The sequence below is a fragment of the Esox lucius genome, chromosome 12 (assembly GCF_011004845.1).
Source record: "Esox lucius isolate fEsoLuc1 chromosome 12, fEsoLuc1.pri, whole genome shotgun sequence".
NCBI classification, from domain to species: domain Eukaryota; kingdom Metazoa; phylum Chordata; class Actinopteri; order Esociformes; family Esocidae; genus Esox; species Esox lucius.
The window spans coordinates 11,648,494-11,792,672 of NC_047580.1; the positions used below are offsets into that span (position 1 = coordinate 11,648,494).

Here is a 144,179-nt window from a genome sequence, read left to right on the forward strand (position 1 = left end):
CATCAGCGTTAGATAACATTGTTGTCTAATGATGAATTATGTGTAAATACCGACTAATGCATTTCACAACCCGAGAGAAGTAATAATAAATTACTCCCCCCTCTAAACTTTACGGGTACCTGCTGTCACATTTGCAGCAGGTGCTAGCGAAGGCACACCGTTTCACCATTAATGAGCCTTAAGCTTTACGTACCTTCTTCAAGTAGTGACCGGTTGATTTTGCAGGATTGAACGGATGTTGCTAATTCCCCGGGCAAATGTAGTTTATATATATGGGTGTGGTTTATAAACCATATTGGTAATTTAGGTACTGCTTAAAATTGTGACTAGAGTCAAATACTTTTCGTGGGATACTCAGGTGGTCAACATGAGCTACCAAAATGACTATGAAGTGTGCCAGACTTTGCAGTGCCAAGATTGAGGGGGGAGGGGGGTCATTTCAGCAGGGAGGAAAATGGCCTTGCAGAAATTACCTCCCCAAAACTTGCTTCAAACTGTGACTACAGTCAAATATTTTTTCGGCAGGGGTGTTGATTTTGGCACAACCGGGTTTGTGGTCCATTGCGCAGAATGGCATTGCTGGACCGTAGACCGTGGTTCACAGGGGAGAGCATGTCTATTATTGCTAACTAATTATGGAGCTATTTTGTGATTTCAACAGGTTAAATTTTTACTATACTATACTGTTGATAATATGGTTAAAAGGTAAAAGAAAAATAATCGACCGTCATGGATGGTGTGCTTTTCCTGAGTACCAGTGCAAAAGATGCCGGCCTACTTGACATGGAATTGTATGGTAATAATATATTTGCTCCTATTCGCAATTTCAAAAGCTTATGACAAATAATACATTCTGATTCGTACATACTTAGTAGGCCTAATGGACGAATATAACCAGTGAAAATATGAAAATATTTTTTTAAGGTTACTTTGAGCTATTTTAGCTAATTATTGTCAATGTGCACAGCCATGTTTTTTTTCAAGCAAATATAATGACCATACTGCCTCTCAGTGTACCTTCTCATCACCTTCATCTTTGGTTGATTCTGAATAACATGCATGGCAATGCCCAAACACTTTACCTTTGGGTTACGTGTAACTTAAAGGAGGCTTTTATACAATGATATTGTCTGAGTTATCTGTGATATGGTAAATTGTGTGCAAGTTGCTAATGTCATACATGTTTGTATAAGCCGTGTTATGTTTATTTTCTAATCATTCATCTGTGATGGTACGATGCAGGAACCACTCATGGTTGATCAGAAATGTATGGTGGTACAAATCAATGCCCAGACAGTTGACAGATAAGAGCTCAACTTCTGCAGGACAATCCTTTTTTGGTTCTTTCTTCCAGGTTCTTGTATACTCCTGGCAGAAAAACAGAAACTGTGAGAGGTTAACCCATTTATGATGAATGCATTGCTTACATCCAGAGGTAATTTGCGGACAAACGCCTCAACAAACATTTACTAGCATTTGTCGTAGACTACTTGGATTTGATTTTAGCTTCAAGCTGTCAATCACTGGCTTTGTGAGTTGCAGAATGCCCTGTATTGAATTGAGAGCATGTCTGTCATCGGCTCTAATACCATTCACACCCTTTAATCTCATGCATAACGTTTGACCATGTGTGATGCAAAATGTTGAGAAGTACTTCAAAACATGCGAGTGTGGCAGAGAATAGTAACAAACACCTCATCCCATTACCTGTTATAGAGACACACCATTTGAGAGTGGCTATAGACTCGGTTGGGCCTCTACACAAATCAGTGGAAGGTCATGAATATATTCTTGTCTTGATTGACTATTTCATTCACAGGTGGGGCTTCCTGGAACTTTTATGTCGAGGGATCTATGACAACATTTCTAATTAAGCTAATATTTAGTAGATAGGAAGGTTGTCATCATATCGTCATGTAATCAAATTTTACTGACAGATGTTATTAGCTAGCAAAGTCAGTCAAGTATAGTTGGCGATGCTAACATTAGTGACCTGAAATTCAATGGACCTCCATATTAACTTGCTAGTTAATGCTATAATGCCTGAAAAATAATATGACAGGTTTCTGTATGTAGATGTTGGATACAATGGATGGGTTTTGGACAGCAGGGTGTTTGATGAATGTTCTTTATATTCATGACTAACAGATTAAAGCAGTAGCCTACAGAGGCAGCCTGCAGTTACTTAATGTCAGGCTGGTGCAGTGGGACATTATCAGTGGGACATTATAGATACAAATAACATTTAGCCTAGCAGTCTCCACCATTTGTGTGTGTCTGTGTGTAGGTCTGGAAAGTAATGAATAAGTCATTTAAATTTTAATCTCTTGCTGTACTCTACTTCAAAATTGTCAGTGTTCAACAAGGTAATTCTCTCACCATTGAATTCTCCTCCTTTCCTGATCGCACATGCAATGGAATTGCCACACCAGAGAGTTTTCTTATATAACAAAAACAATTCAGTAACTGATAGATTCCTAGTTATACAGTACTGTGACACAACCCATCCTCTATGTCTGTGTCACCCCTCTGAGTTACAAAATATTGAGTCTTGCCTATAACATTTTTAAACAGAAAGTTTTGTTTAGAAAAATACAGAACATTTCCTGTACAAACACATTTTCTACAGTTTAGTTAAGTGTAAAGAATAAGGCATTTATCATTAGCACAATGACCCATTTTGTTGTATCTGAGCAGAAAATTTGTTTCTGCCATTGTCACGTCATCAAGGGAGACAATTAAGCTTTTTTCACCTTAAGCTATAATTGTCCAAAACATTAGCTCACTCTTCAACATATTTTACAGGCGAGATGCAAAATTTTTTCCTCACTTTCTTCCTGCAATCCCTCTGGTCCGTCTCATCTGTCCACAATACCTTTTTTCCAGAGCCCTGCAGGCCCTGAGGTCATTTTCAGGCCATACCTGTTATGAGACTAAATAGTGTTTTTGCTCCGTTTATTCCAGCCTCCATAGTTTGGTTGGTAAAGAAAATAAACCACTGTACCTTGGTGTTGCTATGTCTCAGCTATTGTAGGCAGGCTGGACGTTTTTTCTTTTTCTTTTGTTGATGTAGAAAAAATGTGTTATAGATTTAAATACTCAAATATCTGTATGCGTGAGTCCATCCAGTTTCTTCCCCAGTCAGTTCTATTATCATTAAAGAAGATAGTCTAAAGAGTCTAAAACAGTGTGTTTTAAATGTTATACTTCTTTCCATTTTCTGATGTGATTCTCAATATTTTGGGGTTGAACTCAGACCTCCAATCCAGACTGTACTTTCAGTACCAGTCCAGGGCACAGTACCAACCAACTGCACCAGCCTAGGGCACAGTGCTACCCAGCAGTACCAGCCTAGGGCACAGTGCTACCCAGCAGTACCAGCCTAGGGCACAGTGCTACCCAGCAGTACCAGCCCAGGGCACAGTGCTACCCAGCAGTACCAGCCCAGGGCACAGTGCTACCCAGCAGTACCAGCCCAGGGCACAGTGCTACCCAGCAGTACCAGCCCAGGGCACAGTGCTACCCAGCAGTACCAGCCCAGTGCACAGTGCTAGGCAACAATACCCCCCCCCCCCCCCCCAGGGCACGGCACTACCCAACAGTACCTCCCCAGGGCACAGCACTACCCTACAGTACCTCCCCAGGGCACAGCACTACCCTACAGTACCCCGCCGCCTTCATCTATGCTGACTCGGGCCTTGTGTCCTAGTACCACTACAAATATGTCATTGAGGTTGACAAAATCAAAAAAGAAAAGAAAAAGAAAACCCCTGATCCGCCCTCTAAAACACGCTGATGCTGTTTTAAACTCTCAAGTTGGTAATAAAAAAATTATGTAGTTTTTTATCTATTTGTTAGCGGGGGATTCCTTTTTGTAGTGCAAATCAAGTCATTGTACATGTAATTGTTCTTGACAGAATCTTAAAGCTCCAATGCTGTCTTTGTAGTTGTATTTACTGGGTGTACTTGTTTTAATGTTTTTCAAGGGGCACAGTGTAGATTCCTGCATCCAAACAATAACACGACTTGTCTCCTCCTCCATTTCCTTACGGAACGAGACTGGAATGGTGTGAGGTAGTTTAGTGTGGGAAGGTTAGTACTGAAATGTGTTCAGATCTGTTTTGTAGTAAAGGTTTATATCTTGTGTGGTAAGTGTCACTGTTAGTGTCACTGTTTGCAATTGTAATATTTAAATTACAATTGCCTTTCTACACACAGATCTTCAGCATGCATTCCACTTGTAACGTATACTATAGTAAATACTTGTTAATATCCTGCCCTCTTCTTTTTACACTTCTGGTTAGATGCTATTAGTATTTTGTTGTACTGTACTCGTACTGTTCAAAGATAATACAGTTGAATATTATAAATGAAAATGAATAGAGTTAATTCACATTGCTTTGATATGTTCTCTAAACAAACATAATGCAACATTTTAGATTAAAAAAAAACTCAGGGTAAGGTCAAACTGACCCTTTAAGACCAAAGTCTGGTCATTGCTGTGGTTATAGAGAGAGAAGCTTCTCTATTGCTTACAGAACAAAAATAAAATTCTCATGATCCCTCTCACTCTGCTCCTGATTAAATTAAGTACTTTTTCTGAATGTATAAATGTAGGGCTACTTCCATCAGAATGAAAGCAATAACTGGTGAAACACTGGTTGGAATGCAAATGATTCCTACTAAATACAAGACACTTGTCTCTCTTTCTGTCAGTCAGTCAACCAAAATATTGAGCAAAAAAGAAAGTAAACCCCCGAAAAACGACTACACATTGGTTGAGTTAGTGAAACTGGAAAGCCTTTTACGGACTGTATTTTACTACTCAGCAATAATTGGGGCCCACACACCTACAATAGGCCGGGGCTATTGATAACCATTATTCTCAGTTTGTTAGTGTTAAAGTAGCTAGTCATTTTCATATTGTTATATTATTTCAGTATCTCCAGTCATGTAAAATGACATTCATTCAGTTAAACCATTTATAAATGAAAACATTTTCTTGGACGCTACAAGCAGCATGTGTTGCTCATATATGCTCAATGCCATTACATTTTACTTGGGAGTGTAAAATGCCTACATACATGCATCTTAACATTGATACAACATTACAAAGTCACACACTTCATTCCGCTCAACCTTGGCTAATCTGAATGATATACCACACCCCTCTCAGTACTGTGTCCACTTCCTTGGATCAGATTCCCCTTCGCAGCAGGAATGCTGCTTTTTCCAAGCTGAGCTCATTGCCTAACATAATACAGTAAGAATTCAAATACCATAGGGCTTTTGGATTGAGTTGACCAATAATATACTACTCTGGTTTATGAAATAATTAAAATCCCATATTTCCACTGTATCGCGAGTACAAGCAGCTAAAATGGGTTTTCTCAGAAGGGTGGCTGGCTTCTCCCTTAGGGATAGGGTGAGAAGCTCAGCCATCCGTGAGGAACTTGGAGTAGAGCCGCTGCTCCTTTGCATCGAAAGGAGCCTGTTGAGGTGTTTCGGGCATCTGGTAAGGATGCCCCCAGGACATCTCCCTAGGGAGGTGTTCCAGGCACGTCCAGCTGGGAGGAGACCTCGGGGTAGGCCCAGGACTAGGTGGAGAGATTATAATTCGACACTGGCCTGGGAACGCCTCGGGATCCCCCAGTCAGAGCTGGCAAATGTGGCTCGGGAAAGGGAAGTTTGGAGTCCCCTGCTGGAGCGGCTGTCCCCGCGACCCGATACCGGATAAGCGGATGAAGATGAAATGATTTCCACTGTAATATTGTACCATTACAGTATGTGGGCCTCTTATCAGTGTGGTGTACTGGGGGAATCTCTAGACTATTTGGTAACAATCAAGACATTTATGTCTTCATACCCTTTTCAACTATTCATACCCTTTCCTATGACACACCTGAATGGGCTGTGGTGCAACCACTCGTTTTTAGAAGTTATGTAAAAAAATAATTTTGAGAATATGGCATAACTAGGAATCCAGCGAGCTAGTCAGAGTGGCCAGCAAGAGGCCTATGGCAACCCTAAAGCAGTTATGGTCTTCCACAGTTAGAGTTTGGTTGGTTAGAGTTTGTCAGAAGGCATGGTGAAGACTCAAACCTCAAGTGGAAGAAGATTCTAAGGTCTGATGACATAAAAATGTAGCTTTTTGACCTCAACGCTAAGCACTATGTTTGGCGTGAGCCTGACACCTGCACGTCATAACACCTACACAATCCCTACCATTAAGCATGCTTGTGGTAGTGTCATGCTGTGGGGATGCTTCTCTGCATCAGGGCCTGGAAAGCTTGTGAATATAGAGGGCAAAAAAGATGCAGAGAAGTACTGAAAAATCCTGGAAGAAAGCCTGCTCTAGTCAACAGACCTGGGACTAGGGAAAATAGATACAGTATCTTACTGAAGTGAGTACAGCCCTCACATTTTTGCAAATATTTGATTATATCTTATCAGGTGACAACACTGAAGAAATGACACTTTGCTACAATGTAAAGTAGTGAATGTACAGCTTGTATAACAGTGTACATTTGTTGTCCCCTCAATATAACTCAACACACAGCCATTAATGTCTAAACCGCTGGCAACAAAAGTGAGTACACCCTTAAGTGAAAATGTCCAGATTGGGCCCAGTTAGCCATTTTCCCTCCCTGGTGTCATGGGACTCGTTAGTGTTGCAAGGTCTCAGGTGTGAATGGGGAGAAGGTGTGTTAAATTTGGTGTTATCGCTCTCACACTCCCTCATACTGGTCACTGGAGGTTCAACATGGCACCTCATGGCAAAGAACTCTCTGAGGAACTGGAATAAAGAATTGTTGCTCTACATAAAGATGGCCTAGGCTATAAGAAGATTGCCAAGACCCTGAAACTGAGCTGCAGCATGGTGGCCAAGAGATGTGTATAACAGCCCTAGGAAAAAGGTTACAAGTTTTAATATTTAACTTTGAGATCAGAATACGCATACACACATTCAATACTGTTAATCAATTTTTTTATCAGTCGACTCACCTGTCCGAAAGTGGAAGGGATTATTGTATTTGCATAGTTTGACTTAAAATTATAATTGTTACATTTTGTGTCTAGAGGTGCTGGTCATATAATTAGAATATAATCAACAAGTTGATTTATTTCCGTAATTCCATTCACAAAGTGAAACTATAATGTATACATTCATTCCACACAGACTGATATATTTCAAGTGTTTATTTCTTTAAATTTTTATGATTATAACTGACAACTAATGAAAATCCCAAATTCAGTATCTCAGTAAATTAGAATATTGTGAAAAGGTTCAATATTGAAGACACCTGGTGCCACACTCTGATCAGCTAATTAACTCAAAACACCTGCAAAGGCCTTTAAATTGTCTCTCAGTCTAGTTCTGTAGGCAACACAATCATGGGGAAGACAGCTGACTGGACAGCTGTCCAAAAGACGACCATTGACACCTTGCACAAGGAGGGCAAGACACAAAAGGTCATAGCTAAAGAGGCTGGCTGTTCACAGAGCTCTGTGTCCAAGCACATTAATAGAGAGGCAAAGGGAAGGAAAAGATGTGGTAGAAAAAAGTATACAAGCAATAGGGTTAACCGCAACCTGGAGAGGATTGGGAAACAAAACCCATTCAAAAATGTGGGGGAGATTCACAAAGAGTGGACTGCAGCTGGAGTCGGTGCTTCAAGAACCACCACGCACAGACATATGCAAGACATGGGTTTCAGCTGTCGCATTCCTTGTGTCAAGCCACTCTTGAACGAGGCACAGCGTCAGAAGCGTCTCACCTGGGCTAAAGACAAAAAGGACTGGACTGCTGCTGAGTGGTCCAAAGTTATGTTCTCTGATTAAAGTCAATATAGCATTTCCTTTCGAAATCAAGGTCCCAGAGTCTGGGGGAAGAGAGGAGAGGCACATAATCCACGTTGCTTGAAGTCCAGTGTAAAGTTTCCACAGTCAGTGATGGTTTGGGTTGCCATGTCATCTGCTGGTGTTGCTCCACTGTGTTTTCTGAGGTCCAAGGTCAACGCAGCCGTCGACCAGGAAGTTTTAGAGCACTTCATGCTTCCTGCAGCTGACCAACTTTATGGAGATGCAGATTTCATTTTCCAACAGGACTTGGCACCTGCACACAGTGCCAAAGCTACCAGTACTTGGTTTAAGGACCATGGTATCCCTGTTCTTAATTGGCCAGCAAACTCGCCTGACCTTAACCCTATAGAAAATCTATGGGGTATTGTGAAGAAGAAGATGCGATACGCCAGACCCAACAATACAGAGCTGAAGGCCACTATCAGAGCAACCTGGGCTCTCATAACACCTGAGCAGTGCCACAGACTGATCGACTCCATGCCACGCCGCATTGCTGCAGTAATTCAGGCAAAAGGAGCCCCAATTAAATATTGAGTTCTGTACATGCTCATACTTTCCATGTTCATAATTTTCAGTTGGCCAACATTTCTAAAAATATTTTTTTTGTATTGGTCTTAAGTAATATTCAAATTTTTGGAGATACAGAATTTGGGATTTTCATTAGTTGGCAGTTATAATCATCACAATTAAAATAAATAAACATTTTAAATATATCAGTCTGTGTAATGAATGAATATAATAAGTTTCACTTTTTGAATGGAATTACTGACATATATCAACTTTTTGATGATATTCTAATTATATGACCAGCACCTGTATGTGTGGGATTTGCATGTGTGTGAGTCAATCATCACAACATTCCTACATGCAAACGCACTTGATTTTTACAAGTGACTACACAGGTGACAAACATGTTAATGTTATAACAAAGAACTGCATGCTGATTGCTGGGGACACAGCCTCTTGGTTGTTATCGCCCCTGCTATGCCATCAGGAAGAAAAAACAAATTGGAGTATGCTTCTGTATTCAGAATTGAATGTAAAATATTGAAATATTGATCACTGTGATCACACATTCAGAACTGGTATCATTAGTAAGTAGAAATGTTCTGCTATATATCCTGCATCATCACCACCAATGCAAAATCAATGTCAAATTAGCGGCAGTCAAGGACAATTGATAAAGAGTGTATCTGAATGCTTTGAATGTCCTTGGTTGAGTACATTAACTTTTCTTCAGTGCCACGGGGTTCATACATTGCCTATTGCCAGAAACATCCATCCAATAAGCCACCCTGGGAAGTATAAGTCAGTCAATTATTTTGATACTCCTGTTAATGTGCACCCAGATTATGTTTCCAATAAATTACATGAAACTTGCTGCTGTTTGCTAAGGCTTTACCTTTACTAAGTTATTCTGTTGACATAATATTAATGAATTGGAAGCATCTTGTAGCACCAACTGATCAGTATACCATATGGGTGGCTTATTAGATTTATTTTTTGTATCCCATAACAGGAAATATCCTCCCAGTTAATGTCTTCTTTTGTATTCAATTCAGAAATACTCTTGCTAAACGCTGACTTAAATTGCATGAATAAATGTAACTCTTTAATCACTGTGATAAATGTGATTTGTGTTGAGTTAATACTGTTTAAGTCAGTTGTAGATACAAATGTGTCAGTCTAGCTGAATGATAATACTGACAACCAAGAGGTTCTGAGTTCAAATTACAGTAACACTCATGTCATTTAAGTTACAAACAGTGCATGAGATACATACATGTGTATGTCATAACAACTATATTGCATTGTTACAAAACCATGTTTGATTGCATTAAACGTCACAAGTGAAACGTTCCAAAACCCAAACGTCACATGGGACTTTAATTCTCTCTTAAAACCGATTTATCATTAGTGTGTTTGAGAGAGGGAGAAGTGTGTGTGTGTGTGTATGTGTAAGTGTGTGGTGAGCACGAGCAAAACAGTGAACAGATGAACCAGTGTATGCATGCGTTTGTCATAAGGTCTTAGTGCACGGTAGAATAATAGAACGACGAACAGAAGGTTTTGTTGTGCCAGAGAGAGAGAATGTATGCTTATGTTCTGTATATCAGGAAGAGGGCACATCAAATAATGGGGGGGGGGGTGAGGCAACAGAGACTGTCTGAGTGAAAAACAGTTTTTTTGACCCCCCAGGATTAGAATGACAAGCATACTGAATGAATAGACGAAGAAGGAGAGCGAAGATGGAGACAGAGGAGGGTGAGGATAAGCTTGTGATGAGAGCACGAGAGAGGAAGCCAGCTCAGTAGCACCTCTGTATCTATCCTTGCTCACGTCTCCCCAGCTGTGAGCTGCACCTCTGTATCTATCCCTGCTCACGTCTCCCCAGCTCTGAGCTGCACCTCTGTTGCCCTTCTCCACACGGATCTACGGTCTTCAGCATGCATGTTATTTTTCTCTGGTTCTCCAGTCATGGGTAAAGACTTGCCAAGCTGTGCTACGGACCTTATGCAAAATACACGAGCTCTGGCATAGCCAGCCCTGCCGTAGCATCCCAGTAAGGTAGGCATTTTTCAGGACTTTCAACTGTTACTCTCACTTTTCTTCTGGCATTTTACAAGGGTTAGAGGTGTTTGCATTTTGCATATTATGTTTCAGCTGTTTGGGTAATATTAACTGACTGTTTATGTTAGGATTTGGCGTTCTGAGTCGACGGGTACTATTTTGGTTATTTTAACCTTTCTAGCCTAGACAACATCCCTGTGGGTACTTCGCCAGAGGGCAGGTTAACTATTCTGGGGTGGGTCTGTGTGGTGGAGGATTTATACAGCGCTCACGAGCCCGGCTGACTGAGCCAAGTTTCCCGGTCGTAAGTTTCAGACAGGGCACTGGATGAAGCAAAGCGAGCTATTGACTGAAAGTATGCCCTGTCTTCACTTGCTGTCTGATTGATACACGACAACACTCCGGATGTATGGACTATAATGGGATACATTTTCTGTGGAGCCTTTGAGACCCTCGAAGCGGCGCGTTCGTTTCTCTCCTTGATAAACAGACCCTGGACATCAAAGCATTCCCCCCTCGGACTCATCCAGTTGTTCCGTATTAGCAGTAGACCATAATGACTTGCGTTACAAATAATTGATAGTGCTGTGTACCGTGTCTCATTGACTTGTGTTGCATTACATTCATTTGAATCCTAGCTACCAATTGTTTCATGTTAGCCCAGTTAACTGAAGTTCAGGCTTGATGCGATTCATTAACAGCCCAACACATGCAGTGGAGGGATCAGTCATTAGATTAAATGGAGTGCCACCACTAGAGTACAGTACAGTACAGAGTCAGCAAGTGCAGGTTACAATTCGACCTAGTTCACTGCTTGTGTACAATCGTTTGAAAAGCAACAGTCATTGTTTTTGAGTGTTATTGTGTTCCCTCAATTCTCTATAGATACACTTGCGTCAGACCATCTCGCAATGCATTACCAGCCTCACTATACAAGTTTTGCTTTGGCATTATTTTGCTTGCATTACATTTTTCGTGTGTGTAAATAATGTTGTCCGTGAATGATAGCATTTTAGGGATTCTTTTCATGTCAAATGAAACTCATTGAAGATAATTGAAAATGACTATGGATGTGTTCTGTAGATTTTACAACAGCTTTTTGTTAGTTTCTATTCTATATCTTGAAGTACCATTGTAATATACTATATGAAATAATACTTTTGGAGTTAGAATGTGGTTTTTCTTTTGGTTACAGATTGCTTTGCAAGTTTTTGGATAATTTATCATTCATTATCTATAACACATGCACTGTTTTCAAAAATGAATAACAATATATGCTAAACTATATCTAATGAAGTTGAACTGACCAAATTATTCCTAGATTTAATTTGCCTTGATGTGTCATCATTACACTACTGTCATTGTCTTTAGCAAACAGTTTTTTCAACATTTGTTTGTAGTCTGATTGGATCATTGACAAAATGTTATTAAGAATGATGGAAATTCTGATTGAAATATTTGGTCAGCTCATCAAAGCCTAAAGCGGTGAGGCCATAGGGATTAGTTTGGGTCAGAGGGCCTTGGTAAGTCAAATCAATTATGCGTGCCTTTCCGTTGGGAAAGGGGTGGTGTATTGATCCTCGGTCTATGAGCCAATTACATTTCCCACCAACTCTGTCGGTGCGGTGCATAAGGTGATTGGCTGTCCTGCTTGCTAGCTACCCGGTTAGCTTCTCTGCCCTGCCCCTGCTACAATACATTATACCATGTAGAAATCACTTAGTTGTGGAGGACATGGATGTTTAAGATGTGCCTTAAGCCTTCCGCAGGCCAGAGAAATGTTGCCTCTGCTTCAGTGAGAGGAGCCGCTACAAGCCAGCTCCGCTCAGCTCTGCTGCCGTTACACGAGCTCGCAGCTGGTCATTGATCCTGGTTTAAGTGAGAGTGAGAACTTGGGATGATTGAGCCCTCTCATACTGTCCGTGGAGCCCGGTAATCACCACAACTTTATTTAATTGGGCCCCAAAGGCACACACGTCCCTCCATCTATCCCATCATCCAGTGTGCGACTATTGTTCCTGCGTACGTTTAGTATCTACAGTACTGGTCCTGCCTGTGTTTAGTCCCATGTTTCTCTTCTGGCTGTATTGAGCTGTAGCTGACCCATAGATAGACGTGTTTGTATGTGTATTTTTATGGAGGGGGTAACTTAAGCTATATGGCATCCAAAAAAGGGGTGACGACTTTACTACCTGTATTGTGTTGGCCAGTTAACTCTGAATATTGCCCATTTCAGTTTTTCACTCTGAATATCTCCCATTTCAATTTTTCACTCTGAATGTCTCCCATTTCAGTTTATCACTCTGAATGTCTCCCATTTCAGTTTTTCACACTTATCCAGGGAGGTGAATTGAAGTAAAGATTGACATGGGATCAGGACGCCTGCAGTACTGCCAGGTTCTGTGGCAGTTAGTCGATGGGCAAGGATTTAGAGACTGGAGATGAGTAGTCCACAGAATGGGGCATTGCAGCAATAATTAAATATATACAAAATATATTTTATTTGCATGCTAAATATGTTATACTGGATAACAGTTTGTTGGATAGTGACCTTTCCCTCGAGCTGGCACTAACTTCCCATTGAATGCAAAATTTGATTGACAGACACAAATTGCAGAATGGGTGCTAATTAGTCAATTAAATTGATGCCATGTACTAGAAGTAACAGAAAGGTAACCGACCAACTAGCATATATAGATGCTTTACTGACTGTCAACATACTACCAATACTATTTTAGTTAACCACCTACTAACCCTGAGCCAGACCATAAACCTCATCCTATACCTAACCTTGACCCATTCCCTAATGCTTATTGTGAACCTATCCTTAACATTAGCATCTACTAACACTAAAATCTCAACTTTAACCTCATCTCATCCCTTACCTTAACCCAGTTTTTGCTCATTTAAACATGGACATGAGATTAACTTTCATCAGGGCAAGACAGGAATGTCTTTTGCAATATCAGGACAAAATTGCAAATATTATTACAGGACAAGACGGAAAGGCCTGAAAATCCCTCCTTCATTGTAAAACATTCATGTATGAAGTGATAATAAAGGTTGACATTAGGCTCTATCGTCCAGTTTAACGGGTAAACGTTTGGAAATGAGTTAAAACAGAAAAACAAAATATGTGCTTTAAGGTGTTAATATGACGTTCGTTAGGAAAGGCTTAAAATAGTGACAGTCATTGGGATTGACCATTTGACCCTTGGAGTGGGAGTCCCTGTTTTACGCCAATCCCCAATGTCCAACCAAGCTGCCAGCCTGCTCTCTGTATAAAAGCCAGTTGGCCACCTGTCAAGGCCTGTGTTCACATCCTGGGGAACTGGATTATGTTGACAGAGTTTCAAAATGTATGGTTCATTTGAAGATGTGGTTGCGTGTTTATATAATGCAATGTAGGACTAAATTTAGTCCATTTTGCCAAATTAAAAAATCCTATTCTGTTGTTCCCCTGCTCTCTTTAAGCAAATGTCCCTCACTCTGCCCAAGGCTGTTCAGTATTTCTCACTCTTTCAACCGTGTCCATCAATGCTCTGGTCCAGTCTGGTTTCACTGAGGTTTGACCAATCTGATATCCTGCAGCCTAGGAAGATCTCAGCATCAGTATCCAGTGGAAACCTTCTCCTCCTTGAGGCCAGGAGGGAGGCTCTGGCAAACTTCGTAACTTTTGTTTAGCATGTTGAGTTAATCTGATAGCAGTGTAAAACCATTTAATATTATGGACACTCAGACCGCAGACTTTGTGCCTTAAGATGTCACGTGAAGTGTGTGTGTGTGTGTGTGTGTGTGTTTAAGCTCCGCCACTTTCTCACCACTTAAACAGTTTTGTTGTTAATTACACTCAGAACATTTTGTGTGAATTGCACATTGGCAACAAATCTTCATGACTACTGGCCCAGGGAAAATCATATCAAGCCTGGTTGAATAAATTTGCTAAGCTCCTCAAAAAACATTGTCCCCACTCCCCAAGAACATGAAACTTATGTTCAGTAGCTGTTTGATTTAATGAGAGGAGTACACTTGATTTATTTCTGAGAATGTTAGTTATCAGTTTCAGACTTCATAGCAGGGACTTCTTTATGTTTCAGTATTCTTAGGCCTAGAGGTAATTGTTATTAACAATAAAAATGGAAAGGCAAAAGGTAATGGCTAGAGAACGTCTTCTGAGCTGCTTTGTTTTGGCAGTTCTTCAGTGTCATCATCTTTTCCTCTGCTGCTCAGAGCTGCTTTCCTGGGACCCCTTTATTCTCTCCCTTATGAAGCCTGATTCACGGTAGGGGTGCCTTGTCAAGAGTTGGTAGCCGATTGCTGCATTCAAAGGCATCAGATGGTTCGTGTTCAAAACCCCATTAGTAGCCCTGGACCAGAGGATTCTCCCACGGGCGTTGACCCTGGTACAGGAGAGGGCACTTCTTTTAGAGCATCATATAATTTGCGTCTTTCACGCTCAGCCTAGACAATTAAAAAAGAGAGCATATCCTTGACAACAAGCTCTTCTCTGGAGGAGACATCTGAATGTCATCAACATACCCCTGTACTTGGCCTGGTGACCAGACGTGGGAACATTGGCAAAGCAATTTCAGTCACTGGTCATTAGCCATGATGACGGTAACGACACTCCATGGGCAGCCTGTTTTCATGCCAACGCTGAGTGGGATTGGTTGAGTCAGCTAATTCCCACAAATAACTTAGAGAAAGGAGCCCTTGTGCACATTGGATATACAAGGGCACCCAGATAAAGCTGGGGTTGCTGTATTTGGTTTTGATTTGTGTTATTGGTTTTATTTCTGTCTTTAGAAAAAATGAAATAATGACAAATAATTATTTTATTTGAACAAGAAACACTTTCTGTTTCTTCTAGATTCAATTAACCAATCAATGTACTGTACAGGCAAAATATAGAGAGACACAGGCAGACAGGGTTATTGGAAGGGCCCTTGGGGGGCCTTTGGTAGAGGGTCGGGGACAAACGTTCATGTCCCACCATACATCTGAGTAGTTCTTATTTGCACTGCCTCCTATCCACAATATGCTTCTAAAACATGGAGACCTAGGCATAGGAGATATTGGTATTGACATTATGTATTTTTCATCCATATTGTCTGATATTGCATTAATATGATTATAGGTAATAACGTGTTCTTTTGAGATCGCTGATTGAAGAGGTCTCAACCAGCTGTTTCGGTTGGGGGTGTTGGTGCAATGCTGATTAATCAGGTTCGCGCCACAATACTTTATAAATCATATCCTTACTTGTCAGTTGCTTTACCTTGATGTTCACACACACACAAGTACATAACATCTCTACTCCAGCATCTTGGGTTAGAACAAAAAGCCCTGATTGGGAATTTAGGTTTTAGCAAATTGTGAATGTGTGTGGAGTGGGCATTTTTTTGTCAGATGCAGGCAGTGGTCAGGCATGAGTTTATAAGGGAAGTGAAGAATGGGAGAAGATTTTCAGAGATGTGCTGGAAAAGCAATGGGATGTGGTTGATGTGCAACAGGACTTAACTAGTGTCAAGATTTTATCTGGAGACAGCGGGGGGAGAGAGTTGATGTGTGAGGGATAAGTGAAATAAACGAGGTGTATTATGTTGCCAACATTTTCAAAAGTGGTTGAAAAAATCATCCATAGTGAGTGAGGATTGAGGTGGTGGTTTAAGGAGAGAGAACATAAGGTTAGAGGAAGAAGCTTGACATTTGGATTGATAGAAGATAGCTCCAGCAGTGGACAGAGATAAGGTAAGCAAGGAGGGAATGAAAGGTCTGATGGGTTGACTGAACGTTTGTTTTCTACCGATGCTGCATGGTTGCCCAAAGCCCTGTTTTGTGAGCTTGCACTGAGTCACTGGGGCATTGATGATGATATAGTAGATGGGGAGATAGTAGAGGGGTAGTAGAAGTAGAGGAAATATTGTGAATCTTCAACAAGGATTGTGAATGAGCATCTGGGTAGAGGCTGAGAGTGTAGAGTTGGTGACAGAGAGAATAGGAAAAGAGACCTAGAGGAGGGTTGCAGGATATTAGTTGACTAACAACGTCTAGCACAGTTAATTGGAAGTGGGTGGAGGGAGCGGGGGGATGCTGGGAAATGGTTAGGTCAAAAGAGGGGAAGATGCTGATGATGCTGGCAGATGCTATGGTGTTTAAGGTGCCTGGTAATAAGTGGTGGCCCTTGTCAGGAAATGAGACTATGAAGGTGTCAAGCTCATTTAAGCTCATGTTTCAAACTTAAGGGCATCTGGCAGACATCTGAGTGTATACTGACATCCCTAACTCAAGCAAATATTTTATCTATCAGGGCAAATGACATAATGTTGAATTCATAAAAACTTAAACATTAATTGCTATTTTCATATTTTAATCAAAGAGCAAGCTAAACTTTTGTGAACACAACATTAAATGTGCTTCATCTGATACAAAATTCTAAACACACGGGAAACTAGCAGAAATAGTTGCACACATTTTAGAGATGACATGTTTTCCCTATGTAACGTTTTGCATCAATATCATTTCAGTTATTCTTATAGCGAAATAGAGGTCTTGTATTATTTTTCAACATCCAATTGATTGATAATTCTACTGTCAATACCACAGAAAGGATTAAGGCTCAATACAATGTCAGTTTAGTTTTGAGTTGTGGAATTGCTTGGTTGGTTTTTTCATGCTTCTTTTTGAGCTAACAACATAATGGAAATGATAATACTAATAAATATAAGTATCATTTATTTGGCTTCAATATCTCCCTTTCTCTCTTTAAAAACTTTGAGAGAGTTAATTCACAAGGTAAACCAAAGGAGCTACATAAATGTAAGCTGATTGTTGGAATATAGCAGAGAAATCTTTTTTGTTCGTGAAGGCTTACCAGGGATATTTGGAAGGACAACTCTAGCCTGGGACAAGACAGCAAACATCTAGTATTGTTGCCTTAGAACTGTCTGTCTGGATAAGACAGGTCAAAGAAAAAGATTACAGGTAAACACTAGTCAAGGGTAGGATGAAGATATGCTTATTGCCAGAACCATGAAAGGATTGGACTGAGTGGTAGTGGCATTTGGGCCTTCTAGTTTTACTGGGATCTTGATGAATGTCTCAGCACGTAAAATATTCAGAATCAAACTATTGAATTTCCAATGTAAAGCCCTTATGTGAACTCATGAAATGCATGTTTAAAAATGCAATCTTAGCATTTTTGATGGGGAATTTATGTCACTAAACCTAAAGTCAAAGTTGAGTCTCTTGTCACCAATGGTTGAGTCAAGTGTCGAGTCATGTGTGCTCAAGTCCTGGTCCACATTAAATATGAGTTGTAGGTCAAAATGAAGTCAGAATTTTATTTACCCAGCAATATAGGGACGATTCCACTGACATGGATTTAAGCCTAGTCTTGGACAAAAAAGTCTAGTTCAATAGAAAATTCCATTGAGCTTGTTGTTGTAGTCCTAGTTTAGGCTTAATCAGTTTCTGTGAAACCGGCCCATGGTGTCATAATCACTTCCTCCATCTTGGTACTCTGCTGCCTTTTTCACAATTTCTTTGTTCCCTCAATCTCTAGGTTTTCCTTACCTCTCTTTGGAGTGTAATAATAGTTAATATATATGCGCATTATGCATATAATACATATGTAAATATGTGACCTGTATGATACTATGCCAATGATGAACAAAGCCTATTATTATGATAAGTCTAATATGATGACACCAAGATAAAAACATTACACTTTTTTTGGGTATGAAGGACTGGCCTGAGAAGGAAATATCAAGGAGACTTAATAACTTTGAAATGATTAATTACTATAATTTAGGTATTTGGCTTCAATTACAATAATATGACAACTTTAGCCATTGATTAATGTCACAACTTTAAATTGTGTGTTAAGCAATCAAATAATAAAGCCTAGTAATAAAGATTTTCCCATTTATTGTTTCGGTAACTGACAGTACATGATAAGAACAAGCATAAAGTGGGTGAAATACTTAATTGGCACATCCAAAACCACAGCAGCTTCTATGAGTCCTTGGCAACTTCAGTCCCCTTTGGTGCTATCATAGACACAATCAGTGTCCACACAAGCAAGCTCAAGGTCACTGTCCAAAGAGAAATTAACATCATATGACTACTAATGTTGATTGCACTGATGTCAAAAATATACAAAGTGGTTTCTTACGTCTTCAAATTAGCTAGCTAGTTGCGTTAGCAATGACTAGCGTATTTCCTAGCAAATTCATGAACAAGCTAGAAAGTAAGAAACATCCGTCTTGCTTCCATACTGTAATCACAAGTTTGGTAGGATCTGTCAGGTCCTGGCTTGGGGCCTCTAGGCATCCCTATGTGCCTGGGGGCCACAGTCAGGGCCTGCCCGCAAGAGGTGCCTCTAGGCATCTCTGCACTGCTGTTTTTTGTTCTCTCTAATTAGAGACAGCTGCTCTAATTAGAGACCCTATTTAAGTTGCCCTTTTTGTTGTTTTCATTGAGGTACATTTTTTGTTGCTTGCTTCAGTTTGCTATGTGCCTCGCCTTCTGTTGTTTTTGTCTGTATGAATAAAAGGAATTATTGCCTTTCACTGCCCTGTGCCTTGTCCTGCCTTCCCTTCACCGTGACAGTACCATTTTCTAGTATTTTCTAATAGATGACTAGATTTGATTTAATGATTGAACACCCCATTTGACGACAATAACCAAGTCAAAACTGTCATGTGCTTGAAATGAAAGAGTAAAGATATGTAAAACATTGTTTCTCAATGGAATAACACAGTGAAACACATTAACAGAACAGAAATACTTAAAAAATGTAAAATATATTTTTTTAACATTGTATTCTCTCTACTTTACTTAGTTTAATTGAGTTTACCCATCTGCATAAAGTGAACATTGTGCTGCCTGCAACATCATCCAGCCTGACCGGTTTGGCGGTGTGTCATTGATGGTCTGGGGAGGCATATCTTTGGAGGGTCACACAGACCTCCATGTGCTGGCCAATGGTACCCTGACTGCTGTTAGTTAGCAGGATGAAATCCTCAGACCCATCGTCAGAACTTACGCTGGTGCAGTGGGCCCTGGGTTCCTCCTGGCACAGAAAAATTCCCAGCCTCATGTGGCCAGAGTGTGTAGGCAGTTCCTGGATGAGGAAGGCATTGATGCCATAGACTTGGCCTCACATTCCCCCGACCTGAATCCAATTAAGAACCTCTGGGACATGATATATCGGTGCATCTGACACTGCCAAGTAGCGCCACAGACTGTCCAGGAGCTCAAGATTTTGATCTTTAATATATTTCATTCATTAAGACCCAATGTGTGTTTTAAGTGTTCCCTTAATTTTTTGAGTAGTGTATAATACATTTGAAATAAATTAGGGTTGTAGTAAAATGCTATTTCCAATAATGTTCTAACTGGGTTTATTGTAACACACTGAAGCATAAATATTATTATTTAAATAGGACGTACGTACTGCTGGGCCTGTGCCTGGGAACGCCAAGATTTTCCCAGCTGGCGTCAACGCCGCCATGGATCCCTGGCTTGGTCCAGGACTAGACCATGGAGGTACTCCTGATCAGTTACCAGCTCTTTGTCTCCGAGGTGTTCCCCCACGGTCCAGCTCTGCTTGGTCCCTGTGGGGTGGATCATTCTGTCACATTTGAGATGCATGACACAAGGCTAGGAGCTGGAATACATCCTTTCAATTTCCTTATTTCCACAAACTGAAGAGCAGCAAACACAATGCTAACTCCAAACAATGATCCACGAAACAAAAGGGAAACTTAAATACGGTCCCCAATTAGAGGAAACAAGACGCAGCTTCCTGTAATTGGAGACAACCAAAACTGCAACAGAGAGATGCCTAGAGGCCCCCAGCCAGGACCTGACAGTACACCCCCCAAGGTGTGGGCTCGCGCTCAGAACGACACTACTGAATGTTATTTTGTGCATTTAACAATAAAAAAAACATTTAAACTTTGAGAACACTTAAACAATTCTTCAACAGGTGCCAAATTCAACTATTATTTTTGTACAGGTTTTCAATAGTTTTTCTTCAACTGTTAAATCCTTACTTAGTTGAAAACATCACTCAAAGTGCATCTCCCTTTCTAAAACGTATGATTCTGACATGCATTTCTCGCTTGTGTATTGTGTGTGGTGTGTTTGTGTCAGTGAGAGTACTGGTTTGTGTAATCACTTTTCAGGCCTTGCTGCGGGTGGCTTGGAAAGGAGTGTGAAGAGCAGGTGGCCTCTGTGTTCGATTTAGTAAAGATGTGTTAACAAGTTAAATGATCACCGGCCTCCAGTGTCCCTCATCACGTTACTCATCCGCAAAGCATAAGTGAACAAGACTCTCCCTTAACTGTGCATATGTATTTCCCATCTCTTATTCATTTGTATTCCTTGCTCTCTACACTGAACTGTAAGTTCAGATTTAGGTCAAACTGGACGCATCAGTCAATACCTTTCAGCCTTCCTTTTGCATCTCTATGTAAGAGTTAGATTATCTGAATGCTTTGTCTCCTTTCAGATTTTATTAGGTCCTATCAACATTTCCAATGCATACCGATAATGCATTCCTATTACAAAATGCTGCCTCCACAACACTTCTAAATGCAAAGGGTTTCACACTTTTTGAGTGTGAATTGTAATGGTTTAGAAAGTATGTGCCTTGTTGTCTTGTTGTATTGATGTACAGCGTTTTGCAGAATGGATGATCGTACAAAACTTTTTCGATTTGACATACATGCCAGTAACATGTGGGGGAAGCAATGCGGTTGATCTTTTTGTTTTTCATCTACTATGATGGCAGTGTCATTTTATTGGTATGCTCGTCACAAGTGCAGAGTTTGTTAGGAACAAAATAAATATGAATGGTGCAGAGCACATGTATAAAGAAAGAAAGCAAAAATGTTTTACACATTATTGGTTCAGGGTGTTCGAGTGGTTTAAGCAACTGCCTCTGGTGTACATTGGTTTGAAACCTACCCACTTGCGCTTAACATTGGCCAATACTGTAAATAACAACAGCAGAATGGTTTCCAAGACATAATCTATTTTTCATAAATATCCACTGTCTGTCCTCACTTAAATTTGCCCTACAGAAAAACAATAATTAGCTCTAGGACCAGGTTGAAATATTGCTATCAAGTGTCAGGCCATGGAGTGTGTCTTTGCCATGTTGTCATAATAATTAACAGCCTTGGTGCTAACAGAATGGATCATTTTACCCAGGCTTAAAATGTTGATTAGAGACACCTTATGAATAGTGCATTTGCACAAAGGCCCATATGCGCACACAAACAAACCTGTTGAACCTCACTGAGATTATTAAACAGACATCATGAATTTACAACAAAGTCTCACAAATGCATTTGCTTGAATGGTTTTAAAATCAGGTGCAGGGAAATTTACATTATCCTCAGCTTAATTAATATTCACTGTTTTACCAGTATCATTTTCAGTGCAAATCCACACTTAGCTGAGTACAGAAATTAATTCTTCATTTTTACTTAAATAAATAACTTGACCTCATTTCCCATTCCTTTCCCATCATATCAGTATGTCTGACAATCCAGTGACTGCATATGTATTTTACAATAACCAGGGACTCACTGCTCTACATTTCTAATGCATCTCTAATTTACATACAATGTTGATAAAGTGACACAATTCCTCTCACTAAGTTATGTTTGAGTCACATCCATGGAAACAGAACATTGCCATGCCTACTCGTTGGAACCACAAAGTTTGACTTTCTTCCAAGTCCCTAGTACTTTAATGCCAGTAGTTTGTGTGTTGTGTGTGGGCTTTTATGAATTATAAAGGAGAGGTTCTGGTAGCTACAGCAGCCACAGCAAGTAAATGATCCCAAACATACAAGTAAATCTACATGGCAAAATGGCTAGAAAGCAACACATAACATTTTTAGAATGTCCTCGCCAAAGTGCAGACCGTAACCGGATTGAGATGTTACGGATGAGATGTGGTAAACAAAAAGTAAAACAAAAAGTAAAAGCAGTTCTGTATGAAAGATAACTAGTAAACGTGTTTGGTTATCAATTCATTGGAGCTAAACCAGTTATTAGTGTAGCAATCTTGGTATTGCCACTACTCACCCCTCTGAATGTGATATCCCTGTTTGGAGCAGTGGGTAGTGTACCCACCAGGGCAGCAGAAGGTTGTGGGTTCAGGACACTGTCTGCCTGATGCTACATTACATATAAGAGGGTAACACATTTTTCACACTGGGGCTTAATAAATCCTTTTTTATTTAACAAATGAAATATCTATCAACAATTTATGTCATTTGTTTGCTGATGTTCCCTTATCTATTATTAGGTTTTGGTTAAAGGTCTGATAACAATTAGTGTAAACAATATGAAACATTTGAAAAACCAAAACGAAGCAAATACTTTTTCACTGCACTTTATGCACATGTGCATGTTACCAAACATAATAAACATACAATACATCGATTACCTTTCCTTCCAACTGCCAGTACACCACTCCACCAGTGTGCAAATTAATTAACGAGGGAACGAGACATTAAACCACCTACAGGTGGCAACGAAGACAGATGAGAGGAATGACAGTGGAGGAAAGGACATAAGAAATGGAGAGGCCGGCGATTGGGTTGGTATTTTTGGTGTGGACGGGTGCAGAGCCGGTATGGGGAAAGGGGTGTTGTAGAGAATACATGATGGAGAACATAGGAGATGAAGGAGGAGAATTGTGGGGCGGGTAGAATGTATGTGGTCTTTGGAGTGATGAGGATTGTGGGTTGGGTGGGGTAAAGGTCAATGAGGTGGAGAGTTGGCATACAATATGACGGAGTGACACTAGTCACTGCGTGGATTGAAGTGTGAGGGAGGTCGAAGAAACTGCTAGGGACATCGCTAAAATATATCTAATTGCTCTGTCAGCAGATGTATTGATAAATGTACAAGGAGTCAACATTTTCCATCTTTCATAAAGACTAGAACTCTAAGGTGCCGTACATCCTGCCCTGCCGTAGTCCCTAGCCCTCCACTCAGTGAGTTATTTTACACTGGATACTGATAGCTAGATTCTGTTTGAGGAGATCTTGTGTTTTTATGACACAACTGTATCCCTGCTAAAATGTGTATGTTAAGTCGTTTTGCTATGGTGAAATGCCCCTTTAAACTGTTTTAGGACTAATATATATATCTACATACCTAAAGTAAACAGGCAAATGTCCCTTTATCAAGCTGTCGGATTGTACACCTCTAGTGTTTTAGTGAACTTGATGTAAATGTCAGCAGTAATATCTAGCCCATATCTAAAAAAACACTGGATGTTTTATAATAAAGACTGCCGGCCACGGATCTCCACAATTAGCTTTTAAACCTGTCTAAAATAACAGTAGCTTAGTTAATTCACGCAGGCCCTTTTTGTTTAGTAATTAGCAAGGCACAAATCCATGAACTACATACATACAGACTAGGGGTGGAGCCGAAGGCACAAATAACGTGGTTTTTACAAATTAAAAAGTATTTGTATTCGGGAACAAGAAAACCATTATATCAAAAAGCTGCGTTTTCTCATGAGACTGCAGTACATGCCTGGATGAGTGAGTGAGTTACGTTCAGTCGGGGGAGGGGAAAATAATAAAAGCGGTAACTGACACAGGCTGCTCCATACATCTCCATTCTCCACACAGCAACAGAGAGCGCACGGCTGAGCGAAAAAACGTAACTGCGTCACAATTTTGTTTAATAGATGTTTGTACCTTAACTGGGTTCCAAAGGCAATTTATAACTTTCAGGAAGCGGAGTTTGATCGGGATATTATTTCATTACGCTACAATCGGGTGAACCAGCCCTAACACCAAAAAAACCCCTGAATTTTTTCGCCTATTTTGAATTTTACTCGAATACAAATACAAATACCTTTCCCCCTTAACAAATACAAATACAGATACAAATACTGGCTGCTTTGCACACCCCTAATACATACATACATCTTCTTCCGCTTCATCCGGGGCCGGGTTGCGGGGGCAGCAGTCTAAGCAGAGATGCCCAGACTTCCCTCTCCCCAGACACTTCCTCCAGCTCTTCCGGGGGGACACAGAGGCGTTCCCAGGCCAGCCGGGAGACATAGTCCCTACAGCGTGTCCTAGGTCTTCCCCGGGGTCTCCTCCCGGTGGGACGGGACCGGAACACCTTCCCAGGAAGGCGTTCCGGAGGCATCCGAAACAGATGCCCAAGCCACCTCAGCTGACCCCTCTTGATGTGGAGGAGCAGCGGCTCTACTCTGAGCTCCTCCCGGGTGACCGAGTTTCTCACCCTATCTCTAAGGGATCGCCCAGCCACCCAGCAGAGAAAGCTAATTTCGGCCGCCTGTATCTGGGATCTTGTCCTTTCGGTCATGACCCAAAGCTCATGACCATAGGTGAGAGTAGGAACGTAGATTGACCGGTAAATCGAGAGCTTCGCCTTGCGGCTCAGCTCTTTCTTCACCACAACAGACCGATACATCGACCGCATTACTGCTGAAGCTGCACCGATCCGTCTGTCAATCTACCGTTCCATCCTTCCCTCACTCGTGAACAAGACCCCTAGATACTTAAACTCCTCCACTTGAGGCAGGCACTCTCCACCAACCTGAAGTGGGTAAGCCACCCTTTTCCGACTGAGGACCATGGCCTCGGATTTGGAGGTGCTGATTCTCATCCCCACCGCTTCACACTCGGCTGCAAACCGTCCCAGTGCATGCTGAAGGTCCTGGTTTGAAGGGCCCAACACGACAACATCATCCGCAAAATTGTGTCGTCCCCAAACCTGACATCCTCCGGCCCCTGGCTGCGCCTAGAAATTCTGTCCATAAAAATTCTGTCCATAAAAATTACGAACAGAACCGGCGACAAAGGGCAGCCCTGCCGGAGTCCAACATGCACTGGGAACAAGTCTGACTTACTGCCGGCAATGCGGACCAAGCTTCGCTCGTACAGGGACCTGACAGCCCTTAGCAAAGGACCCAGGACCCCATATTCCTGAAGCACCCCCTCCACAGGATGCCGCGAGGGACACAGTCGAATGCCTTCTCCAAATCCACAAAACACATGTGGATTGGTTGGTCAAACTCCCATGAACCCTCCAGCACTCCATGAACTAACCTTAATTAATTGCTGTCTTGTTTGTTCTAAAACTGTTGTTTTTGTTCTAAAACTGTCATGACATAAATATAATCATCTGGGGTCATGCTGCATTAACCCTTTCAAGTCTAGACCATTTTGACATTTATTACAGCACATACATTCTTAAATAGGTATTTTAATGCAACATTGACAGTTTCAAATATTCCTTGCTATACTCCAGTTCAAACGTATTGTGTATTATCACCATATCATTTAACATACAAAAATATTTAATCCTCAAAGTCATTATAAGAACCATTGTGTTGCATTATATAAAGTTAGTTAGCTAGCTAGCAGTACCCAAACTACCTGGATTATGTTTGGCTTTGCGAAATGCAAAGAAACATTGTAGCATTCAGATCACATTTCTTCCACGCTCCTTTTTTGTTTGAAACAAATCTCACAAACCTAGAAATGTATTTGACATGATAAAAGCCAAGTGTCTTGAGTCTCTTTAGCCATAAATTATCATCAGGGTATAGGTGCTACATTTACAATCAAGGCCAGCAAATAATCTCCTGGTTCCGATTGGGTCATTCACAAAACCACTCACCCACTCCCAACTCAAAATGTGCAATCACATAAACCATATTGATGTCAAGGTTGATGAGACAATGCTGGTGAATACAAATTTGGATGTGTTTTTTTTGCTTCATGGCACTGGGTAATTACATGTCAGCCATTCACGCGCCCAACACTGAGAACTGATTTAATTTTGTGGAAGAGAGAGTGGGAAATATTGAAGCAGGGCAATATGCACCCCCTCACAGGACGAGAGAGAGAGACATCTTCAGGCAATTAAACCACAAGAACAGTAACTTCATCAAGACTCATGCCAATAGTAATAATAGAGATTCATGTTTTTTCTTACATTTACCATTTTATTAATTTAGCACACCTACCTGGAGAAACTTACAATGTGTGCATTCATCTTGGGCTGGACATACAGTCCCCTCCAAAAGTATTGGAATGGTAAGGCAAATTCCTTTGTATTTGTTGTCCATTGAAGACATTTGGGTTCAAGATCAAAAGATGAGTATGAGACAAGACATAATTTCAGCTTTTAATTCCTGGTATTCACATCTACAGTGGGGAGAACAAGTATTTGATACACTGCCAATTTTTCAGGTTTTCCTACTTACAAAGCATGTAGAGGTCTGTAATTTTTATCATAGGTGCACTTCAACTGTGAGAGACGGAATCTAAAACAAAAATTCAGAAAATCACATTGTATGATATTTAAATAATTTGTTTGCATTTTATTGCATGACATAAGTATTTGATCCCCTACCAACCAGTAAGAATTCCGGCTCTCACAGACCTGTTAGTTTTCTTTAAGAAACCCTCCTGTTCTCCACTCATTACCTGTATTAACTGCACCTGTTTGAACTCGTTACCTGTATAAAAGACACCTGTCCACACACTCAATCAAACAGACTCCAACCTCTCCACAATGGCCAAGACCACAGAGCTGTGTAAGGACATCAGGGATAAAATTGTAGACCTGCACAAGGCTGGGATGGTCTACAGGACAATAGGCAAGCAGCTTGGTGAGAAGGCAACAACTGTTGCCGCAATTATTAGAAAATGGAAGAAGTTCAAGATGACGGTCAATCTCCCTCGGTCTGGGGCTCCATGCAAGATCTCACCTCATGGGGCATCAATGATCATGAGGAAGGTGAGGGATCAGTCCAGAACTACATGGCAGGACCTGGTCAATGACCTGTTGAGAGCTGGGACCACAGTCTCAAAGAAAACCATTAGTAACACACTACGCCGTCATGGATTCAAATCCTGCAGCGCACACAAGGTCCCCCTGCTCAAGCCGGTGCATGTCCAGGCCCGTCTGAAGTTTGCCAATGACCATCTGGATGATCCAGAGGAGGAATGGGAGAAGGTGTTCAGATGAGACAAAAATAGAGCTCTTTGGTCTAAACTCCACTCGCTGTGTTTGGAGGATGAAGAAGGATGAGTCCAACCCCAAGAACACCATCCCAACCGTCAAGCATGGAGGTGGAAACATCATTCTTTGGGGATGCTTTTCTGCAAAGGGGACAGGACGACTGCACCGTATTGAGGGGAGGATGGATGGGGCCATGTATTTACGAGATCTTTGCCAACAACCTCCTTCCCACAGTAAGAGCATTGAAGATGGGTCGTGGCTGGGTCTTCCAGCATGACAATGACCTGAAACACACAGCCAGGGCAACTAAGGAGTGTCTCTGTAAGAAGCATCTCAAGGTCCTGGAGTGGCCTAGCCAGTCTCCAGACCTGAACCCAATAGAAAATCTTTGGAGGGAGCTGAAAGTCCGTATTGCCCAGCGACAGCCCCGAATCCTGAAGGATCTGGAGAAGGTGTGTATGGAGCAGTGGTCCAAAATCCCTGCTTCAGTGTGTGCAAACCTGGTCAAGAACTACAGGAAACGTATAATCTCTGTAATTGCAAACAAAGGTTTCTGTACCAAATAATAAGTTCTGCTTTTCTGATGTATCAAATACTTATGTCATGCAATATAATGCTAATGAATTACTTAAAAATCTTTCTGGATTTTGGTTTTAGATTCCATCACTCACAGTTGAAGAGTACCTATGTTAAAATCATAGCACAGACTTCTACATGCTTTGTAAATGGGAAAACCTGCAAAATCGGCAGTGTATCAAATTCTTGTTCTCCCCACTGTAGGTGTGTTAAACAACCGGAAGGGAGCAAAGCTGGCTGGTAGGAAAGGGGACAGTGAGAGTGGTACGATGTGGAGAGGGAGGAAAGTATGGTTGAAGAGGCAGAATCAGGAGATCTAGGATTTAGCTGAAGATGGATGAGAGGGCGAAGGGGAGAGTAGTGTGTCAGAGAGAGAGACTGCGTCATGACCATCTGAGTAGGGGCTGAGTGGGTAGGTGGAGGAGAGAGAATGCCAGGTGGAGACAAGGTAGCGATCAGAGACCTGGAGGTTTGTAGTGAGATTTGTAGAATTAAGAAAGTGCTTGTCAAACCTAGCCTAGTTAATGGAGAATGTTTACAATGTGTGACTCAAACAGGGAGAATGATCATGAAAGGTTTTTATTTCTGATTCCATTGTGACATATAATAATCCATATATATGTATTGCAGCAAGAATAAGCATTATTTTATTATTATAACAAACAGAGATCATTGGAAATTGAATGGGAGATGGTTGATCTTGCTCTCTTGTAAGATTTGGGAAACGTCACTTTACACCGATCAGCCATAACACTATGACCACCTGCCTAATATTGTAGGTTTAGGTCCACCTTTGGTCACCAAAACAGCCCTGATGATCCGACGAGGCATGGACTCCACTAGACCTCTGAAGGTGTGCTGTGGTATCTGGCACCAAGACGTTAGCAGCAGATCCTTTAAGTCCTGTAAGTTGCGAGGTGGGGCCTTCAAATAGCTGTTTGCCTAGCAGATGTGATGATCACAGTCCATCACATATACAGTAGGTGCAAAACAACATTTTTGGGGGCCAGTTTTGGCTGAAGAGTGCCTTTTACGGTGGTCCAGCAGTCTGAGATGCTGCCTTTGGTACCCATGTACAACTGCAATATGGATTTGAATCTGGCCCACTGCTAGTATTAGGCAAGTTCCCTTTCCTACTATAATTAGGTTTCATATTGTACGTTAATTGTCTACTCAGTGTTTCTCAAGTTTTTTAGTTTTAGTTTGGTTATCAGTTGATACATTCCTTTAGTACATTCATGGAATTTTATTTAGTTTAGAGATAAACTTTCGTTTCAGCCAGGCAACAGTCTTCAAATGTCGATCCAACCAAAACAAGTTGGAAACAAATTTTACACCAAATGCCTTCCAGAAATAAACACATTTCAGTGGCAGAGTAAATACATTGTGTAGGCAATGTATGGTTTGTTTCTATTTCACTTAAGCCCATTTTATGTATTTGTTTACTTTCATCTCTCTTTTTATAAATTATATTTCCAAATCTGTTAATTCATACTGACACACAGACAGCATGGCTTGTGAACTACAATAACAGTCGACTGTTTGACTCTCATTTCACAACTTATTCACTGACTGTTAATTACTCTAGTGCCAGTCAATAATTATATCCAACATTTTCTAATCTACAAGCGATATACTTCAACAAATACATCAAACCAAATGTTTTGGCTTGGAGTGAAACACGGAAATCCAGCAGAATAAAAGGCATGTATAGAAAGACCAACAAGACTGCTTTCACCACGATATAGCAGAGATAACTCCTTGGTTTGTTTTACAAAATTGGTTGTGATTTGTCCCTGTTTGCATTTCTGGAATTTTTTTTATTTCTATATATTTGAATGTAAGGGAATTGCTGGTATTTAACCAGCCATTATTTCATGCTTTGTGTGTGATTGGTGCGGGTATGAGGTTACTATTTCTATGAACACAGGTAAAGGGTTTGAAGCTGTGATTTACTATAACAGAAAATCGGTAGCGTGTTGAAATGAAGGAGCGGGAGGCTTTAGCGTTGACTCTAGTGTTAATTAAAAGATTGTCTTGTAGCAGAGGAGCGGAAGCAAAATTAAATGAAGGATTTGACTCCTGCTTTTGGGCTTTCGTCGTGACAGTCACACACACAGTGCTGCTGCTGGGGACAGGGACGTTTTGGATGAGTGATTTAAATATGGATGTGTTGGGAGGATGGAGGTTATTAGTGTAAGCCCATGCATGTCTGATAGGAGATTAGGATTTCTCTAGGAGATAAAGATTGCTGTAGTCTGAATCGTATCAACACAACGTGCATAGCTGCCACTCATATAAGGACTTGTACATTGCTAATACATGATTGGCAGTGAGGTAAGACAGCAGGTAATACTGTCTGCACAGATAAACATTCATGTGTCCGAGAAAATCGCTGTCTATGATGTGTTCCCTGGTGTATGATAATACACCCCAGCTATTGTTTTTTGCAGTTGACACTGAGCTGAGGTGCCCATTTTTTAAATGGGTTACTCCATTGGACTGAGAATGTATTAAGATGCATTCCTATCTGAATCTCAGTGATTAGGGGATTCAGATAATGTTGAAATGTGGGTGTGGATGCCAGTGCTCTATGTGTTCCAGTGTGTGTAAATGTATTTCGGTCCATGATAGTATGGTGTTCCAGTATTCTAGTCCTTTAACTAGAATGATACTTTGAAGAGTGGTGTGTGTGGGAGAAAGACCCCTAAAACAGAAATCGGCCCCACACAAAACATCTAACAAACTAAGACAGAGAGACAGACAGGGGAAAGGGACGGACTAGGCTAACAGCCTCGTAGCACTTGCAGGCCGTATTTCCCCCTCCGCTGGTTAATCTGTGTTTCTTTGTGGGTTTTCTGAGGACGGTAGAGGGGCTGCTCCTGCCTTGTTCCTATTCCCCCTCCAGCAACAATTATTCACAGAATACCAGATGAGTGCATATCACCACACACACTCATACTCATTTTACATCAGCTTCTCAGCAGAGCCAGGATATGCACTAGGGTATGCCAGCACAGTTCCCGTCTTTTTCTCATCTCCCAACCTCTCCTTCTTTTAGCCCATCTTTCTTAGAGCTGTAGACAAAAGGAGCCAAACGAGCATTATGCTCTATAGGGCCATCTTATATCTTCCCAACTGTCCTGTTTTCTTTCTCTCTGTTCAATCCCCCCATCCATACTGTTATATCAAATGCATTTGGAGAACAATCTGTAAACCTTACTGTCTGCAATCAGCATCTAACACAATGCAATCCTGAAAATCCTGCTTTGATGTGGAATCTGACATTTTACTTGTGCTTTTGACACTTCACCAAATTAAACAATCTTCCGTTATCAGGAAGAAAGCACCCAGCAAGCATAAACCTTCATGGAAATAGTAAGTCCAGCCACAGAAGGTTCAATTTGAAAAATAAAGGAACCAGCAGCAAAGCTGTTTTGTCTTTAGTTTGTTTGCTTGTAAAGAAAAATGAGTGAACGAGGGAAAACTGGCTTCCTGCCAACACTTTGGAAGCACTCTACCACTCTACGTTGCTTTTATCGCCTGCACTCATTCAGTCAAATCTTATTCTGAAAAAGCGACTTTATCACCATGGTGATTATTGACTATGTAGCCTCTTGTGGGATTGTAAACCCCGAGAGGTTATGTAGACATCTACCTCTTATTGTCAATCCAGCCCCAACAAAGACATTTCCAGTTCAAGTTAAGTACAACCTCTTCTGGGAGGTGCATTTAAATTGAATTTGAATTCAAACTGAATTCACACTCAATTCAGCTGAGAAGAGAAACATGAAGGATGTTTGACACTTTTTTTCAAAAGGCTATGCAACTTTCCCTAACTTTGTGGATTTTCAACAATGCAGATAGCTCTAACACATTATTGGCCTAAATTTCTCAGGAGCAAAATGCAAAATACAGGTGCCCTTACGCAACATTTTCTTTGACAGAACAGTGGCAAGTGAAGAGAATAACATTTTAATTAAATATTTTGTCATTTTCATGACGGAACAGTAAAAGCAGTGGCTATGCAGAGTGAGAAAGAGAAAGTGGGATACTTTCTGTTTTACATGAAGTCATTGGGGATATTGTAGAAACTCAAACAAGTCACTAACTTTACATAAAATTAGGGTTAGCAGTGTGCTTAGGTGTAGACATTTAAATAAGGTATTTAGCAGGTCCTAATTGTAAATTGTCATATTTTTTATTCTTACCCCCTGTGGGAAATGACCCTACAACCCTGGCGTTGCATGTGCAAATCCCTTACCATCTGAGCTACATGAGACTCCATTGGGTTTAACATTTTATTTGAAGAAGACAAGCTAGAACTACAAAGGGCCATATTTCTGACTTTGTGTTAGTGAAAGCATAAGAAGGTCACTAGTAGACATTTCCCAGGATATGTAACTTGGTTAGCAATACTACATTTAAATAGAGTAGGGTGTTTGAGTTTGCATGAGTGATGTGGAAGCAGACAATGAACAGGCAGTTACGCTAGTGATTCTTTCTCCAAATTGATTTTAGACACTTTAAAAGAGATATCCCTAATTTGCTACCATTTTGTTGGAGTAAGCTGAATTAAAGCAACAAACAGTTCATTCAAACTAACTTTTCTCACTAATGTACTCTGTTGACCAAATTACAAAGTTTAGGATGCCCTGTTGTATGCATCTGTAGTGTAATGAAAGATGTGTTTTGGAAGGTTTGTGAAGGTGCCATGTTGTCTGGAGTCTCAACACAGTGGGACATCCAAATCTCACACCATTGGGCCTATTTACTTCTCCTGAAAGGAGCGGACATACAAGGTGGGGGCCAAGTTAGCCCCAACCGCAAAGATGAACCAGGTGTGATGTTACAGGTAAATGTTTTCTGGATGAAGCATTCTGCAAGACCAAGTGTGTAGCTTTGGATGGTGCTGGACGCCCCAATATTAGGTTTTATTCATAATAATTTACAATAATTTTGGTCATATCACAAATGACAATGAACTGAATAAAATATAAATTAATTTCAAATAGTGCAAGATGCATACAAAAAACATGCATTGAAATAAATAAAACAAAAACAATTCTACAAGAAAACGTGAGTACACCCCTAAGTGAAATATTAGCAGCAATATTGGTTGTGCTGGAGATGTCATTCATATTCACGGCAGGTCCCTTGTACCACCGCGACATCTTCTCCCACTTACACGGTCAGCTGCCCCTTTCTGGTACCTGGGGACCTGGTTCTGGACAGCTTCATCGATGGCATGATTCCCGGTAGGAAGGATTCTTCCTTATGGCTCCTGTAATACATATTGTACCTAAATGGTCTGACATGATTTTGTGAATTGCATGACATTCAAGACAAATGAAATGTTTCATGAAGACAACATGCTTGGGCAACTATAGTCTTGTGCTAACCTGATTGTTGAGCCAGCTGGGCCCTCAGCTTGACATTCTCTTCAGTCAGACGTTTATCAGAAGCTTAAAAGCACAAGAAATGTCAATAGCTTAATATTGAAATAAACAAAACTGCCTGATACATGTAATTTCAGAAAGGCTGTACTTCAAAGCATTTTAGTAAAGGGCACACGTTCAGACAAATGCAGTTTCATTAAAACAAGATGCTAGCGTAACAATAGTTTTGTTTTTAACTGATTGTAGAGCCAGCTGTGCCGTCAGCTCAACCTTCTCTTCAGTCAGCTGCCTGATCTTCTCCAAATGTTCTGAATGTAAATGCAGACAGTAATTATTCAGTCCTAAATATTTGGTTATTTTCCAATCCGAACTCAAATCTCAGTGTCTGCCAAAATATTCATTCTTACCTTCATGTGCAGAGCTAAAACATGCCCCAAGTCTAATTTCCCTTAAAATTAAAATGAAATTGACAAATAAAATTAGAAGCAACATGCTTTAATAAAAAGTTAAGCATCTGGTTTAAGTGAATTAACCCACACTTACCTATGTAGCAGTCCTCCACATTGTGGCGTGGAGTACCACTCTGGTGCCTTGGAGTACTGTGCTTGCTCCATCCTAAAAATAAACATAAAAGTTGGTGAACAGGTAAATATGGTGAAACCAAGTAAACATTGCAGCAATTACGAGATCAACATGTAATTCACATACCTCCAGGGCTGCAATCCACAGGGTGTTGTGGGGTGGTAGGGGCCCACGCTGGAAGGTTTTGTAAGCTTTTACCCTGCAAAACATAGTTTAATTCCAAGTTTCAAATTATTTTGTTTTCAAATTCACCTGCATGCTTGATGAGCTTATAAGGGACAGCCTCCCAGGTGTCTTCAGGTGGTGAACAAGTTCTGGCAAACTTCCTCCAGGAACAAAACTACAGAAAATGTCATGACCTGAATGCAGTGTTTAGAAAAGAGGTTTAAAAAAACGGCAGTACAAGACACACACAGGCTAGCTAAGAACAATGTGGACACACAGACACACAAGACACCTCAGTAACGGAATTGTAACAAGTGCAGGTTTAGCTAGTCTAGCTAAATGTTACTTCCAAGAGTAATGTTATCCACATGATGTGGATAATGTTACACAAAGAAACACGATTTAGCTAACCTTACGTATCAGTTGATAAAAGTTACAAGGAATAAGAACATATATTATAACATTCTAACTTGTTGATACACGATTTAGACAAGTTAGCTAATGATGTTACCATACCTGTTCAAATGTTGATATGCAAAGAAACACAAATCATCTGAACTTGAGGATAAACAAAGAAACTAAAAATAGTAAGCAACGAAACTTAAGGACACACGAAGAAAGGCCAACGCTGTTTTTTTCAAGCTTGGTTTCTATAATTTGTTTTCCAGCCAATGGTTTAGAACTTGTGTTCAGCTACCAGTGACTTTAACTAAATAATTTGAATGTTGTAATAGAATATTGTCATTGTTTATTACAAAACAGTCATTACGTTCTTAATCAGTAACCTAACAACACTTAGTTATTTATAATAGCGCAGAACAGAACTCACCATAGCTTTGAGTTTCGGGAGTTCATCAAATTGTAGTAAAACAATGTCATAAACCACATGTTCTATTGTCCAATTCAGAGCATATAGCTGATAGCCTACACACCCTAAAAAAGAGACTTAAAGAACCAAGTCACTAAAATGATCCAGTTTTTACATTACTAGAACGTGGGATTCCTATCTTGCAAAATGGCGATTGTCTTGCCTTACATGCAATTCACAATCACTACAGTGCTATCTACAGACACGACAGTGTTGAAAAACATTAAAAATACTTTCGCCCTTAAAGTGATGAAAGTCGAGGCTACAGGGGTGTAGTTGAGCCGGTACCATGCAGTGGAAAATGGCCATTAGTTTGGGGAAAAAATGATGGTAAGCAATGGCAAGAGACGACTGTTTCTATGTGTCTACTGTACATGTCTACACATGTCTACTTGACTGAAGAGAAGCAAAGAAGATGTGCATAGACCGTGAAACACATGACCTTTTAATGCTAGTCTCCTGACGAAAGAGTAGCTACCTTTACTAAGAAATACCGGCATATTACTGTATGGTCACTTATGATCACGTATATTCACAAACAATTCGGAATCAGGGAGGTTATATTCTCCTGCACTAATTCTACTGCCTGTCCCCTCAGTAACACCCTAGATGGTAAACTTTTACCCCTAACAAAACAACCCTAAAAATGCCTGATAAGTAAATGATGTCAAACACGATCATTCCACTATTACAGCAGATACAGAGCAGTTCATAAGTAATTGGACAGTGACAGAGGTTTTGCCTTGACTCTGTACTCCAGGACAATGGGTTTTAAATGAAACAATGACTGAAATGTTAAAGTACAGACTGTCAGGTTTAATTTGATGGTATTCACATGTAGGAATTACAGTCTCTCCCAATCTAGGGGTCTAGAAGGAATTAAACACATTAAAATCGTCTTAAATTAATTTGTAGCATTTAATACTTGGTTGCAAATCCTTAGCATGCAATGACTGCCTGAAGTCTACAACCCATCGACATCCACAGATGCTGAGTGTCTTCCCTAGTGATGTCAGTGTAGTGTTCCTGTAATCAACCAGAATTATTAACCGAATCATCAAACCAATTCTATCCTTACCCAACCTTATGAAGAGCCCATGGCAGTCATACCTGTATTCTTCATTCCTTCACTTCTTCTGTTGATGTTACTCCCCTGGAAAAATGTATAATGCTGACACGAGTTGATATTGTCTAGAGATGGTGAACACACCAAAGAAAGTCCTAATTGTGCTGTAGCATCAACACCACATGTTCTTAACGCACACGATAAAAATGGAAAATCTAAGTGAAAATGCCAGAATGCTCAAAGAATGACACAATGATTGTGTGCAGTGTATTTGTACATTGGAATAAGAGTTTTGCTCATAATAGTTTATGACTCCACCTGCTGGCCTGCTGTACAAACCCAATAGAATGAGTATTCATGTAAGAAAAGCTCTCGCCAGTAAACACAGAGATGAAAGCTGTTGCTCTTGCTACTTAGCATCTTCTCTGACAGGCTTTAAGTCTTTGAGCTCCCTAGACACTGTTATGAAGAGGACTCTGAAACTAGCTTTTAGTTAGTTTTCCAACTTTTTAGGAGTATTGGTGAGGCCAACAATCTGCACTAATTTACCTCAGATGGCAGGCTGAGGCATCCATTTGAGTGTATGTGCTTGTTTGTGAACGCCCACAGTTCTCTGGGAAAACATATTGTCTTGAATCTGAAGGAACTGGATTTTGACCCCTTTAAGATTAATCCCAAATAATAAATTAATGAATGTAACCAATTAAGTGAATATATAAAGAGAGTATTGCAATTATAGCACAAGGATCAAAGATAAAAGTTATCTGGAGATGGAAGATGCAGACAGGAGTTAGGAAAATGCAAGATAGCCCTTTCCCAAACTCCACTCTGGTTCATATCCCCTAACCAAAGGTGTGCTGATCTAAGGATAACAAAACTAGTCCAAGAGAATAGACCCCTCATCAAATAGGGACACACTGCAATCTGTTCTGGTGCCATCATATATGACAGTGGTGTTGTCGAGAAGCAAGCAAGCTAGGCAATTACAAGCAAACTTTTGTCCCAGCATTCACACCTTACAATAACAAATGTTAACCATTAACATTTCAATGGTAGCCTACTAGTATAGAAATGAAGTACATATGTACATGTCTATAAATACATTATGAATAATCATTGAATATGTAAATAAAAATAGAATTCAAATTTTTCGGTTCCTTCAGATCTTGGCAGGATGAAGATAGAACTGCGTGTCAGCCACTCCCCCTGCCCATCAGATGCCACAGTTAGCTTGTGAGTAAAGACACATAAATACAAACATTGTATCCACAGCAACATGTAAATGTGGACAGCCTTATAAAGACAGATAAAGAAAATTAAATGCGTTTCAAAAACACTTAAAATAATACCTCTTCCATATACTAAATTGTTTAAATGTTTATTAGTTAATTAAGATGCAAGGGTTTGACTAGACATGGCAAACCTCTGAGAAACATTAATTCAAACACAAGAAAATAAACAATATGAGAAATGGGTAAACATCCAACCCAACCTGATGAAGAGGCCTTGTCAATTAACACGCCAGCTCTCTTCAGTTTGTAACAGCTGAGCTTAGAGCATCTGTCATTCAGTAATGTGTAATCACACATCAATTCAGATAGTTTGACAGCTGCAATATTCCATATAAATCACTTCACTCAGTTGTCATGCTTTGATGTTACTCACTATGAATCTCACGCTGTCTGGAAGCAGTTCCCCAGCCTAAAACCCCAGAGAGCAAGCAATAAGATAGTGAACAGTGGCTACCAAAGCCTCCGTAGAAAGGTCTTAACACAAGAAGAAACCTAGAAGACTGTCTCATTGAGGAGGCCAGTCTTCGTCTGGTTGTGCCAGGTGGAGATTATAGGAGGCCATGACCTTAAAGGACACATTGTCCATCAAGACACTTAAACATTAAAATCACCAGCTGGTTACAAAATACTGGTGGGCCACGGTCAAAGGCTTTAGACAGGATCCCAATCAAATAAATAATCGGGTGGACTTTGGACAGGGACGACCATGCTAAGACCAGGCTGAGTACAGCCCACAGAATTCTCTCCCATCATACAAACCCCAGGGAGCATCAGACCAGACAGTAACATCTTGTCAGTGACTCAACCACTCATGTCGAGAATGGCAAAATTCCTGTCATTTCCCAATTCTCATTTTTGGGGGCGTGATTATTTTTTAATAAACTGTCAAAAAAGAAATAAAAACACTGTGATCCTAGTTGGATTCCAGTTTATCAAAATATTGTTCCCTTTTGATTATGTAGTGTGAGCAGAAAAAAAGAGAAAAACATGTTACTTGCATGGGTATTTAACCTTCACACATTCATATTATTTTGAGACACCTGCTTTGCACAATCAGTGATTTTGGCACATTCTTCTTGGCATGTTTGAATGTTGTAGCTCAACTGATTGTTGGTCTTAGATTATTATTAGAATATTATTTTGTACCCTTTTTAATGCATTTATGTTACCTTATCTCTAACTTCTATAGAATGCACTGTGGTTTTTAATTTTCTTTCTCCAGAAAATGTGACAATAACTTGAATGGTTGTCATTAGAGGCTAATGGCAAGGTAATTGTTTCCTCGTTAAGGCAATTTCTTTAATCTGTGTTAACTGTTGATTCCACAGCACTGGGGTTGAATATTTATGCAAGCCACATATTTATTTATTTTTAAAATATAAAATTAACCTTACAACTGATTTAGAAGTTTTCAAATTAAACCATGAAACAGAACAACATATCAATGTTATATTTGCAATTGAGTAATAAAAGAGAATTGGCTAGCTGCCTGAATAATTTTGTAAGAAACTGTAGTTGGAGATAACATTATTAAATGGGATGACACTTTTAAAACAGTTAACTGCACTTAAATGGCCTAAGTTGGTGTAGGAATACTTGTCTAGAACGCATCCACCCATGTCTTGTCATAAGTTTCGTCAAGGTAGTGTACACAGTGCTCTGTATCATAAGTTCCTGTCACATGCTGAAGTAAAAATTGCTAATTACAATGAATCAGTAAAACTTTGCAAGAATGTTATACGGTAAGAAAATATGTTCTCACTATTCAGTATACTGTATGTTACCCAACCACATATTTCAGTGAATACTGACTTCAGTGTATATGACCTAGTATGTTCTTTATTTGATAAAAAGCTGTCTCGCAATATATTTCTAAGAAAATTATTTACAAGAACTTAATAGATCAGGAGATGGACTGCATGTACTGTCATGCCGTAAGAAAGCTGTGAAGCAAGCAGCCTGGGATAGCAATGTTCATTGATGGTATCTATACATTAGTATTCATTACCACCAAGCTAATCGAGGACAGAGGATAGGTTAGTGATAGTATCTTCAGTGTTTACTCCTGACCCAGATGGAGAGCCAAGGAATGAGCACTGAATTGACCAACGTGTCCAGAATGTGTTTAGATCAAAAACAGTATACTGATTATTGGTTACCTCTCCAAATATGACTCGCTGTGCCCAATATCTCAGTTATATTTAGGATTGAACATTGAGGGCATTTCCTTTTTTCTCTTACAAAAATGTGATAATTCTTTTGACTACTGCTGCCATGAAACTTAGGATGTGACCACAGTGTTCCTGTGGACATGAGCAGGTGACACTACCCAAAATAAAGAGCCACTGTCATCATTTCGGTCTTTAAATAGCTGGCTGTATAAGCGGATGATGCGTATTAAGTCCCAATGTCAGTGTAATTTGTAATTTGAGTTGTCCTTGTGTTCGTTCTATGTAGGACAAGCAAGAAATCCGGTGTCAGTTTAATGCATTAGTGTAATGATTGAGTGAATGAGGGAACGGTATTTACTGGTCCAACACATCGTTTTATGAGGATCATTTCAGTCCCTTTCTATAGCAGTATGTTAATGACCAGCTATGTCGAAAATTAAGATGTTTAGGAGAGAAAGTTTAAAAAATAAACAAGGGTAGAGTAAAAGGACAGGTTGTTAGGACAGTTAATTCCCGTAGGAGTGTACTGGGGACTTTGGCTTTTAACAGGCTCACAAGTCACCTGGGTTGTATGGCTCATCACTCACCTTTCAGTCATGTTGTCTTGTAAACAGCCTTTTGTAATGCCAGCTGAAAGCCTTCAACTGGCAAGTCAGATTTGAATTAGATACCGTGTATTAAACCCATATAACGCTTGGTGCAACACGTCTTATCATAGAACATTTTCAGGGGAACTCAAGAATTTGTCAAGGTCCTTTTTGAGTTATGATTCCTTTCATTTTGCACAACTTTGGCTTTGTGACTGCATTTACCTTTATCCTTTATGGTGACTCATATTGCACGTTCCGGGAACCGTTAGTATCTTGCAAAGACAAAAATAACAACATTTGTTGCTAAACAATGAAGTTGTAATGTTAAATAGTGTTTCCATTACACCCTGATGCTGCAATACAACCAACACTGTTATTCTGTGTTTGAATTCTGTGTTATCCTTTATGGTGACTCATATTGCACGTTCCGGGAACCGTTAGTATCTTGCAAAGACAAAAATAACAACATTTGTTGCTAAACAATGAAGTTGTAATGTTAAATAGTGTTTCCATTACACCCTGATGCTGCAATACAACCAACACTGTTATTTGTCCAAAGGAATTAATTGCATTTTGAAAGCTGCAATTATCTAAGTGCTTGTATGCTCTACAATACTAAGCTTGACTAATAACTGTTATTGTGACTAATTAGATTTTTTGTTGTAAATGAGGATACTGCTGGCCCAGAACTCAATTCATGTAGAACCTGCGGATGTGTACAATATCTCTGTTTAGTTGTATCGTTGCATCAGGAGGCAGGACGCATGCACAGGGAAAACGGAGGACATTTAATTAAAAAAAAACTAAGACGTAGCAAAACAGAAACTAAATAATCTGCTAAATGCAGCTTAACAGGGCTTATGTATCTCTGATGAGGTTCTTCCCATCGGTAATGACCTCGTGCTGGAGAAGATACCTGCACAATATTAATGAAATCAACGTCTATAACCTCCACACATGTTAGAAAGCAGGCCAAGACAGTTGATCCACCTCATTTATAATGTGGATGACATGAGACGATAATACATAACGACAACATTGGACCAGAGCATGAAGATGCAACATCAGGACATATCTCATTTATTTATTTATTTGAATTTCATTAATATACTGTAACCCTCCCAAGCACCCCTAACCCTGATCTCATTGACTTAACCTAAACTTAACCAAACTTCAGTGCCTAACACTAATTCCAATTGTAGGTTTTACCCTAAACCTAACCCAGAAATATTTTTTTACTTGTGGGTACGGACTAAAGAAAGTTTTGGAGTAAATTCTAACTGTGCAATAAAACCAGGATGAGACAAGCATAAATACATAATCTTTCCACTATCCTCTGCTTTTTTATTGAGCCAGCCATGCGAATAGGTATAAACAGGGCGAGTATCCATCGCCTACAAGTATTTACAATCATGGAACTTCCGCCTGGTGATTTCTAACTGTTTTAAAAGGTTGGAGACTCTGGCCAGATGTCAATGTGTGTACTTGCATTACTCTCACTAGGAAACAATCCAGTCTGCCAAAGCAGGAATCATCTGCCTGCTTTAAATTTTGCATTCTATTAATTACAATCATGTTCTTAAAATGTGTAGCGTGATCTAGTGGAGACAATGCTGATGTGACACAAGCACACATTCACACATCACTCTGCAAAAGAAATCCTCCGTAAACCCCCAACCCGTTTTTGGGTTTTGTCTGCCTTCATGCAGTCCACTTAGTTCATTGGCTTTGAATAAAATCTCCCTTGCGAGATACCTTCATCAGTGCTCCACATGTTTATTTAAGTAGCAACGGCTACACAGAAGAAATAAAAAAAAAACACCAAACACTCACATCAACACCCCTTCACTCTCCCACACACACAGTCATGCACTCGGAAAACACATACTACACAAATGCCCCACTAGCTGCATCTTAGCAGTGCACCAGCAGTACATTGGCCCCTGTCCCAGCCACTGCAGGCCCACGCTCCGCTTCATTAGTCAAATCTCTGAGCTGACACCTACCGTGGAGGTTAAACACCAACAGCTTGTTCTCCGCCACAGGCCAGCGTCCTGGAGTGACGCCCTGAAACAGAGTGGAAGGGATAACGCAGGCAGTGAAAGATGTGTAAGAGGGACTATGACCGACTTAAAGGGTAGAGGTAGGAGTCCATTATGGCAGAGGGAGAAAGGGTGAGTAATAAAAAGGGATGAAGAAAGGGAATAAAATACGGGCATTGTGACAGGGGGACACTGAATAGGAAACTGATGTTAATTAAGGCTGACATGCCCTGTGCAGTACAGAAGCACTGGGCTGTCTCCCCTGTGGCATATCATCATCTCAGTGACCCAGCACACAGGGACCAGTGCTGGGAGATATCCACCCTGGAGAGCTCCAATCTGGGCTTGGCAGGCTGATGGCACAACCTGCCCTGGAGGTTCATGGTCCAGAGAGATTTAACAAGGTTCTATTGTTCAATTAAGGTGATACAGTGACAGCATCAAGGCTTTCCTGCCAGGCGAGGAAGGTAAGGAGACAGAGACAGTGAGGGAGGGAGAATTGAAGGGAGGGAGAGAGGCATAAGTTTTGGCTGTTGTGGCTTTGAGCTCCGGCAGATTTAACAGGCACTGTACACCTTTATGTGACGGAGGGCAGGATTAGGGTAAAAAATAAAACAAAGAAGGAGGTAAATATGTTGAGCAGTGGAATGGATAACGTGCTTGTAGAATTATGAAGTCGGCGGAGAGTTGAGTTGGCACTGGTGACCTCTCTCTCGAGGAGATGAAGAGAGAGGGGGCGAGAGTAGCGAACAGAATGAGAGTGAGCAAACCAATAGAGGGTATGAATAAATCATATAGTATGAGGATTGGAGTGCATGAGAATGATAGACAGACATGGCTACACCATCAGTGTTATGAAGGGTATGGCATTTTGACAAGCAACCCGACAGCCTGTAGCGTTTATTTCCAAAAGATTTATAGGAACATGAGAAGAAAGAGGAGGGAGGGAAGTGAAGGTGGCAAAAGCAAGGGTAGTAATAACAGTAAATGACATATTTAGCTAAACCTACCCAATGAAGCTTAAGGACTCACAGATTCACAACATGAGAGTTTTCACTGTAAGTGTGTCACTGGCATACAAAACGGTACTTATCAACCAGAAAGATCATTGCATGCAATTGTCCTGTAAGAAAGGGTCACACAGAGGAGGCATTGTGTTTTTTGGTTCAGTAGAGAGTTCCTGTCAGGACTACAAAGAATGATCTTTCCTAAGACACTGAAAATTGACATTTAGGACTTGTCTTGCCGGGGATGTAGGCCATCCCATTTACAGCCTGCGTTCCCTGTCGTGAAGGTGTGGTCAAACACTGGCTCAGAGGTGCATTGTCACACCTCTTCAAACCCATGCCTTGTGGGAAATACTGTAGCACCTTTTGGAAAGGTAGCCTGACAGCACTGACAAAATGTGTTTTGTGTGTGTGTTACTCTGCAAGGTAATCCATTAGTCTGGGCCAGGGTAGTCCCAAGCAGTTTTACCTAACTCAAAGTAAGCCCTCTGTATCTGTGTGTCTGATAACTGCTATTTTTCCATTTAGTTGTCTAGATGCCAGAAAAGCAAATATTAACAAATGCCACCCAGAAGTCTCTGCAAGCCGAGTTTTACAAAATACAAATATGAGTGTGAAAGTGTACACTAGCAATAAAATGCAAGACAGCATGATAGACTGATTCCAAAGGTTTCGATACTGATGCGAAAGCCAGCATATAAAGCACATCACAATGATATGGCATCAAAATAAGTGGCTTGCACAATTGTATTTCTATGCTGAGAAGGCAGAGATGATTTGTTTCTGTTAAATTAACCAAATGATTCACCTTCCAAATCAACTCAGTAATGTGCACTATAAAAGACTGATTCTCATCCAACAAAATTCCAAGGTGTTCATAGGTGGGGACATGTTCGTTGACAGAACCGTAGTTATTTGAAAATAGACCAAACATGAATTTTGGGATCTACAAAAATAGGATTAACCTAACAACCAGAAGTTAATTTGTATTGGAAATTAAACTGTAAATGTGAAAATGCTTGTGCAAAGAGAGGGAGCAGCCACATATACAGCTCTAGAAAATATTAAGAGACCTTTGCACCTTTTTCTTTCCTTTCCAAAAATAGATGAAAGGGAAAGTTTTGAGTGAGGAACAGAAGCGTTCAATTTGCACTGGTCTTTTCATTGTAACCCTTCTGTTCCTCAATCAAAAACTTCCCTTTTGACTTTGTTGGAAAGGAAAGAAAAAGGTGCAGTGGTCTCTTAATTTCTTCCAGAGCTGTGTTACTGTCATCAACATAAAAAAAAAAAATTTGTTCACTGTCATCATTAATATGCAGACTGAACAGTATACGATCCAAACTTGAATCCAGGGTAATTCCTTTATGTACATTATGTACATAGTGAATTTGGCTCTGTAGGTTATAGTACCCACAGAGTTATATCGGAAAGATAATACTTTAACCTTTGGTAAAGGCCTGTCAACAAATATGGCAATACAATATGATTCCTTCAAGGCTTGGGCAGTATAATTTACGACCAATGTATTTTCTGTAATTGTACTCTATTTTTCCATACTTTTGGAATAACCCATTAATTATTTAGCTTATTTAAAATATGCATTAGAGCTCAAGAAAGCAGTAAACAACAGACCTGGTTGAAGTGTGTCACTGTGTGTGGCTTTACTAGTCAATTACAAGGACCAATTTAACTTTGGACCGACACAATGGACAATCTTGACAATTAACTGGGGGTTTCCTTTCTGAGTTCTCTTTTCAGTTATTCCTCTGTCATTTGAAGGAGATATTTATGAAGAGAAACTCAGTGAAAAAGTGGCAATTAAAAGCATTAACAATAGCATTGTTATTAGTAAACGATCCAGATTACAATACTATTTACTGTGACAGCGAGGAGGTAACACTGTTCTGCTCAATTTCTACAGATTTCCACTACAATCTAAGAGTTGAAGGTCTTTTTAGAAAACTTCCTAAAATGTCTTAGCAAAAATGTAAGGTTTGACTCTTTGTTCTGACATATCTGATACTGTGAGGTGCGAGGGCCGCGTGTGTGTAAAAGTGAGAAATTTAAACAACTAAACAACAAGGACAAAAAGATCATGTTTGATACTGATAATCTCATTATAATGGCACCTGTCAGTGGGTGGGATATATTAGGCGGCAAGTGAACATGCTGTCCTCAAAGTTGATGTGTTAGAAGCAGGAAAAATGGGCAAACGTAAGGATCTGAGCGACTTTGACTTTGAAGGGCCAAATTGTGATGGCTAGACGACTGGGTCAGAGCATCTCTAAAACTGCAGCCCTTGTGGGGTGTTCCCGGTCTGCAGTGTTCAGTACCTATCACAAGTGGTCCAAGGAAGGAAAAGCAGTGAACCAGCGCCAGGGCTTATTGATGCACGTAGGGAGCCAAGGCTGGCCCGTGTGGTCCGATCCAACAGATACAGAGCTACTGTAGCTCAAATTGCTGAAAAAGCTAATGCTGGTATTGATAGAAAGGTGTCAGAACACACAATGCACTGCAGTTTGTTGCATATGGGGCTACGTAGCGGCAGACCAGTCAGGATGCCCATGCTGACCCCTGTCCACTGCCGAAAGTGCACGTGAGCATCAGAACTGGACCAAGGAGCAATGGAAGAAGGTGGCCTGCTGTGATGAATCATGTTTCCTTTTACATCACGTGGATGTGCGTGTGCTTCGCTTACCTGGAGAACACATGGCACCAGGATGCACTATGGGAAGAAGGCAAGCCGGCAGTGTGATGCTTTGGGCAATGTTCTGCTGGCAAACCTTGGGTCCTGCCATTCATGTGAATGTTGACACGTACCACCTGCCTGAGCATTGTTGCAGACCATGTGCACCCTTTCATGGCAAAGGTATTCCCTGATGGCATCGGCCACTTTCAGCAGGATAATGCGCCCTGCCACAAAGCAAAAATTGTTCAGGAATTGTTTGAGGACCACAACAATGAGTTCAAGGTGTTGACTTGGCCTCCAAATTCTCCAGATCCCAATCCAATTGAGCATCTGTGGGATGTGCTGGACAAACAGGTCCGATCCAAGGAGGCCCCACCTTGCGCCACATGGAGCAGCCATCACAAAAACACAAATACAAGTAATATGGCAAATGGCTATTATCTCATGGAAATTTCCAGTGCCTTTTTACTCAGTCTGGGAAATTTAGTTTGAACTGAGATCCAAAAGTCAGCCAGAAGTCTGTCCGTGAACCTCTGCTTCAGGACCATATCAGTGGTCAGATCAATCAATGACTCCTCTATTTCAAGAGCAATTGCAGTTGGTTTGCAAAGAAAGGATTCCGAATCCCCTCGTCTGTAGCACACACTGCCCTATTTTCTGGAAAATGCTTCTGAAACTGTGTTGTCATTCAAGATGAGCCTGAATAAGCACACACACTGGTCGGCCTTTGAAACCATGCTGTCATTTAAGATTTACAAGCGTTGATTTACATTTACAAATTTGAAGATTATTTCAGGATTCCTTCGTTCGACAAGTTCTCATGTGTGTGGTTTCAGTCAGAAGGCTCGCTTGGTGGGACTTATGGAATATCCGGACTGGAGCCTGGTAGATAGGTCTATAGGTAGTCAGGACATGTTTTTCCTCAAATTTAAGTATAACGTTTATTTGTATAACAATATTTGACTGCATCACCAATGGGTAAAACAACGCTGAGCGTGTTTTCGACTTCAGACAACTAACTTAAGCGCAGTTTGTTATGTCACCCTACATCTTGTTGGCTAGCTAGGCAGCTAGTAGGCTAATGTAGCTTAACTTAAGTAATGAATGTATATCTAACCTAGGGTTTCCACCCATCCTGTATAATACGGTATCATCCCGTATTGAAAAATAAAATGCACTGTCCTTTACTGAATCGATATGGATATCGATTTGTTTCTTGCACACCCTACATTAAGCTTGGATTGACACGAAAAATAAGAAAACCAAAAGAGCTTCATGAAACATAGCAGAGAAGTATTTAATCAGAATGACAGGCGAGTTGTCTGTCACTGAACGTCATCGTTTCCCAGGTTACGGAGACTCAGACGCACGGTAACATCAGCAGTGCGGTTCTCCCAGATAAGTTGACAGTTCTGTAAGCAGAAGATACGACCCTCCGCACGCACAAGCTGTGTGTGTATGTGTGAGAGAAATGTAACCAATATCTCACTTATTGAAAAGTAAAGTCACTTTTATGTATATAGCACATTTAAAAACAACAGGAGTTGACCCAAAGTGCTTTAAAGTCGAGGCAGATGGATTAACATCTGCCTCGGATTAACATCTGCCTCAAAACAGGTATAAGTGCAGACGCTAGAACAAACGTTTTGGACGGGCTTTTGATTTCCATGGACGGGCACATTTGTCCTACTTATCAACATAGAATAGTAGCTAAAGCACGACAGACGGAAAGCAAATAATCTTTTTCTATGCATGGCTTGCTGGGGCTATATACTTGCAAAATACAAAGCTGTCAATCAAATTTGAAAGCTTTAGTAACTGCAGTAGTTACATACTCTTTGTAGCTTAGTGATCACATCACTTAAAGCACATCTTCGATCGCATTTGCAGATCAAGGCAAGAGAGCTAGCCTGCATTCCCAACAGCAGATGAAGGCAAGAGAGCTAGCCTACATTCCCAACAGTAATTAGTGAAGTACAGTATTGGGAAGCATCTTACCCAAACTATTTTTTGGGGCCAAAGAATTCTTGCTGGAAGTCAATGCCCCTGTGCCACCCGGTCTGTATACATGACTAAAGGAATAATACATACAGGGCAGCAATAAATAATATAATACTATAGTACATATAATACATAGAGGGCTAGACTAAAATGGAAAATACAACTGACAACTAAAATGATGTAAAATCAAATCAAAGTACAATAAGAAGTTAACAGAAATCGAACAGATTAAAACACAGTAAGAGGAAGTGAAGAGTGGACTTGATAAAAAACCAAGGCACAACGTCGGACTGAACTAAATGCAAGAGAAAAAAGGTGTCTTTAAATATGATGCCAGGGTATGCAAACTTATGAGCACAATTGTATAACTACTCACACTACCTAGATGTGTAAGACTCATACTGAATGAACCAAATGCAACTGTGCAAGTCAATAACATAACGTTATCTAGTCAGTTGCGTCGTCGGGTTAGACACCTTCATTACTTTAGTTAAGCTACAGTAGCCTACTAGCTGGCTAGCTAGCCAACCAGATGTAGGCTGACATAACTAACTGTGCTTCAGTTAGTTGACTGAAGTCGAAAACACACTTGGCGTTGTATTATCCATTGGTGATGCAGTCAAATATTGTTATACAAATAAATGTTATACTTACATTTCAGGAAATACATGTCCTAACTACCTATAGACTCCAATCGACCAGGCTCCAGTCCGGATATTCCATAAGTTCCACCAAGAGAGCCCTCTGAAACCACGCACAGAAGAACTTTTTGACCAAAGGAAAATGTGTCTCAAAAATGTGTTAATATAAAATTCTGATCTTTACATAAACTTGTAAATGTTAAGCAACAGATATAAATGTTTTACAGATTAGTGTTTTATTTGTGAAATGTGATTTTACATATTCACAAATGTTATTTATATTTGTGAAACATGTTTACATATTTACAGATACTGTTTTTATTGACAAAATATTTTTTCACATTTAAAAATTATATTTTTATTTGTGAGTTGTGATGAATATACGCACAGATTTTCTAGATATATTTACAAATATTGAGACACATCTAACTCCATAAACTGGTATCAATTCTAGTTGCTCCGCAGCACTTTTCCTGCACATAATTGAAACCGTATCTTTAGCGCACATTAAGAAAAAGCATGTATTTGCAGAGGGCAGACAATATACAGTACATCTATAACTGCTACATGACAGCAGTTTTGTAATTTAAGGCTCATGGGTGCAGTATTGCCGACTGTTTGCAAAAAAGTGTACTGTTGAGCTGAAATGGGTCTCTGAAAAGGTAATAAATATATTTTTATTTGCTCATTTATTTCATGTTTCATTAAAATCCCTCACTTCCAAACATGGAACTAATCTGGTTGACTGTGGGATGATAGTGTTTCTACTTATCGATTATACACATACAGTCATGTGAAAAGGTAAGTACACCCCCTGGGAAATATATTCAAACACATGAATAATTGATACTAATTCCAACCGCATTCATTAAAAATGGCAACCAAGTTTAACAAATCACACACGAAATATTACTTTGTAACTCCAAGTGAGGGAGAGAGGGCAGTGGATCTCACTGGCACAGCAAGCCTGCCATATGTCCAAATACTTTCCAAGTGGTGTACTTAATTTTTCACTTGAACTTCAAAGGCATATAATTTCTAAAATAATCAATGTTCTTCATTAATAACCATAATCCAGTGTGCTGGAAGAAGCTGTTTCAGGCATTGAAAGAACTAAAATCTTGAACCATTTCCCATCAACATTCACTTTGATTGTGCACCCTCAGGTTTTTGGAGTTCATGACACCCGTTTGTGCGGATGTCATTTGTCAGGGAAACACTGTAATCTGACATTTGGTAATCTCAAACCTATCAGATTATTAAAGCCTATTACTCTTCGATTGGTCTTCACTCACCTATTCTCACCCAAACCATTAGTGTCTGGAACCATTAGTGACTGGCTTGAATCTTAACAAATTGACACGTGGGAGAAGCATGCCTTTTGGCCAGGCAAAGAATATCCAACATGGTACAGAGAATATGAATGAGTCATCAACAGATGCTTAGTATAACCGGCTTGTTACACTCCTATTCGCCTTCACTCAGTGTATCGTCATTATAAGCTAGTTGGGTTTGATTGTCATGTCATTTAGTTAATGACTACTTCTGCATTATTGTGTTCCATTAGGTCCTACTCGCATTGCAACATTACCATACCTAATAGACTAGATCATGATGACAAAGCCTTCTTTCAATCTCATCTCACAGACACAAGCTCTTGACAGAGATGGCTTGCTCCAAATCAGCAACTGTCACCCAAAATGTGCTCCTCCCTCAGGCCTCCCCACACAACAATAATATCTGCTGTATTCGGCAGACAGGAAAACATATCTACATCCACATCAAGCTAACACTAGTGGTTTTGCCCTTGATTTATGTAAGCCTACAATCCTACGGTCACGTACGGTCAGCCTGTGGCCCTAGGACACCTAAAGACCAGGAACACATGTTTGCACTGACAACCAACGATGTTGGGACTTAATATGATGACCTGTCAGCAAAGGCCTGCTCCATGCTCCATGTAGTGGTGAAATTAGCATCACTCTTCCAGATGGAATACCCCTCTGTGGTGTGCCTTGAAAAACATCTTTCCGAAACGGGACACCGGAGAACATTGAAATTAAACCACCTTCACAACATGGGCAAAATATTTTATTTCATTAGACTCACGTCGAACACTTTTGTTTGTAGAACGTGTACCTCCTCCTTAACAGCAGGTATGAGGATATCCTCACTAATAGCTGCGTTGTGATACATGAAATGGGAGACAGACTGGTTAGCACAGTCCAAAGCAGTTTCCCCTGTTACACATACAGTGGGGAGAACAAATATTTGATACACTGCCGATTTTGCAGGTTTTCCTACTTACAAAGCATGTAGAGGTCTGTACTTTTTATCATAGGTACACTTCCAGAAAATCACATTGTATGATTTAAAAAATATATATTTGCATTTTATTGCATGACATAAGTATTTGATCACCTACCAACCAAAAAATTTAAGGCCTGCACAAGGCTGGGATGGTCTACAGGACAATAGGCAAGCAGCTTGGTGAGAAGGCAATAACTGTTGGCGCAATTATTAGAAAATGGAAGAAGTTCAAGATAACGGTCAATCTCCCTCGGTCTGGGGCTCCATGCAAGATCTCACCTCGTGGGGCATCAATGATCATGAGGAAGGTGAGGGATCAGTCCAGAACTACATGGCAGGACCTGGTCAATGACCTGAAGAGAGCTGGGACCACAGTCTCAAAGAAAACCATTAGTAACACACTACGCCGTCATGGATTTAAATCCTGCAGCGCACGCAAGGTCCCCCCTGCTCAAGCCAGCGCATGTCCAGGCCCGTCTGAAGTTTGCCAATGACCATCTGGATGATCCAGAGGAGGAATGGGAGAAGGTCATGTGGTCAGATGAGACAAAAATAGAGCTTTTTGGTCTAAACTCGTGTTTGGAGGAAGAAGATTGATGAGTACAACCCCAAGAACATGTTAGATTCCAAGTTTGATCCATGAACAAAATAAATGCAACCAGAAGTCAGGGGAGAGCCATCTTTATTCAGCATGAGTCTATGATGTTGTCCTTCTTTTCTCATTTCTATCTCTTCCATAATTACAGAGGCAACACTGTCTTTATGCCAGAATACATAGGAGGTGGCCAGTGGTAATAACCAACCATTACACATTCCAATACCCTCCAATAAGAAAGGTTTATCCTAAAACAGAACCATGAATGGTATGTTCCAACCTATGGTCAATGGACCTATCCATATAGCCTATGTCAGTCACATGGGCAACTCTTAACAGGAGGTATGGACAGAATGTATGGAGCCCATCAGTAACAGGCAACACGTCCTGTCTATTTGTTTTAGATTCTGTCACTCACATTTGAAGAGTACCTATGATACAAATTACAGACTTCTACATGCTTTGTAAGTGGGAAAACCTGCAAAATCAGCAGTGTGTCAAATACTTGTTCTCTCCACTGTAAACACACAAGAAAATAAAGCATCCAGCTTAGATACCAGTACAATTTTACCTGAAACACTTAATCTAATTTAGACAATAGGCCTTTTCCTTTGTCATGTATTCATTTTACATGACAAAGGAGTCCAAAATCTTTTCTCAATAGAAAAAATGTTAAACAAAATACTTGTCACATTCCTCAGCAAATAGGTCCCAATCAGCCAGAGAGACACCATAACATTCAATTGCAGGGATCATGTAAAGGTAATTACTGATGTTACGGCAGGAGTTTGTGTAAAAGTGCTTTATAAATAAAAAGACAACAATGAACCAAAGCAACTTGAAAGAGGGCCTATTTTCTGTTGAAGAATGTGGTGATTTGTACTGACTGTGAGAACTTGTAACCCATTATAAAAAGCAGTGTGCTGCTGTAAACCTAGTAAATGTTTTAATGAAGCAGGAACTTAGATGGACGAACTTGTGTCAAATATTTTTATCCTAGGCACCGTGAGATTATGGGATTTTTGTTCTTAAATACATGCATAATATCTCAAGCAATTTCATTTTAGGACACATTGCATTTGAATTACCATTCAAATGTTTTGGAGTCACTTAGAAATGTCCATGAAATGTCCAAGATAACATCAAATTGATCAGAAATACTGTGTAGACATTGTTAACGTTGTAAAGGACTCTCGTAGAGGATGATGATGGTATTTAACAAAATATTTACATAGAAGTACAGAGGCTTATTATCAGCAACAAATACCAGAAAAATATTTTGTCCCAACTCACTGACTTGACAGTACAGCTCAGAAATGTGCATACCTTGGAGAATTGATAATATATGTACCATTTCTAAAGAAAACATGAATGAGCAGGCAAAACACATCTTTTATTTCTTATGGGATTCACATGCAACTGTAGGTCATAACAGAATGGCACAATAATTAAACAAAACAGGATGGCACAATCCTAAAACAAAACATGGCAACAAAGAAAGAAAAAAAAAAACGGACCCCTGTTCTAATGTCTGCATATCCTTAGTTCTTAATACTGTGTATTGCCCCCTTCAGCATCAATGACAGCGTGCAGTCTTTTGTAATAGTTGTCTATGTACAGCTTTTGTGCAGACAAATGCAAATTGTCTGCCAGTATTTTTTGATAACATGCTGCATTCATCTTGCCATACATTTTCACCAGATTCCCTGTGCCTTTAGAGCTCACACACCCCCAACACATCGGTGTGCCACCACCATGCTTCACAGTTAGGATGATATTCTGTTTACTATAGGCCTTGTTGACCCCTCTCCAAACATAGCGCTTATGATCATGATCATAAAGCTCTGTTTTGGTCTTGTCACTCCAAATAACAGTGTGCCAGAAGCTGTGAGGCGCGTGAAGGTGTTGTTGAGCATTGGCGCAGTAAAGGCTTCTTTGTAGCAACACGATCATGCAGCTCATTTCTGTTCAAGTATCGTCATATTGAAACAACAACACCGTCTTTTTCTAGAGCAGCCTGTATTTCTCCTGAGACTACCTGTGGGCTTTTCTTTGTATCCCGAACAATTCTTCTGGCAGTTTTAGCTGAAATCTTTCTTTGTCTACCTGACCTTGGCTTGGTATCAAGAAATCCACAAATGTCCCACTTCTTAATAAGTGATTGAACAGTACTGACTGGTGTTGGCATGGCTTTGGATATCTTTTTATATCCTTTTCCATCTTTATAAAGTTCCATTACCTTCTTATACATATCTTTTGACAGTTATCTTCTGCTCCCCTTGACTCAGTATCTAGCCTGCTCAGTGCATCCACGTGAGAGCTAACAAACTCATTGACTATTTATACACAGGCACTAATTGCAATTTAAAAAGCCACCGGTGTGGGAAATTCACCTTTAACCCCCAGATTACTATGCTTTACATATTTGGTTTTCACTACTTTTTATATTTGGGCTTATAAACAATATGTAATGTAAATCGATCATTGTGTATTTGGCATCAAATTATTCCAAAGTACCTCAGCTAATATAAGCATGCATGTTAATGTTCTTATAATGTAGTGTTTTAGGGAAAAATGCACAATTAAGTAAATAATTTCATAAGCGAAATCAGATTTTTTCTATGTATCATTGATTCTGACCATAACACACCCATACGGAGTGATACTCCCAATACAAATGTTCCGTGCAAAAACAATGCACATTTGTGTAAGAAAAGGCTTCACAATGAATGTGAACAGAAAAATGAAATAATGTGCCTTTTATCCAACACGTTTTTGACACAATTGTTCATTGAAATCAGCCCAAAAACCCATGTGGAACTGTTCTGCCATTACAAAAACACTTTTCAAACATTTTTTCTTACACAAAAATGCATTGTATCACAATAAATGTGAACAGAATGATGAAATTAGTCACCTTTTGTGCAAGCAGACCAGTATGTTTATGACAGCCATAGTTATTGCCTTTTGTGTCACCTTGTGTGTCTGCAACAAGGCCAAACATTCAAGGGTATGTAAACTTGGATCAGGGCCATTTGGGTTTTGTAGTGCCAAACTGTTCACAACCGGTCTTAATTTTAGCCTTGAGGGTACATTTGGCTGTGGTGTTGCAGACAGTTACATGGAACAAAGCATTGCCCCAGATTTGGGCTCCACATTGTCAGCAGAGATTTTTCGACTGTCTAAGGCATGTCAGTCTACTGAGTTTGTCAGATGCTGATCCAACTTCCCGGCTAAAAGGGCGGTAAAAAGAAGAATGGTTGGCATGAATGTTTAGGAGAAAAAATACCCTGATATTTGTATGTAATTTTTTTACTGCAGCAAAGTACTTATGAATAGTATTGCTTTTTCATACAAAATACCACAGACAGCTGTAAAGGACTAGTTATGACAACAACTCCAGTGTTTTTAAAGGACCATCAACTACAATGTTTTTAAAGTGCGTAAAATAAACTCTACTACTTATGGCAAGAAAAATATTTGTCATGCGTCCTTGGGTCCTCTCCTAATTGACTGAAATATTTTGAGTCATAATTCCAATAAAACCTTGCCGCAAAGCTTGAAAATCATCTCTTTGCCATTATACACCATTCATTTCTCCCACTTTTAGATCCACTTCACAGAAGGTCTGTGTTTCATGTAGGCTTACACCACCTCAGCATTTTGATAACTGTGAATATCAATGGGACAAGGTGACAGGGTCGGCATGGGAACTTGAAACCACATACCATCAGGCTCAGATACAGCTTCACTTCACACGCCTTTAGACGGTCAAGCATTTCGATGCAGTACCTCAACACTTGACCTGGACTGACACACGCAATTCAAAAACGCACTCACCTACCCACACACATAGGCTCTGAAAAGTAATCAACCCCCTTGAACTTTTCTTTTTTTTTTTTATGAAATCATTAAATCAGAGTGGATTAAATTATCATTTACAACGACGAGTCTGTCTAGCAGCTTTGCACAATTAGGCACTGCAATTTTTGCCCCTTTGTCTTTTCAAAATGTCTGATGTTCCTCATAACTTAGTTTATTGATGTGTTATATCCTATGATTAGCTATCCTAACTACAGTTCCTGAGTCAGTTCCTACATTATCTGTCAGTTATACTCTATGTACATTGATAATAGTAAGGTGACATTATCTTGAAAGTGTGAAGGGTTTCACCCCAATATCTCAGGATGTTTTAAAAATTTTTTTTATGACATTCAATGTATGATAAAAGGAAATTCTCCTGGGGGACAGTGGTTTATCGGTTTATATTTTATGTTCTATTCTGAGATGCCATGTTGTATGTACAGGGAATGTGTAGGGAAGGATGAAGTGTGTTATTTCACTGATCCCAAATGATATGTTTTGCACAAACTACTCAATGGGAAAGCAGATTATTTCATTCATGTTAAGTTTTGTAAAAAGAAATATATTAATCATAATATAGTTTAAATTATATACAATATATTCACCTAAAGGATTATTAGGAACACCTGTTCAATTTCTCATTAATGCAATTATCTAATCAACCAATCACATGGCAGTTGCTTCAATGCATTTAGGGGTGTGGTCCTGGTCAAGACCATCTCCTGAACTCCAAACCAGAATGGGAAAGAAAGGTAATTTAAGCAATTTTGAGCCTGGCATGGTTGTTGGTGCCAGACGGGCCTGTCTGAGTATTTCACAATCTGCTCAGTTACTGGGATTTTCACGCACAACCATTTCTAGGGTTTACAAAATGGTGTGAAAAGGGAAAAACATCCAGTATGTGGCAGTCCTGTGGGTGAAAATGCCTTGTTGATGCTAGAGGTCAGAGGAGAATGGGCTGACTGATTCAAGCTGATAGAAGAGCAACTTTGACTGAAATAACCACTCGTTACAACCGAGGTATGCAGCAAAGCATTTGTGAAGCCACAACACGCACAACTTTGAGGCGGATGGGCTACAACAGCAGAAGATCACACTGGGTACCACTCATCTCCACTACAAATAGGAAAAAGAGGCTACAATTTGCACGAGCTCACCAAAATTGGACAGTTGAAGACTGGAAGAATGTTGCCTGGTCTGATGAGTCTCGATTTCTGTTGAGACATTCAGATGGGAGAGTCAGAATTTGGCGTAAACAGAATGAGAACATGGATCCATCATGCCTTGTTACCACTGTGCAGGCTGCTGGTGGTGGTGTAATGGTGTGGGGGATGTTTTCTTGGCACACTTTAGGCCCCTTAGTGCCAATTGGGCATTGTTTAAATGCCACGGCCTACCTGAGCATTGTTTATGACCATGTCCATCCCTTTATGACCACCATGTACCCATCCTCTGATGGCTACTTCCAGCAGGATAATGCACCATGTCACAAAGCTCGAATCATTTCAAATTGGTTTCATGAACATGACAATGAGTTCACTGTACTGAAATGGCCCCCACAGTCACCCGATCTCAACCCAATAGAGCATCTTTGGGATGTGGTGGAACGGGAGCTTCGTGCCCTGGATGTGCATCCCACAAATCTCCATCAACTGCAAGATGCAATCCTATCAATATGGGCCAACATTTCTAAAGAATGCTTTCAGCACCTTGTTGAATCAATGCCACGTAGAATTAAGGCAGTTCTGAAGGCGAAAGGGGGTCAAACACAGTATTAGTATGGTGTTCCTAATAATCCTTTAGGTGAGTGTATATACACTGAACAAAATTATAAACGTAACCTTTTTGTTTTTGCCCCCATTTATCTTTCTCTATGTACACAAAAGGCTTATTTCTCTCAAATGTTGTTCACAAATCTGTCTAAATCTTTGTTAGTTAGCACTTCTCCTTTGCCGAGATAATCCATCAACTTCACAGGTGTGGCATATCAAGATGCTGATTAGACAGCATGATTATTGCACAGGTGTGCCTTAGGCTGGCCGCAATAAAAGACCAGTCTAACATAAGTATTGTGTTTATAATTTTGTTCAGTTCTGTTTATAATTTTGTTGAACAAAATTATATACATATATATGTCTGTGTGTGTGCATGTGTTTTCCTAAAAATAATATTGATTGTTGTATGTGATTCGGAACAAACTGTATTTTGGGCAGCTTGTTCGGAATCACCAGGTTCAAAGAGAATGGTGTTTTAATCTGATAACTCTTGGGTGTTCCATAGTATGTGTGTGAGACTGTGTATGTTGTGATAAGAGCCTTGGGGAGCGCAGTAATCCTGCTCTGGTCCTTCAACCAGACGAAATGGAGAGGCTTTACACTGCGGCCTTGGTCTTCCTCTTTCTCTCTTTGGTGATTATCATTGCCCACACAAATGCTCTCAATGGCTTCCTTCTGTGTGTACGTGTACGTGCACATTTGTGTCCAAGTCCATGTGTGTTTATTTCAGGAGTAACCTTGTTGCAAAGAGCAGGGAATTAAACAAATCCAAAACTAAGAAGTGAACATGTTTGGCTTTCTTATCCCATTTTACAATTCGTTCTTATCCTGTAAGCTAGTTCGCTTTATATACATGAGGAATGGATGACAAAGAAGGTAACAAGATTCAATGCAGAATGCATGCAGATGATCTGGTTTTTAGTTGTTCAGTTTTGTTTCTCAACTCGTTTTTTACTATATATGTTGACACCCGGTTGCCGTCTGTGGTTGTCAATGCAGCTTCCACTCCTCCTGTGGGCTTTTTCTTTTTATGCCCACACTTCCTTGCTTTTAACGTCCAACATAGCAATGTAAGGAGAGAGGCGTAATGAAAGGGTGTTGTTGACATAGACACATTACAATCTCCTTCAGCGGTTCATTTAGCTCAGAGGACTGATAATTGGGACCATCTCTCTCTCACATGCACTGATACAAAGTAAAATACTTCCCTCTTTACTGCATGCAGGTTTTCATACAGTTCACAGCAGAGGACACATGCACCTTTGTTGGGGTCGTGTTCTAAAAGATGTCCTTCACACGTGATGCTCTGGTTGGAGGATAAAATCAGTGGAGAACTTTTTACTCTTTGCACTGTGTACTCTTTACACTTTAGTTCTTGTGGTTGGTCCTGCAAACCACCACTAAACCACCCTCATTGATATTAAACAATAGCAGCACGCTTTGCTGCAGGTGGATTTTTAGTATAGTTTGTTTGAATATCTGTTTCCTTTACAAATTATTTGGTGTCATACAATGCAATTCATTTGATTGAATATACAGTATATTCCTTGAGCATTTTCTGCTGTTATTGATGAAGGCCAGAGTCTCATGAAAATGCAGGTGCAGGACACAGGCACAAAGCTTCTTCCAGTAAAGGCAGTTTAATCCAAGAATACCCAAGAATAAACGTCAACTGAAGCAAGGCAGCAACACAGTGACAGCAATGACCAACAAGAAACACTGGGGCAGGAGGAACTTATATAGTGATTAAACAAGGGGTTAATGAGACACAGGCGAAAGCAATATACTAACGAAACTGAACACAAAAACAGGAAAACTAGAACTAAAACACACAGAACCCCCCTGTCTCAGCTACGCTGCTATACTATTGTGCTGGGGGATTGGGTCAGTTCTCTTTTCCCACTAAGTTCTCCTTCTCCACTATAAATCATTGTTGATATGAGGAATGCATTTTCTGAATTTTCCCAGTCTCCTCCCGTTTTAAACTTTAGGAGGACATGAGGTCCTGGTCCACACCTGCAAAGTACCTGGTTTGGGGGGCCCGTTGCTGTCCCTGTCCTTGTCCACCTGGTCATGCTTCTGACCTAGTCTAAATTTAAATAGACTCTGGATTTAGCCCACATGCATTTATTAATTATTCCAATTGGACTCTTAATATCTCACCCAGCACAGCCAGAAGAGGACTGGTCACCCCTCTGAGCCTGGGTCCTCTATAGGTTTCTTCCTACATTTTGGCCTTCTTAGGGAGTTTTTCCTAGCCACTGAAATTCAACACTACTGTTGTTTGCTCCTTGGGGTTTAAGGCCTGGTGTTTCTGTAAAAGCACTTTGTGACAACTTCTGTTGTAAAAATGGCTTTATAAATACATTTGATTGATTGATTGACAGAACATAGAAATGGAACGAAACAGAGAGTGAGGGGAGAAATGTGGTGAAATAGCTGTTGCCTGGAATCAAACCCATGTTACAGTTGTATGTGTGCACAAGAGGCAGCAGCTTAGATTGCTAGACCACTGTAAGCTACATCCTACACAACAATTGACAATAAAATAATTTCAAAATAAAAGTTTTAAAAAGTTTAATATTAAAGATTTTGTTGAGATTGTACGTGGCAATGTTTTTTAAAGTACAATGGATGTTTACTAATGAATAAATACAAATAGTTAATGTCTAGTGTAAACAATTGGGTTAAGGGGTGTGGGTTAAGGGGTGTGCCCCTCGTCATATTGGTACCCATAATCACATCCATTTGATCCCAACTGATACAGTACTCAGAACTGTATTCACAACATGATTGAAAAACCCAGAAGTTGGCAAGGTCTCTAACATCCACCAGCTATATGATGTCATCATGAGGGGACAGCAAATGTACACTGTTATACAAGCTGTAATCTCACTACTTTACATTTTAGCAAAGTGTCAGTTCTTCAGTGTTGTCACATGAACAGATATAATCTAATATTTGCAGAAATGTGAGGGAGTGTACTCTCTTCTGTGAGATACTGTATATATAACTCAGTCTCAGAGTCTTCAAGTGCATCGCTGTCCCTTCAAGTAATTACACGTTCAAAGATCTAGTTTTTCATTTAATTACAAAGTATATTAAATGATGCATGGCTGGCTAATGGTGTATACATATATTGCAAACAATGACAAGCAATGTCTATTTTTACCTTTTGAGAAGAGCAAAATGTTTTTTCCTGATATTTTGGATGGCTTACATCTTAGTGGTCATGGTTTGCATATTTGTTCAAGTTCAAAGTTAAAAAGGTTTATTTGCCATTTGTAATAACAAGTTACGGCAACGAAATGCTTGGCTTTCCTTTGGGTGTGCTCACTGCTCAATGCATGTTTGTGTAAATATGTTTTACCCTTGTTGTGTGTAAAAGCCTTTATAGAATGTCAATGTAATATGCTAGCTAAATTATTAAGTAAAATTATCCCAGAACCTAAGTATGGATCAAATGCTCTCCCTAAATATACAGGGGATAGAAAAAATAAGGAGGAGGTCCACCCTTTGAAACATCTTCAGTCCTTTATAGAATGCTGTCATACAAGTCCTGAACTGCCCCGTAGTGGGATATTACACCATTCTTCAAGAGTAAGAACCTCTAATTCTTCGAAGGATAAAGGAGGTGGATATCTACTTCGCACTCTGCGCTCTAGAACTTCCCAAAAAGTTCAGTGATGTTCAGATCTGGTGATTGAGGAGGCCATAGAAGGCATTAGACATCATGTTGATGTTCATAAAACCACTCTTGAATTTGTTTATCAGTGTGTAATAGTGGAACATCATGAAGGAACAATGTTTGCACCATAGGGTCCACCTGGTCCTATAAAATGGCCTCATATTCCTTGGCCGTTATACGACCATGCAGAGGAAACATCAGACCCAGTGACTCCCACAAAATGGCTGCCCACACAAGTATGGATCCCCAACCATGTTTACCAGTTGGCAGCAGACATTGTGGACTGATGGCATCCTTTGGCTTTCTCCATATGTACAGTAGTCCGAATGTAGGAAATAGGCAGAAAAAATTACTTATCACACCCTATCACTTTTCTCCATTGTGCAAGGTTCCGGGTTTTTTGCGCCCTTTACACCAAGTCCTGCATCTTTACATTGGCCTTGGTTACAAGCAGTCTTCGAATGACAGCCCTTTGTGAAACTCTCTATGTATCGTTTTTGTTGGGACTTGGTCACAATTAAAACATTGTGATCACTGGTCCTCTTTGCCGAGGCAGTTTGTCCATAGTCAGCGTATGCTGTCAGGATTTTTGAAACGGTTCCCGTTGACACACTGAATAATTTTTGTGACCAATGCACTTTCAATTAATCTGCTTTGGAACTGTGTTCATTACCTCATGTTGCTTTGAAAGCTGAGTGATAATAGTCGTTTTATAGCCCACTCATATGTACAGCTATTTGGCAATCAACCTAATGTAAACTCTGCAGCTAAGTTTGTAATTGGGATTTAGTTACTTCAAAGTCCTTTTCCATGTGATGTTTTTTTCTTTTCTTTTTGGTCCACCTACTGTATTGTCTGTTTTTCAGTTGTGGCGGTTATACAAAGGTATACATTTGATTTTGATAGACATCTATTTACCAAGAACATTGCAGTAGTGTGTATTTTCGGGCAATAATTAATACATTCTTCCCTACCTCCCAGCCATGTTAGTTGTACAATTAAGGTTCTACACAATGTATATGGTGTTTTAAACAGAAATGTGTTTATGATATGTAACGTTCAAATAATGCAGGTCTGAAGTGTAAACTTTACTGAAATGTACATTTGGATTTACTCAGTATGTGTTCATTATTTACTAATTTAACTGTTACTGTAAAAAAAAATGGTGTATGCTCTATGCTTGCCAGAGTCCTTAATAACATTTTACATGGTCAGACCATGTTGAATATCAATGATATTTGTAATTCTTCAGATTGATAGTATTCACATTATTCAAGTTAAGTGCCATATTCATTGATAGGAAATCATAAAAATGTGCAGTTCTATAGTACACTTAACAGCACACCAACTCAGCAGATGTGCTGGCATAAGACAGTACCCTCAAAGATTCTGTCAAATTGTACTAGTTTGTCACTTCTTAAATTAAAATGTTTTGTATCATTTAAAAATAACATCTATCTCTCATATTATTAGTATAACGTGCTTGTATAGCTGTACTGTCTCGGTTAGGTGAAACCATCAGCGTGAACTGTGCATGGCTTGGGTGGTTTAGGTATATGTTGATCTCTGTGGTCTTTATCTGGCACTGTGTGTAGTAAATGTCCTGCAGCACTCTGTCAGGGCTATAACCTCCTTCCTGTTAGGCAGACTCATCGTTGCTGCACATCAGGATGATTACTGTCGTGTCGTTAAGATATCTAATCGTTTAGTTGGAGTTGTATGTGGCTGCGCATTCATGTATGAACAGGGAATAGGGTGTTGTGCAACGCAGCGGTGACAGCATTTTCTGTGCCTCTGTTAGAGAGGTGTGTAAATTGCAGAGTCCATGTTGTCGGTATGATGGAGATGATGTGGTCCTTGACCAGCCTCTGACAGCAATACATGATGACCGATGTGAGTGTTATGAGGCAATAGGTATTTAGCAACCTTTTTAAGGTTAACGTGTTCTATGTAATTTGTTGTGCACAGAGAACATGTGCTCACAGTCCAAATTAGCAGTGGGTGCTCCAAAGTCTGCCCCATTTTGTTTTCCTTAAAATGTGAAAATAAGGTGTTTAGATTGGGATTGAGGCATGTGTCTGGGACACATTTTTCCCTTTAAAAATGTGTTAACGTCTTTGTCACATTCTTCAACAGTGTCTGACCTACTGCAACCGTTACTGAAATGGTTGTTCTCTATTTTTACCCTAATTTTATCAGGTAAATACAGGACTAAGAACATAATGTAATTTAATTTCCCCAATGACCCCAGAGCAATTGCGGTTGACTGCTTTGGTCACGGCAGAACGCTAGCATCCATGAGGCTACCCTGTTTCCAACAAACCTTCTAGTGTAATTTTTTTCAACAAAGTAGTCCTTCTCCAGTTAGGTCTGGAAATATTTGGACACTGACACAATATTCATAATTTTGGCTCTTTACATTACCACAATGTATTTGAAATTAAAAAACCGAGATGCCATTGAAGTGCAGACTTTCAGCTTTAATTCAAGGGTTTGAACAAAAATATTGTATTGTTTAGGAATTGCAACCCTTTTCATACACAGTCCCCTTATTTCAAGGGCTCAAATATAATTGGACAAATTAAAACAATCATAAATGAAATGTTCATTTTTAATACTTTTTCAAGAATCCTTTGAAGACAATGACCTGGGTTGCTTTTGCGGGAATGTTTTTGGTCATTGTCCATCTGTAAAATGAAGCGGCGGCCAATCATCTTTGCTGAATTTGGCTGAATCTTAGCAGACAGTATATCCCTATACACTTCAGAATTAATCCGGCTGCGTCTGTTTTCTGTCACATCATCAATAAACACTAGTGACCCAGTGCCATTGGAAGCCATGCATGGCCATGCCATCTCACTGCCTAAACTGTGTTTTACAGATTCTGTGGTATGCTTTGGATCTTGAGCCATTCTATGTCTTCTTCATACTTTTTTATTTCCATCCTTCCTGGTACAGGTTGATCTTTGTTTCAACTGTGTTGTGAAGGGGTTTTTCTTTACCATGGAAAGGATCTCACGATCATCCACCACTGTGGTTTTCCAATGTGTTTTTTGTTTCTCAAAATGTATCAAACTATTGATTTGGCCACTCTTAATGTTCCTGCTGTCTCTCTAATGGATTTTTTGTGCAGTCTAAGGATGGCCTGATTCACTTGCATTGAGAGCTTCGTTGACTGCATGTTGTGGGTTCACAGTGAAAGCCACATTTGGAATCGTCTCCAGACCTTTTAAACACTTAATTGATGAAGAAATAACGAAGGAATAGCCCACACCTCACATTGAAACTAATGTGTCAATTGTCCAATTAGTTTGGGTACCTTGAAAAAGAGGGGGCTACATATTAAAGCATATTATTACATATTATTAATGAAATTGAAGCTGAGTGTCTGCACTTTAAACCCATACTCATTATTTAACTGTAACTTGAATATATTTTTGTAAACAGCCAAAATAACCAAACGTGTCAGTGTCCAATTATTTCCGGACCTAACTGTAAGTGGGGGTTGTGAGATTTAAAAAAACATTTGTTAGCTATCAATTCAGAAACGAGCATATTGTGATGGTCTTTGGATGAAACAGACAATGGATGCTGCTACCATACCATATCTGGGAAGAGTGTGTTAGAAAAATAATGAATAGTGCATTTTAAATTGAACAAACTTAATTCTTAAAAGCAAAAAAACAACATTAAATCCATCAGTGTTGAAAACATCACACGAAAACACGAAGGACAGGTAAAATATGTAGACCATGTAACTTTGTAATAAAAAATGTTTCCTGTCCATGTCAATTCAGCAAATGGAATCAAATTATGTAAAATGCATCCTTTATATTAAATGCAGAACAGTGGTTTCATTTGTTGATGTGTGCTTTCTCACCTCTTTTTTTCTGATTACTATAATTTTTCCATTGCAGAACTTCTTGTGTACCTGTCAAAATGATGTGCTGTCTTTTTCCCTGAGGAGCCTTTTGTGGGCATACAGTAACGCATACATAAGACAGACAGGCACAGTCGAATACAATGTATTTTCCAATTTTTCCTGAACAAGTCTAAGCAATGTGCTTCTCTATCTCTATTGCAAGTATGTTTTTTGGACCTGTGTGTGTTTTTGTGTGTGGGTGTTGTTTAGATCTTTTGAATTTCGGACTAACAAGTTCGATTGGTTGGCAAAAGGAGCTTTTGCTCTCTCCTGTTCAGTAAACAAAAAGAATAAAGTGCATACACCGATCAGCCAAAACATTATGACCACCTGCTGAATATTGTGTAGGTCCCTCTTTTGCCACCAAAACAGCCCTGACCCATCGAGGCATGGACTCTACTAGACCTCTGAAGGTGTGCTGTGGTATCTGGCACCAAGACGTTAGCAGCAGATCCTTTAAGTCCCATAAGTTGCGAGGTGGGGCCTCCATGGATCGGACCTGTTATTCCAGCACATCCCACAGATGCTCGATTGGATTGAGATCTGGGGAATTAAGAGGCCAATTCAACACCTCAAACTTGTTGTTGTGTTCCTCAAACCATTCCTGAACTATGTTAGCTTTGTGGCAGGGCACATTATCCTACTGAAAGTGGCCGATGCCATCAGGGAACACCGTTGCCATGAAAGGGTGCACACAGTCTGCAAAAATGACTGGTCTGCACCCTGACTGGTCTGCGGCTATACAGCCCCATACGCAACAAACAAAAAATGTGTTCTGACACCTTTCTATCAGTACCAGCATTAACATTTTCAGCAATTAGACCTACATTAGCTCGTCTGTTGGATCAGACCACACAGGCCAGCCTTCCCTCCACACATGCATCAATTAGCCTTGGCCGCCCATGACCCTGTCGCCGGTTCACTGCTTTTCCTTCCTTGGACCACTTGGGATATATGTACTGACCACTGCAGACTGGGAACACCCCACAAGTGTTGCAGTTTTGGAAATGCTCTGACCCAGTCGTCTAGCCATCACAATTTGGCCCTTCAAAGTTAAAGTCGCTCAGATCCTTACACTTGCCCATTTTTCCTGCTTCTAACACATCAACTTTGAGGACAGAATGTTCACTTGCTGCGTAATATATCCCACCCACTGACAGGTGCCACGATAAGGAGATTTTCATGGTTATTCACTTCAACTGTCAGTGGTAGTAATGTTATGGCTGATCAGTGTACTGGTGCTGGTCATAAAATTTGAATATCATCAAAAAGTTGATTTATTTCAGTAATTCCATTCAAAAAGTGAAACTTGTATAATGTATACATTCATTCCACACAGACTGATATATTTCAAGTGTTTATTTCTTTTAATTTTGATGATTATAACCGACAACTAATGAAAATCCCATATTCACTATCTCAGAAAATTTTAATATTACTTAAGACCAATACAAAAAAAAGATTTTTAGAAATGTTGGCCAACTGAAAAGTATGAACATGAAAAGTATGAGCATGTACAGCACTCAATACTTAGTTGGGGCTCCTTTTGCCTGAATTACTGCAGAAATGTGGCGTGGCATGGAGTTGATCAGTCTGTGGCACTGCTCAGGTGTTATGAGAACCCTGGTTGCTCTGATAGTGGCCTTCAGCTCTTCTGCATTGTTGGGTCTGGCGTATCGCATCTTCCTCTTTACAATACCCCATAGATTTTCTATAGGGTTGAGGTCAAGCGAGTTTGCTGGCCAATTAAGAACAGGCATACCATGGTCCTTAAACCAGGTACTAGTAGCTTTGGCACTGTGTGCAGGTGCCAAGTCCTGTTGGAAAATGAAATCTGCATCTCCATAAAGTTGGTCAGCAGCAGGAAGCATGAAGTGCTCTAAAACTTCCTGGTCGAAGGCTTTGTTGACCTTGGACCTCAGAAAACCCAATGGACCAACACCCGCAGATGACATGGCACCCCAGACCATCACTGACTGTGGAAACTTTACACTGGACTTCAAGCAACATGGATTCTGTGCCTCTGCTCTCTTCCTCCAGACTCTGGGACCTTGAATTCCAAAGGAAATGCTAAATTTACCTTCATCAGAGAACATAACTTTGGACCACTCAACAGCAGTCCAGTCCTCTCCCAGACGAGAAGCTTCTGACGCTGTGTCTCTATTAATGTGCTTGGACACAGAGCTCTGTGAACAGCCAGCCTCTTTAGCAATGACCTTTGTGTCTTGCCCTCCTTGTGCAAGGTGTCAATGGTCATCTTTTGGACAGCTGTCAAGTCAGCAGTCTTCCCCATGATTGTGTAGCCTACGGAACTAGACTGGGAGACCATTTAAAGGCCTTTGCAGGTGTTTTGGGTTAATTAACTGATTAGAGTGTGGCACCAGGTGTCTTCAATTTTGAACCTTTTCACAATATTCAAATGTTCTGAGATACTGAATTTGGGGTTTTCATTAGTTGTCAATTATAATCATCAGAACTTTTTGAATAGAATTACTGAAATAAATCAACTTCTTGATGATATTCAAATTTTATGACCAGCACCTGTATGTGGACCTGTCTCATTATGATATTATACGAAGTTACTGTATAGTTAGAGTTTTTTTTTTTTTTTTCAGTACAGTTTCATACATTGTCTGGAAGAGTAGGCATTGGGTTTCATTGAATTACATACAGTATGTTGTCATTTTGTGTATGTGTTGAGTCTAGACTAGGGCCTGGTTGAGAATACTGTGTGAAAAAACTGAATGGCAATTGATGTGCTTCAGATGATACATATCTCAGCGTTGACTTTCCCATGTTTATCACAAATTGATATGATGGAGAAAACAGTAAATGTAAAAAAAGGAACAAATAAAATATTGTATACCAAGGATACAAAAAGTTAACAATTCGTATATTATATTAATTTGTCCCGAAACATGGGGAGTTATGTAGCACTGTATGACCTCTAAAAGGTAAAACCAGTTTTGTATACACATAATCATAAAAAAATGCTGAATATCTAGAATTAAATCATTGCGAGTAGAAAAACAAAGGAAGACAAGATGCTTCACTGTCTCAATCATCTTGGAGTGCACTGTAAATACTAGATCAACAACAGCAAAGAGAAGTAAAAAGGGTACACCATAATATAACTAGCCAGAATTAATACATATCGTCATTTTATGAGTTCAGCCCCATCTTGTCTCATCCATGTGAAGGTTCCACAAAATAGAAAATGACTATACACGTATATTTCGCCCCCTCTAAATCTTCTGATTTCAAAGTGAATGAAACCCACTGATTTTGAAGTAAATGTGTGAGTCCTTGAGTGAGAATATGTGAGTTGCACACACACACCCACTCTCTCATACACACACATATAGTCTTGCATTATACTCCCACACCCCCATGTCAAGCCACCTAAGGGCGACATAAAGCACTTAGCAAGCCATTACTGACCTGTTAACATGCATAAGTAATGAAGCCAGACACAGCCACACTGCCATGAACTGCACATTAAATATGACCAAGTCTGGTTAGAGGAGAACACACCAAAGTGTTCCTCCCATCCACATACTTCTGTCCAAGGGATTAATGTGGACACGGACAGAGAAGTAGGGGGATGGAAGAAGGAGAGTGACTCAGAAGGAGGAGTAGCCGAATGCTTTAATGACATTTTATAAAACAGAAAAGCCCCATTAAACTAATAAGCGTGAGTGTGTAAACAGGACATGAGAGATGACCATGTTTCCATGAGTGAAAACCTATTAAGGCAATTGCTGGGATGTTAGCAGCCCCCTTTCTTGCTGTCTCTTTTTCACCCTCCCCTCTTCACCATCCCCCATCCTCTCTGCTGGGATGCTATCATGCTCTTCGTCTCTTCTTCCACTCCTTCCTCTCTCTCAGCTTGCTACTGTCCTTCTTTTACCCTTCCCCCCTCCCTCCCCTTGATCCAGTCATGTCAGTGGGAGACACCCTCTTCTGAGATATGGAAGTTCCAATCATTGCTCTATTTAGAACAGATTTTAACCACAGAGTATGACGAGTATAGTTCAGTCACGGATCAGTTTGCTTTAGAATCAACTCTTCCATCATTCAACTTAATGACCCTGACAGCATCACACTAGACAGACCACATGACGAATCGTGGTGATGACATGACAAATCGCGGTGATGACTTGACGAACTTGTCCACAAATCTAATATTCCAAAGAGTGTGAGTATATGCATGCCGTGTGTGTGAGTGAGAGTGTGTATGACTCAAAACATTGACAACTCCCTCATCCCACATTTTAACTGCCTTATAGGCAACAGGGTTTCTAACTCAAGGTAACTCTGCGAACCATTCCATGAGTGGGAAGCATAGTGGTGAAATGCTGTTTTACCGAATGCTATATGCCCACATTATCTCTAGGACTAGCCAGTAATTTGAAGGGTAGAAGCTGCTGCTTGAAGGCAGATGATATGGCTATAATCCAAACACTGACAACTGTCTCTGATTATTTATTTCCCACTATCAAAAGATACATCTGTTCCTTTTTCATTTAAATCGTATTATAGTAAGATGTGCACATTTGTTTTAAACAATAACACAAGCCACCCTCATAACTTTTCTACGGGTGGATTGGTTAGGAGGCGGGGCTCCCAGCTGCTTTGCACCTCCTGGGCCTCACCAAGCGTGACTGTACATGATTTCTGATAGACGTGCGTGATGAGCCTTTCCCTATCAGTGTGTGTGGGTGTGGCTGAACTGTCGGAAATCCTGCTCATCGCTCTTGGAGTGGTTGTTGTACTGCTCCATGCCTTTCCCAACCACACTGCTAAGAATCAATTACAGAAAAAAACAAATGCTGCAAATTCTCTCATTTCATTATCTGTTGATGGTCATTATTTAATCAAAACACATACATTATTGGACTATGGTTGTTGACCATTAGATTTGTTTTAAATATTGAAACAACCATGTATGATTTTAATGAGAACATTTTATTTAGATCATAAGCACAAAATGTATACCATTGATAGATTAGGCTTACATATAAGTTCTTATTCAAAGAGTATTTGTAGCCTATGAAGAAAAAGTAAAACATTTGCTCACATTCTTACCTCTAGGGTTGCACTGAAATTAAAAACTGAAAGGGAACAGTGTGTTATCAAGTGTGACTTTGCTTTTCTGATGGTATTATACATTAGATTCCTCAATTGCTTAAACGAGTGCCAATCAGGATCTGTGTTTGATTTTCTAACCTTGCCCCAACAGCATTTGTTTTGTGTATATCCTTAGATAGGTCAAAAGTGAACCATGGATACTTTGCGCTCCAGTTTTTTCAAAGGGATATTCTTGAAATAGAATTTAAAAACTTTTAATGACAGTTAAAAACTAATTCAGGTTCTGGTATAGCTGATGTGTATTAAAGGTCACTTTGGTAAGCATTCAAAAAGGTTTTGGAAAGTCCATTTGCCAGTAAGCAGTTAACACCACAGGCAGAATATCTCTCTAGTGTATTAATCAATATAAAATAAATCAGAGTAGACTTTTCTGGGTCATTAGATTCAGACGATTTGGCTTTGTAATCAACTGGGTCAAGTTAGATCAACACAGAAATCTTTATTGAGATTTTAATTCCATTAAAATCTCCCAGAATTATCACCTCTGATGTTGAAGGATACTATAAGGTCAGTGAGTTTACCTACATCTAAAGTAATTTCCTAAATGAAGACTCAATGCCTGAACTTAAGAGATTTGGCGAAATCACTCAATGACAAATCTGCTCCCTTTCCTATACATAACTGCTCTGTACACCTTATAGTCCTCCAATGCAATCTTTTCCTCCAGTGTTTAATCAGATAACCATGTCTCAGAGAGAATGAAAATGTGTGGATTAATTTAAGAGGACCATATTTTTGATGAATTGAGTTATGAACACAAGGTGTTTCAATACAAACTGATTCACAAATTACCAGAACACACATTTTCATCATAATTAATAGAAACATTTCCAAAACAGAGGGTTCTACATGGGTGGGGAAAACTGTGTGGAGGGGCTTATCATGGAGCTCTCTGCTATCCTAGGCACATTCAAAATTATCAAAAGTTTCTATATACCTAACAAAATAATAATGTTTTCTGACAAACCACACAAACGACAAACTAGCCTCAGGTCCATTGCCAGCCCTAGGCATAAGCGAGATGGAGCCTTAGGGCCCTCAACTGCCAAGGGGCCCCAGACTGCTAGTGAGCCCTGGACCACATGGGGAGAGGGGGCCCCCAAATAAAATGTTGCCTATCGCCCCTAAAAGGCTAGGGCCGGCACTACTGAGTTCTATCCTTTGCTTTTGCCTTTGGAGTCTGCATTTGGTGTCAGTAGGCATAGTCATGAAGACGAGGTTGCTGTCAATCAAGGAATTTGGAAGCTAAAGAAAAGAGGAACTCAATTAGAATCACAGCACAAAGGCTGGGAATAGACAAAGTTTTCTGAAAAAGAATGAAGCCACTGGTAACTTCAGCAATTCGCAATGACAAGGTAAAAACAACAGCAGTGGATGGTGGGAGCTGTGGAAAAAAAATTAAATAAAAGTATCAGTGCGAAATAACCATCAACCTCCAGAATGCTGGGGTGAATGTGACACAATCTATTGTTTGCAGAGGTCTTCGGCAGCAGAATTATGAAGGCTACACTGCATGATGCAAACCTCTGATCAGCACCAATAACAAAAAGGGCGGTTTAGAGTTTGCTAAACAGGACATATATAAGCCAGGACAGTTTTACACAGAGTTTTATGGACAGAGGACACAAAGGTGAAGATGTATCAGTGATGGGAAGACAAAAGTGTGGGAAAAAAGAACTTCAGATGATCCAAAGCTACGATGAGATGTAGATGATCCCATGGCAGTGTCATGTGATGGGCCTGCATGGCTGCCTCTGAAACAGGGTCACTCATCTTTATTGATGATGAAACAAATGTTGGCAGCTGCAGAATTAATTCAGAGGTGTACAGAACAATCTTGGTCAGACTCATCGGGCAGCGCTTCACAATGCAACAATGATCCAAAAAATTATTTGGGTTAATTAGCTGATTAGAGTGTGGCACCAGGTGTCTTCAATATTGAACCTTTTCACAATATTCAAATTTTCTGAGATACTGAATTTAGGGTTTTCATTAGTTGTCAGTTATAATCATAAAAATTTAAAGAAATAAACACTTGAAATATATCAGTCTGTGTGGAATGAATGTATACATTATACACGTTTCACTTTTTGAATGGAATTACTGAAATAAATCAACTTTTTTTCTAATTTTATGACCAGCACCTGTACACTGTTTATGTCCATAATGCATATACTAGAGGATTGTGCTATACCAATTCTATGGTATATGGACAAACTACCAAAATATCTTTGCACAAAACAAGACTATTTCAAAAAACAAGACTATTTCAGATGGATAATTGAGTTTTGCAAATGCATCAACTTATCATGATAAAATGTCTGACAGGGATGTTTCAAACAACTGTTGTGAGAATCCAATGTGTGTGTGGAAACTGAGATCTTTCTGGCTCTGGAGACCCTTGCCAAGACAAAGTGGTGTGTCATAAATAAGGAGATAGGCACTGAACATGGCAAGGACACACAAGCAATTGCTTCCTCACACTTGAAGTGTCAGCTAGTCCTTGGATTCAGTGTCATTCTCATCCCTCTGGACTACTTTTTGAATGCCGATGTTACAGCTTTAACTTTCACAGTATCATACAGTATGTCAAAAACCATGCAAAGAAAATAATATGCACAGCATATTAGAGATATGATTAATTCTGAATTTAGTTGTAATTGTCTGTAAAACACATTAAGCCAAATTGAAATATAATCCAATGAAGTATCATTTAATTAAACTAATACAAATCATATGGCTTATTTGTTCTAAGCCTCCACATATACTCCTTACTCTAGTCCCTTAGAAATGTACAGAATATTCAGTGCAATTAAACATTATTTGGCCCTATTTTTCTATTTAATGGTTACAGAAGCCCTTAACTGTAAGGTGACTAAACATTTGTAGGTGCTCTGCATCTATAAGTTTATCTAGTTATTTCGAGATCAGTTGGTTATCTCGAGACAAAATCTTGATAATTTATTCAAGTTGATCTTGTTATTTTGGGATTGTATCTTGAGCCAACTGATTTTAGATTATTATCATTATTGATAATGATAACAATTTTGATAATGATTACCTGTCAATGGACATGTAAAAAGTGTGGTAATTGTTTTGTTCAATTACCACACTTTTTACATGTCCATTGACAAGTCAGGTGGGGTTATTGAAGCACACACGTTTGAATAGGCCATATGTTATATACATATACATGTATACACTGCGTGCACAATTATTAGGCAAGTGAGTATTCTGATCGTATTATTATTTCTATGCACATTTTCCAACTCCAAACCATTTAACTTGAATGCTAATTGGATTTAATCATTTTCAGGTGATATATATTTGTGTAATGAGTGGGTTTTCCCACTTACAAAGCATGTAGAAGTCTATAATTTGTATCATATGTACTCTTCAACTGTGAGTGATGGAATCTAAAACAAAAATCCAGAAAATCCCATTGTATGATTTTTAAGTAATTAATTTGCATTTTATTGCATGACATAAGTATTTGATACATCAGAAAAGCAGAACTTAATATTTGGTACAGAACCTTTGTTTGCAATTACAGAGATCATACGTTTCCTGTAGTTCTTGACCAGGTTTGCACACACTGCAGCAGGGATTTTGGCCCACTCCTCCATACAGACCTTCTCCAGATCCTTCAGGTTTCAGGGCAGTCGCTGGGCAATATGGACTTTCAGCTCCCTCCAAAGATTTTCTGTTGGGTTCAGGTCTGGAGTCTGGCTAGGCCACTCCAGGACCTTGAGATGCTTCTTACAGAGCCACTCCTTAGTTGCCCTGGCTGTGTGTTTCGGGTTGTTGTCATGCTGGAAGACCCAGCCACGACCCATCTTCAATTTTCTTGATTTTTGTTTTAGATTCCGTCTCTCACAGTTGAAGTGTACCTATGATAAAAATAACAGACCTCTACATGCTTTGTAAGTAGGAAAACCTGCAAAATCGGCAGTTATCTATTACTTGTTCTCCCCACTGTATCAGATGTTATGTATCGGTGCATCCAACACCACCAAGTAGCAACCCTGACTGTCCAGGAGCTCACTGATGCCCTGATCCAGGTCTGGGTGGAGATCCCCCAGGACACCATCTGCTGTCTCATCAGTTGACTGTCCAGATGTTGTTTGGGAGTGCACACAGTCACAATATGAGTTGCGGTGATGAAATTCACACAAGTTGGAATGGCCTGTGATTGCAATTGTTTACTTTGATTTTTGGTCTGAATTTGAATCCTGCCCTCAATCAGTTGGTGATTTTAGTTTCAATTGACCATTGTTACTTAATATTGTTCTCAAAAAATTACACAGTGTACAGTAAAGATTTTGATCTTTTATACATTTCATTCATCAAGACCCAATGTATGATTTCAGTATTACTTAAATTTTTTGAGCCGTGTAATTGTACAAATATATGGATGGCCTATTCAAACCTGTGTGCTTCGATAACACCACCTCACATGTCGTCTGCCAAACTATGTGCTTCCATAACTTCACCTGATGTGTCATCTGCCAATGGACATGTGTGACTATAATTTTATCGATCAGAACTCTTTTAGAAGGAAGTACAGAGGCGAAATACTCTTGGCACAAAGTAACAGTTAATTTATTATTTGCAAATAAGAGAGACGCGTCAAACGCACATTCCTCTACCTATCTAAACAATGGGACTCAAGTCCTTTAATCAGTAAGAATGCATCAGGCTTCAGAAACTTCCCCAACACATGCCGTAAAAGTGCCGTAATTGTCATGTTCATTACGACAGCTTACACTGATGATTGTGACTCACTTGGCCTGCCATATTAAACAATTAATTGATATGCAAAGCATGCATATCTGTGGTTTTCACATAGTGTTTTGTCATGTTTCTATCATATGTCAATATCAGTTGAAGGATAAATGGATAAGCTACTTTGACTTGGCCTCGCAAAGCGGCTTTGCCCGGTTTGTTACAGTGAATTCCAACAATGTAACTTATAACTGATAACTGGGTGATGTTAAGATCATCACGATAAAAAGAAAATGAAAGGAATACAACCAGTCACTTTCTGAAAATAAAAAAGATGCATGAGGCACTTTACATATAAATGAATACGATAATTTGTTTATCTTGAAATAAATAAATATATTTTTTTTTTAAGTTGATCTCATTATAACGAGATACTATTTCGAAATGACGAGATAAACTTAGAGATTCAGCACCAACATTTCTTTTCACCTTATGGTTCAGGGCTTCAATAAATGGTTTTCACACATTTTAATCCAAACATTTGTCAGATCTTTAACCATAACCTAATATGGAATACATTTAACGTGAGTGAACAAATAACACAAAACTGCTGCACACTCAGTAACTGGTTGTGTCAAATTTAACGCCAATGACTGCAACAAATCGCTTGCAACATTTCAATTTGGCTTAAGTCTTTGACTAGGCTTTTTCAATATGTTTGAGTGTTTCAGCCATTCTAGTGTAAACTTGCATGAGTTATTCTGTATCATTGCTGGGACGATTGTTTAAGAGTCGAGTTCCAAGTCCCTTGTGCTTGAGTCCACAAGTCCCAATGGTTAAATATGAGTTGAGTTCTAGTCCTGGAGTCTGAGTTGGCCGAAGCCTAAGTTTCGGTGCTTGATTCCTGGTCTTAGTGCTCAATCGTGAGTGAAGGGGTCCACATAAACAATAACAATTAAATGTATCCAGTCAAATACAGCCCACTAAAGGCAAGAGGAATTTTGTCATTAAACAGTTTGCTATCTATTTTCCAGTTTTTCTGTGCCAACAAATATGTACATAGATGCTTTTAGCAGTGGTTACCAGGGGTTTATTGGATTTGTCAGAACAACCTAGAATAACCTGGCAAACGGATGCAGTGTCGAGACCGCAGTAGTTAATTGGGACAACAAAATCGATATCTGTAGGGAGACTGCAGATGAACTATTGAACTCAACTCAATATGAACTCATTTGTAAATCAGCTTGTTTATCTTAACTTCAGGGAGAGTGATTTGGTTGCGCAATGTGTGTGATTGGAGTTTGAGTGAAGCCTGTCTGTCTTGCCCAAACCCCCCTGCAGCTCACAAGCTGTGTGGGGGAACATTTGGTGTGAGGATCAGCAAAGGCCCAGCTGAAACAATAATGCAGTGCAGGTTCACTATAACGATTTTTCAACACAGACAGGCAAAGGAGATTTATCAAAAAACCTGTCACTTCTGCTGTGCATCAAAGTAAGAATCACATTAAAAAAGCGTAAGATATAATGGATATGATCAACGTTAACGTCAAATAGTATTTGTTACATGCTTTGTTAACAACTGGTGAAACACACACAGGCCCTTTTCCATGAATGCCCGATAGAGGAAAATAACACATTAAATCCCAGAAAATAGTGATTTAAGGCATACGTTGATATGAAAAGAATACTAAGTAACATGAATAACGAGTGACAATGCCTGTACTGCGTGGAATCACGCAGCAGTACAAGGTAAAACCACATGCTGGTTTGGAAATGCTTTACTAATTAGTGCTCATTACAAAACAAAACCTTCGACCTGTATCTTCTCTCCACAAACTTCCCAAGCCTGCTTGTTTCGTTAGTCCATTAGTCTGTACAGTAGAGCCCTTGTACTGACATCAGGTAGGTGTCCGAGCCATGTAGGGCTGGAAAGTCTCTCACAATAAAGAGGGAGTTGGAGGGAGGGATGTGGAGCAAAGAGGGAGTGAGTCGGTGCTGATGTGTGCTGCAGAAGCCGTCTTTGGTGTATCTGTGCTTAATCTCTGTTCTGTCTCTCTCACACACTCTCCCTCTGCTCTGTCAGATTACCAAGCCCCTCCGGTTGGAAGAAAGAATGGAGGGATAGTTGGAGGGGGGATGATTGGTTGGTGGGTGTTTATAAGCATATGGGAGCAGGAGGGTGTGCTGGGAGGATGGAGGGAGACAAGAGGGAATGAAATAAACATGGGTGAGAAAATCGGGTATGTTTTTTGAGGGAGGCGGTGGAGGGAGGACCAAGGGAGCATGTTCGGAGAGGAGGAGGAGTTGTGGGACATTGAGTAGTAAGGCATGTGATTACCATCAGTCACTAAATATAACTACTACTTCTACAGTATCATATTTTTTTCAAAACCAGTTCAGTAGAGACAGTATGCTCTGTGGTAAAGACGCACCAAATTCCCTCCAGCTACATGTGATTCAGCACGGCAACCATGGCATCTTCCACTCTAAGCACGCGGACACACAACTCGTTCTACATTAGACTTGAAGCTAGGGTTGCTAGAGTGGGCTTTTAGAGTAAAAGGATGGCTCTCCAACAGATGGGTGGCCATCAATTCTTTTCACATCCGTCTTTTGTCTTTTCCTCTAAATCTTTTAATCATTCCTTCCCAGACTCTCTTTTTTTCCTGTGCTTTATCTGACTTTGGCTGAATAGCACAGGGGTCATTGTTATGCTCTGATCTGGTGACAAATGATCTGGTAACAGCTGTTTTTTTTACCTTTTTCCACCTGTTTTGGATTCAAATAATGTGTAAAATTTCCTCCTCTTCTGTGATTTTTCTGAAGAGGGAAGTATATTGTGCATCTGACGCTTTCTCGGTTCAACACTCCTTTTGCCTCTCACTTCTTGCTTTTAGTCTTCCCTTCACCTCCTTCTGCGGATTCCTCTGTCCACATCTTTATCATGTCCTTCAATACACTGCAATCCTCAATCTTTCTCACTCTCCTATCCATATTTCTTGTCTCCTACCTGTCACCGTGCTTCTCTTTCTCTCCATCTATTCTGTATCTCCCCTCTCAACCACTCAATGGCCCTGATGTGGCTGTGCTGTTAGAGGAGACATGTAAATACCTTTCATAGGACAGACCCTAATCCCAGGGTGGTGACAATTAAGATTCTCTAAGTCCCTGTTAGACAAGAACCTGGGGGAGAACACCCTATAAGAGTGTTATTGGACCTTTTTATTTTCATCTGTAACTGTTTTAGATACTGCTGTCAAAACACCGGGGAATCATTGCTTTCTACAGCCTGCACATTATTCAATGCAGCGGCAGTCTTTGTCCTGTCACATTGACTCTGGATCCTTTGAGATTAACTTGTTGGAGTTATTACCATCCCTGTTGTTACTGAGCTTCACTTTAGACATTTTGTGTGTTCGCGAGCGTCCGAGTGTTTGTGTTGTGGGCAACAGATGTTCACATCTGCTGTGTGGGTTTTATGTGGCACTTCAATAATTCATGTCATTTTTATCTGTCTTAGAATGGCTCTGAACAACATGTCCCAGATGATGAAGTGAGCCTCAGAGCCCAATGGTGCTGCAGCTACACTGAGTGAAAAGATTAGTTAGTGTAAGTGCCTTGGCCGTGCTACAGTGGGAACTAAGCAAGAGTCCAGGGTGTCATTGTTTAGAGGAGAAGGCTGTATGTGTGTTGAAGAGCGTTCAGGTTCATGCGCCACTGAACACTTTGTCCTATTGTCTCCTATTCCCTGGTTGTTACAGAATAATAGACTCTGTGATTGAGAACGGACATTTGGGCTTTGTTTACACACTAATGGTTCTACTTGCCGGTCCAATCTGCTTTGAATGAGCACGGTTTTTGGCTGCCGGTAAGGAGATCCAGTGTCTAAGGCACATTCGTTAACAACATTGACCTGTTAAAGACAGTACTCTGCTACTTTCAAACAGCTGTGAGTGGATTCATAATGTCCTTGTCTTATATTAATTTGTTTGCGCTGAGATATGATATGTGAAATTATTTTATGTGTAAAAACATTAGCGCTGAAATTATTTAATGAGGTTGGTTAAAAGAACAATTAGTGGAAAACGTATCAGAATTATTTTAACATGATCTCCCAGTTAGCATAAAATTCTAAGACTCTCTTTCATAGTATGAATCTGGGAACCATACTTTATTCTCATGCCTTCAATAAGCCTCTAGTTGACGAGCAGCTTGGAAGGCTCGGGGGCACTGCACTTTAGGCCTGTATGTTCTCATGTAACTCTTCCAAGAAACCTTCTAGTGTCACAGTGGAGAGAAAATTATGCAAAACACGTGAATAGTGTCTCAAAGCAGATGCCACGTGATAAAATCATTCAAGATATAGGGAAACCAAGGGAGATGCTTCTTGTTCCAGAATCAGTCAGCCTTAAGCTGGGCCTGTGGCGGGGTTCTTTACTACAGTACCAAGGAGAACGCACAGGTGAAGCAGCATATGTGGGAAAAAAACATTAAATAAATCAAACATCATTATACTGAACAATAGTTGGATCATGTTCCCAGGAGAATGTTAAACAATCTTTCTGTCCTTGCCGTGTGACAGAGCACTGTTATTTTAAGCAAAAATAATTAGGCGTAGAAAAACATTTTCTTTCTCATTCTCTCAATGTGTTTTATCTGAATAAATTAATACAATCTGACCAATGTGACACAGCTAAAAACTATGATTAGAATAAAGTGACCAATCTAACAGTCTAACTAAAAGGAGGAATATTCGTTTACTAGGGGAAACTCCTTGTGCTTGAAACATGACATGTAATGACAGTGATTTTTGTAAGAAATGGCTTGCAGTGATTGGAAACCTGGTAAATGATAAATGTACCGATGGGGTGTATCTGTGAAATCTGCTTGTTCAGTACACCTCACTGATGATAACTACATGTTGCACATTAAATCAGAGGTATTGGGATAGCCAAATGTTAAAAGATTGTACCATTCCATCAACATGTATATTTCCGTGGTCGAGACCAACAGCTGAACACAGAACAGCTGGGGAGAAACAGCTGTTCGAGACGTTGTTACGCTTGCAGTCATCTGCATGTACAGATCAATTATTAAGCACTACAGTGAATGTCTAAATTTTATTCTGTTTCACAAATTACTTAATGGTCTAATAAAATGCACTGCTTGTTTTGTGTTGCAGTTATCAGTGTGTAACAACTTACTAGCATTTGTCGTCTAAAGCCCATGAACTGTTTCTTAAACTGAAAGCATCAAACAGTGCAGGACAATTGTACTTTCTTTTTACCGTATTTTATTACATAAACCGGGTTTATTTGTTTATTCAAACATTTATTGCAGCATTATAAACATACATAACTTCAAAGCCATAGTTGCATAGATATACTGGCTGGTTATCATTTAACTACATGACAGAAGTAATTTTTTATAGCTAGAATCTATTATTGCAATAAAAAATGTACTGAAATTTTACCCTGTGTATTAAGACCATTATAAAGAGACAATTGTTTTCATACGCCATTGTATCTGGGCTCAGTAGGCTTAGTGTTTGCCTATAGTAAATGTTTCCTTATCAAATTGTACCTTTTTTTGTAACTGAACTGGCTATACATCTACTGTGCATTTTTTTCCCTTCAGTGGTAAATAATGTTAATAAGTTGTGCCATCTGCTCATGCTAGCTACATTCCCAGCATCTGTAGAGTACGCTAACTATAGTTGATAAGTTACAAATTAAAAACTTCAGACTGGAGAATGTTATAATGTTATTATGGAAAATGTACTGGAATAATGTAGTGTCTTGCGGTATGAGGTTGTTTTTTACCATTACCTTTTTTAATGAGATAAAATATATGTACAGCCATTTTACTTTCATTTGAGTTCAATAAACAGTTATCCTGAAGTATGACTAAGCTGTTTTTTTTTTTTTCGATCATAATTGTAAAAAAGGATGTAAAATCACCAGTCAAAAGGAATGGGCATGGGGATAATGTTATACATATTCATGTTTCTCAATACAAATTCTGATCCATCATACATACATAGCTAGCTAGCTAGACCAACATGTATAGATGATAGTAGCTAGACAATTTCTTACTATACTAGCTTAAACGATAAATGGTAATCCTTGGTTGCTGCTGGAACTGTCAGTGGCAATGCAATTGTTGAAACTGCATCAGGCTTTAGTATAAGAACCTTTTCCTACCCCATTTGTTTTTGCATCACAATGCTGAAAGCAGTTATCTGCAAAATGTTCTCTAAAAATCGTAGACTTGGTGGTCACAGAGGAAAACTTGGATGCCTCCTGACCTTTGTAAACAATGCAAGTCACTTCTCTCTTATATTTCCATCATTGGGAAAGTCAAGTAACTGCTGTAAATTTAATTTACACAAAAAGACACAGTAACGACATATGATCTTGTTTGCGGTTAAGCTAACTATCTGATCAGTTTCTTGCTGAATCAGGGAATGACATTTAATGGGTTGTACGCATTGACATTTGGGTGGGAAGTGAAAATATATAAATCATATAATCTGATTTATTAAAATAATACGATGATGTAATGTCAAGTCTTCCAAGCAACATCCAAAACAAATAATTCAGACTCAAGTCACGTGACTAGATTATTCTTTCTAAAAGCTCTACCTACATAGCACTGATATCTATTTTTCATAATTACCTAATTACGCTTGCTTTAGTTCGAATTTTGATTAAATTCTGTAAAGATGCAGATTTTGGTTTCATATTCTCTAACAGAATTGTCCTTGACTCTAGTTATTAAATAACAAAATATCTTGAGTGATCTGAGCTCAAATACAGGTCTATTAAATGTCAGCTTTAGAGTGGTTGGGAAGTAGAACCTAGGTACGCATCATTTAAACATAATCGGAAGGGCAGTTGCGATCAAGTGCCAAACCCTCCATGGCGTTGTGCCACTGGGCAAACAATCACCATGTATACATTGGGTCAACGTTGGCGAGACATGTGTAATGTATGTATATCTGGGAAACGCATTTTGGAGGACACTCAGAAGTTGTTTTTAGAGGAGATGATAGAAAAGGGAAATGTGAAAACCTGATATTTATCATTTAATGACATCATCTGTACTCTGAGTTTAGAAAACAGTGTTTATTATGAATGCTGACTTTGTAATGCACATGTGTAAACCATGTAACATGCTGTTTATATGCGTAGTCTCAAGGGACGGATAGAGGAGGAGAAACAATACATCTCATAAAGAGGCAGAGAATCGTGATTCCTCTGAGAATAACAGGAAAATAATTGGAGGAACAATATCTCTTGGAAGTAGCTCTCCCAGGGATGTATGTGTGAATAAAGAAACGTCAGCTTCCCCTTAAATGTCTCCATGCTCTCTATTTCAGTGAATGTCATAAGTGAATGTTCATTCCGTATCATGATATCAAAACTCATAGAAACAAAAAGGCAGAGCGGCTAAGCTTGTTTTTCGAGGTGAATGGCACTGATGGCCGTTATAGTCATCCAATAGAAAGTGAGACAGCCATTAATTGTGCCATGATGGATATGTTGTAGCTAAACAAATTCAGGTTTTCTACAAATTGGATTAGCGCATTCTTCACACATCAGCACCCTGGATCTCCCAGTTCAATCACAACCAAGGCACATCAGCTGTAAACATTGCAGCAGTGTGACCTTTCTAGTACAAGAGCTCATCGAAATCAGTAAATAATACGCCTTGGGATTTGATCTCTTAAAGCTGCCGTTTGAAGAACGGATGGAGACGTCTACACCACGACAACAAAAACGGTGCAATCCTCCAAACAATTGTCATCAGGGCGACACTTGCAATGCAAATTGATGAATGCGTCCACTCCTCTCCTTGTGCATCCTGGTCCACACTGGTCATCTCTCCCATGACAAAATGTCAGGATTCACACTAAACGTTGGAGTGCATAACATCGATATTTTACCAATAACATCCTTAATAGATATATGTCAGAGAGGATAACAACAGTTACTTAGCTTAACCATAAGATCTAAGTGTCTTTGTTTAGAATTCATAATTGGACATCAACCTGTCCAACCTCTGGTGTACCCTTGGGCACTGTTTCGATGTCATGACTGGACTCAGAACTCCTGGCAGCAATGACGCAGATGTGCTGCAAGGTAGTGACTTAAACTGTCATGTCACTCGGAGGTCACGCATAACAGCTTTCTGATTGGATTATGAATTGAAACGTCACACACAATTTACCAGGTTATTTATTATATTGAATTGCTTTTTAAATGAATCAATCACCCAACCGAGACAGCGACCCCATGGAACTCACCAAGCACCCCTACCTCCTCTGCACCCTCAACTGATGTTTAGCTGAGTGGCGCTGTAAGCTATGAAAGCGGTCTCCCGCGGTTGCAGTAAAAAAAAAAAGAAGCCCCCAAGCGAGTATGTAGAGAGAGCACACACAAGCATACAATGAATTAAACGCATCTTTTCTCTGCTCACCATTCAGGTCCATTTTCCTCAGGTGCGTAGAAGACAGAGGGAGTATGCATACGTGGAAATAGAGCATTTGCGTCTTTGAGGGATGACAACGGTGCCCATGTAGTTTCCAATTAAAAAGAGAAAGTGGAAATAGGGTAACCAACAAAGCTGATAGACAGCACACTGACTGAAACTTTTAAAGAAGCTGTTTAATGGTAATGAAAACAACAACAATCCCAATGGATTCTAGGTGTACTTGATGAATGCTGCGGAGGAAAGTCGACCAGACATCTTCAAATTGAACGGCTTGCCTTCTGTCACTGACTTCTGTTCAGATTACTTGTTGTATTGGAGTGTATGTACCATACCAACATTCAAAGTATGTAATAGGTAGTCAGCCCAGAAAAAAACTTTCTCTGTCCTTGCACAGCAATGGTGGAATCAGCAGCCCCTTGAAGCTAGGACAGCAGAGTACCTGGCCATTTTCCAAACATTTTATAGGGTATTTAAAATAACTCGTAGTAACTGTACATTACTCTGGATAAGATAATCTCCTAAATTAAGAAATTGGAAAAGTCTATAGCTGTGTGCATGCACTGTAAAAAAAGCCAAAAGAATAAATTGCTTAGTCAGCAATTCTGTGAAGGAAACGTTTTGTTTATGTGTGAATTTTTTTCAGTCATACAGTCATGCATCATGTAATGCTGACTGGAACAAGTGTGGATACAGCATATAGTCCCCATTACACCAGTGAAATATTGATAAGCAGGGCTGGAGAATGTAATTCTTTACAAGAGCAGAAATCCAATCCATCAATATTTAGGCTTTATGCATCCACTATGTGAGAGAATTTCTATCTATTCGCTTATAATCCCACGAATTATGAATATATCATTATGCATGTTTAAGTTTAAGTTTATGAATATATCATTATACATGTTTAAGTTTAAGTTTATGAATATATCATTATACATGTTTAAGTTCAAGCTTCTAATACACTGCTGCCTAAGAAAGGTTACCAATGTAAAGCCCAGACATACCGGCAGCAAACTCCCACGTGACATATTCCACCCACCCACGCAGTTGAACAGTGAGCCGGGCCCTTACCATGAGGTGTGCACATGTTGACCCAGGGGTCGCCACAGGAAGACTCCCTAAAAGGATAAGTTCTGTACATGTCCGGCACACGGACAGTTGCGAACCTGAAAATTTACGACGGTTGTGAGTTCATTGGAGGGGCGACCCAAAAATGAACCATAAGTTTGTCAAGAGTAAGCACATCTTAATTAAAGAACATACAGAGAACAAGGAAGAGGGCCCCACCTCAGGGGACTCCTAAAAGATGGTCAGATGGCGTTCTGGGTAGAAGTTTTTGTATAAAAGCCACGGTCCTGAGCTCAGTAAGGAGGGGGTGTATCTGCAGAAGGACCTGGCTTTAATGTCTGTCATTCTTGTATGATCTTTCATTAAAGTCGATTGGATTCACAAGTTTCTGAGTTGAAGTGCTCTTTATTTTAGTCGTTGTGGACTTGGGTTTTCCACGACATAATTGGCGAGCCAGCCAGGAGTTGGACAGAGACAGAGGTGCCTGACTGAACTGCCTGGGAGGAATTGGACTGAGTTACACAAACGGTGGCCACAACAAAGGTAAGCAATTTTGCTTTTAGTTAAAATGTTTGTGTAATTCAGATCTCATGACTCTATGGTGGGACATCTAGCACTGGTCTTCCCAAATTTAATGAACCTTGAAAGAATACAGTTTTGTTAAAGGCACATGGAACTTTTGGATCCAATTCATCACATGTTATAACATTGTAAATAAGTCGTTATTAGATAAAATTCCTGGGGCGGACAAGAAGTCCGGCAGGTGTAGCCAAGGACGGACGAGAGAAAGAGAAGGGCCGGCGGCTGAGATTAGATAGAAATTCCTGGGGCGGACAAGAAGTCCGGCAGGTGTAGCCAAGGACGGACGAGAGAAAGAGAAGGGCCGGCGGCTGATATTAGATAGAAATCCTGGGGCGGACAAGAGGTCCGGCAGGTGCAGTTAAGGACGGGCGGGAGAGAAGGACCGGCGGCTGTTATTAGATAGAAATCCTGGGGCGGACAAGAGGTCCGGCAGGTGCAGTTAAGGACGGGCGGGAGAGAAGGACCGGCGGCTGTTATTAGATAGAAATCCTGGGGCGGACAAGAGGTCCGGCAGGTGCAGTTAAGGACGGGCGGGAGAGAAGGACCGGCGACTGCTATTAGATAGAACGCCTGGGGCGGACGAAAGGGCCGGCAGGTGTTGGGTATGAGTGCCTGTCCCGGGGAGACAGCACAGGTTAAAAACCTGCGGGTTGGTGCGCACAGAGTACTTTGGTAAGGTAGCTGGGGTAACGACTGGTTGGCGTGTGTGTGATCAGCTCACGACTTGACACAGTAGCCTCAGCAACGGCCTGCGAGGGTCTGTGGAAAAGGCACTGCCTGGTAAGGTGGCCTGTGGGAGTGGGTGTTGACAGCAACTGGCAGGGGTAAGACAAACCCGCGGTTGGGTGTCTAAGTGTGTAAGAGATACGGTCTGGCAGGATCATTCCCCCATCGGGAGAGTGACAGAAACCCTGTAGACACGTGCGGGTTCGAATGAGATACACGGAGCTGGTTAAAGTGGTTAACTAGGTCTGTGAGAGTGTATGAAAAAGATTAGGGTTTTGTGTGTTAAGTAATCTATATATGCGTTGTGTCAATATATGTTTGTGAAAAGGCCTGTGTAAATGTATGTGAAAGATTGGGAGTGATAAAGACAGATTTCTGTATGAAAAAGTGTGAAACAAATATGACGAATGTATGTATGAGAGATGAGCGTCTGAAAGGGTACCCGAGTGTGTGAGTGTGGAGAAGTGTGAGAAGGAAAGAGAAGTTGTGCGCTTAGAGGTGTAAAAGCCAAGAGCGGCTGAATACTTGCGGAGAGAGTGCTGTAATAAGGAGCAATTGGCGAATTTGCTGTAATTTTTGAGTAATTGGCTGTGTAATTCAGAAACTGTTTTGTGACTACTATTGGTGAATAGCGAAATGAATGAGGGGGTCACTACCTCTAGGATATTCATGAAACGTAAATTTTGCAGTGATATAAACCACAAAATATTTACAGGACCCGCCGACACTTCTGTACATTTATTCCTGGCCCAGATATTTGAATACTGTGTGGTTGAGAAGTATCACACAACCACGAGACAATTGTTAGAAAGTCACGATTACTCTGAATCAATCGGAGTACAGGTAATTTGGATCACGTCGGGAGGAACTAGACTCTGGTCCAGTCAACCAGATTTAGACGAGCCCATTATTAGACAAATATACAGTCCAACTGAAGAAGTGTGGTTCTAAAAGAAAAACGGGTAGTGATACATTTATTCAGGAGTTTATTTGTGAACTGTCATCAAGCACGGTCAGGTCCGTGTCTTAGGGACATTAGCATCCGCTGGCAGTTTCACGGATCAACGGGTACTTACTCCCGTACTGTTAGCACAACCGAGGTCAGGGAGTCGAAAGCAGCTGCACCCAGGAGAGGAGTGAGTAAGGAAAAACTTGGCAATCTTCCCAGAAAAGTTTAATACTCCTGGGACAGCATCTGGGAGCACGCTGATAATAAATTCTGAACAAGCCGAAACTCAGACAGGACAAAGGTCCAAGGAAGCAGTAGGATTAGACAAGAATAGTAGCAAAATTCAACCATCTAGCTTTAAATATGGCGAACACACCCATACAACTATTGGCTAAACGGTTCCCGTTGTGTGAGGAACAAATTAAAGCAGTATCTAAAACTTTAGAAAAGCGAACTAAAAAATTGATGACTAAATGGCCCAAAGACGGGACTTTTGATGTGGCCCTGTGTGAACAAATGGAAAGTTTGATTACATATTATAAGGTTAATGATCAGAGTAACAAGCGCAAGCTTAAACGTGAAAAGGAACAGGAGGTTATGAAAATGTTTCTGGAGGAAGGAAGGGGCCAGTTAGCCAGTTTGGCTCAGGCCCGCCGTATGTTACAGAAAGATGAGGAAAGGACAGCAGAAAAAGTTAAATGGATTGATGAGCCCCCACCCTATAAGGGTGCACAGTGTCCTCTGGTGTCTGGGGTAGTGACAATCAAGGGGGATGTTGAGTTGGAAAGGGACAGGCCCCTGGCGTCTTCCTCTTTCGCTTCGGGGAAGAGCAGACGGCCTAAGGGAAAGCCTCCCATTCAAGTAGACTGTTATAAAGAATGCCTAGAATGGTTGGAGTGTAATAAGACAAGAGGAGAGAGATCTAGAATTAAGGAAAGCAAGGCCAAAAGTTGTGAACGCAGACTTGACGAACTAGTAGAGCAACTCAGGGAGTCACAGTGGGAGGAGTCAGATCCACAGGGTGACTCAGACAGTCAGGCAGAAGAGGAACAGGGGCAGTATGAGGGAGAATATGGGGGGGCTGCAGCTGCTCCCAGCCCTTACGGTAGGGAGCCAAAGGGTAGACTAAGAAGCACACACTCATTGAGGACACCCAGACAATACACCAACATGGCACCTATCTTAGTCAAAGGGCATCAGCATCATTATGTACCATGGCCAACTCAGGACATGGAGGGGCTAGTTGTGAAATTGCCTAATCTCCATAATGGGGCTGGAAAATGGATTAGAACACTAGAAGAATTGACTACGGGTAAAATACTGGCAGCGGGGGACATTAAGGCTTTGTTGGTCAGAGTGCTGGGTACGACCAAAGCGGAGGCGGTGCTCAAAGATGGTGGCATGGCATGGACAATCGGGAGTGTTGTCGGAGATGGACGGTCCTTTGATCCCTACAGACATTTGTTGTGGAAGGCCCTGAGGGACGAGTTCCCTGCTGTGGTGGACACTGATGTTTTAAGAGGGGCTCCACTGGGAGACACAGACAGTCCTGCTGAATACCTACAGAAGCAGGCAGATAGGTGGAGAATGGAAACTGAACATGACCCAGAAACTGACAAACTTGTGTCCCATATGTTCAGGAGAGCGTTGGTGGAAGCTATGCCGACTCCCATAAGAACCAAGCTGGAGGATGCTGTGGGACTGACCACTTCAAAGACTCACAAAGAGTTCAGAGACTATTTCGTTCATGCTGTTGACAGATACAGACAAAACGAAAAGAAATTGGCTGAACAGGGTAAAGACATTCAGAGAAAACTCACCCAATTACAGCTTGATGACCTGACAAAAAGGAAAAAGTCCCAGGCCCCAGTTACTACAGAGACCCCACCTGAGGAATACGCAATGGCGCCTGTCCTCCAGGGAGGTCAACACCCAGCACAACAGCCACAGGCTATGTATGTACCTCCCCAAAACCCAGTAGCAAGTGTGTACTCACAGCCCCCAAAACAATACCAGAATAGAGGAGGGTATCAACCTCAGAATAACGGAAGATATCCACCTCAGAATTTGAGTGGGCCAGGAGCCCCGAGGGGAGCCTGTTGGGGATGTAACCAAGAGGGACACATTAGACGATTCTGTCCACAGAATCCATGGGAAGCCACAGCGTTTAACCCGGCCACTCACAGTCAGGGTTGGCAGGGAGGTAACCAGGCCCCAAGGATGTGGCAGCAACAGTCAGGCCCACCCAACCGAGGTCCTGTAAATCCCTATGCAGGACCAAACCAGCGATACTGAGGAGGCCCAGAGAGTCCTACGGGGGAGGGTCAGCTTGTAGTATTAACATCACAGGCTGACGAGGAACCGATGCTGCAGGTTCATATTAATGATAGAGACACACCAATGATGGTAGACACTGGAGCTACTTACACTTGTATAAGTCCAAAATATGCCTCTCATCTCCCCAGGTCAGGAAAATATGCTAAGACAATAGGATTCTCGGGACAAGCGCAGCTTATACCCATGACAACCCCAGTCAAACTAGCCACGAGCGGACGCTCGATAGAAATTCCTATTTTGATAGCGGAACATACTCCTGTAAACTTATTAGGTAGGGACGCCCTGTGCAGGTTGGGGCTACAAATTCAGTGTTCACCTGATGGAATAATCATAGATAACATAGGGATCAAAACTCAGATGTCACTTCACCAGGCACCACTGGCTAATGTGTACTGGATTGGGAACATAGAAAGCGCTGTTAGAGAAGTCACTGTTAAATGGGGTTCCTACATTGAAGCACAATTACCACGGGCCAGATTACCAACATTAGCCTACCACTGCACGCTGAAATATGATCCTTATCAGGAACACATTCTTGAACAATTGTGGTTGGACGCTGTGAACGGTAAGCCAGCTCACGTTGTATCTCAGTACTTTGTCATTGGTAAACAGGGTGCGGCCATGGAAGTAACAGATGCTGAGGGGTCAACCCTGATAGCTGACTGGTTTGATGTACCTGGATCAGTCCCCCATATCACACTGTTAGTAAACGATGGGTTCAAAGCCAAAGATCTGGGCCCAATGATGAAACAGGCAACGCAGGTCGCATGGGTTAAGACAGACAATCCTCTAATCTTTTGCTCTCCTGAAAGTGATCTCATTAAAATCCTTTGTTTTGCAGATATTGTTGGAGAGCCTCAGGAAGTTGAAGTTGGTACAGGTCAGCAAGTGCAGATGGGGAAAGCGGCAGACAGGCAGGAACAGTTACGGGAAGAGATGGAGCGGATAGTTCCAAAACAGTTGTGGTCTCAACATGACACAGATGTAGGACTTGTTAAGTCAGCTAGCCCTGTATTTATTAAAGTAAAGCCAGGGGCTAAGCCAGTATGGAAAAGGCAGTATCACATGAAACCAGAGGCGGTGGCAGGTATTGAGCCCACCATTGAGGGTCTAGCAGAGGCAGACGTGCTCGAGGAAACAGTTAGCGATTGTAACACACCTTTGTTCCCTGTTCTAAAAGCAGATAAGCAGAAGTGGAGACTGGTTCATGATCTACGGCCCATTAATGACATAGTGGAAGACTGCTTAGCTGAGGTCCCGAACCCCCACACACTACTAACCAACATCCCTCCGGAGGCTAAGTTCTTCAGTGTTATAGATTTATGTGGCGCCTTCTTCAGCGTTCCTTTGGCAGTAGAGTGTAGACATTTGTTTGCTTTCACCTATGGTGGTAAGCAATATAGATATACGAGACTGCCACAAGGGTTTAAACACTCCCCACACATTTTCAATCAGGTCCTCAAAGCAGACTTAGAGGAGCTTGTCCTGGAGGGAACACTACTTCAGTATGTCGATGACCTACTGATATGTGCTCCCACCTTGGAACAATGCCATGCAGACTCCATAAAAGTGTTGCAGAGATTAGCTGAGGGGGGTCACAAAGTGTCACGAAAGAAGCTCCAATATTGTCAGACAGAAGTTGAATATCTGGGAAGAACCATCGCTCACCAGACAAAAGCCATCTCCCCAACTCAGTTAGAAGGATTGAGTAGTGCACCACTTCCCCAAACAGTGAGTCAAATGATGACATTCTTAGGAATGACAGGGTTCAGTTCTGATTGGATAGAGGACTATGCCCTTAAGGTTTCTCCTCTCAGGGGGCTTATGAAAGAGGTGGGACAGCAGCAGCTCAGCGCCAAGTTGCACTGGAACTGTGATGCTTTGGCAGCTTTTGAAACCATTAAACAGGATATGCAGTCTGCTCCCGCTCTAGGAACACCTGACTACACGAAACCATTCTTGTTGTATGTTGCCAACAGGGCCGAGGGATACGCTTCAGCAGTATTAATGCAGGACACGTGTAGTGGCAGGAGGAAACAACCCATAGCGTATTACAGCACGAAACTTGACTCAGTAGCACAAGGGTATCCACCATGCTATCAAGGTCTCGCAGCGGTTCAATATGCATATGACAAAGCATCCACCATCACCATGGGCTACCCAGTAATTATTCACACCCATCATAAAGTAACGGAGCTGATAGAGCGTGGAAAGTTTGTATTGACCAATGCTAGACTTCTTGACTACTTGCCTTTGTTGACTTACCCTGACATCACCATTAAGAAATGCACCACTGTAAATCCAGCAGAAAGAATTCCCCTGGAATTTGAGGGAGAGCCTCATGACTGTGTGGCCGAGTCATTAACCTTTACCAGACTTCGACCCGACCTTCTCTCACTCCCCATTCCGGGGGCAGAGGAAGAGTTATTTGTGGATGGTTCCTGTTACAGAGACATAGACGGCAATCACGCAGGATTTGCTGTGGTCAGGATGGACTCTCAGGGTCAATTTCACACGATCGTAAGTCAAACCTGTCCGCAACCGTGTTCTGCTCAACTAGCTGAACTCAAAGCGTTGACAGCTGCATGCAGAGAAGGGGAGGGTAAAGTAGCTAACATTTACACAGACTCTGCATATGCACACGGGGTATGCCATCTATTTGGGGCTGTGTGGAAGCAAAGGGGCTTTAAGAAAACTGATGGCTCACCGATTCTGCATCATGAGCACATCCAAGATCTGATGGGTTCGCTTTTGCTCCCACGCCAGGTAGCTATCGTTAAATGTCAGGCACATAGGAAAGGCAACAACTACATAATTCAGGGTAATAACGCTGTTGATGAGGCCGCTAAACTAGCATCTAAGTGTCATTCAGCTATCCTAGCTCCCTTGATATTGGTTGAGGCAGCACCTGTTATGTCTGATGTGATTCGCATGCAAGAAATGGCCAATGTGTATGAGAAACAGTTGTGGCTACAGAGGGGTGCTACCACTGATGCTGCAGGCTTGTGGCGGACCCATACGGGTCTCTTAGTGGCACCCACAGCTCTCCTTAGAATTTTGATCAATAATGCGCATGGTTTTGACCATTGCGCAAGGGGCGAGATAATGAGGATGCTTACCCGCCAGGGGTTTTGGTCACCATACATGCAGGCGACGGTAGATGTGGCCCTCGCAGAGTGTGCAGTATGTGCAAAAAATAATATAAGGAAGGGAATGGTGACGCCATTGGGTCACATTCCTACACCTGAAGGACCGTTTAGACATTTAGTCATGGACTATGTGGATATGATCAGACCAATCTATGGAAAACGGTACATGCTGGTGGTAATTGACAGGTTCAGCAGATGGATAGAAGCAACTCCCTCGAAGGACCAGGGAGCGGGAACGGTAATAAAGTTCCTGACAAGGGAGGTGATGCCCAGATTTGGTATACCAACAGAAATCAGTTCTGACAATGGGTCAGCTTTTATTCAGAGAACATTGAAACAAGTGATTCAACATCTTAACATCAAGCAGAGGCTAGGTTGTGTCTACCACCCCCAGTCCCAGGGAATGGTAGAAAGAGCAAATGGCACTCTGAAGGCCAAGATCAGTAAAATTTGTGCCAGTGCAGGATTGAATTGGGTTGATGCTCTACCAATAGCACTAATGAGTTGTCGCATGGAAACTAACAGAACCACGCATCTAACACCGCATGAAATGCTTACGGGTCGACCCATGCCAGTGCCTGTGCTTCGAGGCCCCCATGAAGGGCCTCCGCTGGAGCAGTTGGAACTGGAATTCAGAGAATATATCAGACAACTAACTACTATACATGAGCTCATTCACAAACAGGAAAAGGCGCGGGTCCCGGAGCCCGAGGACGATCAGCCCAGGGCGGTGGTTCCAGGAGACCAGGTCTACATCAAGGTCTACAGGAGGAGGTGGAACGAGCCAAGGAGAGAAGGCCCCTACAGAGTGACCCAGGCCACGACGACGGCAGTACGCGTAGAGGGCAGCGACACCTGGTATCACCTCAACCACTGCACCAAGGTTCCACAAGGAGTGGGACAACATGAGGAGGATGAGAATGCTGATCTTCCAGGCGGGAGTGAAAGCCAAGAGGGGGAAGGCGTGGCACCCTCAGCACCAGAGGAACTGGTACCTCAGCCGGAGAAGTCTGAGCCCAGCAGAGAGGAACCAGACGTGGGAGTGGAGAATGCTCATGCTCAGTCTGCTGTTGACAGCTCTGGGGCTATGGTCTGTGTTACAGATTCCAGGGGAGAATGTACAAACAACAACGGAGCAGATCCTGCAATTGGTGCCACCACAGAAGAGACCTAAGGGGGGCCACGCCCGCCCGACACCAGTAGGAGACAACACCTTACCGCTGGTCTCACCGACTTTGACTAACAAAATTTCATTTATTTCTGACTCTAGTAGCCCCGACACAGACCTTGACAGGAGGAATGAGGTATGTACAGCAGCATTGTTAGCGGGGATATTGCCCCACCGTCTGGTGATTGCAGATGTAGAAATCACAGTCTACATTAACACAGTTGGATTTGGTACCAAGAATGAAGCTATATGGTTAGGAAGGGTAGAAGAAAGTAGGGAACAATGGAATGTTGTGGGGAGCAGTAGAAAAGGAGAATGTGGCCCGCAAGAAAGAGAGAAGGATCAAAGAGTAAAGTACTTGGTAAGGTGTAGTCAAAGGAAGTGTACAGTGAATGTGACGGCTTCTGTCACCAGAGCCGAAGCGGAACTGTTGTTTGAAAGAGTAAAACCCACCTTATCAAAAAAAGAGAGAGGCTGGGGCAAAAGGAGCGGGGAGGGATGGGGTCTAGCGTGGGATAGAGAATTAGGCAGTACAGACCCCGAGACCTCCCTGCTCTGGAGAAGACCGAGGGCAGTAAGTGTTCAAGATGGAAGTAGGGTAAATACTACAACTCAGAATGTGAAACGAGGGAAAAGGGAAAATAGATCATGGAGTGTACTCGAGGCTAGAGAAGTTAGAATGCCTGTTAAAGCCAGGGATGAAGCCCAGAGGACAATAACGGTACACTCTCAGAGTGGGAAAACACTATGTTCATGGGCAGATAGTGTCTCATACGGTCGAGGAACCTGGTCCTCAGGTGAATGTGTGATCACTGTACATGAGACAAGGGGCAAATGGGATATAACTGTACAACATAATAACGAACACCAGTTGTCTCTTCAACTAACCATTGCTAGATTCCCAGACGGCACCAAGAGCTACCCGATAGCGTGGTGGAACCCAGACGAGGGCGGTTCAGGGGAGGAGTCACCTCCTCCAGTGGCATTAGGGAAGGAGCCTTTAGGCCCTGCATCCAGGGCAGGACGGCAAGCTACCCCAGGGGCCACGGCAGGGTGGAGCTGGCTTCCCGTGCCCACGGTAGAACAGGCCTTGCTTGAGGTACCCACTCAGAGTCCCACGGTAAGAGTGGAGGATGATCATATCGAGGTATTTAAGAAATACGGATGGTACAGATGGGCTCAATATACAGCCAGGCAGCACGAAATGGAAGATTGTTTAATATGCTCTAGAGCAGGCTTGGCTAATATGGTAGTAGTCCCCATAAAGGAGGGATGGCAGTCCTGTCTGAAAGAGAAGTTTGAATTATGGAAAAATGGGACAGATGACAACCGGCTATATAAACCGTGTGCAGCAACATGTTTAGCATGGTTGGGAAATAAGAAACTCCAAAATGAAATGAGGAACTCACGTTCACGCCTTGAAACAACGGTAGAGTGTCAAGAATTGAATATCAGAATAAGTAAGACAATAGCTGAACACACTCTCCCTGAGGGAGATGTAAAAATATTAGGTAGACATGAATGTTACTATGCCACAGGGACTGTTAAGGTGGGACATTTTCTCAAGTGCAAAACACTTATTAATTTGAATAAAGGGGAGCTAAACATTGCTCAGTCAGGAAAATAATTCACTCTAGCTCAGAGAAGAGGAGTAAGAAGCATCTACCTAGACCAAGACCAGGCTATAGCCGACATATTCTGGATATGCGGGGGAGGAAAACTAAGGCCCGTGCTGCCCAAAGGATGGTCTGGCACCTGCGCCAGAGTAAGAGTGGCACAGGATGTGTCAATAATTCCCCGTGTTTTCTCATCTCCAGAAGAAGTTCAACAAACTGAGGAAACACTAGTTAAGTCCCGAGTAAGAAGGGCATATACACCAGACCCGGTGGTGGTCATCGATGCAATAGGACAGCCACGAGGGATCCCTAATGAATTTAAGGCCAGGAGTGAGATCACCTCAGGGCTTGAATCCATATTCTTATGGATAACACCGAATAATAATACGGAATGGATTAATTATATCTATTACAATCAGCAAAGGTTCATTAATTATACCGATGCAGCCCTGACTGCCCTAGGTGAGCAGTTACGTGCTACGAGTAAAATGGCATGGCAGAATAGGCAGGCTTTAGATTGGATCCTAGCAGAAAGGGGCGGAGTCTGTATTATGTTTGGGGAACAGTGTTGTACTTTTATTCCTAACAATACGGCACCAGATGGCACCTTCACTCAGGCCATGGTTAAGCTAAAACGATTGAGACAAGAAGTTAAAGATAATGCAGGTAGAGACGCTCATGCTTGGGATTGGTTAGAACATTCTTTCGGCAGATGGGGAGCTATCCTCACTAAAGCAGGAATAGTTATGGTGATAGTCTTGGTTTTACTCGCATTAGGCTCATGCTGTGTCATCCCTCTCCTCAAAATATACCTGACCCGGACTGTGAACACTCAAATGCTGCTGCAGGGAACTCACGACTCAGATTCAGACTCAAACAGTCCATTGGTCAACCCTCGTGCTGGACATCCTGGACAGTATGTTAACGTAAATGGAGCACCTTGTGACATGAGCGGTGAACCATTGTACGAGCAGCCAACTGACCCCGTCGCAAGGCGGCACTGTTCTTCTTCTTCTCTTGCAGGCATGAAGGGACTACCAAACCTGAATATTCCCGTGATGGAGGCCTTCGTGAACCAGTTGTATGAAGAAATGGGAGAGGTCTATGTTGACGTGGATAAAGTGAACAAGAGCAACTCCTCTGATCCTCCGGGGAGCCATGCCCTCTATGACAAGACATCACGCAGACACTATCCATGTCCGTATAGAATGGACAGTTGCCAGTACTGCAGCAAAGAATGCCCTGCTAAGGAAGGACACTATCATCATCCTGAGCCCTACAACTGTGCTCTTTGCCAAAGAGGGGACTGTCCCCTGTGTGCCGGAAAGGACTGTGCACCGTTGAATATTGATCTTTTAATGGGATTGACCCCTAATAAGATTGATGTTGGGACCGCGGACTAAAGAGTATTAAGGGAGACGCAAACCTTTGTATATTTTCCATCTGTTTGTATTTCTCCTGTAATTTTTATTTGTATGATACTGTCTGAAAGTCTGTTCTCTGTTATCATCTCAGGTCATTCTACCTCATGTGATACGGAATATTTGATCTATCTTGTTTTAACAATTATTCATATATAATCCTAGGCTAGTTCATATATTTGCTTTGCTTATCTTTATACTCAATTGAAACACCACATTTTGCTAAGGCTAACAAAGAAACCTGCACACGCTTACACACACCCATATCCCATAGATTGGAAAGGTTGGTGAGTCTTTTACTTCCACTCAGTCAAGCGGAGGGGAAGAGGTTTGGCTCCCAGCTTCTGGGGCCGACAGGCGACAAGGAGTTAGGTGATAAAATGTTTGAGTTGATTTCAACTCCCACATGGATACTGAGATACTCCTCCTCATCTGACGGTCTTAGGCCCAAATTTAAGTGGCTTAATGAAGCCACTAAGGGGGGATATGTGAGAGAATTTCTATCTATTCGCTTATAATCCCACGAATTATGAATATATCATTATGCATGTTTAAGTTTAAGTTTATGAATATATCATTATACATGTTTAAGTTTAAGTTTATGAATATATCATTATACATGTTTAAGTTCAAGCTTCTAATACACTGCTGCCTAAGAAAGGTTACCAATGTAAAGCCCAGACATACCGGCAGCAAACTCCCACGTGACATATTCCACCCACCCACGCAGTTGAACAGTGAGCCGGGCCCTTACCATGAGGTGTGCACATGTTGACCCAGGGGTCGCCACAGGAAGACTCCCTAAAAGGATAAGTTCTGTACATGTCCGGCACACGGACAGTTGCGAACCTGAAAATTTACGACGGTTGTGAGTTCATTGGAGGGGCGACCCAAAAATGAACCATAAGTTTGTCAAGAGTAAGCACATCTTAATTAAAGAACATACAGAGAACAAGGAAGAGGGCCCCACCTCAGGGGACTCCTAAAAGATGGTCAGATGGCGTTCTGGGTAGAAGTTTTTGTATAAAAGCCACGGTCCTGAGCTCAGTAAGGAGGGGGTGTATCTGCAGAAGGACCTGGCTTTAATGTCTGTCATTCTTGTATGATCTTTCATTAAAGTCGATTGGATTCACAAGTTTCTGAGTTGAAGTGCTCTTTATTTTAGTCGTTGTGGACTTGGGTTTTCCACGACAACTATCGATACCTTTTCCAGTTTACCTGATTAGTGCATGTGGAGTGATGAAAAATTATATTCAAGTGGAAATCCTCTATTGCCTGGATTGAAGGAATTAGGCTACACATCACTTCCCAAGCCAGCAAAGAGATTGACCAAATATGGCAAAAAGTTGAAACAGGATAAAGCTTTTGCACATCAGAAAAGGGCATGGACATTGATTTAGTGTACAATTCTATGGCAACTGGATTCAATCCAATTGTGAATTTGCTCAACATTCGATCAGACAATCATATCTCATCTTACAATTATTATTTGAATCCAGATATTTTGTTGAATCCAGATATTTTTACTACAATGTGAGTATCCAGATGTCAAGATATGTTGTACAGTTCTTCTTGGCTTCGCCAGACCTGGGGGCTACAGTTAACTTCTTGACACAGGGACTTTATCACACCGCATAATATCTTTGATTTATCACACCGCATAATATAATTCAACCTTGATTGCTCTTGTCTCTCTTCCTCTAGATGGGAAATGCATCTGAAGCATCTTGGTTTTCTCAAAGTTCCTCGTTCCTGTCCACCATCTCTAAAGAGCATGACATCCTCATGGGGACCACCTACTTCACTTTTGGTGAGTTTTTCTTCTGATGCATTTGCTAGCTTTTACATCAGTCGGAGTAATAGCTTTTTTTTCAGATGTGAAGCAAGAAACGTTATTCAAAGAAAAGGTTTGCAAAAGGTATGGAAAAAATATGTTTCAATGTGTTTCCCTGTACAGTTTTGGTATGGTATGCACTGAAACTGTTTAGAGGATGTGCACTATGCCATTTTACTTTACAGCCTTGTTAAAACTCTTAACTGTATGTCTCAGGCATTCTCTCACTGGTGGGAAATGGGATATTGCTGTTTGTGGCCTATCGGAAGAAGTCTTCGCTAAAGCCGGCTGAGTTCTTTGTTATCAACCTCTCCATCAGCGACCTAGGAATTACCATCTCTCTGTTCCCTCTGGCCACATCATCAGCTTTCGCACACAAGTGGGTGTCCACAATACTTGAATCAACTTTACAGTTCCCTCTCCCCCTTGGTTCCTGAGGTTGTTCAGTATTTCTGCTGCTGTTATTTTTATTCCTTCCATGCAAGACCTTCAAAGATATATACAGGTAGAGAATACTAAAATGTCAAATTGAGTTTTTATAGAAGGTGAAGATGTCGCCTTTCTCATGCAGTTGTTTTCATTAGTTTTAGGGTTTCATACAATATATTTTATAAATAAAATGGAAAAAGGAGTGATCATAATATAAAAATAATTGTTGGTCACTTTGATGGATGTCATTTCAATCAACATATCCCCTCTTAACCACCCACCACCTTTCTCTGTTTATTTGTGTTCCCTTCTATTGGCGTTTTTACACTGTGGTATTTTTTTGGAAAAGTATTGAAGAAGACTTGAGCAGCTAGATTTTGCAGTATCATTAGCTCAAGACGCTGCATTTTTAGTAGTATTAGTATTGGAACTGTAACAAGCACGTCATGTGTACAGTAGATTCCGAGTTTAAAGAACATTTCTGGGATATAAGCAAGCTTCACAATGGGGGAATCTCACAGCTTCACAATTATGCTTGCCGTCGATAATATCACCGTTTGTTATTTGGACATGAAGAACGTTTCAGGTTGAACATCCCCGTTGTTGGTCGACTGGCCGTGAATTGAGACGTCAGTGTTGAAGCAAGGCAACCATTGCACATGGACACAGCCGCGAGAACATGTTTGTTATATCTAATTGTCATATGGCTTTGTATAGCTAGCTGAAACAAGAAACCAGATAAGCCTAGTTCAGCCAGCCCGCAATAAAACATGCTTAAAACATGCGAAACCAGGTCACCCACGTGAAAAGCATTTTTGTTCACCACTACGCCATCGAACTGCACTCATGCTGGGCAAGAGTATAGCCTGTTCACATTATATTATTTTCACTTATTGAATATTTTGTTAGACACCATTAACTAGCGTTAAACTGAGTAACGTTTCTTATTAAGTTTACCTCCACCACAAATAGTATCTATGAACTATATGACTTTTGCCACTGGCCGTTTTAAAAGCTTATTAGCACGTAATATGTCGCTAGAAGCCATTATATTGTGTTAAACTGAGTAACGTTTCTTATTAAGTTTACCTCCACCACAAATAGCATCTATGAATTGTATGGCTTTTGCCACTGGCTGTTTTAACAGCTTATTAACCATTCGTGAATGACATTGATACAATAACTACTGTATCAATATAGGTGACAATAACTGACTTTTTCGTCAAGTGAAAGACGAGAGTATCGTGTAGCCAGCGAAGTGTTTGTCTATCCTGAACAAACCCTGAGACATAATTCGAAAATACACCAGAAATAGTCGCAACATAGTAAATAGTTTCATTTTAGGATTCCCATAACGTATCTACTCAAGGTTGTAGCCAGCAAGGTTTCTGTCTATCCTGAATAAATATATTTTGCCACTGGCCATTTTAATAGCTAATTAGACATTTGTGAATGACATAGACACAGTATCTATCAATATAGGTGACGATAACTAGTGATGGGCATTCAAGGCTTCATTAGCGTTATTTTAACAGCAGGATATTATGCTGGCAGCACTCAGATTTTCTTTATCACAATGGCCCTCATTTATCAAAAGTGTGTACACCAAATTTCCAGCGTACACCTGGCGTACACCCAAAACCACGGTGACTTTGAGATTTATCAATATGGACGTTGGCGTACGGCACTCTCAAATCCTACGCCAGCTCAGGAGGTGGTGTACGCACATTTTGAGTTAGTGCGGAAATGCGAAGAAAAAAAAATCCTAACGCACTGACAAACTAAAAGATATGATATATTATGACCCACTGTAAAAAAAAACTTCAGTGTTTATTTTTGTGCAACATGGACTTCAATGTTTAATTTGTGTGACTTTACCAAAGCATTTGATTTATATGTATTCCTTCAGATGCGAGCCTGTGTGCTTTACATGACGTTTCAGGGTTAGGCCCGGCAGTTGCGCACGGACTGGGTTCAGTAATAAAAGGCTTTTCATGACCAAAATATCATTCAGACTGACAAAATAATAAAAATGACATTCTTCTTCTTTTAAATAATAATAATAGAAATAATAATAATAACGACATTTTTCTTCTAAATAACAATAAACGTCATTAATAATGAAAATCATAAAATAACAAGATGAATATTAGCGCCTCTTTGTGGCGATCTTTGAATCGGACCACTTTTTTTTCACCTACAATAAACAAGAAAACTCATGCTTAACTTGATCGGTCTATATTAAGCAATAAAGAAAACTCATGCTTAACTTGTATTAAGCAATAAAACATTCCTACCTCTGCAGGATTGCGCTTCTCAACCCCCACACTATTAACAGCACTCATAATTTGGGTCCATATTTTGTTTTTGTGGGCGCCTTTTATTCCACTTTTTAAACTGACAAATAAAACAATTTTATTTATTTCTACCTCCCTGGTGATCGTCTCAATCTCCACATCAGAGAAGTTTCTCTTTTTTGCCGTCTTCCGTGTGTCCATGGCGTAAAATGAGGGCGAGGGGGAAGCGGAGAGCTGAATATATAGGGGCGTTAATATATTCTAATGACGATCGTTTTCAGCCGCGGCATTTATCAAGGGCAGGTATTGCGTACACCTGGATTTTAAAGGTACGCACAGCTTCATAAATCAGGCAGTGAGAGGAGTGTAAGCAAAATCTTACGCCAACATATATGCCCGTTTCTACACAAGAATGATAAATGAGGACAAATAAGAGCCATAATTGAAATGTAAAAGGTAATATGGTAAACAATCAAGTCTGTTAAAAAGAACAGACAAGAATAACATTGGAACGGACATTAAAATAAAATGTACAGACAAGATTATTAACTTATATAGTTCAATGATGACCTGTTGTAACGTAGCCCGCGTATCTAACCACTACACTATTTAACAAGGGGTAGTCAGTCAGTCAGTCACGGATGGACTCAGTAAGAGACATTCACTCTTCTAGGCCGGATCCGCTTACACGGCCCGGCAAAAATAGCTGTACTGAAATAACGCTGGTATGACTCGTAGGCTACAACGTTTAATTCTTAGTGTGGATTGTCAAGCCAGTTACCTTGCTGAATTAAACTTATACATTTTGAAAGAACTATCGACTCAGTAGCTAGCCCACAAGTTTACATTGTCTACTAGTGACGGATCAGAAAACATTCAGAGACATGCTCTGAAGCACTTGATCACATGACGCCTGGGGGTGGGGCCAAGCATTTCACTCTTCCCTCATCCACTCCCTGCTTCCCAAAGCTGCTGTCCTGTGGGCCCTTTTAGCCCCTGACAAGGCCTGATTGGGGGCAGGTGTGCCTCGTCAAGGAGTGGCAGCTGGGCTGTGTTCACCGGCCCGATTTCAGAGCACAGAGCCTGGTTTTCCCTGGCTGGTTGGCTCGACATTAATGCAGGGGAGGGTGCTTTTGTACCACACTTCATTGACTGTCTAGCTTGCCATCAGCACCACATTAATCACTACAAGGCTGCATGGATTTGCTTGAAACAGTCCATTTATAACGCTCACATATGCTTGGAATGGCTAAGCGACAACTACTGGTTAGCTCACGTTGTTTCGCAAGAGTTATTTGTTATGATGATGACAGCAATGTTTTAACTTGTCAGCTATTAACTTTTTATACACTACATGTAGGACTGACTATTGACTGATGCCTGGTGTTAAAATGTTACAGTGCTCATCATTCTCCTATAAAGTGTGACTGAGAGCATCGCAACAGCTCCCGGCCCCAGCCCCAGCAACAGAAAAGCAACCCAATGCCCAGCCATAGCTGCAGACCAGTGGTAGATAAAGACATTAAACATGTCCATCCAGCATCATAAATGCATTCAGGAAAAATTAAAGAGTATAATCCATTTATTGTGTGTTCAATTGTCAAAATAAAATGAAAGTGATTGATTAGTGAATCATGACCTTAAGTGGTGTGTATCATGTCTGAGAGGTTTCTAGGGCAGTGAGATTTGTTTCACATATAATTCACCAGAATGAGCATGGAACAGTTTTTTGGCGCCGAACACAACTATAAATGACTTTCCAAAAAAGTTGGTATGTTGCATAAAATGTAAATAAAAGCAGAATACAATGATGTGCAAATCATTGAAACCTTATTTTCAATAGAAAATAGTTGAAAGACAACATATCAAATGTTGAAACTGAGACGTTTTATTGTTTCTTGAAAGATATATGCCCACTTTGAATTTGATGCCAGCAACATTTTTCAAATAAGTTGGGACAGAGGCAACAAAAGACTTGAAAAGTTATGCAATGCAAAAAAACTAAAACTGGTGGAATATCACACAACTAATGTAGGACAAGGCCAAAAACAATATTGGTTGGTCGTGATCTTTGGGCCCTCAGACAGCACTGCATTAATATCAGACATGATTCTGTTCGGGAACACTCCCAAAAACCATTGTCTGTGAACACAGTATGTCTTTGCATCCACAAATGCAAGTTAAAACTCTACTATGCAAAGAAGAAATCATGTATAAACTCGATCCAGTAACACTGCCGCAATCTCTGGGCCTGAGCTCATTTAAGATGGACTGAGGCAAAGTGGAAAACTGTCCTGCAGTCTGACAAATCAAAATGTTAAATATATTTTGAGCATCATGAAAGCCATGTCCTCCAGACTAAAGAGGAGATAACATCTGATATGGCTTGTTATCAGTGCGCAGTTCAAAAGCCAGAATCCATGATGGTATGGGGTTGCATTAGTGCAGATGTCATGAGTGACTGGCACATCTGTAAAGCCACCATTAATGCTGAACAATATCAACAGGTTTGGGAGAAACATATGCTGCCATCCAGACTTGTCTTTTCCAGGCCTTGCTTAGTTCAATGTCAAACCACATTCTGCACGTATTACAACAGCATGACTCCATAATAAAAGAGTCCGGGTGCTAAACTGGCCTGCCTGCAGTTCAGACCTGTCACCCATTTAAAAAATTGCTGCATTATGAAACGGGAAATACAACGAAGTAGACCCTGAATTGTTGAGCAGCTGAAATCCAATATCAAGCAAGAATGATAAAATGATAAAATTTCACTTTCAAAATTATAGCAATTTTTCTCCTCAGTTCCCAAACACGTACAGAGTATTATTAAAATAAGAGGTGATGCAACAGAGTGGTAAATTTGCTGGCATCAAATTCAAAGCAGGCATATATTATATCCAGATTTCCTGCATTGTTTTTAATATTATTTTCATCTCATCCCTGTCCTCTTGCTGCTATAATAGCAGAGTACCCAAAAACATGCATCTCATCATCACAAGCATTGCTTGCACTTGATCCATAGAAAGAGCCATGTTGTATCTGAAGTAAACAAACTAGCTAGCTATGTTAAATGTGAATTAATAAATCTTCTGCTTAAATGGGCTAGTCAAGTTTCTATGCAGTGTTCAAGCATGCTGCTCCTTTTTCCCTCGATTGAAGGCCACAGTTCTGCCTGTATATATTTCTTGTAGTCTAAATATGCACTCTCTATTTTATCACTTTACCGTGATAGACATTCTGTGTCTGATGTGTCTAATGTTGTCATATCTGTTTCCTGTCCAGTGTACCATGTGTTCCAGGTAGTCAGCCAGTGGCCTCAGAGAAAGTTATAGAAATGGCATCTTATTATATGTATTGTCATATAAATGACTAGCTTCTTTGCTTTTATATTTCTCTCTTTGTCCACTTTTGTGTCTGTATCTGCCTCTTTCTGTCTGCCTGATATTCTCTCTGGTTGCTTCTCTGTCTGCCCGTCTTTCTGCCTGAATCTCTTTCTTTACAGGTGGCTGGGCAATGAGACTACATGTGTGATTTATGCCTTCTGTGGGGTTCTGTTTGGACTTGCCAGTCTCACCAACCTCACCGTGCTGTCTTCTGTGTGCTGGCTGAAAGTTTGCGTTCCCAACTTTGGTAAGACAAAGAACACTTTTTGTTTTACCTCTAACTCTGATCTCTAACAGTGGTTAGGTAATGGACCCATGGTCTTAGTTATTTTAGTATCCACTGAACAATAATCAAAATGAAACATTCAATGTGGTGGGCCCATGTTTTATGAATGGAAATAAAACATTCCAGAAATGTTCCTTATCTCTTTAACATAATAAGATAATTTATCCACCTGTCATATATGGCATATTAAGCTGATTTAACATCATGATCATTACGCAGGGGCAACTTGTGCTGTGGACAATACAAGGCTACTCTAAAATGGGACAACACAGATGTCTCAGGTTGTCAAGGAGTGGACAATAATGACAGTGACATTAGGAATGTTCTTCAGAGCTGTGGACACAAAAAATAATGTACGTTTTTATATCAGAATCAGAAAGAATTTTATTGCCAAGTAAGTTTCACAACAAACAAGGAATTTGTTCTGGCCATTGGTGCAACAATTAATACAAAAGTAATAAGGGAAGTAAAAACAAATAAGAACAGTGGACGAGGCAATAAAAACAGTAGATTGTGCATTAATAAATTACAAAAAATAACTAAAAAGTATATGTAAGGTGCAAGATTGTGTCCATTTGAGGGTTATGTGTGTATGTGGGGAGGGGTAATAGATTTGTCCAGTTGAGTGTTGTTTTTGTATGTGGAAAGCGGGCTATTGTAACTTTGGTTTCAGGGGCATGTTCATGAGGCCTACTGCTGTAGGAAAGAAACTGTTCTTGTGGCAGGAGGTTTTGGTCCTGATAGACTTCAGAGGGGAGAGCACTGAATAGTCCATTTCCGGGGTGAGAGGGATCAGCCCCGGTCTTTGCCGTTTGCCTCCGCATCCTGGAGGTGTGTAGGTGGGGTAGAGACGGCAGATTGCAGCCAATCACCCTCTCCGCAGAGCAGATGATGCGTTGCAGCCTGCCCTTGTCTTTGGCAGTGGTTGCAGCGTACCAGACAGTAATGGAGGTGGTCAGGATGGACTCTATGATGGCAGTTTAGAAATGCACCATCAAAGTCGTTGGCAAGATGAACTTTTTCAGCTGCCGCAGGAAGTACATCCTGTGATTTCTTTGTAAGAGAGGTGATATTCAGCTCCCACTTGAGGTCCTGGGTTGAGTTAGTTGAGCTCATCTCTTGAGAAGAGCTCAACTAACCGACTCAGCCATCTGCGGCACCATCCTAGGTATCGAGTACCTAAACAGGTTGCGCGACACTAAATATAATATGCTTTCTTTTATATTATTTTCTGGAAATGTATCATGATTGGTAAATTAATTAAAATGAGTTCTGCCCAAAATCAGTGCACCATTGATTCAGCTGCTGCTACGCTGTTCACTTTCATTTGCTGCTGAAACCATATCAAAAACCTTGACAAGCTACACACTGTCAGGGTAGAGTCTGAAATCCTTATTAATTCCATCTCTGTGTTTGTCAGGGCAGCGAGCTAACAGCAGGCAACTAAATCAGCTTATGTCATCATGGCAGACCAAAATATACACACATTTAGTATTAACAACTTTCTCAATGACTATTAGAGTTTGTTGGCCTGAGCTTTGTGGCATGACATGCAAGAATACATCACGGGTGATGATGCTGGCAAATGACTACATTTGTACTTTTTTGAGAGAAAATAAATATGTTCCTAAATCACTCTAAATGTAATATGTAGATAGCACTTGGCACAAACTTTTTTTTTTACAGTCAAATCTGAATGTACTCTAAATGTTCCTAGCCAAAACAAGATATACATTTTAAACAATTGCTTGTTTTGCATTGATGAACTTGAAACTTTCAAACCAGAATTTGTTTCCACCTACACCACACTGTGGTCTGTACTGCCACCTACAGTGGGGAGAACAAGTATTTGATACACTGCCGATTTTGCAGGTTTTCCCACTTACAAAGCATGTAGAAGTCTGTAATTTGTATCATAGGTACTCTTCAACTGTGAGTGACGGAATCTAAAACAAATATCCAGAAAATCACATTATATGATTTTTAAGTAATTAGTTTGCATTTTATTGCATGACATAAGTATTTGATACATCAGAAAAGCAGAACTTAATATTTGGTACAGAACCCTTTGTTTGCAACTACAGAGATCATACGTTTCCTGTAGTTCTTGACCAGGTTTGCACACACTGCAGCAGGAATTTTGGCCCACTCTTTATGGCCAATTGTCTTGTAGCCCATCCGAGCTTTGTGCAGGTCTACAATTCTATCCCTGATGTCCTTACACAGCTCTCTGGCCTTGGCCATTTTGGAGAGGTTGGAGTCTGTTTGATTGAGGGTGTGGATAGGTGTCTTTTATACAGGTAAAGAGTTCAAACAGGTGCAGTTAATACAGGTAATGAGTGGAGAACAGGAGGGCTTCTTAAAGAAAAACTAACAGGTCTGTGAGAGCAGGAATTCTTACTGGTTGGTAGGTGATCAAATACTTATGTCATGCAATAAAATGCAAATATATATTTTTTAAATCATACAATGTGATTTTCTGGATTTTTGTTTTAGATTTTGTATCTCACCGTTGAAGTGTACCTATGATAAAATGTACAGAACTCTACATGCTTTGTAAGTAGGAAAACCTGCAAAATCGGCAGTGTATCAAATACTTGTTCTCCTCACTGTATAGCTTTAAACACTTGCTGACTTGAGGGATGACTATTGTAGCCATATGGTAAAATTATCTCCAAAGCTACATAGACTGACAGAGTAGACTGCAACCCAGAGTGTAAAGGTCAGTTTTGTGTTTTCTGTGTCAAACTGTTTCTAAGAGATATGCATGAGGCATCATGCGGCATCCAATTTCGCTTTCATCACTAGCTGATATGAACGTACAGTTAGGCTGTCTCGTACCATGAAATGGTTTATAGCCAACATATTGCTAAGCATTTTTCAATAGCTCATTTAGTAAGAAACAAGCCACCACAAGGCGTTTCAGAGCACAATGAGGCAAAGCAACCATATTTATTTACTAACCCCCAAACCCATATGGTGCTAGCCAATCACACAACCCTGGGCTAATTTGTATGCAGCAATTGAACCCTTATCTCACAATGACACAGCTGAATGGGAAGCAGTGACTAGATGAAAACGTCCAACTAGAACCTGTCATTTTATTATTCTAATCTTATGTAGGGAGAATATATTTGTCTTCCTGTAAATATTGTAAATAAGTGTATATATTTTTTTAACTCAGAGGTTACATGTACTTAACATCTGTTTCTGAACATGCATGAGGTCAGGTATAAATATATGCATGCCATGTAATGAGAAAACATGTCATCCCCTTTCAGTCTTGGCTTTCTGTATGCCCAGGATTTGGTAGGATAAGTTAGAAAACAACAACAAACAATGCTGATCACATTCCTGTGAATTTCATGTATTATTATTATTTTTTTATTAAACTATAACCAGGGAGGTCAATTGAGAACCCATTTTCCTTTGAATAATAACCGGTCCTAAGACGTCCAATTGCAAGTGGACAAAACAATTCATTGAATAACATAACTAATGTGAAGAAAGATAATGCAAACAAACAAACTAATAATAAACACTAAATACATTGAGGCAAACATAGGCATTAGGTTGATTCATCATAGGCAGATTCAACAGGTGCATTAATGAGAGCTGCTTTTTTTGTCACGTCTCAGGAAGGGAAGCAGAGCCAGTTGCATGAAACAGGGTTTTTTATTCAAACCCAAAGGAAATTCACACCAAGACTAGAGTCAGGACGTAACTTAAAACAAATCTAGCCCTTACATTGGGTGCAAAACAAAACATTACTACAGTCATGTAACTATATCAGAATCAGAAAGTAGTTATTTGCCAAAGTAGTTATTTGCCAAGGAATTTGTTCTGGCCATTGGTTCAACAATTTATACAAAAGGAATAAAGGAAATAAAACAAATGATAACAGTGGACAGAGCATTAATAAATTACTAAAAAAATTGTATGTGCAAGATTTGAGTTAAGGTAGAGGGGGCATGGTGTGATTTAATGTAGAGGGGGCATGGTGTGAGTTAAAGCAGAGGGGGCATGGTGTGAGTTAAAGCAGAGGGGGCATGGAGTGAGTTAAAGTAGAGGGGGCATGGAGTGAGTTAAAGTAGAGGGGGCATGGAGTGAGTTAAAGTAGAGGGGGCATGTACTTAAAAGGCACTTAAGTTGGTACCAGTATGTAGTTATGTTGGGATGGCCAGTTAACCAGAGTGTGGTAAAAGTAATCAGTATAAAAGCATTTTACCGAAAAAATTAAATAATTCTAAATAATTATCTATTTCTTTAAAGGTTGGTTATTAAGTTATAACATGAGTGAGCTTGAGCCATATATCAAGATATTTGTAGGCTTTGACATACATGTATGTTTGGGAGCAGTTAGATTGAAGTAGGTTCTGAAAAAAGAGCATACATTTTGTCTAATTCTTTGTAATTAAGTAGTAGATAGAGGTCAAAGAAGGCATTTCAGATTAAATTAACCCCCAGTTTTGGAGAGGAGAGCACAGTACTCATTGAGTGTTCAGTTGTATACAGGATAGTGTTTTCTGCATAAACGTAAATGAGGTATTTACCAGCAGAATATGGAATATCATGAATATATACACAGAGGTTAGCATCGGCCCAAGAAGAACTGATGCAGCCAACTGGAATTGTCAGACCATTCTGCTTTGATATTAAGAAGGGGAGTTGCCATTGGCAAAGACAGAAAAACAGATGTTTTTAACACTGCCGATCAATGTGTTCTACTCCTCGTTCCTGTATATGCTTTGTCTCCTCAAACTAACAATGTCAAATCAGGTAACATGCTGTCTTTCTGCCTGTTTCACACCTGCCCTCCCTCCCTCCTTCCCTCCCTCCCTCGCTCCTTCCTTCTCTCCCTCCGTCCCACCTTCCCTCCTTCCTTCAGCGTCAGGTATCAATAACTCCCCATGTTATCATGTGCTCTCTCATCCTTCTCATCCACCCCCAATCCCTTTTGTTAATATACCCTTCCCTGTCTCCCTTCTCACCCCGATCACCCTCATCCACCGCAGGTAGTAAGTTCTCGTCCTGCCATGCCTACCTGCTCATAGTCGGGGTTTGGTGCTATTCTCTTATCTTCGCCATCGGGCCTCTGACCGGCTGGGGCCGGTATGGTTCTGAACCGTACGGTACAGCCTGCTGTATCGACTGGTACGCCCCGAACCACAGCACGGCCGCCATGAGCTACATCGTCTGCCTCTTCGTCTTCTGCTACATCATACCCTGCATCATCATTTTCCTCTCCTATGTCTTCATCCTGCTGACCGTCAAGGGCTCTCGTCAGGCAGTGCAGCAGCACATGTCGCCGCAGAACAAGATTGCCAATGCCCACACGCTCATTGTCAAGGTGAGCTGTCGGTAAATAACACCAGGTCACTGCTTAGGTGTGTGCTCTGTGAAACAAGCTCACACAAACAAACACAAATCCACAAAGACTTTGGAAACTGTACCTGGAGGTTTTCCCATCTTACATGTGCTGTGATGCATTTTAGATCAAAGTGGACCCTGCACACTTTGATGTATAGAATGTTCTAAGTTTCACTTCCTCATCAATTTTAGTTTGGACTGACCTATTTTGGCAAAACAGCAGGAGGGGTGTGTGGAGACTTTTTAAACATAAACAACCAGGTTGGTTGGGACATTAAGGTTTGAAAGAGAGAGTTTCAATCAATTCGTTGGTCTATGCAGTGGATCATTTGATGCGTAACACACGCCCTCATTACTTTTCTTTTGTTATAAAGGTACAGAGGTGCGAGTGGAGAGGGTTTTAGACACTACTATGACTGTGTACCCCTAACTTAGTGTGGGTGTTAACCTTCTCTTTCTGTCATAGCTCTCGGTGGCGGTGTGCATCGGCTTCCTGACCGCCTGGAGTCCATACGCCTTCGTGTCTATGTGGGCGGCGTTCGTTAACAAAACCGAAGTCCCTCCCTTTGCTTTCGCTGTGGCAGCCATCTTTGCCAAGTCCTCCACCCTCTACAATCCAATCATCTACCTGGTCTTCAAACCCAACTTCCGCAAATCATTGTGCCGGGATTGGCTGACATGCCGACGGACACTATGTGCGTGCATATGTAAACGCGCCCCGGCCCAGAAGGTGTCCTTTACGCTGTCTAGTCAGCGCAGGAGGGAGGAGTGTAACTCGACGCGGCTGTCCAACGGACTGCCAGAGAATCATGGGGGTGCATGCAGGCACTGTCAGTGCTCGGAGAGAGACACTGGTTCTGGGGGATGTGGCCCGGAGACGACCCCTCAGAGGACTGCAAGGATATTGCAGGGGTCCACACACAGCGAGATGGTTGTCAGTCAACTTTCCAATGAAATGCAGAGCGACTTCCTCTAAAGAGACCGGAGAAAGACAGAAACATTAGAGGAAAGATAAGTAGTAGAGGAATGTACAGGGGGAGGTAAAAGAACGGAGACTTGGGAAGACTAACAGGGTGTGGAGGGCAAGAAAACTGGGTAGAAGGTAAGAGGTAAAACAAAGACATTCACAAAGGTATTTTTGACAAAGTGCAGGGTATACTTTGCTCTGTCCAATCCAAACAAGGGCGTCTTAACTTCTCTCTTTTGGAGGAGAAGCCAAAAAAATGACATTGAAAACTCTTACTGCCAAAAAAAAATTTTAATGAACTAAAACAGACAACCAACAAATAACTGAACCATCAAGAAATTACCAAAAACTCAACAAAGATACCACCACAGACTGGGCCACTCAATCAACCAAAAGCCAAACTAGAGAAAGAAAAGAGATGGTCCATAACAAAGACAACTGCTCTGGTGTCTAGCAAAATAAGTACAATTTGGGAAAGCGGTATTTACTAGTGAAGGGGTCTACAACCTAAGATGGCATGCAAGGAAATGTATTTTTTTTTAAATACAATAAAAAATATTATTTCCTTTATAAATTCTATACATTTGCTGTATAATTATATTCTCAAGTTTATTATTTTGAATTAGTTTGTATGGGATTGTTTAAAACAAAGAGCATGAATTAAATTGCATTGGTTTTAACTTTAAGGTTGTAATTAGTTAAGAAAATATATAGGCAAACATAATTGCCACTAAAATAGTGACTAAATACAGGTAGCCAACTTGCCAATTGCCTGTATCAAAATAACCGGTGCATTAAATACATTTTCAGATCTACACACATAAGGCCTTAAAATAATAATAAGATACAGAAAAAAGTGGTTAAAAGGAAAAACTATTTTGCAAAAGAAATATCTTCACATGCCTTTCAAAAGCATATTGAAGGTTTCCTTGTGAGCCTTCCTTTATGCTATGCAGGAAGACAGTACCTCTGTTTGGTTGAGCCAAGCAGGCAGTTAGACATTTCCATATGAACATGAGTACTGGCACGCAGAACACTTGAAATTATAGGATAAATAGTTAACTGCGCAACAAATGTTGCCGACCCGTGTACTAGTGTTTTAACGGAGGTCAAGGAGAGAGGGGTCATTGTTTTTTAAAAATGAGTTATTTGTTCTCTTTCCCTGTCTGCCGATGGTTGCATTGGGTTTTATAACTACAATAAATCCTCCCTCTTAGAAGTAAAGGTATGAGATAAGGTTTTGGGGTTCTTAAATTTGCCCAACCGGCAGAACCTCTCCACTTCAAAAAGGTTTCTCGAGGAACCCCTCCAAAAAGGATCATCTACGAACAGTGCAAACATTCCAACCTGAACCTTTTCGTGACAGGAGGATTTTGATTTTTTTAATCTTTATTATTCTAGAGTAAATGTCATTCCTGTTTATCATGTTCTTTGTAAAATGCAAATTAAAATGTTGCTTCTATTTTAATACTCCTATTTTATGCACCTTATACAATTTAAAGGGAAAGTATTAACGTTAGCATTCAAGTGGTAACTATTACACCTTTGGAATTTTCATAGGTTCATACATGTATGCATCTGTCAGCCTCATTGGAGCTGTTTATCACAGAGCATCATACAGTAAGTGCACGTATTTGCCTTAGTCAAGTCAATACAACAGAAGCGATGAACAAGAATGAACATTACTTTACCAGGTGCTAAGAAAGAGCTATCGTAAATAAATGCCCCATCTCAAGTCACTGCAGAGGTCCTCCCGGAACCCTATGCTACTATGAACATAAATTATCCCTCCAAGAACCCCTTAACAAATTGAATTAGCAAACATGACCAGCATTAGTTCTTTAACAATCTCCAGGTATCCACGAGTCACTACTACTTCTAAGAGTGTACCAAAGCTTTAAAACTGTATGGCAGTCATCAACTCTTCCCCCACTCCATATAGCAAGGGCTGAGAGAGCACGGTGATTGGTCATTATGGTGTAAAATTAAGACCATTAAGTACCTTCCCAAGAAACATACCAGTGTCCAATATCATACAGAGTCCTCTTCCTGCATTGTGAGAATGAACCTCCATACGTATGAGATCACCACATCCATCCATTTAGAAAAAAACGTTGATTGTTAGGAATTAAGCTAGATTCCAATCTAGTGCCCTTTGACCCTTCTGTCTTTTCTGTCTTGAATCAGTTATGTGGCGTTCAAATATTAGGTTTTACAGTATTAACTGCCAGTGTAGGTGTTCATAAGTAGTGAGAGCTGTCCTGACCTTCACTTTTACTCAGTAGATGATTGACACTAGTGGCGTTTCCCACCATGGTTCGGACCATGTGACCTTTCCAGTTATCTGCCCAAATGGTTCTCTAACTTGTAGTTTGTGAAGCCCATCAGGACTGTGTTGTATGACTTTGAGCCTGTAAAAATAAATCTGTTAAGCTAAGCATCCTCTTCTGTGGTCTCGCTGTCCACAGTTCGTCTGCCATGTGAGTGTGGACCCAAGCAGGGTTTCGAAATGAGGGGGGACTGGGGGGGTCCGAGGCCCCTCCATAAGTTTATAGGGATCCCCCATAATATTTATCAGAGGTATTTGTCGTGCTTCTCACGTAGACAGAGCAGGAGGCGGCAAACCGCACATACACAGTTATCTTGACAGCTTTCTGACTGAAAATTAATGCAAATCCAGTAAGTACATGAATTGCTTGATGATGATGTCTCTATAATTGCTTATAGTACAATATTAGCTGAAAAACGTTCAAATGTTGCATTCATTAAATACCCCATGTTATGTTTAGAATAGTAATTTTTCCAACGTATTTGCTAGCTAGCAGGACGGTATTGAAGCCAAATTAGCTGCTACTAGCTGCAGCTGACCTACAGTAGCAGCTATAGTAATGTAGCCAAACTAGTTATTCGTAGCTGGCTTTACCAACCTGATTGCCAAGCCAGCAATGACGAGTAATAACCAGGACATAATGCAAGTTTGTGACTTGAGTGACCTAATTTCATTTGAATTGTGTGTATACATGAGACTGAAAGCCTCGTAGCTATGTAGCCTAAATACTTTTTCTGAACCTAGAATCGTGCATCATGGACATGATAACATAGCTAATAAGGAAATTGTAGACACATTTGCTTAGTTTACACTGATTATTCTCATATTCCGTTATGAAAAATAAATTAATGTAATATAGCTGAATGTTTTAACATAGCAATTAATTAATTAGTTATTGAAATATAATGTTGCATCATGGAGTACCATCAAAAAGACCAACTCAGCCCAGTCAAGCCAAGTACAGCCCATCTCAACTCAGCCAGGCCAAGTACAGTGCATACTATTATTTTAGGTCAAGCTAGATAATAAGAGTAAGTATTAATGATTAAGTATAAAGTTATTGTTCAAATTTCAAACATACAATTTCAAAACATTAAAAAGTGGAAAAGATATGGATAAGATAGCAAAGATAGAAAATATTATTTTTAATGATTATATTTTAGGGGATCCCAGAAGAGTCATAGGTCATTTCGAATGATGGATCCAAGTGGTCTGACCCTGGCAATGTTCTGTCATGTGAGTGGTCAATATTTCTTTAGAACAGATCCATCCAGTGTATTTGTAGTTATTCTTCTTGAACATGCTGCTTTATTCACACTCAGTTCTGTTTCCAGTCGGTAGTGTAATTTGTCAACAGAAAGGGGTTTGTGATGTCCCTTCCTGTAAAGATATTACTTCAACACCATCAGTTAATGCCCTACAACAGTCCATCAGACTATCAATAAGATTTACCCGCGCAAATTTAACATGATTATTATGGACACCATTGATAGATTTTCAAAACGCAAATAAAATAAATAAACTGTGATTATAAACCTGCAGGACCTGGAACACGCTGTCATATACGCCGATCCAGAGCATCCCAAACATGCTCAATGGGTGTCATGTCCGGTGAGTATGCTGGCCATGCAAGAACTGGGATCTTTTCAGATTCCAGGAATTATGTACAGATCCTTGCAACATGGGGCCATCCATTATCATGCCGCAACATGAGGTAATGATCGTGGATGAATGGCACAATAATGGGCCTCAGGATCTCGTCAAGGTATCTCGGTGCATTCAAAATGCCATCGATAAAACACACGTGTGTTCATTGTCCATAACACACGCCTGCCCACACCATAACCCCACCGCTACCATGGGCCACTCAATCCACAACGTTGACATCAGCAAACCGCTCACCCACACGTCACCATACATGCTGTCTGCCATCTGCTCTGTACAGTTAAAACCGGGATTAATCTGTGAAGAGAACACCTCTCCAAAGTGCCAGACACCATTGAATGTGAGCATTTGCCCACTCAAGTCGGTTACAATGACGAACTGCAGTCAGGTCGAGACCCCTATGAGGACGACGAGCTTGCAGATGAGCTGAGATGATTTCTGACAGTTTGTGCAGACATTCTTTGGTTCTGCGAACCGATTGTTGCAGCAGCTGCACATTTTAGAGTGGCCTTTTATTGTGGCCAGACTAAGGCACTAGTGCAATAATCATGCTGTCTAATCAGCATCTTGATATGCCACACCTGTGAGATGGATTATCTCGGCAAAGCATAAGTGCTCACTAATATAGATTTAGACAATATTTGAGAGAAATAGGCATTTTGTGTACACAGAGAAAGTCTTAGATCTTAAATGGGGGCAAAAACAAAAGTCTTCAGTCACCTCACCAAATATTATTGGGCCTAGAAAACAATGTTTATTGGGCTTCCTGTTTCAGATCTGATAATATGGTTGCTCATGCTTTATCCTGACTTGTTCCAGACAGTGGGGTTTGACTCACCATTTCCTTCTCTGAGTCCAAAATCCAACCATTCGAGTCACAGCACCATAACGGTTGGATCTTATCCACTTTGATACATGAACAAAATCCTCGCCAGAAAATGTGCGGAGAACGTCTTTATTAGCACGAGCATTAATTACGTTAATTTCTGTAGAAGTTTGTATCTCTGTGTGTGTGGTCAACTACTCACTACTACAATTCCGGAGTAAATCAGTACTCAATTAACACTGTGTTTAGTGTCTAGTACCAAATGAACTACCTGGAAATATTCAAGTCTATGCACCAGTTGAAACTTAAATATATGACGTCTGCTCCTAGATATAAACAATGAATAAATTAAAACCATACAAAATAGAACTCTCTAGGTTTAGTTGTTGGCTGGAATGAACTATATGATTTTATTGTCTTTCTCTGTGAAAATTGAGGAGTTTGCAATTTCATAAAGGGGTTTGTGACGATTAGGCAAAACGTGCTTCAGCACCTGCCACCATGACTTAAAATTCCTGATGAAAAATATCAGGAAGAGATTATCTAACCATTGCGGTTTTCCTAGCTAGCACTTTCTTCTATTGTTCTAGATAACCCTGTCATCATCAAATGCTGTTTCATCCTACCTCTATGTAAGTCAGGTCCACATAAGGTCATGCTCCAGCCTATCTCTGACATTAGCATGAAATGTTACTTGAGAATATAATGAAAATAAATGTGTAATTGTAAAATCTGAATGCATCTTTTACAAAAGAAATTACACTGTTTAAGGACAAACCGTTGTAGCCAGTTTTGTAGTTTAGCACCTCGTATGCCATCTATATGGAGTTAGATATCTGCCAAGAAAATAAATGTATAAATTGGTATGATCGTAAAAAAGGTCACACGTAAAACATGAAACATTAGCGGGAAATTTGATCTGTGAAACCCTTTTACGACTTTACACAAATTAAATTCTTACTTTACGTCGCCATTTATTTGTTTACAAATAATTTTTCTACATACATACTTTTGTCAGTAATCTGACATTTGCAAAGATAAGACTCGAACGTAGCTCTTCGAAACTGTAAAGCTAGCAACAATAAGTTGGACCACTAGCCCAGTAGCCCAGTGCTGTAACGTGCTCTAACATGTTCAAAATAAAAGTCCATAGCTAGTTTTTAGGACTGCAAAACGACATTACACCCATAGACTATCATGCATTTAGGCATTAGGTAAAAATACTTGTGTGAGAATGACAAGGATACAGTATACCCTTGCATAGAATATCCTTCTGAGCTGCAAAATATAATAAAGCGATCTGTCCATAGTATTTATGAAGGCTATATGTGGCTTGGAACTTCTGTAGTGATTGCAGAACATTTCGTTTTAGTTATTCAGTATTGTAACAATTTCTCATTTTACAGCAACAACCTGGAGGGATAAAAATAAATTCCCATAATGTAACACTGTTTGAGTACTTGGGACCACAACAAGTGAGTAGGCCAACACAATAATAGAATTTCTATAAGTTTAAGATTTTTATTACACATTAAATTTATGCACAAACAACAGTTACGCACATGAAAATCTGCTTTCACTATGCAAGCATTAAGAAAGAGACTTTACAGGATCTTACAGGATACCTATTTCTGTATTTCCTGTTGTCCACACTGCCTCTACTTGTTATATTAGCACTCCTCCCGGAATGTTTTGGTTATGTTTTTTGGGAGGATGGGATGAAACTGCTAAAACTCCAGATCGCAATGTTGTACTTTAGAATTGTAAAATTAGATTTGTACGAACAAAAAATATTAGTCTGTCATCGTAACAGGGTGTTTGTACGTTCACAGATCTAATTTCATGTGTACGTTTCATGTTTTGCATATTACTTTTTTTACGATCATACCATTTTACACATGGATTTTCTTACGATCCTAACAATATGTACACTTAACCTTTTGGCAGATATCTAACACCATACATCCACCTTCACAAAACATCAAACATAACATACTATAATACACAGGGGCGAGTGGTCATTAGGGGCAGGTGGGGCACAGCACCACCTGTTGTTAAGAGAAAGAACTGCAACACAATGATGTTATTTTTATTTCTTGAAGATTTATTTTTTTTTTTTTTCTTCCTATAATTTATTATCCATGAATATAACATCTTCCTAAATTGCATATCATTTGTGTTAGGATTTTATTTCATGTTCATTGGTCCCTGCCTTGCTGCTTCAGACTGCGTTCTGTCAATTAATGTTTGCAGTAGAAGGCCATTGGCTAAGCGTGAATGTGGGGCTAGCCCCTCTCTCATAATGCAATGTACATTGTACGTGTGAAAATATTAACACGCATGCTCAGAATGTTAGTGTGATTAATGTAGATCACACAAATTTGATGCCAAGTGGGGCTGACAGTTGGTAGCCCCACTACAGCGTCATTTCATATTTCAGAGCTGATTGGCTTTCTGTCTGTCTGGTGCCAACATTAGTCGGCAAGAAGAGATTGTCTTAGCTAGCTTGTTAGCTTCACAAACGCCAGATAACTTGAGAAAAGTAATAAAAGGGATTTCATACTCGAGCACCGGTTTGAAACCCTTAGTTTGGAGGAGAAATTTGAAGTAAAGCGACTTGGTGCCCATCAGCCACAGGATATTGTCATCACTCAAACTACTGGTAAAAGTAACCGCAGGTTTGACGTGGAGTGGTTTCAATGCAGTTTTGGAAAAACGCGCTGCGCTGCTCCTGTGTATGGAGGACATATGCACACAACCAGAATGGGATGAGGCCACCATAAGTGAGGCATATGGCCTATAAAAAAAAAACGGGACAGAGCCTTTCTGCAGCTGCTGAAATGATTTTTCTTCCTTATGCCAGAAGTTTGTGTTTTATTCAACACTCTGCAAAAACGGAGCATCGATGCATCAGGGATTAGCAGTGCGCTCAGCCGTTTCAAGGAGAATGTCCGGAATATGCAGAAGCAAACTGATGAATGGGCTGGTGATAAAGGAGGCATGCAACACAGTCATCTCCCAGGTGGAGCAGAGGGTTTCACAATTGACCTGATCGCTGCCAAGCTGGTTGACAGCTCGCTCTTCCCACAATTTGTCCTGTCATTCCTTACATCTGAGCTTGATTGTGCTGTGAAACTATGGCCTCTAGGAAACAGGGAAAAGTTGAAGTCTGTGCTGACCACTCTGTACCGCCACACTGAGCTTTACACTGGTAAGACGGCCCTGTCTCTGTTAAGATCCATCCATGAGAACAACCTAGAGGAGGCTTTTGCTGAGACCGTCACAAATTATCATAACAACACCTATGATGACATCCGAGTCAGAGAGGAACTTTTCCACCTTAAAACGGGTAAAAACCTTCACTCGCAATACCATGGGACAGCCGCGACTCAACTCATTGGCCATGTTGTCCATCTAAAGCCAGCTGATTCAGCAGCTACATGATGTCATTCCCAAAGTCATCGAAATGTTTGACCTTTCACTTCAAGTGAGCCCTCAGCCTTGGTGAGTGAAAGCATATTTTATCATCCTGCCTTTGTGGTGCTGGTCCATGCATTGGTCATATTTTTTGTGCTGGATCGATTGATATAAATGGTGACCCGTGTCAGTGTGTCCATTCTTATCTATTAAGGTTGTTGTCATAGAATGGATCTGTATCCCTAAAAAGTTGTCTTTTCGCTTCATTGTGGCCTTCAGTGGTTTTGAGCTCATTGCTGAAAGTCCGTATTAACCTGTCATTAAAAGTGTTTTGTGGAGCCACGCTGTTTGTTGATGTGTTAAATAAACACATCAGTAGCAAGAGGTAGCTTTAGTGGTATGTATCCTATATTTTGAAATGGTTTGTGCCCCACAAATGTTTTACATATAAAACACCACTGATAATACAGAAAATGACAGAATGACATATCTAGATCAATTATGTTAGAAAAATTATGTACCTTTTGACAAATGTTTACTTTCTTAATATGAGCCATTATATGACAGTCAGTCAAATTATTGAAGATTGATTTGTAAAAATAATTAAATCTTAAAGGAATACAGTGGGGAGAACGAGTATTTGATACACTGCCAATTTTGCAGGTTTTCCCACTTACAAAGCATGTAGAATTTTTATCATAGGTACTCTTCAACTGTGAGTGACGGAATCTAAAACAAAAATCCAGAAAATCACATTGTATGATTTTTAAGTAATTAATTTGCATTTTATTGCATGACATAAGTATTTGATCACCTACCAACCAGTAAGAATACCGGCTCTCACAGACCTGTTAGTTTATTTTTTTATACTTGTTCTCCCCACTGTATGTCAGTTTTTTTAGCATGATGTTTCAACACTTACTGGAAAATTATGTCTAAGATGGTAAGAACTTTAAGGAAGTTAGCTTTGAAATACATTCATGTTCTTTCTCAGAATGATTAACTACCTGGTCCTGCCCCTCTGTTAAGGGCATGTGCATAATTGTTCTTATCTGTCAGGAGTCAGGTCAATAGGTCCTAACAGCTAGTCGTTTGAACTGTAAAAAACACGTGAGTAGAAAGAACATTTAAAAACTCTCTGTTCCCAACAACCACATTTTGCAGCAAACATTTCTTACATTACCACACTTCTATGTACCAAAAGCAATTTTGACTTTTCTCATACAACCCAATTTATTTTTTAAATCAATCTGACAATCCCATGCTGAAAACGCTGCCCTAATCTGAAAGTAGGCTGCCTTGTGAAATGGAGTATTACATGAACAGATCACCAATCACACGTTAAGTTCATACATTGTGAATGAAGTTACCTTGTCAAAAGAGCTTAATTCTCCCACGAGAACATCTCATGTAAACTGAGCTACATTCTGAAATACTACAGTTATCACCCACCGTGACTCCGTTAGATTAAGGAGTAGTCTTATGTAAATAATCCTCCTTCTGTTCACATCGGCCTACAGGGGATGAATAAATGCTCTTTTCTGTTTCTCCAATCACCTCTCTCTCTCTCTCTCCCTCGATTCAGTACTCCTTTATTTAAAATGGTAGTATTATTCAAAATGCTCTGATTGTGTTGCCTTTCTGATAATTTTATGAGTATAAAATGGGGTACAGTTGTATGTATGGTAACCAGAATAAAGATAAAACAGTACCCAGATGAACATTTAGAACAAAGTTTTCTACGTTTTTTATTGGTCTCAGTCATTGAGATCATGCTGAGCCACACATGTCAAGAGTTAATAAGGTACTACTGAGCAGTAATAGCAACTACTGTATACTTCAAATGAGAGCCATAGATTTACAGGGTTGTGCAATCTCAGATTGAACAATTGATTTCCAATGGCTGCCATATTAGCACTGCAGGTTACAATCACATTCCATTCACTGCAGTGCAAAGGAGAATGGAATATACTGTAAGTGTGAAATGTTTGATGAAAACGGTTCACCAAAATCTGCAGTTCACCAAAATCTATTTTATTCTGAATAAACACCCTATTCCATAAGTCGAAAAGTACTTGGGAGTAATTTGGGATCAAAGTATTTCTAACTCTTTTTATTATGTTGGATTAAGTACATTTTCCCTTTACTTGGGTGGATGTACAAACAAAGAAACATAACTGTGAATTTTTTTGATATCTTCTTTCTATGTGATAATATCAATCATAAAACTGCATGGTTAAGAAAGATTATTCTAAATCATTATACACCAACACGGCACCAGACCATCTAATTAAGTCAGCACATACAGTGGGGAGAACAAGTATTTGATACACTGCCGATCTTGCAGGTTTTACCACTTACAAAGCATGTAGAAGTCTGTAATTTTTATCATATGTACTCTTCAACTGTGAGTGATGGAAACAAAAATCCAGAAAATCACATTGTTTGATTTTTAAGTAATTAATTTGCATGTTATTGCATGACATAAGTATTTGATACATCAGAAAAACAGAACTTAATATTTGGTACAGAAACCTTTGTTTGCAATTACAGAGATCATACGTTTCCTGTAGCACTTGACCAGGTTTGCACACACTGCAGCAGGGATTTTGGCCCACTCCTCCATACAGACCTTCTCCAGATCCTTCAGGTTTCAGGGCTGTCTTTGGGCAATACGGACTTTCAGCTCCCTCCAAAGATTTTCTATTGGGTTCAGGTCTGGAGACTGACTAGGCCACTCCAGGACCTTGAGATGCTTCTTACCGAGCCACTCCTTAGTTGCCCTGGCTGTGTGTTTTGGGTCGTTGTCATCCTGGAAGACCCAGCCACGACCCATCTTCAATGCTTTTACTGAGGGAAGGAGGTTGTTGGCCAAGATCTCGTGATACATGATACATCCATCCTCCCCTCAATACGGTGCAGTCGTCCTGTCCCCTTTCCAGAAAAGCATCCCCAAAGAAGGATGTTTCCACCTCCATGCTTCACAGTTGGGATGGTGTTCTTGGGGTTGTACTCATCCCTCTTCTTCCTCCAAACACGGCGAGAGTTTAGACCAAAAAGCTCTATTTTTGTCTCATCAGACCACATGACCTTCTCCCATTCCTCCTCTGGATCATCCAGATGGTCTTTCGCAAACTTCAGACAGGCCTGGACATGCTGGCTTGGCAGGGGGACCTTGCGTGCTCTGCAGGATTTTATTCCCTGATTAAAATCCTTAAACAGCTCTCTGGTCTTGGCCATTGTGGAGAGGTTGGAGTCTGTTTGATTGAGTATGTGGACAGGTGTCTTTAATACAGGGAACAAGTTCAAACAGGTGCATTTAATACAGATAATGAGTGGAGAACAGGAGGGCTTCTTAAAGAAAAACGAGGTGATCAAATACTTATGTCATGCAATAAAATGCAAATTAATTATTTAAAAATCATACAATATGATTTTCAGGATTTTTGTTTTAGATTCCGTCACTCACAGTTGAAGAGTACCTATGATAAAAATTACATACTTCTACATGCTTTGTAAGTAGGAAAACCTACAAAATCGGCAGTGTATCAAATACTTGTTCTCCCCACTGTATGTTTCAGATGTCAGGGCTTTCAAACGGGTTTTGGGTTGCATATGAGTATACAGATGTCTATGTACAGATTTCTTAATGATTTCTTAATTTCTTATCAAAAATACAGCCAGCCTACATGCATACTTGGGGAATGGGTTACCCCCAAAATGTCTTCTTGGGAATGGGGCTGAAAATCTCTCATCTTTCAGTTTCAAATTAAACAAAACATAGGTCACTTATAGTACGTTTTGACTGTGATCATGTATGCACTTCCAATGCACAAGACTTTGCTTTTCCTGTCTCCCTTTTGTTACAGGTCTGGATTCATTGTGTTTAAAAATTGGTCCTGTGGGGCAGAAACCACCTCTGACACACGTTACTTCAAACTCTGATTTAGCTGGGGGTATGACATATAATATCATTGCTAACCAATGTTGTCACCTCTTCAGTGTTACAGGCTATGCAATAGCAGTGCAATGTTTTAATGTGTAGAATTCATAGCACATCCCACTAAGACACCCCTTTTAGATGCTAACACACGCTAATATGCAACATCTATGCGGGTGACAATGTATTTTCTTCAAGCTATACTCTGTCTTACTATGCATATGTAGGGACTCTTATTTCTGTAACTTACTGTCAATGAAGCAGTTGAAAACAACTTATCAGGATGAGGTAGATCGAGACAACTGGCTAAGACATGTAGATAACAATATCTGAATGCTTCATTTCAGAAACATACATGGGAATTAAAAGATTTGATACTGTCTTGGGGTCCTTGTCATTATATAATTATATAAGCTAATATTAAATATATAAGCTAATATAAATGACGCGCTCTACAGTGAAGTGTTTTCGCTCTGTGTATTACTTGTTTTAATCTTTGCATCTTATATGAAGTATTGGGTTAACTGTGTTAGTCTCTGTACTGTTCTGTACTGTTGCTTGTGTGTCCTTGTTCATTCACCAGCACTCCTGTTTGGAATAAGAAAATATGTGACTGACCTCTTTTTCAGTATATTCTTTCTTCTGAAACCATATATCACAATTCTCCATTGAAAATCCTGTTGTAATTCTTAAACAAGATGAATACAGAGGTGGTGTGAAAATATCCTCTGTGGTAAGACAGTGTTATAGGACTAAGGTCCTGCCCCATCATGCTTAGCACAGCATGTCCCAGGGTGACAATATGTTGGATATTGATATTGAAACACTGCCGATCTGCTGACCTTCTCACCCATTTCCAATGACCCTGAACAAGGCTGGATTTGATGTATATACTGTACATGTTATTATGAAAATATTGTTTTAAAAGATTACAGTTCTCAATATAAATATTGTAGTATTACTAACATTGTCTGTGAAGTCTCAGATGCACTGCACTGTATATAAATGTTTACAAAAAACAAAAATAAAGTCTTATTTAAATAAAGAAAAACACTAAGAATGTCACGGCTCCCTCTCCTGAGGATCCCCCTGCTGGTGCGCCGGGGCTCCTGCGGTTGGCGTCACCGGCTTTCTGAAGCCACCGCCCTCCCTGTGATTCTCCACTAGACGCACCTGTTTCTTGTTTTGTCATTAGTGTGGGTGTATATCTGTCTGTTGGTTAGGTTGGGGTTTTGTGGGTTATTGTTTGATTGTCAACGTTATATGAGCCGTATCGTCCTACGTATAGGACACAATTCTCTATTAGCCGGCTTCTCTGTTTTAGCCAGCGTTCTTCTGTTTTACCTACTTGGCCTACTGAGCTTGCCTACAATAAACGTCGACAAGCCACCCTCCTGCGTTTGACTCCCGTCTTCTGCCTCAGAATGTGACAAAGAAGAAGGATATGGGTTATTCCTTTGATTTTTGTGAAAGCCTATTGAAAACTAAATAACTTCACACTCACCTACCGAAACACAGTTAAATGATGATTGTACAAACATTGCTCTCTGCTTCTCCTGCCACTGAATCATTCATTCTTCTTGATATTGTGTTAATTTGTCAAAGTGAGACAGATTTTCCGATATTTGTTTGGAATCATTCATCAGCGTACGTATGAATGTAAAAAGACCCACCAACAGAATGACATGAACGGAAACAGAAAGAAATTCTATTAGCTAGGAGGACAAGCAGGAAGAGCTTCCTTCGCATTTGTGGCGAATTTCCAGCTCACTATATATGACTTTATATGTAAGATATATGTAAAAATTGACATGCAAAAGTGAATCTTCTGTTTACATGTAACACATCCCTAAATATAGTGTATACATAAAAATGTGCATATCCTTTTTCTGTGTACTACAGAATTGTACAGTATTCACTTTTCCCAGGAAAATGTTCCCAATGTTGAAAATTGTATCTAAACATTCAGTGTGTTACACACCAGCATTCCGCTAGACAAGAAAGTATGACAAAACTGAATTATATATATAACAAACTTTTCCAGGCTTGACTGCCATTTAAAAAACATTTTGACCAGTATGGCTCACACAATTAAGAAAAAATGGCCAATTTACTGATACAATAACTAGTTTTTGAAGCATTCATTAAATGTTTTGGGTAGTTACTACATTTTGCAGACATCCCATGAAACAGTTGTACTTAGTTTAGAGAATGTTAAGATTGTTTCAAAAAATGTGCCAAAACGATTGAGAAAAACTGTAATACAGCTTGAATTTATCTTAAAGTTTTTCTCAGTCACTTTGGTACATTTCTCAGATCACAATTGAAACAATTGCTTATGTCATGTTGATTGAAATATAATATACTTGATGTCTGTTGATACTACTTGTACAAATTCCAAATCATCTAGTCACTTGTGCACATCATTGAAGCAATTTTTTATTCCTTTGAACAAATTGCAATTGCTTTTGTACATATTGCAATTGATAATGTACAATTGTCAGCTTTTTTCCACATTTTCAACTGCTCATGTCATGTTGATCAAAATATAGTAGATGGTTCACTGTTGAATAGTCTTAGCCCTCAAAATATCTAGGCATCAGTTCCTTGCATAAGCCATAACATGCAAAATTGTTGAACTATTTGTCATAAACTGTCAAGCATAATTCTACACATTTCTATTAGACCTTTTGCTACGGTACCTATATGTCCAGGTAAAACATGTATCTATGTAACTACTTTACTGCAACATGTTATAATGATACATAGTACAGTAAGCATAAACTGCACACATTTCCATTGCTGTGGAAGGAACATGCAATATATGTACATTTTATGTCACTCTTCCTTACCAAAACAAATTCAACTGTGTGTTCTGGGATATAGCGTATAATGGAGTTGGAATCAAGTGAACCCTCTCACAACTTTGTATACGTGGATGAGGCTGGCTTCAACCTGACCAAATGCAGAAGGCAGGGTCGGAATATCATTGGTCACAGAGCTACTGTGGATTTGCTAGGCCAACGGGGAGGAAATATCACCATGTGTGCTGCTATTTCGGAGCATGGTGTCCTAAACCATATGCACTTTATAGGGCCATACTACACCCAGCATCGACTCAACTTTTTAGAGACTCTCTACAAAGCTCTCATCCCTGATGTGGTCATTTGTGAATTTCCATCGATCAAACATCATAAGGCAATGGTTTGTGACCCACACGAGGATGCTCATAGAATTCCTCCCACCTTATTCACCATTCCTTAACCCAATTGAGGAGTTATTTTCAGCATGTGTACGATCGCCAGCCACACACACAGATTACCCTGCTGGCTGCAATGGATGCAGCATGTGAGGACATCACAGTAGACACCTGCAGAGGATGGATAAGGCATTCCAAAAGATTCTTTCAACGTTGCATTGCAAGGGAAAATATCCGTTGTGATGTGGATGAGAATATGTGAGCCGACAGACAGGAACATCTGGATGTGTAGAGACAGCACTACAACGGTGCTGCGGGCAAAGTTGTGCCTTAGGGGTTTTTCCAGTGTTTCTTTCTAATTTAGTTTTTTTTTCCCTTGTGCCCCTTGTCTTTTTCTTACTGTAAATGATTTAGTTTTTTCTTTCATAAAGTAGCACTAGTAAAAGCTGTGAAAAACAAAATCCTGTCCAGTCTCTTTCAATCAATAACCCACATACAGTAATATGTAAATAGTACTGTTGAAACTGATATATGCCATAGAAATGCAGCCTTGTGCATTTTCAATACAGTAACTGTCATCCAAACTGTAGCCTAAGTTTACATCAGGCAATACTGTCACAGTCACATTGACAACATGCCTAAACATTTTGACAACCTTGTTCGTGAACAATGACTCAATGACTTATCATTCTGATGACACTGACATGATCATTGGCATGAATATTTCATTTTGAGAGATGTACTAAGGATTTTTAGTGACTGACTAGCTTTAGAAACATATCTATTGTATATTTGCAGTTTGTACAAATTGTTCTGAGAAATGCACTTATTATTTTGCACATGTTAGGGATGATGTAAAAAATGCACCAAAGCAACAGAGAAAAAGTGTAAAAGCATAAATGTGCTGTCCTGTCCAATCTCTTGCAATCCAAAGCTCACATGAAAGAACGTGTGATTTTGTACTGTTGAAATGTATAAATTCCATACAAGAAAGTGCATCCTTATTTCATTTTCAATCATTGTCATAAACAATGTAGTCATAGTGTACATCAGAAAATACCAACAGAGTACATTTCTATATTGACAACACGAAGCGTTTTGACACATCTTAGCATCTTGTTTGTGAACAATGACACAAGGACTTGACATTCTGATGGCACTGATATGTTAATTGACAAAGATTTACTTTTGAGGAATGGACAAAAGATTTTGAGCAAGTTACATGCTTTTGCAGGTAATCCATTGTGTTGTGCTGTTTGTACTAAATTGTTTTGAGGAATTGGCTTACTGGTTTACAAATGCTGAGAATGATTCGAGAAATGTACCAAAACGACTGAGAAAAACTGTAACCGCTTCTGAAATTATAGATTTTTTTGTGTTCACCGAGAAATATTTAATTAGTCCGAAACAATATTTTTTTCTCTGACATAAGAGGTTTATAGGTACCAATTCCATGTGTTGGGTTAGAGGAAATCATGTGGGTAGTACAACATTTTTTATATCAAGTAGCCGAATTGTGTGGGTAAATATTTTGTTACCAAATGAACCAATCAAAGAAACCATCTTTAAGAAATTGATTCCTCCTTTCGTTTCCATGTCATTTCCATTATTCAATACACTGCTGGGAAACGTTTAGCATGGCAAAGCCATGACCTGACATTGTTTAGAAGTGATGTTATCTCATGCTTCTTCTATGGTCTGAAAGAGAGGGAGACATGTTTATGGTAATGGCGGTCATAGAACTGAAATCTCATGAAAAATTAGGGTTCAGGAAAGAAGATTGTGTGGGCAGGTTTCGGGTCAGGAATAAAGGATTGGCACAAAACCATTCCTGAACCAACTCTGAAAGGAGGAACTCAATGAGGTGTGCAATGCCAGCATTGCCAGACCCAAAAAGGGGCCTATGTCCTTCCTCCAAATCTTCAGATACGGCTCCACACTTGGATATGTTTCTTGCATATTGTCCACATACATGGACAGTTGCTAACCAACCCTACCTGCTCAAAACACAAACCCTAACAGTTGTCTCTAATGAATTAAAAAGAAAATCCAGAAATTAACTTTTAACAATGCACACCTGTCAATTGAAATGCATTCCAGGTGAAGTTAGTTAAGAGAATGTGAAGAGCTTGCAAAGCTGTCATCAAGGCAAAGCGTGGCTACTTTTAAGAATCTACAATATGGAATGTGTTTTGATTTGTTAAACACTTCTTTGGTTACTACATGATTCTATATGTGCTATTTCATGGTTTCGATATCTTCATTTTTATTCTACAATGTGATTTTTTTAAAATAATCCCCCTTCATGAAAAACGACCACATACAGTGGGGAAAACAAGTATATGATGCACTGCTGATTTTGCAGGTTTTCCCACTTACAAAGCATATAGAAGTCTGTATTTTCTTTTCTAGGCACTCTTCAACTGTGAGTGACAGAATCTAAAACAAAAATCCAGAAAATCACATTGTATAATTTTTAAGTAATTAATTTGTGTTTTATTGCATAACATTTGATATTTGTTACATCAGAAAAGCAGAACTTAATATTTGGGTTTGCCCACACTGCAGCAGGGATTTTGGCCCATTCCTCCATACAGACCTTCTCCAGATCCTTCAGGTTTCTGGGCTGTCGCTGGGCAATACGGACTTTCAGCTCCCTCCAAAGATTTTCTATTGGGATCAGGTCTGGAGACTGGCTAGGCCACTCCAGGACCTTGAGATGCTTCTTATGGAGACACTCCTTAGTTGCCCTGGCTGTGTGTTTTGGGTCGTTGTAATGCTGGAAGATTCAGCCATGACCCACCTTCAATGCTTTTACTGAGGGAAGGAGGTTGTTGGCCAAGATCTTGCGATAAATGGCCCCATCCATCCTCCCCTCAATGTGGTGCAGTCGTCCTATCCCCTTTGCAGAAAAGCATGCAACAAGAATAATGTTTCCACCTCCATGCTTCACAGTTGGGATGGTGTTCTTGGGGTTGTACTCATCCTTCTTCTTCCTCCAAACACGGCTGGCTTGAGCAGGGGGACCTTGCGTGCGCTGCAGGATTTTAATCCCTGACGGCGTTGTGTGTTACTAATGGTTTTCTTTGAGACTGTGGTCCCAGCTCTCTTCAGGTCATTGACCAGGTACTGCTGTGTAGTTCTGGGCTGATCCCTCACCTTTCTCATGATCATTGATGCCCCACGAGGTGAGATCTTGCATGGAGCCCCAGACCGAGGGAGATTGACCGTCATCTTGAACTTCTTCCATTTTCTAATAATTGCACCAACAGTTGTTGCCTTTTCACCAAGCTGTTTGCCTATTGTCCTGTAGCTCATCCCAGCCTTGTGCAGGTCTACAATTCTATCCCTGATGTCCTTACACAGCTCTCTGGTCTTGGCCATTGTGAAGAGGTTGGAGTCTGTTTGACTGAGTGTGTGGACAGGTGTCTTTTATACAGGTAACAAGTTCAAACAGGTGCAGTTAATACAGGTAATGAGTGGAGAACAGGAGGGATTCTTAAAGAAAAACTAACAGGTCTGTGAGAGCCGGAATTCTTACTGGTTGGTAGATGATCAAATACTTATTTCATGCAATAAAATGCAAATTAATTATTTAAAAATAATACTATGTGATTTTCTGGATTTTTGTTTTCCGTCTCTCACAGTTGAAGTGTACCTATGATAAAAATGACAGACCTCTACATGCTTTGTAAGTAGGAAAACCTGCAAAATCGGCAGTGTATCAAATACTTGTTCTCCCTACTGTACATACTGAGAATAAAGAAGAAAAATTTACACAGCAAAAACATCGCAAGAGGATAAAGATATAAAATACTGTACAGAGCAGCAGTATAATCAAAGAGAAGCAAAGAAGAGCCAGGCTGAAGTTTGCAAAAGACCTTAAGGATTGGACGGTAGAGGAATGGGGTAAGGTCATCTTCTCTGACGAGTAAAATTTTCAGCTTTGCCCAACACCTGGTCATTTAATGGTTAGTCGGAGAACTTGAGAGGCCTACAAGCCACAATGTCTCACACCCACTGTGAAATATGGTGGAGGATCGGTGATGATCTGGGGATGGCTGGAATCATGCAGATTTGACATTGTGAAGGATACATGAATCAAGCCAAGTACAAGGTTATCCTGGAAGAATACCTGCTTCCTTCTGCTCTGACAGTGTTCCCCAACTCTGAGAACTGTTTTTTTCCAGCAGGACAATGCTATATGCCACACAGCCAGGTCAATCAAGGTGTGGAGGATGGAGGACCACCACATCAAGACCCTGTCATGGCAAGCCTAATCTCCAGACCTGAACCCCATTAAATACCTCTGGAATCAAGAGGAAGATGGATGGTCACAAGCCATCAAACAAAGCCGAGCTCCTTGGATTTTTGTGCCAGGAGTGGCATAAATTCACCCAACAGCATTATGACAGACAGTGCATGCCAAGACGCATGACCAAATATTGATTTCTGAACTCTTCTTAAGTTAAAACATTAGTATTTTGTTGTTGAAAAATGTATATGAATTGGTTTTCTTTACATTATTTGAGGACTGAAAACAATACATTTGGGAGTAATGTTGTCAGTAGTTTATATATATATTTTTTTTTTTACTCAAACACATACCTATAAATAGTAAACCAGAGAAGCTGATAAATTTGCAGTGGTCTCTTATTTTTTTCCAGAGCTGTACATATAAATAGCACATTTTAACTGTAAATTTTGATCAGTATGATCATGGATCAGTGTTGCTGGTTGAGGAACCTTATGGCCTGAGATAAATAACTGTTTTTGAGTCTCAATGTGCGTGCTCCAATGCTCTGGTAGCGTCTACCAGACGGCAGTATTGTGAACAGACCATAGTCTGGGTGGCTGTGATCTTCAATGATCACATCATCATCACACCCGTGCTTTCCTCAGGCATCGTGTCTGGTAGATGCCTTGCACGGAGGAGGGATGGCAGCCGATGATGCGCTCCGCAGACATTACCACCCTCTGAAGGGACTGGTGGTCTGCAGAGGAGCAGCTCCCGTACCAGGCAGTAATGCAGCCTGAGAGGATGCTTTCAGTGGTGCACTTGTAGAAGTTGGTAAGAGGTTTTGCAGACATGCCAAGTTTCCTCAGGAAGTTTAGTTATTTTTGGGCACTTTTCGCTGCCGAGTTCGCTTGTCTGGACCAAGTGAGGTCATCCTTAATGAGCACACTGAGAAACTTGGAGACTTTTTCCACTTCAGCTCCATCGCTTTCTGAAGACCACAATAATCTCTACGCTTACAGACATTGAGAGAGAGGTTGTTGTCCTGGCATCATGTAGCCTGGCATCATCATAGCTAAGAATAAAACATAATAAGCAATCAAATTAAAGGATGGACAACAGATTACCAGCATAGTTATGAAGTTTTAAGATTTTAATATGCAAAGAAACAGAATTTATGAAATGTTCAATGGTGGTGAGGACGGCATCTTAAGAACTCTGACTACAAAACAATTTGTTTACAAATTGTTCAGTACTAGAGTTACTAAATGTAAGCAATCAAAAATGTATGCATGTGTCTCTTGATAAGAGCATCAGCTAAACTACTGTAATTATAATGTGAATCTCCAAGACGTGTGATACATAGTTATATTTCATGATACTGTACATACCTCCATCAGCCGAATGCCCATCACATGCATTCTACTTCTGCATTAAACTTACATGATTTGAATATAATATGCATACGATTTTCCCATTGCCAGAGAGTTATCTATGGATCTTACATTAGCTAGAATATTTGACCCAGTCGTCTAGCCATCACAATTTGGCCCTTGTCAAAGTATGCTTGACCATTTTTTCAGCTTCTAACACATCAACTTGAGGACAGAATGTTCACTTGCTGCATAATACTGCTTCGAAAACAATTAAGAGACCACTGCACCTTTTTCATTCCGTTCCAAAAAAGCTGAAAAGAAAGGTTTTGAGTGAGGAACAGAAGTGTTCAATTTGCAGTGGTCTCTTAATTTTAACTCTAAAAAAAAATTCTGCTGATGTATATCCCATCCACTGACAGGTGCCATGATAAAGAGATTATCAGTGGTCATAATGTTATGGCTGATTGGTGTAACTCTCAGTGCAAAACAACAAAAGCAAATATAATGGAACTACTGTAGTTAGCTCTCATTTCAATACATTTGATGTGACTGGGTAAGCTTTTTAACCCTAACTCCCCATTAAACTATTTTCCAGAGACTGAACCTTCAGGTTCTTTGCCATCTACTAGGGTTATGTATGTGACAGTTCTTTAATCAAACTGCTAACTCAAAGTAAGTGTTGGGTTCACATATTTCATTAAACACATTTCACTTATACAAAAAAGGGTACTTTAATATTCTGGGTTACTAAAGCCGGAAAAATATTGATTTTATGGGTATTCATTTTAGTATATTCTGGGTTAATAAAGCCAGTAAAAGACAGATTTTATGTATTTTCCTTTCAGTATATTCTGGGTTAGTAAAGCCAGTAAAAGACTGATTTCATGTGTTTTCATTTTAAAAAGTCCTCTCTGCAGGCTGGCATTCTAATTGGTTTTGGTCACAGTTTTTTGCATAAGCCAGGAAGTATTATATTGATTAAGATTCATGAGCATGCCAATCAGTATGGCTCTGGTGAGAGAAGTGAAAGAAAATGTAAGGAGAGGGAGAGGAGGGCCTTCACCTCCAGCTAACTACATATTATTCTAAATAAGGCAAGGAGAATGTTTACACTTCATTTTGTTTGATTTAATGATATAAAAAATATTTACTAGCTATCATTAGCTGGTCAACTTCTAGGCTATTCAAGAACCAGATAACACAATTCCAGCAATGTTTTTTCATTGCCTTCAAACTACATTGGCCTTTGGGAAATAAGAGCAAAATGGGCTGTGAATAAAAAAAAAAAAAAAAAAGACATCTGTTTTATCCTCTTTGTCTTTCATTTTAAATATTCACAAAAATAAAACCTTTAACTGAATTAAAATGATTGGGGAAATAAATATAAATTAAATTTATTATTTTTTCTAAAGACACAATTATTGCCACCCCTAGAAATTCATATGGGTAAAATCTGAAGTATATTACCATTCATACTGTATGTTACATTTTTTGGTTCACCTGAGTGATTAGGAACTCTGATTTCCTGTTTTACTGTGGTACACAGGTGCTGGTCATAAAATTAGAATATCATCACAAAGTTGATTTATTTCAGTAATTCCATTCAAAAAGTGAAACTTGTATATTATATTCATTCATTACACAGACTGATACATTTCAAATGTTTATTTCATTAAATTGTGATGATTATAACTGACAACTAATGAAAATCCTAAATTAAGTATCTCTGAAAATTTTAATATTACTTAAGACCAATACAAATGTTGGAAATGTTGGCCAACTGAAAAGTATGAACATGAAAACTATGACCATGTACAGCGTTCAATACTTAATTGGGGCTCCTTATGCCTGAATTACTGCAGCCATGCGATGTGGCATGGAGTCGATCAGTCTGTGGCACTACTCAGGTGTTATGAGAGCCCAGGTTGCTCTGATAGTGGCCTTCAGCTCTGTATTGTTGGGTCTGGCGTATCGCATCTTCCTCTTCACAATACCCCATAGATTTTCTATAGGGTTGAGGTCAGGCGAGTTTGCTGGCCAATTAAGAACAGGCATACCAGGGTCCTTAAACCAGGTACTGGTAGCTTTGGCACTGTGTGCAGGTGCCAAGTCCTGTTGGAAAATGAAATCTGCATCTCCATAAAGTTGGTCAGCAGCAGGAAGCATGAAGTGCTCTAAAACTTCCTGGTAGATGGCTGCGTTGACCTTGGACATCAGAAAACACAGTGGACCAACACCAGCAGATGACATGGCACCCCAAACCATCACTGACTGTGGAAACTTTACACTGGACTTCAAGCAACGCGGATTCTGTGCCTCTCCTCTCTTCCTCCAGACTCTGGGACCTTGATTTCCAAAGGAAATGCTAAATTTACTTTCATCAGAGAACATAACTCAGCAGCAGTCCAGTCCTTTTTGTCTTTAGCACAGGCGAGATGCTTCCGACGCTGTGTCTTGTTCAAGAGTGGCTTGACACAAGGAATGCAACAGCTGAAACCCAAGTCTTGCATACGTCTGTGCGTGGTGGTTCTTGAAGCACTGACTCCAGCTGCAGTCCACTCTTAGTGCATCTCCCCCACCGTTTTTAATGGGTTTTGTTTCCCAATCCTCTCCATGGTGCGGTTATCCCTATTGCTTGTATACTTTTTTCTACCACATCTTTTCCTTCCCTTCGCCTCTCTATTAATGTGCTTGGACACAGAGCTCTGTGAACAGCCAGCCTCTTTAGCTATGACCTTTTGTGTCTTGCCCTCCTTGTGCAAGGTGTCAATGGTCGTCTTTTGGACAGCTGTCAGGTCAGCAGTTTTCCTTTGATTGTGTTGCCTACAGAACTAGACTGAGAGACCATTTAAAGGCCTTTGCAGGTGTTTTGGGTTAATTAGCTGATTTGAGTGTGGCACCAGGTGTCTTCAATATTGAACCTTTTCACAATATTCACATTTTCTGAGATACAGAATTTGGGGTTTTCATTTAGTTGTCAGTTATAATCATCAAAATTAAAAGAAATAAACACTTGAAATATATCAGTATGTGTGGAATGAATGTACAGATTATACAAGTTTCACATTTTGAATGGAATTACTGAAATAAATCAACTTTTTGATGATATTCAAATTTTATGACCAGCACCTGTATATATAGTATATGAGGTGACACAATAGCCAAATTCCCATAGTTATCCATCATGTTGCCAAACGTTACTGGAACGTTACTGCAAATTCTTTTTGCCAATTGAACAAGACAATTTAATTATTTTTGAGGAGATATTTGCTTGAAATAAGTGAAATAATCTGCCACTGGAACAAGACAAATTACACTATATTCAAGGCATATTTTCGAAAAACAAGCAGTATTTTCTAGCTTGTTAATAAAAATGACCTTATTTTAAGGATGGTTAAATATGCTTGATAAGACATATATTTTTGCAGTGTATGGTCAGATGAAACCAAAATAGAGCTTTTTGGAAGAAAACACCAGAGGTGGGTTAGGCATAGACAGAAATAAAGCCAGGCAGAAAAGTATCTCATCCCCACTGTGAAATGTGGTGGTGGATCTTTGATGTTGAGGGACTGTTGTTCTTCCAAAGACTCTGGACAACTTGTTCGGACACATGGTATTTTGGATTCCAACATATATTAAGTCAAAACCTGACTGCCTCTGCCAAGAAGCTTCAACTTGGCCGTGGTTGGATCTTCCAGCAAGACAATGATCCAAAGCACATCTCAAAATCAACACACAAATGGTTCCCTGACCACAGAATCAATGACCACAGAAGCACTGACCAAAGAATCAACCCTTGACCTAAACCCAATCTAGAATCTCTTTACATGATACCTGAATTAAAAAGTGCAGAACTGATTTTGTGTTATTATAGATTACATCAGAGTTGTTATTTTTTGGCATTTTTGCTATCCTGACTAACAAAGATAACCCTGAGTAACAGCTGTACAGAAGACAGATGACAGCTGCTCTGTGATAAAAGTAATGCTTGGCTCACCAAGCAACAAAGCAGCTACCGCTCATTACATTCAGCCCTACTCTAACACCCTTAGAAAACTTCAGCCAAACAGACCTAATACATACATTGCATAATAAATTAGGACTAAAATAAATATAAAGAGACTAAATATGAATAGACTACATTTAATTAAACCGACATCCTTGCTGCTGTTTTCAATGCTAAAATAAACACTCATTACAACAGCAGTAAATCCTATCAATCATTTGAAAATGATTTAGGGTTATGTTTTGGGGTAGGGAAATTGGAATACTATTTGGGGTCCCTACAGGGATGGAAAAACAGAAAGTGTGTGTAAAGACATTACAGGAATATATAAGAGTTAATTGAACTGCCACTGCTACTAATAACCAGGCAGGGACATGTGACTTTTACAGAGATGTGCTTGTTTTTTACAGTTGCATCACCTAAACCTCTCCACTGGGTGAGGAGACATTTAAACTTTTTGTAACCCTAAACTGGCACATCTGATTAAATTACTGAAAGGCATTATGATATTTTGACTAATTGAATGAGGTGTGCCAGCTCAAGCCTACAACAAACCTAAAACGTTGGGGGAAACCTGAGATTATGTTAGGGAAATGCTGCTTAACAGGAGTATCAAGTATTCAAACAATGCTAACCATGGATGTTTCTCAATATTCATACTACCGTGTAGAACATAAACTTGATTACTGATTGACATTTAGATCAGAAGCCTTATGCACTCTCTAGGGCCTTGGTGTATCCTGGTGTATTGAGAACACACTGGGAACCTGGCCTAAGGGGTGAGTAGGGTAGATACTTCAATTTACCACTGCCTTTTCTCTGCCCTTTGTAAAGTGGAATTGAAACGCGATGATCAAACCTAATATCATGTTGTGACATGTTTAAAATGATATAAAAACATTAGGAATTTACAAAATAATATGTTTATAAAAAGCCATATGTACTTGTCATTGGTCACCACCATGTTGGAATGATGTATACGACTGTTGTCACTGGAATGGTTGCTAGAATTACATCTCATCTCATCCCTTTCATTTTAACAGTGGTACATTTAAATATAGAAGAACACTGACGCATTCAATCTGTACCTGTTCACCCCATAGCATATGTGTATGCCAGATTGTTGACTAGAAACTTTTACTGGGCTAAATAAAGCAGGAAAAATTACCAGAAAGACAACAAATTACCAGAAATAGAAATAGCCAACTGGCAAGGTTTTTGCTTGTCATTTAGCGTAACGGAAGTGCTTGTTGTGCTTTATACTGTATGTACTGTGTATGCTGACTTCTGTCAGTTTTATTTTTATCCTGCATGCCCTAGGGTGCTTTGTAACTCTCCTTCACTTTCAATTTACCATGAAACCATGTTCCTCTATCTTCCTGCCTGTTTCTCTCTCTCTTTTTTCCCTTCCATCAATTCTTTACATGTTTAATTTTTTTGTGCAAAATTAAAATCCCTGCTGTTCCTCTTTCTGACTCTAATTGTGTTTAGGGTTCATATGAGGCTCTGCTGATCTCCTGCCCTTTCCCTTCTCTACCGTCAAACCAACTCAACAACACCCCAGCCCTCTCACAATAACACACATGCACACACTTCTTTCATTTTCCCTTTGTGGAACTACACACCAATGTATCATACCAACAACCTGCTGAAAAATAGCCAGCGGTTGGGTTCTGGGTTAGGGCGCATGTCAGCAAGGCCACTGTCCTCTAATTAGCCCTAAAGGGTCCAGCACATACAGTTAGGACACACTGCAAATAATATCTGGCTTATCAAGTATTTTATCTTATTTTCATGTTAGAAAACTACCATCCTTAAAATAAGGTATACCGCTTGTTTTTAGAAAATATGCCTTAAACATTGTGTAATTTGTCTTGTTCCATCAGCAGATTATTTCACTTATTTCAAGCAAATATCTCCTCAAAAATAGTTAGATTGTCTTGTTCCACTGGCAATTTTTTTTGCAGTGCACTGACACAATTTTCATAATTTTGCCGCTGTATGCCACCGCAATGGATTTGAAATAAAACAACCAAGATGCAATTGAAGTGCAGACTTTCAGCTTTAATTCAAGAGGTTGAACGTTGTTTGAAATGTTTAGGAATTGTAACCATTTTCATATGAAGTCCCTTTATTTCAGGGGCTCAAATGTAATTGAACAAATTAACACAGTCATAAATACAATTAATTTTAATACTTTGTTGAGAATCCTTTGCAGGCAACAACTGGATGTCTGGAATGTATGGACATCACCAAACGCTGGGTTTACTCATTTGTGATGCTTTGCCAGGCCTTAACTGCAGCTGTCTTCAGTTGTTGTATTTTCGTGTGTCTTTCTGCCCTATGTTTTGTCTTCAGCAAGTGAAATGCATGCTCGATCGGGTTGAGATCGGGTGATTGATTTGGCCACTGCAGAATATTACACTTCTCTGCCTTAAAAATCTCCTGGGTGTTACGTGGGGAGCCGCAAGTGGGCCCAAGCGCACAACACCAGACACAATCAGAGAAACAAGAAGGTTATTTTAATGGTGGTGTGATGGAAATTCCATGAATCGACACTCGGAGTAAGGAACACAGAGACAAAAATTTATCTTGGCACATACTAACAGTTTTATTAACTATTATGCAAAATATGAGAGACGCGTCAAACGCTTACAGACATAATCATCCAAGGAGTCTCTAACTCCATACATGAACAATCCGTGTTTATTACATAGAAGAAGGGGTGTGGTAAGTTGTTGCCCATCGGTCTCATGTCAATCAAACACATGCCCTTTGTTCTATCACATGTCCTGGGCTTGACACAAGGGACATGGTGTCTTCCCTCATGTGGTTAACTTTCTCAACCCTTAAGGGAAACTTAAAGCATCTAGACAACCTCCAGGTCGGCAGATGATTAACCCTACAACCTACTGTGACCAATCAAGAATGACCCCTAAGACATATACCAGATCCCTCTCTCCTACGTTCCTAAAGAACAGAAAGGACTGACACCTTCCTTGTCTAGGCAGGAGGACATGGCCCAAATACCTAATAATCCTCTGATATTATACAGACGTGTGTGTCACAATCAAAGTAAAGATTTACGTACCAGCCAATAGAAAGACAGACATTTCTCAAATGTACCTTAGTTCAAAATTTCCATAACAGTGGCTGGGATGGAAGGACCGAGGCCAGGCCGGAGGGGTTGGGGTTGGGCAGGTAGGTATGTGGTTAGGTAGGTAGGGCGAGGCAGACAGGACAGCGGGTAGGCAGAGCAGGTGGCTGACAGGCCGGCAGGTGGAGGTGTTTGGAGGCTGGGCAAGGTGGATCTTGGTAACGGGGAATAAACAGGGTTAGTTGGAAGGAACAACTAAACTGGGTGCTCAAACTATGGTTTGGAGCGGCCGGGAACGTTACTACCTAGTAGTGAATAACAACGATCTAGCGCCGGCCAGACGGAAACCAGGGCAGGCTGATGAGGTAATGAATAACAGGTGTGGAGACTTGAGGGGCAGTGGGGGAAAGCCCCACATACATGGACAGACAGGAGAGAGAGAGAGCCTGGCCCGGACTATGAGGAGTGCTTTGCTTAAACTGTGTACATGACCCAATAATTCTGGGACTCATATCAACCTCCTATAAGGACAATACCCCTCAAACAATAATTTCATTAGAGCATTTAAAGGTCTTGGATGCAGCTCAGTTTGAAAGAAGGCCTGTTTTTGTTTGCGTTTTTAGTACAGTAAGAACAACGTGTTCTTCTGCATGTCTTGGTCACGACCCATCTGTGTTTGCCAGTTCTGTGCTTTGTGCTCTATCCATATCTGATTGAGTTCACCATCACGGTTTGTAATGCCTTAATAAGCATAGCAAATACAAACCTTAGGGCTCTGGTATGGTATTGGAGAGAAAAGTCATATGATCTATGGTGATTCTGTTGTTTGTCTTCAATTCATTGTTGCTTTTATTCTGAGGTGGGCATGTAATACTGGAATAACCTTTGTACCTTTTGAATAACAGGAAAATAAAAGTCAAATATAAACCATTATAATAAAATTATAATACCTTTTATTATTTCTTTTATTTCTTTTATTTTCAAGTATTAAGGTTTACTAGAGTACTTTTACTTGACCAGTAGACCATTAGACATCAACCTACTGTAAAGAAATACAGAGTTTCTGTTCAATTACGTTTTCATAAAGGCTGAGTGAAATATCTGGTGGATTTCTAGTCTCAGATAAAGAACCGATATCCAGGGCTGTGACATTCTTTGAAATCACAGAAATCCAGTACTTGCAGTATACTGTATGTAACCAGTTCACAAAAGAGTAAAACCTTTCAGAGGCCGGCCCACTAATAGGACAAGCCTTGACCACTCCACTGCTACATGCTTTAGCAATCTTCAGCACACAACTACAACACAGACAACTAGGACTAGTAAGTACTCACAGGGAGGTTTTCTTACAAAGTTAAATTCAAAAATAACACTATAAAATACTTTCCATTTTCTACCCACCCACAGCTACCCTCAAATCTCCCCACTCTATATGGGCACGGAAGAGGCTTTCCATTAACGGGCTCCCTCCCCCTCTACAGGGCATAACAATGTGAGCATTTGACTCCACACTAAACCATTTCTTAATGACACTGCAAATAATCAAAGGCAAAACACTGCAAAGGGTTAGGTATAAAACACTACAAATAGTTTGGTATAAAACACTACAAAAGTTTGGTATAAAACACTACAAATTGTTTGGTATAAAACTCACCCTTGGCACTGCCCCCCCCCCCCCACCTCTAAAGGGGCACTCCACTGCTGTGGGGTAATTTATGGAAAGACAGACAAGATCACATAAAACAAGAAATGGATGGGGATATGTTCCCGGTCTCTCCAAAATAACGAATAAAAAAATGAAGTAAATAGTCTTTTCTCAGCTCAGAAGGCACCTGGCCTGGCACTCTGCTGTTTCCACAGGTTCCAATATCCTGAGTTCACCACTCCAACGAGGACAGCGACATCACTAACAACTACGCCACCAGACAGTATGAGTCCACGGACGACAGTTGTACAAAGCCAGATCGCTCCTAAATGCACATTGTATATTTTCATCTGCAATCTTTCGTCTCAGATCTGATACACTCCTCGAAGTCAGCCGAGTCTTTGTATTCTCATCCGCTGCTATGGATAGCGTCATCGTGGACAACAATTCAGAACAATGTGCACATATTCATAAACACAAAGCGTAGGGAACTACAGCCAGTCCTATGCTCCCTGTCTGATTTGCATCTCACTACAGGTGTGCTTAACAAGTTCCCTCCTGCCTACCATTTACTCATTCCCGGCCTGTGACATAAACAACTGAGCCTACCGAGTATGTTGAAATGATGGCATGACACCTTACTAGTCATCCAACTGAAAGCTCATATTGTTAAAATGTTTTTGAGAGCATCCATCCGTTATTTAGTTATTTCCTGACCAGCTGTCCCAGCACTTGAAAAAGTTGGGGTCTGCTGCATAGCATGTGTTTAGTCATGTTACCCTATCCATTAGAAGTGGTAGTTTAACTACAATGTAATTTATATGTTAAATAATTAAGTGATGTAAAGTCATAATTGAAGTGCTGCATCATATCTTTAATAACACACAAAGACCCAGAAGGTACTCAATATGTCTCCACCTTCTACAACATCATTGGATGTTTTGGAAGAAACATCCCGACATCGACTGTTCCGACAATCCTGGCAGTTGCCACGTTAATCTGGAATATATTGGATGCCTTTCTCCATTGATAGTGTTTTTTAAGATTGTTATGGGATTAGTTCTTAGGACATGCAATAACACAGGGGATCCCATGAACTGATTTAAGTTGGTAACACTCCCAATCATCCGCTGATAATGAACATCAATGTTACGAAAACATTGTACAAAATTTAAAAAAAGCGTTCTCCCTCACCAGCTCCACACAGATTTAAGGTTACTAGTAATATCAGCAACTCTCCGTTTCCATGCCAGCGTGATGTTGTTCCGGCCACTGTGATGCACACGCAGTGTTTCTTAACACATGAAAGGGCCTATACAAGGCACACTGCAGCCACTATTCCTATTATCTACATCAGCAGTTCCTGGGGGGACACTTGACCTGCAGTGAAACAACAAGGGTTACAATTTGAACAGTCAAATGACTTGAAGCTGAATGCCAAGTCATACACCAGATGGTTTATAAATGCATGCAGTGTATAAAGCATCCTGTGATTGACTTGTGCTAATGGGTGAATTAGATGAGGCTTGTGTACAAATTAGCCAGCTGTTGTGCTCATATTGTATCTCAGCATAATGACTGGTTTACTCTCTGGCTTTGACACTGATTCAGTTTACCAGACTCATTGAAAGTAACTAGGGGATGATTACTTCTCTATTGATTTCCTTCTATTCCATACTTTTCCTGTTTTTAATAAACTGCACATAAAAATTACAATGAATGCTAATCCATCCCTTCACCTTGAGAAGAAAGGAGCAGAGAACATAGTAGACCTGCTGTGGTTCGGCACGTTTGTCTTCTATTACTGTCACAAACAGAGGATGATACAACACAGGCTCCAGGAGAACAGATTACTTTAATTAAAGTAGCAAAAAAAAAGATGCAGAAACAACACGTAACAACTCAACAGGATAAAATGACCAACAAACACAAGGGAAGGAGGAACCTAAATTGGGAGGTGATCAGGGTCACAGGGGAAGGCAAATAAAACAATGAACAGGTGTCTAACTAACTGGGGGAAAGATGGCGTTGGACCCGCTGGCACCGTGTCAGGGCGGGCCAATCACATTCTTGTCTTTCAAAACTTCCAAGACCACCTGTGTCTTTCCAGTGCGCTTTTAAAAAAGAAACAGGATGTGTTTCATTTCTTCCATCTCATCCATGAAGGCCATCTGGGGCTCTAAATTTGGCTTTAGAAAGAGTATTTTACTATGTACACTACTGTTCAAAGATTTGGAGTCACTTAGAAATGTCCCATTCCTCAGTGCTAAACTGCGTCCATTTATGACTCCATGTTGTTTTAACCTTTATCATTTGATAGCTAGTCATCAAGCTAGTTATATTTTCAATTGACTTTTGCAAGTGGAATTGGCTTTGGAGTCGGTTTTAGCATATGGACTTTCAATTTTACGACAAAGTAATTTGCCTCACAATAACTTTTACAGAGAAGTGACAGGGAAAGACCAATTGAAACACCACAGTAATAGCACTTCACCTGACCCTGGCTTTTGGAGGTCTTGTTTTTGGTCAGCTGCGAGTGTTTTGTGAGCTGACCGCAACACAGTTGGGATGGTGGAACAAGAGCCAGAGAGAGATAACAGATTAGCAGGTAGCATAACACAGTACATTTACTGGAGGGGGGGGCAGTGGAACAGTAAGTGATGTTATACTTATACAGACAGAAATGGAAGGTGACATCCTGTACTTTTGCATCATATTCATCTAGTGTACAGCAAAAAAAAGGCATTTTGACTTTTCCTGTCGCCATACATATGGAGGGCACTTCAGAAGTAAAGAGTAACTTGGGGATATATTAAGAGTAACTTGAGGGGGGCATGCATTTCTATACCCACTTGGCAATGAAACACACAACCGGGGTGCTGAAAGTGTCCTTGTCTTACTGAGCAAGCTAGATGGGTTCCCAGCATGGCTGCACAATACAATAACATTCATATCTGGTTGGCTTTTCTATACATGCATTACGCTACAGTACTGTGGATCACTGTTTACGATCATTTTAAAATCAGTTCACAAACGATGTGACCGCTTCCATCTCCACTCAAACACAATAGGATACAACAACACATGAATCTGATGTGGCTTGATGTGGTCAAACGGTCTCAGTCACTGCCAACGGTGGACGTACAGAAAAGTTTTTTCACATTTTGTTGCTTTGCAGCCTGAAATGAAGACAGACACAGTTTTTGTTTCATTCAGCTGTATTTACTCACTGCAACATATAACATCCAAGTGAAAGATATAACACCAACATGTCAGAATCTTTTTTTAATAAAACATAATCACTGAGTTGGAAAAAGGATCACCCCCTTGTGTCAGTATTTTGTTGAACAAACCTTTTGCTTTAATTACAGCCTTTAGTCTGTTGGGATATGTCTCTGCTAACTTTGCACATCTAGACGTGGCAATATTGGACCACTCTTCTTTGCAGAACTGCTCAAGTTCAGTTAAATTTCATGGTGACCGTTTGTGGACTGCTGTATTCAAGTCATTCCAGATTTTCAATGCAGTTTAAGTCCGGGCTCTGACTAGGGCATGCAAGGACATTCACCTTCAACCACTGTGGTCAGTTTTGCTGTGTGCTTTGGGTCATTGTCATGTTGGAAGGTAAATCTTCTTCCCATTGAAAACTTTCTGGCAGAGAACAGCAGATTTTCCTCAAGAATTTGACAGTATTTTGCCCCATCCATTTTTCCCTCTATCCTGACAAGTACTCCAGTCCCTACTGCAGAGGGACAAC

At 40.3% G+C, this 144,179-nt stretch overlaps 2 protein-coding genes across 3 annotated transcripts; both read left to right on the plus strand.

Annotated features, from left to right (window-relative positions):
- The first annotated feature begins 9,920 nt into the window (after positions 1–9,920).
- opn7b (opsin 7, group member b) lies at positions 9,921–111,204 on the plus strand. 2 transcript variants are annotated; one of them, XM_020051478.2, is made up of 7 exons: positions 9,921–10,431; positions 97,821–97,926; positions 98,167–98,329; positions 104,182–104,309; positions 109,237–109,242; positions 109,364–109,698; positions 110,185–111,204. In XM_020051478.2, exons 2-7 carry the CDS (start codon positions 97,821–97,823, stop codon positions 110,692–110,694), a joined length of 1,248 nt encoding a protein of 415 aa, XP_019907037.2. In that variant the 5' UTR covers positions 9,921–10,431; the 3' UTR covers positions 110,695–111,204. The 2 variants fall into 2 exon arrangements, with proteins under 2 accessions (XP_019907037.2, XP_034151943.1); XM_034296052.1 differs by lacking the exon at positions 109,237–109,242.
- Positions 84,528–93,175, plus strand: LOC114840324. The gene is made up of 2 exons (XM_034296051.1): positions 84,528–84,711; positions 89,604–93,175. Exon 2 carries the CDS (start codon positions 89,657–89,659, stop codon positions 93,083–93,085), a length of 3,429 nt encoding a protein of 1,142 aa, XP_034151942.1. The 5' UTR covers positions 84,528–84,711; positions 89,604–89,656; the 3' UTR covers positions 93,086–93,175.
- Positions 111,205–144,179: the final 32,975 nt, after the last annotated feature.

Excerpts from the sequence above, each read along its gene's own strand:
- LOC114840324 (XM_034296051.1), top strand. The coding sequence starts at position 89,657 with ATGGGGAAAGCGGCAGACAGGCAGGAACAGTTACGGGAAGAGATGGAG.
- opn7b (XM_020051478.2), top strand. The coding sequence starts at position 97,821 with ATGGGAAATGCATCTGAAGCATCTTGGTTTTCTCAAAGTTCCTCGTTC. Across the intron at positions 98,330-104,181 it reads TCATCAGCTTTCGCACACAA|GTGGCTGGGCAATGAGACTA; the intron begins GTGGGTGTCCAC and ends CTTTCTTTACAG. Across the intron at positions 109,699-110,184 it reads CCCACACGCTCATTGTCAAG|CTCTCGGTGGCGGTGTGCAT; the intron begins GTGAGCTGTCGG and ends TTTCTGTCATAG.